General features: G+C 40.5%; 3 protein-coding genes across 11 annotated transcripts in view; 2 read left to right on the top strand and 1 right to left on the bottom strand.

Annotated features, from left to right (window-relative positions):
* Window positions 1-40,306, top strand: part of LOC115221695 (protein cereblon) — a 44,072-nt gene extending 3,766 nt beyond the window's left edge. Inside the window, exons 1-10 of one of the 3 annotated variants that reach the window (XM_036511038.1) lie at window positions 9,937-10,031; window positions 22,384-22,449; window positions 28,671-28,834; window positions 30,498-30,700; window positions 32,114-32,281; window positions 34,819-35,002; window positions 35,438-35,503; window positions 36,992-37,192; window positions 38,654-38,847; window positions 39,839-40,306. In XM_036511038.1, coding sequence (XP_036366931.1) covers window positions 22,398-22,449; window positions 28,671-28,834; window positions 30,498-30,700; window positions 32,114-32,281; window positions 34,819-35,002; window positions 35,438-35,503; window positions 36,992-37,192; window positions 38,654-38,847; window positions 39,839-39,995 — 1,389 coding nt within the window. In that variant the 5' untranslated portion in view covers window positions 9,937-10,031; window positions 22,384-22,397 and the 3' untranslated portion in view covers window positions 39,996-40,306. Of the gene's footprint in view, window positions 1-9,936; window positions 10,032-22,383; window positions 22,450-28,670; window positions 28,835-30,497; window positions 30,701-32,113; window positions 32,282-34,818; window positions 35,003-35,437; window positions 35,504-36,991; window positions 37,193-38,653; window positions 38,848-39,838 lie in introns of those variants that run through there. The other 2 variants (XM_029791901.2, XM_029791900.2) reach the window with 2 other exon arrangements.
* Window positions 40,307-52,535: 12,229 nt separating this feature from the next.
* LOC115221585 lies at window positions 52,536-72,157 on the bottom strand. 3 transcript variants are annotated; one of them, XR_005002951.1, is made up of 9 exons: window positions 72,028-72,157; window positions 66,302-66,433; window positions 64,938-65,142; window positions 63,219-63,408; window positions 60,786-60,834; window positions 58,344-58,376; window positions 54,808-55,010; window positions 52,856-53,286; window positions 52,536-52,554 (listed from the first exon to the last, which is right to left on the bottom strand). XR_005002951.1 is itself a non-coding variant. In XM_036511037.1 (8 exons), the coding sequence occupies exons 1-8, from the start codon at window positions 72,097-72,099 to the stop codon at window positions 52,977-52,979; spliced, it is 1,194 nt and encodes a 397-aa protein (XP_036366930.1). In that variant the 5' UTR covers window positions 72,100-72,157; the 3' UTR covers window positions 52,806-52,976. The 3 variants fall into 3 exon arrangements, 2 of the variants coding, with proteins under 2 accessions (XP_036366930.1, XP_029647648.1); XM_036511037.1 differs by lacking the exon at window positions 52,536-52,554 and having other exon boundaries at window positions 52,806-53,286; XM_029791788.2 differs by lacking the exons at window positions 52,536-52,554; window positions 58,344-58,376 and having other exon boundaries at window positions 52,807-53,286.
* Window positions 72,158-73,289: 1,132 nt separating this feature from the next.
* LOC115221273 (integrator complex subunit 8) lies at window positions 73,290-127,563 on the top strand. 5 transcript variants are annotated; one of them, XR_005002950.1, is made up of 28 exons: window positions 73,290-73,559; window positions 74,404-74,550; window positions 76,308-76,410; window positions 76,934-77,080; window positions 77,494-77,559; window positions 78,114-78,174; window positions 79,174-79,347; window positions 81,331-81,423; window positions 83,099-83,242; window positions 85,773-85,870; window positions 86,938-87,073; window positions 92,620-92,684; window positions 93,288-93,460; window positions 95,350-95,483; window positions 96,765-96,875; window positions 97,262-97,463; window positions 98,299-98,408; window positions 99,865-99,949; window positions 101,231-101,361; window positions 102,990-103,049; window positions 105,389-105,450; window positions 106,935-107,053; window positions 108,784-108,887; window positions 109,074-109,124; window positions 110,660-110,798; window positions 122,640-122,683; window positions 124,880-125,416; window positions 125,465-125,598. XR_005002950.1 is itself a non-coding variant. In XM_036511035.1 (28 exons), the coding sequence occupies exons 1-27, from the start codon at window positions 73,430-73,432 to the stop codon at window positions 124,994-124,996; spliced, it is 3,006 nt and encodes a 1,001-aa protein (XP_036366928.1). In that variant the 5' UTR covers window positions 73,290-73,429; the 3' UTR covers window positions 124,997-125,016; window positions 126,450-127,563. The 5 variants fall into 5 exon arrangements, 4 of the variants coding, with proteins under 4 accessions (XP_036366928.1, XP_036366929.1, XP_036366926.1 ...); XM_036511035.1 differs by lacking the exon at window positions 125,465-125,598 and adding an exon at window positions 126,450-127,563 and having other exon boundaries at window positions 124,880-125,016; XM_036511036.1 differs by having other exon boundaries at window positions 106,938-107,053; window positions 124,880-125,598.
* The last annotated feature ends 16,616 nt before the right edge of the window (window positions 127,564-144,179 follow it).

Below are 144,179 nucleotides of genomic sequence, written 5' to 3'. Positions count from 1 at the left end.
TATCAGCTATGTGGCAGTTGACTTAGAATTCAGTGAGGAATTTGGCATGCAGGTAGGTGTCAATCAGGGTTCAGTTCTTAGGGTATTACTTGGAATATTATAAGTGTTATTTTTCACATAAGCCAGGAACATCCCATTCATACGTCCATTCCTCCATCTCCTCCACCCACTATTCCTGGGAGTGTCATGGAGATAGAGCCCTCAGGCACCTCCTCCATAGGGTCCTCTCAGAAGCAGCTGTCATTACATTTTCTGGATCCCCGAGAATACATTTACTGAGACCATGAGTATTATCCAACCATCTCATTCTTGGCCTACCTCCAGGTCTCCTGCCAGTCATAGGGTCAAGTCCTTAGGCTCCTCCGCCATATGGCTGGATTCCCCAGCATGACCAACTGAGACTATGGATAACAATTCTACTATATGGCTCAGAAACCTGGACGTTATCAAAGAAGCTTGAGAGGCGGTTGGATGGAACCTACACTCGCCTCCTTATGAGAGCTCAAAATCTCTCGTGGAGGTGCCATCCAACCAAAATGCAAATATATGGGAAACTACCAGCTGTGTCATCTCTTGTGAAAGGTAGGAGAGTCCAGTTTGCTGGACATTGTTGTAGAGCTGAAAAAGAAGTAATTTCTACTCTTCTCCTCTGGAAGCCATCTACTCGCAATGCCAGAGGACGCACACTCTCCTACCCTGATGTAATCTCCAGGGATACAGGCATCCAGCAACAGGACCTCCGTAATGCCATGATGGACCGTGAAGTCTGGCATAGCATGGTAAATTCCATTGTCTCGACCACGGTCAAACAATGATGATGATGATGATGGATAACATCCAACGTGTCTGCCCATGTCTGTTATTGTTGACATTTGTGATTATGCAGAAGCTGCAATGTAGGAATGGTGTTACTGTTGGCACTTCTGTTATTTGCTCTTCAAAGCTGTGTGGTGTTAGTGATCCCTTACTTAAAAAACCGCTGAAGGTAGGTTAACGACAAGAAGAGTGGAGGCACATGGCCTAGTGGTTAGAGCAGCGGACTCGCGGTCGAGGGATCGCGGGTTCGAATCTCAGACCGGGTGATGTGTGAGTTTACGAGCGAAACACCTAGGCTCCACGCGGCTCCGGCAGAAGGTAAAGGCGAACTTCTGCTGACTCTTTCGCCACAACTTTCTCTTATTCTTTCCTCCTGCATCTTGCAGCTCATCTGTGACGGACTGGCGTCCCGTCCAGGTGGGGAACCTATACGCCAAGGAAACTGGGAAACTGGCCCTTATAAGCCAGGCATGGCTTGAGAAGGAAAAACAACAACTTTATATATCCTCCTTTTCTGCATGACAAGCAAAGCTATTTCCCTGAAGATAACCAGAATGCCGTCTTCTTTCCTGCTTAATATAACCTTAGTCTTTACTAAATTTACCTTGAGACCTCTTGATTCTAAATTAACTGAAATTCCTCTCAAATTCCACTATAGATCCAGCTATAGTTCTGTGAGGTTCAGAGATCGGCCTTCACATTTTCATCCATCTCCCTGGATCTCTGTCTCCCACAAGCTGCATCCACGTTTAGTGACTAGCCAGCATCGCCTTACTGGCACTTGTGCCAGTGGCACATGTAAAAACATTCGAGCGAGGTTGTTGCCAGCACCGCCTGACTGGCCGCCGTGCCGGTGGCACGTAAAAGCACCCACTACATTCTCGGAGTGGTTGGCGTTAGGAAGGGCATCCAGCTGTAGAAACTCTGCCAGATCAGATTGGAGCCTGGTGCAGCCAACTGGTTCGCCAGCCCTCAGTCAAAATCGTCCAACCCATGCTTGCATGCAAAGCGAACATTAAACACTGATGATGATGATGATGATGACTTCTTTATACAGCTGTCCTCATTCATATATGTCACATGTCACTCTGATCTGGCAATGTTTCTACAACTGGATGCCTTTCTTTTACTCTGCATCCAATTCCTCTCATCTCCACTTTTTCTCTATACTTTGTCATTTATGCAACTTAAATTGCACATCCATTGGTGCCGGCGGCACGTAAAAAGCATCAACTGATCATGGCCGTTGCCAGCCTCCCCTGGCACCTGTGCCGGTGGCACGTAAAAAGCACCAACCGATTGTGGTCGTTTCCAGCCCCCCCTGGCACCTGTGCAGGTGGCACATAAAAAGCACCAACCGATTGTGGCCGTTGCCAGCCTCCCTTGTAACCTGTGCCAGTGGTACGTAAAAAGCACCCACTACACTCACTCACAGAGTGGTTGGCATTAGGAAGGGCATCCAGCTGTAGAAACACTGCCAGATCAGACTGGAGCCTGGTGCAGCCGCTGGCTTCCCAGACCCCGGTTGAACCGTCCAACCCATGCTAGCATGGAAAACGGACGTTAAACGATGGTGATGATTGAAGCATGCTAACTGTTTTCTTTCCAGTTTTCTCAAGTCACACATCTTTTATACCATGCAGTTCTAACACATGCATCGTACAATCTGCCCTTCATTCTGAAGGGAAAAAAACGTTTTATTACCATCAGTGGTAGAAACTCCCTGAGGTTTTTCCAACCCATTCTTCCAGTGCAGCCACCTTCCCTGTTAATTAACACCTCTGAGGTAACAAAGATTGACTACCACTAACGAATCATTTGGATATGTTTATATATATATATCATCGTCATCGTTTAGCGTCCGCTTTCCATGCTGGCATGGGTTGGTCGGTGCAACTGGGGTCTGGGAAGCCAGATGGCTGCACCAGGCCCAGTCTGATCTGGCAATGTTTCTACGGCTGGATGCCCTTCCTAACGCCAACCACTCCATGAGTGTAGTGGGTGCTTTTTACATGCCACCGGCACAGGTGCCAGACGAGGCTGGCAAACGGCCACGATTGGATGGTGCTTTTTACGTGCCACCGACATGGAGGCCAGGTGAGGCTGGCAACGGCCACGATCGGATGGTGCTTTTTACATGCCACCAGCACGGAAGCCAGTTGGGGCGGCGCTGGCAACGGCCACGTTCGGATGGTTCTCTTATGTGTACAAATATATATTCTTTTATTCTTTTACTTGTTTCAGTCATTTGACTGTGGCCATGCTGGAGCACTGACTTTAGTTGAATAAATCGACCCCAGGACTTATTCTTTGTAAGCCTAGTACTTATTCTATCAGTCTCTTTTGCTGAACCGCTAAGTTATAGAGATGTAAACACACTAACATTGGTTGTCAAGCGATGGTGGTGGGGACAAACCCACACACACACATACATACATAAATATGTGTGTATATATATATGTAACTGACGGAGTGCCACGATACATATATATATATATATACACACGACCGGCTACTTTCAGTTTCTGTCTACCAAATCCACTCACAAGACTTTGGTTGGCTTGAGGTTATAGTAGATGACACTTGCCCAAGATGCCACGCAGTGGGACTGAGCCCAGAACCATGTGGTTGGGAAGCAAGATTTTTACCACACAGCCACTCCTATATATACATAGGTGACTGTGGCAGGATATCTCCAAATGTTTGAAGGATCCCTAAGTTTCTAGGAAATCTCTTAGACCTTCCAGCTCTAAGTCTCAAATCACTAACTGCCAACCCATGTTGTTAAGTCCATTCTTTATCAGGGAAGAACCGTGCATTCACAAGTATCTGCCTACCCTGTTTTCTAGTGAGAATGTCCCCAGTATAGGCGCAGGAGTGGCTGTGTGGTAAGTAGCTTGCTAACCAACCACATGGTCCCGAGTTCAGTCCCACTGTGTGGCACCTTGGGCAAGTGTCTTCTGCTATAGCCCCGGGCCGACCAATGCCTTGTGAGTGGATTTGGTAGACCGATAGAATAAGTACTGGGCTTACAAAGAATAAGTCCCGGGGTTGATTTGCTCGACTAAAGGCGGTGCTCCAGCATGGCCGCAGTCAAATGACTGAAACAAGTAAAAGAGTAAAGAGAGTATGGCTTGTATGTCACCAGATTCATAGTTGATCAAGTGGCTGGTAGGTTTTCCCGAGTTCTGAAGTGCAGGTTGACAAAAACAGGGTGGGGTTGAGAATAAGAATCTCCTCCAAAATGTTTATTCTCAATTTTATGCAAATAATCTTAATCTGGACATTTGAAAATTTATCTCTGTAAAGTTTAATTTGAAGAAATCATTATTGAGAAACTAAAAAGGAATCAATCCGGTGTGGGGCACTAAACTATACTTATGCCTCATGTTCTTCCTTTGTGATCTGTTTTGTACTTGGGAGTCGTTGTTTATGTAAATATTTGACAACTTTACAATATTGCTGTGTATGAAAGTCTTAACTTTTGTTATTGTATTACATATTCATGAACATCGAAATAAATATCAATGGAAATAGTAGTTGTGATACCTGTGCCAGTGGCACATAAAAAGCACCATCCAAACGTGGCCATTGCCAGCGCCGCCTTGACTGGCTTCTGTGCCTGTGGCACATAAAAAGCACCATCCGAATGTGGCCGATGCCAGTGCCGCCGCGACTGGCTCCAGTGCCGGTGGCACATTAAAAGCACCATCTGAACGTGGCCGATGCCAGCGCCGCCTTGGCTGGCTTCCGTGCCGGTGGCACGTAAAATGCACCATCCGAACGTAGCCGTTGCCAGCGCCGCCTCGACTGGCTCCAGTGCCGGTGGCACATTAAAAGCACCATCCGAACGTGGCCGATGCCAGCGCCGCCTTGGCTGGCTTCCGTGCCGGTGGCACATTAAAAGTACCAACCGATTGTGGTCGATTCCAGACTCCCCTGGCACCTGTGCAGGTGGCACGTAAAAAGCACCCACTACACTCGCGGAGTGGTTGGCGTTAGGAAGGGCATCCAGCTGTAGAAACTCTGCCAGATCAGACTGGAGCCTGGTGCAGTCCCTGGCTTCCCAGACCCCGGTCGAACCGTCCAACCCGTGCTAGCATGGAAAGTGGACGTTAAACAATGACGATGATGATGATGATGATGATGATTTAATGAGTGAAGCATTTAAAATACAATAAACAATAAAAATGATGTAATTACAGGATACGATATTCAGGAAATAATAATGTCTAGGATAGTCAGGAGGAGGAGATTTGGTATAGAGGTCCTTACATCATGGAAAGGAAACTGCATGAGTGGTCAAAAAAAAAAAAGAGTGGGAGGTGAATATTTCAAAAAACAAAAGGAAAAAATCTCAAATTTTTGGAAATATTTTAGTCATAATTTCCATTGGCTGTGTGGTAAGTAGCTTGCTTACCAACCACATGGTTCCGGGTTCAGTCCCACTGTGTGGCACCTTGGGTAAGTGGATTTGGTAGGCAGAAACTGAAAGAAGCCTGTCGTATATATGTATATATATATATATGTATGTATGTATATATGTATGTATGTGTGTCTGTGTTTGTCCCCCCAACATCACTTGACAACTGATGCTGGTGTGCTTATGTCCCCGTAACTTAGCGGTTTGGCAAAAGACACCCATAGAATAAGTACTAGGCTTACAAAGAATAAGTCCTGGGGTCAATTTGCTCGACTAAAGGCGGTGCTGCAGCATGGCCACAGTCAAATGACTGAAACAATTAAATGAATAAAAGAGAGTAAATATAGCAAACAAGAAACATGGATAAGTTAGTGTCTTGTTAAGTTGCTATTAAGAGAAAATGATATACTACAGATATCACATTGATATGGTTGCTCTCCTGTATGAATACGTAGCGAGCCATCCAACCATTTATCTATCACACTAACTCTCTTTTACTTGTTTCAGTCATTTGACTGTGGCCATGCAGCAGCACTGTCTTTAGTCGAGCAAATCAACCTCAAGATTTATTCTTTGTAAGCCTAGTACTTATTCTATCGGTCTCTTTTGCTGAACTGCTAAGTGATGGGGACATAAACACACCAGCATCAGTTGTCAAGCGATGGTGGGGGGGGGGACAAACACAGATACAAACTTATACACACACACACACACACACACACATATATATATATATATATATATATATACATATATACGACGGGCTTCTTTCAGTTTCCGTCTACCAAATCCACTCGCAAGGCTTTGGTCAGCCTGGGGCTATAGTAGAAGACACTTGCCCAAGGAGCCACGCAGTGGGACTGAACCCAGAACCATGAGGCTCGCAAGCAAGCTACTTACCTCACAGCCACTTCTCAACCATTTTTTTCTTTTTTACCTATGGACCCCTTTGATTTCTATTTTACCCTGCTGGGCCTCCACAGCCATTTGATGTATATACTTTTATACTCAAATATCATTAGCAGTTGTATTAAAATTACAAAATCTTATATGGACCCCCAAGAGTCATACCGACCCCAGTTGAGGACCATGTGGTTCGTAAGCAAGCTACTTACCACACAGCCACTCCACATTGTGATAGGCAAATTTACATTGATATTCATCTGGAGATAATGTCTCTTATGGGATGTGCTGTGTTAAAAACAATATATATCAGAAGGAGAGGAAAAATCATTCCAGCAATGGTGACTAAGAATGCTAGATGCATTTCTGTCTTGCTGGGTGTATTCAGTGGTGTGTACTCAAAGCTAGCATGCTTAGATGAAATTTGTTACCATCAATATATAGAAAAAACAAGTGAGTAAACAATTAGGAGCACTCCGTCGGTCATGACGACGAGGGTCTCAGCTGATATGATCAATGGAACAGCCTGCTTGTGAAATTAATGTTCCAAGTGGCTGAGCAATCCACAGACACGCATACCCTTAACGTAGTTCTCAGGGAGATTCAGCGTGATACAAAGTGTGACAAATCCAGCCCTTTGACATGCAGGTACAATTCATTTTTGCCAGCTGAGTGGACAGGAGCAATGTGAAATAAAGTGTCTTGCTCAAGGACACAACGCGTTGCCCGGAATCGAACTCACGACCTTACAATCGTGAGCCGAATGCCCCTAACCACTAAGCCACGCGCCTTCATCAGTAAACAATTACTGAGGTTGGAAATAGCCACCCAGCCAAATAAAATCCTGTTATATGCAACATCATGGGTTTTTAAATCTAATACTTGCTTCTGGACTTGGTTCTTTGGCCACTGAAGATAAAGGTAGACAATTGTTACAGTGATGACAGCAATTAAGTCAGAAACATGTGTCCCCTACTGTCCACTTACATCTAGACAATGAAGCTGTCCTTTTCTCTGAATGGCATGTCAGTTTTGGAGAAGTTTTGTTTCTCGAGATTATCTCCCCTTCCCATGTGGACCTGAGCTTAATTGCTATTTCGTAATTATCACACATCATCTAGAGATGGAGATAATTTTAATAAATCAAGGATTTACATTGTATGGTATTTGATATACTTGTATTTGTCTATGTTGATCGAGTACACATCAGTGTCCACTCTGAACTATTTTCCTTAGCTCCCTTTTTGTTTAAATTGTGTGTGTGTGTGCCTTTTATCAAGGCCATGTTAGGGCACTACTTGGGAGAACCTTAGTCAAGTGAATCGACCCCACCGCTTATTTTTTAAAGCTTGGCACATATTCTATCAGTCGCTTTTGTCGAACTGCTAGGTTATGGGGGATGTAAACACACCAACACAGGTTGTCAAAAAGCGGGGAGAGGGGGCAAGCTCCGACAAGATACCATTCCCGAAGAAAGGCATATGTACAATGGGCTTCTTTCAGTTTCCACTCACAAGGCTTTGGTCGGCCCAAGGCTGTAGTAGAAGACACTTGCTCGAGGTGCCCCGCAGTGGGACTGAAACCGGAACCATCTGATTGGGAAACAAACCTATGTGTGTGTGTGTATGTGTATGTATATACACACTTATTTAATTATATATATTCATAAATATATACATATACATACGTGGATATATATATAAATATATATATATATGTGTGTGTGTGTCTGTGTGTATGTATATAAGCTGTGAGCGTGTGCGCAAATATGTCTTTATAAGGATATTGCGTAGTTTCATTGTTAATTAACCGATCACATTTGCCATTTCCCCCCAATTTTCTCAAAGAAAATTTACCCCATTTATAACTATTAATTAATATTTTTAAATTTCAATATCAACTAATTTATCATAATTAATCATTTGAACACCAAGACTTCCAGAAAAGGATAATTGTTCTCGTTTATTAACTCGGTTGATGGGGAGATTGGTGGTCTTATTACATCTATCACTGTTATTATAATTATTAACGCTAATAATACTAATGATATAATTATAATAATTACTAATTGTTTCTTGACAGATGTTAATCTAGTTTTGATGTGTTTCCCGTTTGTCTTTCTATGTAAATATTTACCTGCTTTTGTCACAGGGATCGTCAATGTTTTGTCAATTAACCACCGCAATATGATGTACCCTTAGCTCTAAAATTAGCAAGACAGTGTGTGTGTGTACAGATTGATATACACACACAGTGACATATATATATATATCTTAATTTATCGACCCCGAAAGGATGATAAATTAAGTACCAGTTAAGCACTGGGGTCGATGTAATCGTCTTAATCCGTTTGTTTGTCCCCTCTATGTTTAGCCCCTTGTGGGTAATAAATAAACATATATATATATATATATATATATATATATATATATATATATATATATATATGTATGTATGTGTGTGTGTGTGTGTGTGTGTTTGTGTGTGTGTGTGTGTGTTGTAGTGAAAGAAAAAAAATATTTATTTAGAGAGATGTGTGTATGTGTACACACATACATACATATGTAAATATAGATAGTTATTTATACACATGATGTATAAAAAATTAGCTATGTGCTTTATATATATATATATATGAAATATAAATTAGAGATAAAACCACTATTAGGCAACTCAAACAATGATAGACATAAACCAAAACATAAATAACAAATAAAATATATTTTTATAAAACATATAACTTATAACTAGATCTCAAAAAGTATAAAAATGAATGATCTATCTATCTATCTATCTATCTATCTATCTATCTATCTATCTATATATATATATATATATATATATATATATATATATATACATATATATACATACATATATATATATATATATATATATACATACATATATATATAATATATATATATATATATATATATATACATATATATATATATCTATATATACACATATATATATAATATATATACATATATATATATATAATATATATACATATATATATATATATATATATATATATACATATATATATATATATATATACATATATATATATATATATATAATATATATATATATATATTATATATATATATATATATATATATATATTAACAGTTCTGACACAGAAGTAACTAGAATCTCTCTATGTGGTCTCTTCACATGCTAGAAATAGCAACCAATCTATATCAAATGAATCTTCACCGTGTCTGAAAAAAACAACGGGATGGTTACGGCTGGAATGTCTTTTGTGTGCAAGTCTGTGTGATGTGACCCGAGGTTAAACAGCAAAGATAACAAACTTATTGGTTTTGAGTTGAAATTCATCATTGTGGAAGTTTTTCTTCTTCTTCCATATCCACCCTACTATGTATATAAAAGTGTGTGGGGAAATTCTGTAGTCCTGTTCCAGCAGGTACCCCTGGATCTGTCTTGCAGGCTCCCCTGGATAAATCCATTCCAGCCGTGAACATTTCGTCTTTTATTCAGAAACAGTGTATCTGTAATAATGTGGACTTCATGAAATTGGTATGAATTGAAACAAGATTCGGCTGCTATTTCTAACAGAATCGTAACGACCCACAAAGAAAGCTCCATGGTGTGCGCGGTGCTAAAATTACAGTTTGAAGATTTCAAATCTTTTCTATTCGAAATTTAAAGCAATAAAGGAAACACAATCAGATAATAAAATTCGTAGAAGAACTTCATTAAACGGAAGCAGTGACGAAATATTGAAAGAATTATGAACGTTGCGAGAGCCATTGTGTCTCTCACGAGTCTCAGACAAAACGCTGAACAAGGGAAGAATTCAGTGTTCGCTATTTGCAGCTCCTTCAAACATCTCAAATGTCACAGCATATAAAATGTAATGTACCTTGAATTGACGACATATTTGCAACCGTATTTCATTTTAATTTTCTTTTTTCCTTTTTTCATTTTCATAGTTTATTCAGAAAAAGAAAGGGGACCAATATCTGTGACCCCCCTTCTCCAGGGTCCCTTGTAACGTGTGGGAGGAAGGGAATCTGTCAGGAATCTGTCATCTTCAGATTGGAAACTACCTACCTACCGAACGAACAAACCAACTTCCATTTATTTCCGTTTACTTGTTTCAGTCATTTTGACTGTGGCCATGCTGGAGCACCACCTTTTAGTCGAAGAAGTCGACCCCCTGAACTTATTCTTTGTAAGCCTGGTACTTATTCTATCGGACCCTTTTGCTACGTTACGGGAGACGTAAACACACCAACATTGGTTGTCAAGCGATAGTGGGGGGACAAACACACACACATACACACGCGCGCGCACACACACACACACACACACATATACACACACGATGCGCCTCTTTTCGTTTCTGTCTACCAAATCCACTCACAGGGCTTTGATCGGCTCAAGGCTATAGTAGAAGACTATTGCCCGGGGTGTCACGCAGTGGGACTGAACCTGGAACCATGTGGTTGGGAAGCAAGCTTCTTTATTTCATTAAATTTGCCACAAGGGCAGCACACAGAGAGAAGCTTGAGGGCTAGACAGAGACATTAATGGGATGAATGATGATGATGATATAAGGATGGGAGAAGACGAAAAGCGCCCTCCGACTTTCGCTTCTAGCCACGCCTGCATTTTTTTTAATGTTTCTAATATTCTCTTCGCTGTGTAGCTAGGATATAGGGACAGAACATGGGGCGATCTTTCGTCTCTAGTAGACCTTTCCGTCGATTTCCGTAAAAAAATATTCTTTTTTACATATGGGCTTGCGGGAACTTTTGAAGTAATATACATACATATACACATACACCGAGTAAAAAATTTCAGTTATCTCTCTCTTTCACACATTACTCTCTCTGTCTCTTCACACACACTAACAGAAGCACTTCACTTACACAACATACTGTCTGTCTCCCACACCCCATCAAACACACACACACACATGTACATCAATGCTTGCCATGCACGGTAATTTCAAAAGAACTTCCCTCGTCATAAAATCGCTTTCTCTTAGTCTCTTTCGCTCTCATTACTTCAAAAGTTCCCGCAAGCCCATATGTAAAAAAAAAAAAAAAATTTACGGAAATCGACGGAAAGGTCTACTAGAGACGAAAGATTGCCGAACATGGTTTACTGTTTACAGATGGGTTCTGCCAGGTTTGTTCTTGTAGCTTGTAGACCAATTAACGATCACACACAAACACAACGTATATATATATCCTCCTCCTCATTATCATCATCATTATTTAACGTCTGTGTTCCATATTGACGGTTTGACAAGCTCTGACAGGTCCAGGGACGGCTTTGTGCTGCAGTATATGCTTTGACACTAGTGCTTTTTTTTATACCAGCAACACTAGTGACACAGCCATGCAGTTTGCATGACTACAAACTCAAGGAGGCAACTTTGTACTAGAAAACGAGGGATAAAAGATGGGTAAAATCCATAATAGTATTTTAAGGGCCTCTGAAAAAATTTTGCTCTAGATGTATGTATTGGTATGTATTGTTTATAATTTTTTTTTGTGTGAAGGCGTTCCTTGAGACATGTAATTTATTTTAAGGGTACTCAAGGGTAAGAAAGTTGAGGAACACTGCTCTATAAGGGTCAGTATGAGGTAGCTGCTCTTTATTTCCTGCGTTCTTCACACTCAGCAGCCTTTCATAACAACACACCTACACCACTTTTTTTGTCTTCGAAATCAGTGGCAAGTAAGCCTTCACCACCCCAAATGCACTTTGCACCAATGACATCTTGATTCTCTCTCACACAATGCCTTGCCATCTTGAGCCCTTCATGCCTCTGACCCTTCATGCCTCTAACCCTCATACCTCTGACCCTTCATGCCTCTGACCCTCATGCCTCTGACCCTTCATGCCTCTGACCCTCATGCCTCTGACCCTCATGCCTCTGACCCTTCATGCCTCTGACCCTCATGCCTCTGACCCTTCATGCCTCTGACCCTTCATGCCTCTGACCCTCATACTGCAGGACATGTGTAAGGCTCTCCCTTTCTTATTTCTTTATTGCCCACAAGGGACTAAACATAGAGGGGACAAACAAGGACAAACAAAGGGATTAAGGCAATTACATCGACCCCAGTGCATAACTGGTACTTAATTTATCGACCATGAAAGGATGAAAAACAAAGTCAACTTCGGCGGAATTTGACTCAGAACGTTAAAGACAGACGAAATATTGCTAAAGCATTTTGCCCGGCGTGCTAACGTTTCTACTAGCTCGCCGCCTTTCTGCCTCACCTTTAACCAAACATACCTGTGTCGTAGCTGCCTTCCTAGCCATTATGTTAAGTTCCCTACTACTACTACTTTCCTTCTAGGTCTTCCATTTCTGTCCTTTTACCACTGTAGGCTCAGTTGTTAGAGCATCAAGCTCACAGTCATGAGGTAAGTGAGCTCGAATCCCGGACCGGGCTGTGTGTTGTGTTCTTGAGCAAGGCACTTTATTTCATGTTGTTCCAGTTCACTCAGCTGTAGAAATGAGTTGCTATGTCACTGGTGCCAAGCTGTATCGGCCTTTGCCTTTCCCTTGGATAACATTGATGGCGTGGAGAGGGGAGGCTGGCATGCATGGGTGACTGCTTGTCTTCCATAAACAGCCTTGCCTGGACTTGTGTCTCGGAGAGGAACTTTCTACATGCAGTTCTATGGTCATTCATGGCCAAAGGGGTCTTTACTTACTTTACCCTCATCATTCCATTGGAACTTTGCTCCAGCCTCATGTTTGATCTGTGACCTTAAGCAGGTTATTTCATGGAAATTCCCAGCCATCTGCGCTAGTGGCTGTGTGGTAAATAGCTTCCTTACCAACAACATGGTTCTGGGTTCAGTCCCACTGCGTGGCACCTTGAGCAAGTGTCTTCTACTATAGCCTCGGGCCAACCAAAGTCTTGTGAGTAGATTTGGTCGACGGAAACTGATAGAAGCCCATAGTATATATGTGTGTGTGTTTGTGTCTGTGTTTGTCCCCCCAACATCGCTTGACAACCGATGCTGGTGTGTTTACATCCCCGTAACTTAGCGGTTCGGCAAAAGTGATCAATAGAATAAGTACTAGGCTTACAAAGAATAAGTCCTGGGGTCGATTTGCTCGACTAAAGGCGGTGCTCCAGCACAGCCACAGTCAAATGACTGAAACAGGTAAAAGGGTAAAAGAGTAAGTCTACCTCTCTACAGTCAGATGCATCAATTAGAATTTCTCTAAATCTATTCCCAATTGCCAGATGTTTTAGTTTCCATATTTTCCTTCTCTAATTCACCTTTCATTTCTGTGTCTGCCTAAGCACCGACTCTGATGTCACTAGACATTAATCTATGATGTTTGGTGCGTTCTTCACCAGGAAAGGTTTTGGTATTTACAACAGAGTTTCCGACTGTTTCCTGGTGAGAATGTAATCTGTCTGACTTGAGTGTTTGCCAGTTCGGTAGATGCTGGGGTCTGGTTGGCTGGCTTCCTAAAGTGCATGTGGCATATGGTTAGCTCAGTTGCATCACAGAACTCCAGGAGCCTCACACCGTCTGCATTCTTTGAACCATAAACACAGCCTCTGCATGTGTCCAAAAGCTGTCCACATGTTGGCCAACGTGTCCATTGAAGTCACCAGCCACAATAATATGGTGACTGTCAGTTGTCGTTGAGGTAGTCTGCCGAAGGGTCTCACTGAAGCTATCCTTCTTCTGGCAGTCTTGCCTGTGGGCATATGCTAGAACAAGTGTTGCTATTGAGTTACTTATCATCAGCCTCAATTATCTATCACTTGATTATCTATCTATCTATCTATTTATATATATATATATATGATGATAATATATGTATGTGTGTATATATATATATATATAAATAAATATGATGATAATACATGTATGTGTGTATATATATATATATATATATATATATTATATATATATATATATATATATATATATGATGATAATGTATGTATGTATATATATATATATATATATATATATATAATATATTGGCCTGCTTGCTTAGCCAGCGGGGTGGCATCATTTGAAGGCTAAAACAATGCGAAGCGCATTGTGACCAGTGATGTGTAGCAACCTCTGATAGTCTGGTCGGTCACGGTGATATATATATAAATATATATATAATGTATGCATCTCTCTGAAACTCCTTTCTAACAATGTTCGCCTTCATATTACAAACATACAAAGAACTTATGCAACTGCTTAGTTGAACTAGTAGATTTCTACTTTGTAACTCTTGAGTTTAAATCCACCACAGGTATTTCATTGTACATTTGGTAGAATATTTTATTCCACATTTTCCTACAAACTGGATTGCTAGTCCCTAGACCAGCACATTTGCCTCTGGAATCTTTTGTTTCTGCATTAAAATGAAATCAATGTTTATCTCTCTAAAATAGCTTATCCCTTTAGCACTTAAACCAGCCATAATCTGGATTAAATACTCTATTTGTTTCATTTTCAAACTAGCCAAATTTGGCATATCACACCTATCCTACAATGTCATTCTACAAATGGACAATCACATCTTTGAAATCTCGAAGCTATGAGATAATGCATGATTAATTCAAAACAAGGCCAGATCCAGCCTCTCACACGTACCCTACAATGTCATTCTACAAATAAACAGTCACATCTTTGAAATCTCGAAGCTATGAGATAATGCATGATTAATTCAAAACAAGGCCAGATCCAGCCTCTCACACCTACCCTACAATGTCATTCTACAAATAAACAATCACATCTTTGAAATCTTGAAGCTATGAGATAATGCATGATTAATTCAAAACAAGGCCAGATCCAGCCTCTCACACGTACCCTACAATGTCATTCAGCAAATAAACAATCACATCTTTGAAATCTCAAGGCTATGAGATAATGCATGATTAATTCAAAACAAGGCCAGATCCAGCCTCTCACACCTACCCTACAATGTCATTCTACAAATAAACAATCACATCTTTGAAATCTTGAAGCTATGAGATAATGCATGATTAATTCAAAACAAGGCCAGATCCAGCCTCTCACACCTAACCTACAATGTCATTCTACAAATAAACAATCACATCTTTGAAATCTCGAAGCTATGAGATAATGCATGATTAATTCAAAACAAGGCCAGATCCAGCCTCTCACACCTACCCTACAATGTCATTCTGCAAATAAACAATCACATCTTTGAAATCTCGAAGCTATGAGATAATGCCTGATTAATTCAAGCCAATGTGAATAAAAAAAGCAAACCTTTAACAAAAGTAATCTGAATGCTGAAAGGTTAATTAGATATTGGTTTCTTTTCTTAGGTATTTGGTGTCAGAATTAGAACAGAGGTGTATATCAATGAAGTGGAATATGATCCGGGATAGTAAACCATGTTCTTGGCTAAACTTGCCAGGAACTTACCTCAGAATCTGGGCATTCATTATTGAAATTGTGAAGAAGTTACAGTTGTATTGTGTTTTGTTCATTTGTTTTTATGTCAGTTTTCCCATGCTAGCATGGGTTAGATGAATATATATTTTATTGAAGCTTTGTTTTATAGGTGGATGCTCTTCCTTTTGTTAACCTTTAGCTATTTTTTAAGTATAACATCTTTTATTCCATGTCTTTGAAATTGCAGAAACTCAGTGCTTGTAACTCAGTCACTTTTCATGTGAAGCATCTATCTCTGTTTCTGTATATGTGTCTGTGTGTCCACACATACACTACAAAAGTTATATCCTGTATGAATACTAACAAGTATTCACATTCATTGAGATTATAAGCTATTGTCCAAACACATCATTACTTTGATCTTTGCTTTCCATCTTAACAAGTCTCAGCACACCCCAGCCAAATAATTTGTTTGCTATTTTCTATATGTAGGAACAGAAGTTCTTGACTTGCTCCAAATGATCAAGGTGGTAACTATCACTGAGAAGGTGAAACAACACTGAAACACCAGTGTCTGGTAGTCTGCTGACATTACTTGATGCTGGGCGTGTTTTTGCACACAAAATCTGTAAGGAGAAATAAATTTTCCAAGAGAAAAATACCATAGCAAATGCCATTCACATTCTAGTGTGCAGGGGCATGTTAAAAATACATATGCACATCATTACTAATGTTTATGCTATATCCTCTCTGGATACTCACAACTATGTTATATCATCTCTAAATGCCAACAACCATGTTATATCCTCTACAAATACAGCTATGTTACATCCTGTATGAATACTAACAGTTATGTTATATCCTCTATGTATACTAGCAGCTACGTATGTTTTATCCTCTACGAATGCAAATAGCTATGCTATATCTTCTATGAGTACTAACAGTTATGTTTTATCCTCTACGAATGCAAATAGCTATGCTATATCTTCTATGAGTACTAACAGTTATGTTATATCTTCTGAATACTGACAGCTATCTTGTATGCTTTATTGATTATGGATTAAGTCGATTATATCGACCCCAGTGCGTAACTGGTACTTAATTTATCGACTCCGAAAGGACGAAAAGCAAAGTCAACCTCGGCAGAATTTGAACTCAGAACGTAACAGCAGACAAAATACCTATTTCTTTACTACCCACAAGGGGCTAAACACAGAGGGGACAAACAAGGACAGACAAACGGATTAAGTCAATTATATCGACTCCAGTGTGTAACTGGTACTTAATTTATCGACCCTGAAAGGATGAAAGGCAAAGTCGACCTCGGAGGAATTTGAACTCAGAACGTAACGGCAGACGAAATACGGCTAAGCATTTCGCCCAGCGTGTTAACGTCTCTGCCAGCTCGCTGCCCTTTCTCTGTGAACACCATTAACTATGTTGTATCTTCTCCGAATACTGATAGCTATGCTATATCCTCTATGAATACTCACTGTTTCGTTTATCTTAAGGAATTTTTACTGCAAGAACTTTAGTAATAGATCTGCTGCATGGTAGTAGAAGTGACTGTCTGAACTGTTATTACTAAAAACGATGTTGATACCCTTTGTGAATCACAACTGATTTGTCTTCTGATCACCAGATCATTCAAAATTGTTTATAATCAATGAAATCTTTATGAAAGATCATCTATTCTTTGATTGAGCAGATCAAAATCAGGACCAAAGGTGGCGAGCTGGCAGAAACGTTAGCATGCCGGGCGAAATACTTAGCGGTATTTCGTCTGCGTTACGTTGTGAGTTCAAATTTCGCCGAGGTCGACTTTACCTTTCATCCTTTCGGGGTCGATAAATTAAGTACCAGTTACGCACTGGGGTCGATGTAATCGACTTAATACCTATGTCTGTCCTTGTTTGTCCCCTCTGTGTTTAGCCCCTTGTGGGTAATAAAGAAATAGGTATGGTGGTAGCCAGGCATGATTGGAAACTAAGGAGTCCATGCTTTGTGTTTGCAATCACGTGATTTCAGGTTCAATCCCACTCTATGAAATCTTAGGTAGGTGTCTTTTACCACAGCCTTGGGTCAACTAAAGCCTTGTGAATGAAATTTAGTTGGTTGGAGATGGAGACTGTGTGAAACCCTGTCTGATTGACTATCTGTTGGTGGGTGGTGGTCTAATCCATTGTCTTGTTTAACTTGACCACCCAGGGTCTTATGAGAAAGTGGTACAGGGAATACATTGTGCCTAGTGCTGGGTCATAGGAGGAAGTACAGAAAAATATTGGACCCAGGTCTGAAAAATTTCCTGGCCAAATTGAAATTTTAATTATGGATTTGAAATTTCAGACTCAAAACAAATATAAAGAATGAAATGTCTGAATTATTGGTGCTATAAGAATTTATAAATTTTGGGTGAATGTGAAATAATTCTTTTTTGGAACAGTGGTCCTCAAAGCAGGTAAACAGTAACGATCCCCTTTGGTCCTGATTTTAAGGGTGTTACAAAAGGCTTGGTTGGAGGCCTAACCTTCGGAGTTCTTTTACAAGGCTTAGAAAAACTGAAGGACCACTGCAATAAGTGTGTAAATCTGAGAGGGGGGAATATGTTGAATAAAATCACAACTGATCCTCCTGTATTTTCTTTTACCCAAAGCCAGGATCTTTTCAACACCCCTCATATCACCCCCCCCTCTCTCTTTTTATATATATCGCAGGAGTGGCTGTGTGGTAAGTAGCTTGTTTACCAACCACATGGTTCCGGGTTCAATCCCACTGTGTGGCACCTTGGCCAAGTGTCTTCTACTATAGCCTCACGCAGACCAAAGCCTTGTGAGTGGATTTGGTAGACGGAAACTGAAAGAAGCCCGTCATATATATGTATATATATATGTGTCTGTGTTTGTGTTTGTCCCCCTAGCATTGCTTGACAACCGATGCTGGTGTGTTTATGTCCCCTTCACTTAGCGGTTCGGCAAAAGGGACCGATAGAATAAGTACTGGGCTTACAAAAGAATAAGTCCCGGGGTCGAGTTGCTCGATTAAAGGCGGTGCTCCAGCATGGCCGCAGTCAAATGACTGAAACAAGTAAAAGAGAAAGAGAAAAGAGGATATAAGTGTATATTAAGTGTATATGTATACATGCAAACACACAATTAGCTCCTTTCATTTCCATCTACCAAATGTACTCACAAGGCTTTGGTTGGCCCAGGGCTATAGCAGAAGACACTTGCCCGAGGTGCTATGCAGTGTGACTGAACTCAGTACCATGTGGTTGGAAAGCAAGCTCCTTACCCAACAGCCACATTCCTTTATTATCAATGTGCCTTTGTGTTTAACGATTTACTGCACGTATTCTCCACAAAACAATCTGTCCCTGTGATTCAGTCAGTTTCAGAGTAGAACAACCAACATTCTTTCAGCGTTTAGGCCAACGTTTGGAACTTAACCAAATACAAATACGAAGACTGCTGATATATTTAAACTTGTGTTTGGAACACAACCAAAGTTTCTTGCATAAATTTCTGGTGGAAGCTTTCAGTTTAGATTCATACTTATCTAAAACAAGATGTCACTGTGGTGAAGGGGGAGGAGGGTTAATTATACAGTTGTAATTGTATAGGAGACAGAATACATTATCTTTTATCTTTTGCTTGTTTCAGTCATTGGACTGTGGCCATGCTGGGGCATCACCTGGGAGGGTTTCAGTTGAATTGGTTGACCCCCCAGTACTTCCTGTTTTTTTAAAGTCTTGTACTTATTGAATCAGTTTTCTTTTTTGCCATACTGCTAAGTTATGGGTACATAAACAAACCAATGCCAGTTGTTAAGAGAAAGGGTTGGAGGACAAACACAAACAAGAACACACACACACACACATGTATATATGCATACAAAAGCACCCACTACACTCTCGGAGTGGTTGGCGTTAGGAAGGGCATCCAGCTGTAGAACCTCTGCCAGATCAGATTGGAGCTTGGTGTAGCCATCTGGTTTGCCATTCCTCGGTCAAATCGTCCAACCCATACTAGCATGGAAAGCAGATGTTAAACGATGATGATGATGATGATACTATGGGGTTCCACACAGTTTCCATCTACCAAATTCACTCACAAAGCATAGGTCAGCTGTCGTTATAGTAGGAGACACTTGCCCAAGGTGCTGTGCAGTGGGACTGAACCTGACTCCGCATGCTTGCAAAGTGAGCTTCTTAACCACACAACTATACCTGCACCTGTACGGTATTTATTCCAGATCTCTGTGCTATGAGTTCAAACCCTTACGAAGTCAATTAGGCCTTTTATCCTTCCAGGATTGTTAAAAAAAGATACCAATCCAGGAATGTGGGTTGGCAGAATTGTACAGCCTCAGACAGAACACCTTATGATACCTGTCCTAATGCTTTGAAGTCTGGTGACAAGTCTGGTGGAATTGAAACCATATTCTTGCAATCATGAGTCCAACACCCTAACCACTAATCTATGCACCTCCACCTTTGGATCTCTTGAGTAATGTCACTCGGTAGGATGCATAGCACAAGTATCAGGAAATCTTTTTTGGTCCAGCTCCTACTTCTCTACATCGAGAGGTCACAGCTCTTCGGGACTATGGACATGGGATTAGAATGTTACAGGAAAAAAAACCCCACAAGACAGATTCCTGAAGCTGAGCCAACAGGCAGGAGACGTAGGGGCAGACTAAGATAATATTCATAGTTCCAGTTGGTCATGCTTGGAAATCTAGCCAGAAAGGATAGTGTTAGCTGCTTCTGGTAGGCTTCTATGCTTGAGGACTGTTCCCTGACGACAATCCCTGAGAGACTGAGCAAACGAGATGGATGGATGAAAATGTTTTAATATTCAGCAGAGAAGAAGTTTGCAAATCCACATGCATGGGCAGTGATTCTCAACTGTTTTAATATCCTGGTCAGATCCAAAACTTGAATTTTTTTAGGGGCCGCTGCACCAAAATAAGTAAAATCTCCAAGTCAATTAAAGAAAAAACAAACTATTTTTTAGAGGGAAGACTTTGATCACTTTGATAACTGCTGGAAAGATGCCCGAGGGCTGCATGTGTCCCTCGGAGCTGTGGTTGAGAACTGCTGTTCTAGGGTCTCACAAAGGAAACAGGGACTGAAGATTGTATGGTAGAACTTGGGTCAAATCTCAGGTGGCTACGAGTGGGAGGGTTCAATTATTTCTGTCTCCTTCCATTAAGAATCAATGTTCATCTCAACCAACCTCCATCTGCAACTATCAGTAGTAGTACCACCCACCCACACTACTACTACTACTACTACTACTACTACTACTACTACTACCACCACCACCACCACCACCACCACCACCACCACAACCACTACTTCTAAGCCAGAAATAGCAGCTAGGTGTCCTTGTCTCCTTCAAATCATAAACTGCTGTCATGAAAAAATGGTAGTGGCATATTGAACGGTGTGGTCCTAGGTACACAAGATACATGAATAAAAAACAGGGTGGGTGGTTATGATTGGAAAGCCTTGATCATAAGTTCGAACTGAGGTTAAGCAACAAGTGTTGCTATTTAGCCCAAAGTCAGCTTTGATTGAGTTGAACTCTTTACTCTTTTACTCTTTTACTTGTTTCAGTCATTTGACTGCGGCCATGCTGGAGCACCGCCTTTAGTCGAGCAAATCGACCCCAGGACTTATTCTTTGTAAGCCTAGTACTTATTCTATCGGTCTCCTTTGCCGAACCGCTAAGTGACGGGGACATAAACACACCAGCATCGGTTGTCAAGCAATGCTAGGGGGACAAACACAGACACACAAACACACACATGCACATACATATATATATATATACATATATACGACGGGCTTCTTTCAGTTTCCGCCTACCAAATCCACTCACAAGGTATTGGTCGGCCCGGGGCTATAGCAGAAGACACTTGCCCAAGATGCCACGCAGTGGGACTGAACCTGGAACCATGTGGTTAGTTAGCAAGCTACTTGTCATGAAAATATTTTTTTCTACTCAGCTATGACCGCCTTGTTATCTTTTCAGGCATTGTATATCTTGGACTACTTTGTTTAATGTGTCCTTCCATTATCTTTTTTAGGGTGTCATTTAAGAAGATATTTGGCTGCTATTTCTAGCAGGTCGCAGGACCACTAGAGCCTCTACAACTATTATTAGATCATAAACCTACCTGCTAGATCACACCCAATCATGTCACCTTCCCATAGTTAAAGCAGCTTTTGTTTCTCTCTTTCTTTCTTAAAGCTACTTATTTCCACAAATCACTACTGCGCACAACAGCTATGCACACACACACACACACACATATATATATATGCATGTACATATATTTTATTTATACATATATATGTGTGTGTGTGCCATATATACATATATGCCATATATACATATATACCATAGAAACATAATATATATATATATATATATATATTATATATATATATATACACATATACCATATATACTTATATATATATACACATACACATATACCATATATACACACATATATATATATATATATATATATATATATATATATACACAAACACACACAACATGCCTAAAAGCCTATATACACTTCTCTATACATGCATACACTATATATATATATATATATATATATATATATATATATATATACATACATATATATGTATATATATATATATATACATACATACATACATATATATATGTATATATATATATATACATATATATATATATATATGTATATATATATATATATACACACACATACATATATACACGTCGTGTTCATTTCGTTCAATCTTACTCTTCAATTCTATGTTTATACCACTTTAGGTTAATGTATTACAATGCAAAAAATTCTTCGGAAGCTCCATCTATCATTGAGATTTCTACATCTTGGTAAGTGATTCTAGTAGTTTTGATGTTTTGTAAATTACACCCTTCATTATTTTTATAGACTGTTACGCGGTATGTCTGTTTATGCACACGCGTGTGTGTACGTTGGTCTGTGTATGTTATGTGTGCGTGCACATACGTGTGTGTGTGTGTGTGTGTATGCATGTGCCTCAGAGAGAGAGAGTTAGAGAATGAGAGAGCGAGGTGGTGAGAAGTCTAGTTTCTGCACTCTGAAAGTTGTTTTTGTTTTGATTTAGAATTTTAGGCCTTTTTTAAAAAAAAAATTTACTTTTACTTCCATGTTTTTTAAGACCATGGTAGAAAAGAGTTGGGACATGTTTTTTTATATATATATATATATATATCATCATCATCATCATCATCATCATTTAACGTCCGCTTTCCATGCTAGCATGGGTTGGACGGTTCAACTGGAGTCTGGGGAGCCCGAAGGCTGCACCAGGCCAGTCAGATCTGGCAGTGTTTCTACAACTGGATGCCCTTCCTAACGCCAACCACTCCGAGAGTGTAGTGGGTGATTTTATGTGCCACCGACACAGGTGCCAGACAAGGCTGGCGAACGGCCACGCTCGGATGGTGTTTTTTATGTGCCACCGACACAGGTGCCAGACGAGGCTGGCGAACGGCCACGCTCGGATGGTGTTTTTTATGTGCCAGACGAGGCTGGCAGACGGCCACGCTCGGATGGTGTTTTTTATGTCCCACCAACACAAGTGCCAGATGAGGCTGGCGAACGGCCACGATCGGATGGTGTTTGTTACGTGCCCACAGCACGGAGGCCAATCGATGCGGTACTGGCTACGGCCACGTTCGGATGGTTTTCTTGTGTGCCACCGGTACTGGTACCACAAAGATACAAATATATATAGATATATATATATACACACATTGATACGTACATGCATATATATATATATATATATATATATATACACACACACATTGATACATACATGCATATATATATACATTGATACATACATACATATATATATATATATATATATATATATAATATATAATATACCCGATGTGTATGTATATATATTGATATATATATATATATTATATATATATACCGATGTGTATGTATATATATTGATATATATATATATATATATATATATATATATAATATATATAATATATATATATAAGCATTTTGATGAAGCTTTCGGACTATCATATTACCTCACACATCAAAAGTATACACACATCTGTTACATTCATCAATATTTAAGTAGATAATTACTTAACATTTTTTGCTTCACAAATCACTAACGAAGTGCTCCATTTAATTATTTATTTATACACTGCTGGCATTCATTCCAACTCAACAATTCTTAGTCTGTGTGTTCATTAACCTTTTAGCATTCAAATTAATCTGTCAAATGTAATGCTTTGAATTAATTAATCATGCCTTGAATTAACCATGTATTGCTCTGTAGCTTTGTGATTGCAATGATGTGATTGTTTATTTTTGTAACGACATTGTAAGGCAGGTGTGAGAGGCTAGATCTGGCTGACTTGAACATAAAACAGGGAGAATACTTGGGCTGGATATGGCTGGCTTTACCATTTAGCATTCTGATTCCTTGGTCAAATATATTGCTTATTTATCCACATTGTTTGAGATTAATCACATGTTTTGTTGTAGCTTCAAGATTTTAATAGTGTAATTGCTTAGTTTTAGAATGACATGGTAGGTTGGTGTGAGAGGCCAGAAAAATGTGTGTTTGTGTATGTGTGTATGTGTGTGTGTGTGTGTGTGAGTGTGTATATTTGTGAGGGTGTGTCGTGATGTTTTTGGTTAGTTTTTCTATGCTTGTTATGGGTTGGTTAGGTCTTCTCCATACAGCATGTCACCACTTATTCCAGTCCCCTATCAGCTCCTCCTTCATCAAGTTTGCCCTCCAAAGATCAGCTTTCTCAGTATTTTTCTTCTGTAAGTTCCATTCACTTGGATTGTTCTTTGACCCCAACTGTCAACCCCTCTGTACCCATCACATGTCCATAGTATTTCCATCACCTTACTTCTATACCAACATTACCCATCCAGTGGAGCTGGCCTGCTTCATCTATTTCCATCCATTGCACTTCATCTGCATTCAGCATCTATGTTTTTTACTTAGTATGTAATATCTCGTGTGTGTGTTTGTGCGTAAATGTATGTGTACACACACACACACACACACACACACACACACAAATATGGTAAGTTTCATTCAGTTTCCATCTACTAAATTCACTCACAAAGTATTGTTCATTTCAAGGCTATAGTAGAAAAAAAAACTTGCTCGAGGTGCCATACAGTGGGACTGAACCCTTATTCATGTCATTGAGAATCAAACTTCTTAACCACACAGCCATCATATGAAAACCAATTATGTGTGTGGGTGTATATACATATACTGTTCTTTTTTGTGTGTATAGTCTTGTGTTCTTTTTCTGGTTGCAGTCAAGGATCTGTGGCCATGCTACAGTACTACAGTCAGTGTTGTAGCAGCCTTCATTCCATATATGGCCAACAGATGAGTTCAAGACAGGTTCAATATAGCTGCTTCCATATTTGTCTGATGTTCTGGTTTAAGGTTCATCTGGGCTCACAGATTGTAGAATGTCTTACCGTTGATTCCGACCTCCTTGTGTCTGTCTTAGAATGCTCTGAAAATACTTTCAGGGCGCTGCCCTTCTTCCTTTCACTAAACCATGTAACAAAATTAATCAATCACAAAAAACCAGTAATTGCTTAATTATTGGTTTCAAATTTTGGCACAAAGCCTGCATTTTCAGGAGAAGGGTAAGTCAATTACATCAACCCCCAGTATTCAACTGGTACTTATTGTATCATCCCTGGAATGGATAAAAGGCAAAGTTGACCTCAGTGGAATTTGAACTCAGAACGTACAGATGGACATAAATGCCACTAGACATTTCACCCAATGTGTTAACGTTTCTTATTTCTTTATTGCCCACAAGGGGCTAAACATAGAGGGGACAAATAAGGACAGGCAAAGAGATTAAGTTGATTACATTAACCCTAGTGCGTAACTGATACTTAATTTATCGACCTGGAAAGGATGAAAGGCAAAGTTGATCTCGGCAGAATTTGAACTCAGAATGTAACGGCAGATGAAATACCGCTAAGCGTTTCGCCCAGCATGCTAACATTTCTTATTTCTTTATTGCCCACAAGCGGCTAAACATAGAGGGGACAAACAAGGACAGACAAAGGGATTAAGTCGATTACATCGCCTCCAGTGCGTAACTGGTACTTAATTTATCGACCCTGAAAGGATGAAAGGCAAAGTCGACCATGGCGGAATTTGAACTCAGAACGTAACGGCAGACGAAATTCGGCTACGCATTTCGCCCAGTGTGCTAACTGTTCTGCCAGCTCGTTGCCTCAATGTGTTAATGATTCTGCCAGCTCACTAATGGGGGCAGAAACTAACTGTTGTAATTCTTGTTGTAAAATTACAAAAGTCATTTGTCTTAATGATGGACTAAATCACCATCATCATCATGTAGTGTCATGTAGCATCTACTTTTCCATGTTTGCATGGGTCAGATGGAATTTGTTGGGTGGAGGGAGATTTTCTACAGCGAGAGACCCTTCCTGTCACCAACCCTCCCCTGTTATTGAGCAAACTAACGTTTTCCCATTGCCAGGCATGTTTTTCACAGACTACTGGAAACTAACAACATCACTTGCGCAGCAGGAATCTTCGTTTACAATTACCATGGGATGCCATATAAGGATTTTCACACACGCACACATGCATGCATGCACGCACACACAAATACATTGATACATACATGTATGCATATACATACACACACACATACAAATATGTATACATACAGACACATACACACAAACACGTACACATACAGACACACGCACACACACACACACACACAGACACACACAGAGGCATGCATGCACACACACACACAGATACATTGATACATACACGTACGCATATACATACACACACACATACAAATACGTACACATAGACACATGCACCCACGCACGTACACATACAGACACGTACACATACATGATGGGCTTCTTCTAGTTTTCTTTTACCAGGTTGTGGAACTTAATCCCAAACTGTGAAATTGGGAAGCACAGCATTAAGATAGACGTCTATGTGTTAGGAATGGCATCCAGACATAGAAACCATGTCCAAGGAGACACTGGGGCATGATGAAGGCCATCAGATCAGCTGGACCTTGTTAAACCATCTGACACATAACGGTCACTCTGTCAGTTACAACAAGACAGGCTTCAATTGATCCAATTGATGGAACAGTCAGTTTGTGAAATTAATATGTGAGTGGCTGAGTACACCGCAGACACGTGTACACTTAATGTAGTTCTCAGGGAGATTCAGTTTGACCCTTTGAATTATAGGTACTACCATAAATCCTTGAGTATAGTCCGCCCATGAGTATAATATGCAGGGGATTTTTAAGGGGCTGTACCTCTGAAAACCCTAAACCTTGTGTATAATATGCACCCACTTCTCTAATTTGAGTCGAGGAGGTCTATATAACGTCCTTGGTTTGTAAAAATGTATATGGTAACATTCTTTATTATTATTGTATATAAACATAATGCAAACCATAAATCCTCGATTATAGTCCGCCCTTGAGTATAATACGCAGAGGATTTTTAAGGGGCTGTACTCTGAAAACCCTAAACCTTGTGTATAAATGCACCCACTTCTCTAATTTGAGTCGAGGAGGTCTATATAACGTCCTTGGTTTGTAAAAATGTATATGGTAACATTCTTTATTATTATTGTATATATAACATAATGCAAACCATAAATCCTCGATTATAGTCCGCCCTTGAGTATAATATGCAGAGGATTTTTAAGGGGCTGTACCTCTGAAAACCCTAAACCTTGTGTATAATATGCACCCACTTCTCTAATTTGAGTCGAGGAGGTCTATATAACGTCCTTGGTTTGTAAAAATGTATATGGTAACATTCTTTATTATTATTGTATATATAACATAATGCAAACCATAAATCCTCGATTATAGTCCGCCCTTGAGTATAATACGCAGAGGATTTTGAAGGGGCTGTACCTCTGAAAAACCTAAACCTTGTGTATAATACGCACCCCTTCTCTAACTTGAGTCAAGGTCTATATAACGTCCTTCGTTTGTAAAATTGTATACAGTAACGTCCTTTATTATTATTGTATATATAACATAATGCAAACGTGTAGCTTTTTTGTGCATTTTGTTTGCAGAAAATAAAGAAATAACAGTAATAACATTTAATAAATGTTGCTTACTGCAAGTTATGGATGATTCTTTTATGACTTCATTGCTTTCAGGCTTAGCTTAAGGTATTTTCGTGCCCGACATCACAAAATGTGTATGAATAAACATTGCCAGACAGCAAAGACTCGGACATTGCTTAGAAAATAATTTTCATTTTTAACCTCGTATATGGTACGCAGTAGGGATTTTGACCTTTAAATTTTGGGGGAAAAAATGCGGATTATACTCGAGGATTTACGGTATTTATTTTTTCCAGCTGAATAGACTGGAGTGACATGAAATAAAGTGTTTTGCTCAAGAACATAATGTACTGCCTGGTTTGGAATTGAAACCATGACCTTATGATCACGAGTGTAACACTCTAACCGCAAGACCACATACCATCATGATGGTTCTAATAACAGAGAGGAGGTGCAATGGCCCAGTGGTTAGGGCAGCGGACTCGCGGTCATAGGATTGCGGTTTCGATTCCCAGACCGGGCGTTGTGAGTGTTTATTGAGCGAAAACACCTAAAAGCTCCACGTGCTCCGGCAGGGGATGGTGGTGATCCCTGCTGTACTCTTTCGCCACAACTTTCTCTCACTCTTACTTCCTGTTTCTCTTGTACCTGTATTTCAAAAGGGCCAGCCTTGTCACGCTGAATATCCCCGAGGACTACGTTAAGGGTGCACGTGTCTGTGGAGTGCTCAGCCACTTACACGTTAATTTCACGAGCAGGCTGTTCCGTTGATTCGGATCAACCGGAACCCTCGTCGTCGTAACCGACGGAGTGCTTCCACTCTAATAACAGAAATGTATTTTTCTCTATTGCTTTGAGTAGTTTTCTTTTTCTTGGTCGCTTGTTTGTAAATACTAGCAATAATTAAGAAAGGACATTTTTTTTTTTTCATTACAGAAGATGAAGACGAAGAGAGCATTGATGTAGATACTGACAATGATGAAGATGAGCAGCAGCAACTACAACAACAACAACAACAAGCAGCGTCCGGCAGGAGTCGACCTTCTGCTCGTCCGTTGTTTAATACAACCTTTGACAAGTCTTTACCCGTTGCACATTCAGTAATTACATTCTTCTTCTCAGTTGTCTTTTTTTTTTGTGTTTCTTGTTGATGCAAAACATTCCTGCCATGACCATTTCATCTTATTTTTAGGCAAAGTGCTACAGCCAAATTCACATTATGCAATATTCCCTTCCCCTTTTGTTTCGAAGATGGTAAGGTTCAGACCATATAGGTCTCAGCCCTAGTAATGTGGCCAAAATAGTCCAGATTTCATTGTCCCATCATCATCAACTTTATGTCTTGTTCTCACCTGTTCTCATTTGCCCCTGGGTTGAATTATTTGATCTTTTGGCTGCTCAACTGATGCACACCCCTTACCTGTAGCACTCTCAGTCAGTTGATGTCAGCTCCTGTTAGGGTCCATACTCCATACCCGTACAATGTCACTGGTTAGAGGCAGATATGGAGGTGGATTTGAGGCAGACTGGTCCTCGTGCCGATGGAATGTAAAAGCACCCACTACATTCTCGGAGTAGTTGGCGTTAGGAAGGGCATCCAGCTGTAGAAACTTTGCCAGATAAGACCGGAGCCTGGTGCAGCCTTCTGGCTTCCCAGATCCCCGGTCGAACCGTCCAACCCATGCTAGCATGGAGAACGGACGTTAAACGATGATGATGATGATGATACATATACACACATATATAATGTTGGTATTGACCAAGTAAAATTCTTACATAATTTTAACAATATTTTATTATGGCAGAATCATTAGAACATTGGGCAAAATGCCTTGCCATACTTGTTCTGGGTCTTTATGTTCTGAGTTCAAATCCCTCTGAGGTCATCCTTTCAGCATTAATAAAATAAAGTACCAGTCATGTACTAGGGTTGACCAGATTACCTTCATAATTGTTGGTCTTGTGCTTAAATTAGAAATTATTTGAAAATTATTTTTTAAAAAATTAATTTTTTGTAAGTATCAACCTTTGGAAAATCTGTTTAATTTTTATTTGTTATATTTTAACCCTTTAGCATTTAAACCAGCCATAACTGGCTGAAACATTTTTTCTGTTTTATGTTCAAAGTGTCCAGACCTGGCCTCTCACACCTATCCTACAATGTCATTCTAAAAATAAACAATCAATCATCAAAATTTTGAACCTACAAGATAATGCATGATTCATTCTCTTTTACTTGTTTCAGTCATTTATTTGACTGTGGCCATGCTGGAGCACCACCTTTAGTCGAGCAAATCGACCCCAGGACTTATTCTTTGTAAGCCTAGTACTTATTCTATCGGTCTCTTTTTCCGAACTGCTAAGTTATGAGGACGTAAACACACCAGCATCGATGTCAAGCGATGTTGGGGGGACAAACACAGACACACAAACACATACATACACATATATATATATATACATATATACGACGGGCTTCTTTCAGTTTCCGTCTACCAAATCCACTCACAAGGCTTTGGTCGGCCCGAGGCTATAGTAGAAGACACTTGCCCAAGGTGCCACACAGTGGGACTGAACCCGGAGCCATGTGGTTCGTAAGCAAGCTACTTACCACAGCCACTCCTACGCCTATTTGTGAAAATTGTCTCTTAATATTGCATGCATTTTATACTTACAACAGTTAAATAAAAAAAAAAAATAATGAAACTGAAATTGAAATATAAAATATTTTCATTGTTTTTTTTATTTTTCCATTGCGTTTAGTATTTAGGTGAAGATCTCGAAGAAGTGCGTGGCCGGACAATTCACGATGATGAAGCTTGTATATCTTTGCCCATCATCACCCTACCCAGTGTCATCCTGGTGCCAGGACAGACGATACCTCTGCATCTATTTCAGTCCCACACAGTTGCCATGATGAAAAATCTTCTGGACAAGGACAAAACCTTTGGAGTTATTACCACAAGGTATCTTACTGCTTCATTATGTGACCCTTGGTCCTTTTTTTTTTTGTTTTTAACCTGTGTACTTTCAGTGAGAAATAGCAGTCAAATCTCCCTTGCATTACACTGATTTTAATTGATTATATTCATCCTCGTAGCTAACGAGCAGGGGTTCTCAAACATGACTATCACTCCTCACCACACACTGCCATCTTTATTTCGCAGCCCTTGTACATTCCATTCAATCCTCAATATTATTACTCCATCTTCTTGTTTGTCCCCCATGAACCTGTTTTCTATCTGTGTAGCCCCCAAGGATGGAAGGAGGGGTACATATAGGTCTCAGCCCCAGTAATGTGGCCAAAATAGTCCAGATCTCATTGTCCCATCATCACCAACTTTATGTCTTGTTCTCACCTGGGTTCTCACCTTGCCCCTGGGTTGAATTATTTGATCTTTTGGCTGCTCAACTGATGCACACCCCTTACCTGTAGCACTCTCAGTCAGTTGATGTCAACTCCTGTTAGGGTCCATACTCCATACCCAAACAATGTCACTGGTCAGACCTAGGTTTTTAGAAGTTTTAACTTAATGTTTTTGCTAAGGGCATCGTAATATCTCCATATTGTATCAACTTTGTTTACCACCCTCCCACGAGTTGATAGAATAAAAGTATCAATGCAATTCACAATCATCATCATCATCATCATCATAGGTGATTATGAAAGGTGCTGAAAAGTTCCTGGCTTTAAGGGTACTTTGAAAAGCCTGGTTGGAAGGGCCCAACCTTCTGAGTTCTTTTACAGGGGTTAGAAGAACTGAAGGACCGCTGCAATAAGTGTGAATCTGAGAGGGGGATATGGTGAATAAAATCATATTTAACTGGTCCTCCTGTATTTTCTTTTACCCAAAACTAGGAACTTTTAAGGGTATTACAAAAGGTCTGGTTGGAGACCCAAACTTCTGAGTTCTTTTACAGGGATTAGAAAAACCGAAGAACTGCTGCAATAAGTGTGTGAATCTGAGAAGGGAATATGTTGAATAAAACCATAATTAACTGATCCTCCTGTAGTTTCTTTTACCCAAAACCAGGAACTTTTCAGCACCCCACTTATATATAAACCCTTATATATATCCTCTCCTACAAATTGTGTAGTCTTGTGCCAATGTTTAGAAATTAATATTGTTTAAATTGCTTTTACTTAGTCCCAAATTCTTTGTGTATACATACACACACATACACACACATACGCAAAAATATACACATATACACACATGCATATAAACAAATACACACTGAAACACATGAACACATACACACATAAAAACACCAACAAGCACAATCGCACACATACACTATGTGAAGAAAGAAATGAGTTTCCATATGTTTGTTTTTTCTCTTTGTTTTCTCATTTTTTTTTTTTTTTTTACCAAAAGTTATTCTCCAGATGATGACTCTTCTTCCATGGCTAGTATTGGCACCACAGCTGAGATTTATTCCATTAAAGATGAAACTGATAATCAATCCGGTATAGCTACTGTCAAAATGAAGGCTCGAGGACGCCAAAGGTTTCGAGTGATCGAATTCCATCGTCAGACACATGGGTAAGTCTCCTCCTCCCAAAGAGTTTTCTACATCTAAATATGGTCTCGAATCATTTGTTCCACAGCACCAGAGAGAGAGATTATCTTGTCTCTGGCAAGGTTAAAGCGACTCCCTTCTTCCCTTTCATCATCATCATCATCATCATCTTCGTTTAGCGTCCGCTTTCCATGCTGGCATGGGTTGGACGGTTCAACTGGGGTCTGGGAAGCCAGAAGGCTGCACCAGGCCCAGTATGATCTGGCAGTGTTTCTACGGCTGGATGCCCTTCCTAACGCCAACCACTCTGTGAGTGTAGTTTGTTTCCTTTTTACGTGCCACCGGCACAGGTGCCAGACGAGGCTGGCAAACGGCCACGATCAGTTGGTGCTTTTTATGTGCCACTGGCACAGGGGCCAGGCGAGGCTGGCAAACGGCCACGATCGGATGGTGCTTTTTACGTGCCACCGGCATGAGGCCAGTCGGGGTGGCGCTGGCAACGACCACGTTCGGATGGTTGTTTGGATGGTTCTCTTAATGTCTATCCCTCATGCTGGCATTGGTTAGACAATAGCTTCAACACCAGAAGCAAGTAGATCTAATAACTGGAGCAGAATAAATTTTAAAATGAATGAGACGGCAAAAAGAGTGCTAGAGATAGCACAGTAAGGCCCGTGTCCTTTTCACTCAGAACGTTTTTGGTTCACCCATGGCTGTGGTAGATGCTATTCATCTAAGGTGTCACTCAGAGCCATCCCAGTGTCACACTGCCATATTTGTTGTACTTTATTGGTTGTTGCACTGGTATTTCATTGGACATTTCTTCTCAGCCACAGACCATGTACCTTATTTATTGCAAAACACCTGTTTCTGTCCCTCTATTTAGATTCTAACCTCTCTCATCATCTGACACAAAGCCACCTCCCCCAATACTACCCCCTACTTATTTGAGGGGGTCTTGTCTTGCACCCTGATCTCTGAGCTACACTGGTGCTGGTGCTACTTGTTTGTTTGTTGAGCGAAGCGGTCTTTGTCCCAGTAGTAGGAAAAGTCCGAAACGTGGTCCTTTGCTATTCGTAAGACCCGCAGAAGAGACAGCAGGTCAACCCCCGACACCGAGAGCATCGACGGATGGATGAATGCGCATCCAGGCTCAGCGGTTGCATAGGAAGTCGGGGGACAAGAAACAGGAAGAAAGAGTGAGAGAAAGTTGGAGCGAAAGAGTACAGCAGGGATCGCCACCACCTCCTGCCGGAGCCTCGTAGAGCTTTAGGTGTTTTCGCTCAATAAACACACACAACACCCAGCCTGGGAATCGAAACTGCGATCCTCCGACCGCGAGTCCGCTGCCCTAACCACTGGACCATTGCACCTCCACTGCTGGTGCCGCTTAAAAAGTACTCAGTACATTCTGTAAAATGGTTGGCATCCAGCCATAGAAACCATTTTGAAGAAGACAGTAGAGCTTTGTGCTGCCCTCTGGGCTTGCAGGCTCCTGTTAAACTGTCCAATCCATGCCAGCATAGAAAAGGGATTTTAAATGAAATGATGATAGTGTGTTGTCTATGAACAAATGTCCTGCTCAGGTTAGATTTGTTCAAACTCACTTCTTTCCAATTACTCGAGAACCACCCTAACACCACCACCACCACCACCATTGTCATCATCACAACTGTCATCATCACTACCACTATCATCATTGCAACTACTATCACCATTGTCATCATTGTCACTCTCACTACCATCACCACACCACCTACAGCCGTCCAAGAATTTGGACCTGGAGATCTCCATTTCCAGCGACTTCGAGGGCCACCTCCCAGTGGTGTTGGGCGTCAACGAAGAGCCCTTGACTACAACAAGACGACCAAAGTTTTTTTTTTCCAAGGTCTGGGGTCTCCTGCCCCTAAGCCCCAGACCAGTGGTTTTCAACCAGGGTTCCACCAGTACAGTCCAGGGGGTTCCGCAAGAAGTTACAAAACTGCTAAAATCGACAGTAATTTTTAATTCTCCTGTGCAGATATGTGTGCATAAGACAATTAAATTATTGCACAGGGGTTCCTCAAGCCAGTGAAATGTTTTCTTGGGGTTCCGCTCCAGCAAAAAAGGTTGAAAAGCACTGCCCTAGACCATCACCTAATCACCCTTACCCGTCTTGTTGCTTAACAACAATAACAACAAAAACACCATCTACAGCCGCTACCACCACCACCACCATCACCACCATCACCACCAACATCACAATCACCACCACCACCACCACCACCACAATCACCACCATCACCACCACCACCTTCACCACCTCCACCACCACCACCATCACCACCACCACCATCACCACCACCACCACCTTCACCACCACCACCATCACCACCACCACCATCACCACCACCACCCCACCATCATATCCTAGCCATTCTCTTTGCCTTTCAGTAAATCATGAGAAACAATTGAAACAGAAATACTTAAAAATTAAATTAATTTTGTGTTCTATTTTTTTCTTTTTTCCCTCCTCTTTATCTCTTCCTGCTCTCCCTCCCTCTTCACCGATTTTTTCCAGAATCTTGATGGCCAAGGTGCATATATTACCTGAGAAGATTCAGTCTGACTATCTAGATGGCGCTCGACCACAGAGCCACTACAAGTTCTGTTGTTGCCCCACACAGCAGGATTTGGTCGTGAAAACAGCAGTCGACAGAAATGGCGAAATCTTGAGAAAAGTCAACATGTTGACCAATAAACAGGTAAGATTCTTTCTCTTTGAGTAGCAACCATCGAGTTTGATTGTGTTTTTGGAGAGGAGAAGAGCTGGGTGCCTTCTTTTAAATTTTTCATGTCCTTTTCGATGACTGGCACCCGTGCCAGTGGAGCGCTAAGAGCACCATCTGAGCATGATCACTGCCAGAGCAGCTGACTGGCTTCCGTGCCGGCGGCACGTAAAAAGCACCATTCAAACGTGATCGTTACTGTGCCAGTGGAGCACTAAGAGCACCTTTTCTTTTCAAGTTTGTTTCTTTTTCTTTTCTTTTTTTTTTAACTTGGTTCAGTCATTGGGCACTGTGCCGCCGCCGCTAGAATTTCATGTTTAAATTTAATAGTTCTAAACATCTATGTCATATTAACCTTATTATTATTATTATTATTATTACTGTTCATCTTTCATTGTATATTTTTTCTAGCTGGACAAATTCACATCCTCCTACTTCACACAATGGCCTCCTTGGGTGTACAAAATGTATGACACGGTAAGTAGTAGTAGTAGTAGTAGTAGTGGCAGTAGAAGAAGAAGAAGCTGTGTATTCACTTGAAGTTGGTTTATCCTTTTATTAAAGTTTGAGAGAGGATAATATCGAAGGAATTGGCCAAAACCTTTTCTTTAAAACAGAGAACATCTGACTGTGTGCATTTGTTTAACCATTTGTTTCTTTGTTCACCATCTTAGTATTCTCGGTAACAATATCTGTCCCCTTTAACTATGTGCATCCTAGTTAACCATCTATCACCTACATGTATTCCTTTAACTGTGCTTATCCTAATTAACTGTGTATAGGGAGAGTTTATGAAAAAAACGAAAGACAAAGACAGGTGGTGTACAAAACGAACAGATGTATTAGTATAATGCTCAGGAATAGAAAAAGTCTTTTATGTTTCGAGCCTACGCTCTTCTACAGAAAGGGACATAGAGAAAACAACGAGAGAAACAAGGAGAGAAAACTGTGTATATCCTGGTATTCTACTTAACCAACGTGTAATCCCTTTAGCTGTGTCTATCCTTGTGAAGTGAATGTATCCTGGTAACTGTATCACAATTAACTGTCTGCATCTCAATAAACTGGATACATCCCAACAAGGTATCCTTCATGAGCAATGCTGACCCTTTCGTCTGTTATTTATCCATCTTCACTATTTACCCTTTTATTCTATTTTATTTTATGGAAATTGTAGTTAAGACACCCGTGCCGGTGACGCGTAAAAAGCACCGTCCGAATGTGGCAGATGCCAGCGACGCCTGATTGGCGTCTGTGTCGGTGACACGTAAAAGCACCAACCGATTGTGACTGTTTGCCAGCCTGCTCTGGCCCCTGTGCTGGTGGCACGTAAAAAAACATCCACTATGCTCATGGGGTGGTTGGTGTTAGGAAGGGCATCTAGCTGTAGAAACACTGCCAAATCAGACTGGAGCCTGGTGCAGCCTCCATGGCTTACCAGACCCCGGTTGAACCGTCCAACCTGTGCTAGCATGGAAAATGGACATTAAACGATGATGATGATGATGATATATATACATCTATTGGCACGTAAAAAGCACCAACCGATCGTGATCATTGCCAGCTTCCTCTGGCCCCTGTGCCAGTGACATGTAAAAAGCATCCACTACTCTCACAGAGTGTTGGGCATTAGGAAGGGCGTCCAGCTGTAGAAATATTGCCAGATTGGATTGGAGCCTGGTTCAGCCTCCTGGTTTCCCCAGACCCCGGTTGAACCGTCCAACCCATGCTAGCATGGAAAACGGACGTTAAATGATGATGATGATGATGATTCCCATGTAAAATATGCACTGAGTAAATAAAATGCAGAAAAGCAACTCTGAATTAACGTCTCCATGTAAAAGTAATTTCTGGGTCTTGGGTCTCCAAAAATAAAACGTTTTTCTTATTTTTTTTTTTTTAATCTCCTGTCAGCAACAAAAGTGTTTAGTTGGTGTTGAAATTGCTATTCATGTGTTTTTGCAGGAGAATCTGATTCAACGTATACGCAAAGAACTGTGTAGCTGGAATGAAAGTCTGAAAACAGAAGTATCTGGAATGGATCCTGTGGATTTCTCTTATTGGGTTCTTCAGAATCTCCCCCTGGACGACAGCCGGCGGATTCATCTACTCAGCATTGATAGTGCTGTTCAGAGATTGCGCTGTGAACTTAGCATCATGCAGAATGTATGTGGGAAAAAAAATACTTCTTGTTTATTTACTTATTTACTCTTTTACTCTTTTACTTGTTTCAGTCATTTGACTGCGGCCATGCTGGAGCACCGCCTTTAGTCGAGCAAATCGACCCCGGGACTTATTCTTTGTAAGCCCAGTACTTATTCTATCGGTCTCTTTTGCTGAACTGCTAAGTGACGGGGGACGTAAACGCACCAGCATCGGTTGTCAGGCAATGCTAGGGGAACAAACACAGACACACAAACACATACACACACATACATATATATACATATATACGACAGGCTTCTTTCAGTTTCCGTCTACCAAATCCACTCACAAGGCATTGGTCGGCCCGAGGCTATAGCAAAAGACACTTGCCCAAGATTCCACGCAGTGGGACTGAACTCGGAACCATGTAGTTGGTAAGCAAGCTACTTACCACACAGCCAATCTCTTGCATTCATTCTCTCCATTACCTCAGGTTCTATCTGCATAGTAAAACAATGGTTTATTGGACTGATTTATAACTATCTTTTGTTTAGAAATATTTCCTAGTTCCTTGTTTAAATCCTTGTGAAGGAGCATAGCTCAGTGGTTAGAGCATCAAGCTCAGAATCACGAGGTAGTGAGTTCAGTTCTTGGATCGGGCTGAGTGTTGTGTTCTTGAGCAAGACACTTTATTTCATGTTGCTCCAGTTCACTCATCTGTAGAAACGAGTTGTGATGTCACTGGTGCCAAGCTGTATTGGCCCCTTTGCCTTTCTAGGTGCAATTTCATGGTCATTCATGACTGAAGGGAGGGAGTCTTCCCCCTTTACCCTTTTAGTTCAAGTTCAGCTGAGGATAATGTACATCTTCAGGAATAAGACAACTGGTGGTGATAATGATTGGTAGTAGAACTGATCAGAACATTATTTACCTACTAGCAGTATCGCCTGGCGTTGTTCAGGTTTGTTTCGACCCTTTAGAATTGGAATTTTTGAAAAGTAAAAATTTTGCATTATGTAGCTTGTTATTCTCTTTAAGTGAACATTTTTCTGGTTGAAATACACCAAAAAATGGTGACACAGCTGTCAAAAAAATCGTAAAAAATAGGGATTTTCATAGAAAAGAAGCACCTTTTTGATGTAAATAATTTTTGGTCTTAACATGGTCCAATTTGGCCTTCTTCTATCATACTCTCAATTTTGGTCAACTTGCACCGCAGGGTCTCTGAGGAGATAGTGTTAGTTGAAGGCTACCAAACCTGCCATACACAGACAACTTCAGCTTTATATAGAGAGAGATTTATACAATAGTATGTTCCTATCTACCTTTTATGTCACTCTAAGGGAGGTAACTCGGAACCGTATGGTTGGGAAGCAAACTTCTTACCACACAATTCACATCTTTTCATATAAAAAAAAATCAAAAACAAAACAATCTCAGTGTCTTTGTTGATGTTTTTCTTGTTGTTGTTGTTTGTTGTAGTGTTCAATCCTTTGTTGCCGCAAGTGTGACTTGGAAGTGGCAAACAAGAGCGACGTATTCAGCATGTCACTGGAAGGGCCGCTGGCAGCGTACGTCAATCCCGGAGGTCACGTGCACGAGACAGTTACTGTACATAAAGCAAAAGGACTTACTCTCATTGGACAACCCTCAACTGAAAACAGCTGGTTCCCTGGGTAATGTATTTAGTTTCTCTTTTTGCCTTTTTTCAAACTAAGAACAGATCAGTGAACAATGCTGTTGGGTACTGCGTAAAAGCATCCAGTACATTCTATAAAGCGGTTGGTGTTGGGAAGGGCATCTAGCCATAAAACACACACACACACATACACACATACACATGCATGTACTTGTTACTGTCTCCCTTGCCTGGCCATTGTGTGCTACTTGTAAATAAATGTTGCCATCATGCAAGCAGCGTCCTTCATTCATCTTCTGTGAAAACATGTCTTGTTGTAGGAAAAGTTCTTAACTTGGAAACAAGGTTGGTGACAGGAAGGGCATCTGACCACAGAAAATTCACCTCAACAAAATTCCTTCCAAGTCATGCAAGCAAATAAAATTGCATGTTAAAATGACAATGGTGGTGGTGATGATTTCATATATAAATATGATGGCCTTCTCTTAGTTTCTTATTTCTATATTGCCCACAAAGGGGCTAAAGATAGAGGAGACAAACAAGGACAGACAAAAGGATTAAGTCGATTACATCGACCCCAGTGCACGACTGGTACTTAATTTATCGACCCTGAAAGGATGAAAGGCAAAGTCGACCCGGGCGGAATTTGAACTCAGAACTCAGTGGCAGACGAGATACTGCTAAGCATTTCGCCTGGCATGCTAACGATTCTGCCTCTCTAAGTTTCTGTTCTGCAAAACCACTCACAAGGCTTTGGTTGTCCCAGGGCTGGTGTAAAAGACATTTATCCAATTCAGTGCCATAATATGGGACTGAACCCCAAACTATAAGGCTGGGAAGCAAACTGCTTAACCATATAGCCATACCTGTGCCTTTGGTGAGAATAAACAGCAACATTGTTAGAGAAGGATTATGAAATCCTTTCTTCAAATTAGGGTCTGTCAAACTCGCAAATAATAAACTAAACGATGTTGTTGGCCTTTTTCTTTTTTACGTTTTTTATATATCTTTGTGTTGTTCTTTTGCAGATATGCTTGGACGATAATCAACTGCAGTCAGTGTGGTTCACACATGGGCTGGCGTTTCACGGCTGCCAAACGCAAACTCTCTCCGCAAAAGTTCTGGGGTCTGTGTCGTGCCTCTCTTATTCCTGGAATAAACGACACCGATGTCTTAGTGTTATGAAAGAACGCTTGTCTTGTGGGGGAAAAAAAAAGTCAAAAAGAAAAAAAACAAAAATTAAAAAACAAAACAAACCAATCCTCACTTTACCCCCTCCCTTCTCCAATAAACAGAAAATAAAAACTATTCCACCCCCTTTTACCAAAAAAAAAAAAGAAAACACAAAAAGAAAAACAAACACTTATTCAGAATGTTGCATTGTCTCTAGGCAAAAGTCTCTTGTCTTTAATGAAACACTGATTCTGTCCCAGTTTTAATGGCCTAACCCTGTATATTTTCCAACTATTAAAGCTAGACTGGCTGCTATAGAAAAATTAGTGTCAGTTTATTATTATTATTATCATAGAAATATTATTATTTCTAAGTCTCTCCAAAGGAGACTACGGCAGCGGTACTGGATATTAATAGTTATCGCCAAGCTAATATGGCAGTCCGGAAATATAGGACGAATGCTGCCGCTGATTAGCTCCAAGAGGCCATCGCCTCTAGGACGAATGCTGCAGTTGATTAGCTCCAAGAGGCCATCGCCTCTGGCTAGCTATGTGACACACGAACCTCCACAGGTTTGTGTGTCACATAGCTAGCTAGAGGCGATGGCTTCTTGGAGCTAATCAACGGCAGCATTCGTCCTATATTTCTGGACTGCCATATTAGCTTAGCGATAATTATTGATATTATTATTATTATTATTATTATTGTTATTATTATTAAGAAGAGCTTGAAGTGATTGTTACAGATTGTTTATTTAACAGTTTGAATGATATTGTGACATCTTGTCTGTCTTTTTCAAGTTCAAAATGTAAAATGAAAGCCACTGCAGAAACACAGAAATTCAAAGACATAAACGAGGAAATCCTGTGTTCCTATTTTTGATAGAATGACATCATCAGTTTTCAATTTTGTAACTGGTAAAAGGGAACTTGACAAAATAATTCTGGAAATTGAGGAAAACAATTTCATAAACATGACTGAATCCAGGATTTTTGTAGTCAGCACAAAGAACACCTGTGTTTTATGGTCTCTCCAAAATGCGCAAAAAGTTTGGAAAATTTCCTCCAATGTGTCCAGTTTGCAACAGATATGATTGTTGTACAGCCAAAATTTCGGAGTGACCAGATGGCTTTCTACTCCCTGTAGCAAAAGGAGTAGAAAGTGATTAACTGGCACTGAAATTTTCTTTGGCATTTCAAAAGTGTTATGTGAAAGTTACCAGCATATTGCAGAAAAATACCCTTGTTTCAAACAAATATTCCCTCAGCCTTTAAACGGAATTGTAGCCTTTAGACGGAATAAAAATATAAGAGAAATATTATTAAACGACTATTTCTGACTCCAAGAAAACTAACATTGGAGTTTCTGAACACTGCACCTTGAAAAACAGCCACAAGTGAGGTAAGCCCTCATCTTGAATCATAACAGAAATGTTAGGATTTATATCGAAGCTGGGGTGTGTACAGATTCCCTTTTGGTGTACACAAAATTTTGTATTTTATGGTCTCTCCAAAATGCACAAAAAGTTTGGAAAATTTCCTCCAATGCACCCAGTTTGCAACAGATATGATTGTTGTACAGCCAAAATTTCTGAGTGACCAGATGGCTTTCTACTCCCTGTAGCAAAAGGAGTAGAAATTTTCTTTGGCATTTCAAAAGTGTTTTGTGAAAGTTACCAGCATATTGCAGAAAGATACCCTTGTTTCAAACAAATATTCCCTCAGCTGACTATTGTAGCCTTTAGACAGAATAAAAATATAAGAGAAATATTATTAAACAACTATATCTGACTCCAAGAAAACTAACATTGGAGTTTCTGAACGGTGTACCTTGAAAAACAGCCGCATGTGAGGTAAGCCCTCATCTTGAATCCTAACAGAAATGTTAGGATTTATATGGAAGGTAGGATGTGTAAAGATTCCTGTTTGGTGTACACAGAAGAATGTACCAGACACAACTTGGTTTACATTGGTTGTATGACAGAACAATTAAACAAAAGATTTGACCTGCACAGGTATGACATCAGTCATATAAGCAGTAGTTCGACAGAACTTATCAAACATTTTACATCAAATGGCTGCAATTTTGAGGAACACCTGTAAGTACACATTCTCGGAAAACATTCTGAATCTACACTTTCAGTTTTCAAAATTCATGAGGACAAATATATTTGTGAATTACTAACATCGTGCCTTGGAGGAATGAATAAAATGACAGGTGAATTTCATCACATTTACACAAAATGGTTTGACTAAATATTTTTCCTTTTCATTTTTCTTTCGCCTTTTACCAGTTACAAAATTGAAAACTGGTGATGTCATTCTATCAAAATGGGAACACAGAATTTCCTCATTTATGTCTTTGAATTTCTGTGTTTCTGCAGTCGTTTTCATTTTACATTTTGAATTTGAAAAAGATAGGTGAGCTGTCAAAATATCATTCAAACCGTTCAATAACCAATCTATTGCAATCACATCATGCTCTTCTTATCTATTTACCTTTGTGAAGAGTTACATCATTCTTTATAAAATGTTATTATTATTATTATTTTATTTGTCTGTCTTCATGTTCTGAGTTCAAATTCTGCTGAGCTCGAGTTTGCCTTTCATCCTTTCAGGGTTGATAAATTAAGTACCAGTTATACACTGGGGTCGATGTAATTGATAAGTTCCCTCCCCTCAAAATTTCAGGCCTTGTGCCTGTAGAAGAAAGGATTATTGTTATTATTTGTTACTGTAGATGCACGCATAGCTGTGTGGTGGAGCAGTTCACCTTGTAACCATGTATTTTTGCATTCAGCCCCGCTGTGTGTGTGTCTTTGTCCCCCACCAACAATTTACAACTTGACAACTGGGGTTGATTTGTTTGACAAAACCAGTGGTTCCCAAAGTGGGCAGTACTGCCCTGCTGGAAGGCATTGAAGAAAACTGGGACAATAAGGGGATTGCCAAAAGAGGGCCGTGGATGTAAACCCCCCCCCCCAAATAATGGATTAAGTTTTATTTATGAAATACAGTTTTGAATTTGCTGCAGAAAGTGATCTATGTTTGTGAGGGTGTGTGCTAGGAATGTAGTCCAGGGGCTAAGGGATTTGCAGCCTGAAAAATTTGGGAATCATTGGACTAAGGCCTTAAAGGTAGTGCTCCAGCATGGTCATTGTCCAATGACTGAAACAAGTAAAAGCAAAAGAGATATGTATGTGTGTGCATATATGTATATGTGTGTGTATGTGTATATATGTATGTGTGTGTATGTGTATATATGTATGTGAATGTTGTGTGTATATATATTGGGTTGTCCGGAAAGTTCATGCCAATTTTTAAAGGAAAGAAAAAGGTCAATAAATATTTGCCTTTACGTTTTTAATCAACCAAATATGAACCATTTTGTTGCACAATGCGTCTCCATCTTTCCTTTAACTTGAAAATACCCTCTTCCCAGAATTGAGGTGGTTTCATGGCAAAGAATTCATCCCTCTTCCCAGAATTGAGGTGGTTTCATGGCAAAGAATTCATCCCTCTTCCCAGAATTGAGGTGGTTTCATGGCAAAGAATTCATCCCTCTTCCCAGAATTGAGGTGGTTTCATGGCAAAGAATTCATCCCTCTTCCCAGAATTGAGGTGGTTTCATGGCAAAGAATTCATCCCTCTTCCCAGAATTGAGGTGGTTTCATGGCAAAGAATTCATCCCTCTTCCCAGAATTGAGGTGGTTTCATGGCAAAGAATTCATCCCTCTTCCCAGAATTGAGGTGGTTTCATGGCAAAGAATTCATCCCTCTTCCCAGAATTGAGGTGGTTTCATGGCAAAGAATTCATCCCTCTTCCCAGAATTGAGGTGGTTTCATGGCAAAGAATTCATCCCTCTTCCCAGAATTGAGGTGGTTCATGGCAAAGAATTCATCCCTCTTCCCAGAATTGAGGTGGTTTCATGGCAAAGAATTCATCCCTCTTCCCAGAATTGAGGTGGTTTCATGGCAAAGAATTCATCCCTCTTCCCAGAATTGAGGTGGTTTCATGGCAAAGAATTCATCCCTCTTCCCAGAATTGAGGTGGTTTCATGGCAAAGAATTCATCCCTCTTCCCAGAATTGAGGTGGTTTCATGGCAAAGAATTCATCCCTCTTCCCAGAATTGAGGTGGTTTCATGGCAAAGAATTCATCCCTCTTCCCAGAATTGAGGTGGTTTCATGGCAAAGAATTCATCCCTCTCTCCCAGAATTGAGGAGGTGGTTCATGGCAAAGAATTCATCCCTCTTCCCAGAATTGAGGTGGTTTCATGGCAAAGAATTCATCCCTCTTCCCAGAATTGAGGTGGTTTCATGGCAAAGAATTCATCCCTCTTCCCAGAATTGAGGTGGTTTCATGGCAAAGAATTCATCCCTCTTCAGAATTGAGGTGGTTTCATGGCAAAGAATTCATCCCTCTTCCCAGAATTGAGGTGGTTTCATGGCAAAGAATTCATCCCTCTTCCCAGAATTGAGGTGGTTTCATGGCAAAGAATTCATCCCTCTTCCCAGAATTGAGGTGGTTTCATGGCAAAGAATTCATCCCTCTTCCCAGAATTGAGGTGGTTTCATGGCAAAGAATTCATCCCTCTTCCCAGAATTGAGGTGGTTTCATGGCAAAGAATTCATCCCTCTCCCAGAATTGAGGTGGTTTCATGGCAAAGAATTCATCCCTCTTCCCAGAATTGAGGTGGTTTCATGGCAAAGAATTCATCCCTCTTCCCAGAATTGAGGTGGTGGTTTCATGGCAAAGAATTCATCCCTTTCCCAGAATTGAGGTGGTTTCATGGCAAAGAATTCATCCCTCTTCCCAGAATTGAGGTGGTTTCATGGCAAAGAATTCATCCCTCTTCCCAGAATTGAGGTGGTTTCATGGCAAAGAATTCATCCCTCTTCCCAGAATTGAGGTGGTTTCATGGCAAAGAATTCATCCCTCTTCCCAGAATTGAGGTGGTTTCATGGCAAAGAATTCATCCCTCTTCCCAGAATTGAGGTGGTTTCATGGCAAAGAATTCATCCCTCTTCCCAGAATTGAGGTGGTTTCATGGCAAAGAATTCATCCCTCTTCCCAGAATTGAGGTGGTTTCATGGCAAAGAATTCATCCCTCTTCCCAGAATTGAGGTGGTTTCATGGCAAAGAATTCATCCCTCTTCCCAGAATTGAGGTGGTTTCATGGCAAAGAATTCACCAAGGTATCTTTTTACATCATCCAAGGAATTGAAATTTTTACCATTAAGACTATTCTGCAGAGACCTGAATAAGTGGAAATCCGAAGGAGCAATATCTAGTGAATATGGCGGGTGGGGTAACACATCCCAGCCGAGCTGCAGCAATTTTTGCCTGGTTCCCAAAGCATCAAGTGCCGAAAACGAACTTTCTTATCTACCCTTATTTTGAGGGGGTGGCACCTATCTGTCCAATGTAAATAATTGTTAGTCAGTTTCATCAGACACTTATGATAATCACAACTATCTGACGACCAGTCATGTGCAACTCTGAGTAACAGTTTGTGAATATCTTTTGGTTTTGGTAAAATAATATTTTGCTATGCCTTTGGAATTTAATTGAGAACTATCGGGGTACACGCCCAGATAATATATCCCCCTGAACTCACACACACACACACAAATATATATTTACACACACACATGCATACATAATACATTCGCATTCAGCATGATTATGGATTCACATACACACATATATAAAGGAGTGGCTGTGTGGTAAGTAGCTTGTTTACCAACCACATGGTTCCGGGTTCAGTCCCACTGCGTGGCACCTTGGGCAAGTGTCTTCTACTATAGACTCGGGCCGACCAAAGACTTGTGAGTGGATTTGGTAGACGGAAACTGAAAAGAAGCCCGTTGTATATATGTATGTATATATGTGTGTGTGCGTGTGTGTTTGTGTGTCTGTGTTTGTCCCCCTAGCATTGCTTGACAGCCGATACTGGTGTGTTTACGTCCCCGTTACTTAGCGGTTCGGCAAAAGAGACCGATAGAATAAGTACTGGGCTTACAAAAGAATAAGTCCCGGGGTCGAGTTGCTCGATTAAAGGCGCTGCTCCAGCATGGCCGCAGTCAAATGACTGAAACAAGTAAAAGAGTAAAAGACATGTATAGACATATTTACAAAGCAAAATGAGTATATATACATAGGCACATACACACGTGTCCAAAACCCTTTGGGTTTTTTTTGGTCTCAAATTGCCTATCAGCTTCTAATGTCAGAATACAACAAACATTTAAGGTTACTATTCACAAAAAAAAGACAAAAAAAACATTACAATTTAATGATGGAAATTTTATTTTACAATTTTTTACATTGTTATTTGCATTAAAAAGAATTTTAAAGAAAAATTAAATTTCTAAATATTTGAGACAAATCATTAATATAAATTATAATTTCGGACTTAATTAACCTTATCTAAAGATGAGATTAATTAATTAATAAAAAAAACAGTAAAATTTTCTTAGGACACAAAATAGAAATAAAAAAAAATTCAGATGATCTTCCTCGTTAAAGATGATCAAAGCTAATTGGTCTCTTCGTATATTAACCGTTAGCACACTGCATTTTCTCTAGAATTGTTTCCCCTACCACTGCTGTTACTACAAGGGAGAAAACTCATATAGTGACGTGATGCACTTACAATGTGCTAAAGGTTTATGAATAAATGGCAGCAGTGGAACAAGCATCGAAATGATTTGGTCTCTTCTGCAGATTATTAAATATACATCATGGAACAGCAGTAGAACTAGCAGAAAAATATTATGTACAATTAGAATTATAAATATATTATCAGGTAATGGGAAAATATATTTACCTGCGACACAGTAAAAAAGATACATCCATTTGTCCATGTTCTGAGAAAGAGCCATTTTATGGAATAAATTATTGTGCCCTTAAGAAAAATCTTGTGTCAACATGGAGTTTTTGTCTTGTGAATTTTAATTCCTTTATTTGGTTGCCAATTTTCCAAAGAAAATCAAAGCGAAAATGCATTTCATATTGGAGAACTCCATGCAAGATTTTTCATGAATGCACACTTCCACAAAACAGGGGATGCCTGTAACAAAAATAATTCTAATTTTGGCACAAAGCCAGCAATTTTTAGGGGAGAGGGGGTAGGGTAGTTGATTACATTATGGCCAGTATATGACTGGTATTTTATTTTATTGACTCAGGAAAGATGAAAGGCAGAGTCAACCTTGGTGGTATCTGAACACAGTATAAATCCTTAAAAATGTTTTAGCCCGAAGGCTCCGGCCATGCTGGGGCACCAAGGGCTTCTTTCAGTTCCTGCCTACCAAATCCACCCACAAAGTTTTGGGTGGACCAAGCCTACTGCAGAAAACTCATACCCAAGGTGTCACACAGTGGGACTGAACCCAAGACCACATGACTGAAAAGCAAGTTTCTTAATCACACAGCCAAAAAGCCAGAAAAAATGCTGCTGAGCAGTTCACCTTCCATGCTGAGGATTCTGTTAGATCACCACCTTAATAAGAATTCTTTTTACTTCAAGCACAAGACCTGAAATTTTGTCAGGGAGGGGTCTAATCAATTACATCAACCCCAGTGCTTTACCAGCACTTCGTTTCATAAACCCCGAGACGATGACAGGTAAAGCAGACCTCAGAACATAAAAAACCCCAGAAGAAATGCTTAGCATTTTGTCCAACGAGCTAATGATTCCCTCAGCTTACCACCTTAATAATAATTCTTTCTATTATGAGCATAAGAGCTGAAATTTGGAAAGGAGGGCTAGCCAATTACAACACCCAAATCCTCAGTGTTCAACTGGCACTATTTTATTGAACCCCCGCCACCAAAGGACAAAATCCACAATTGATCTTGGCAGCATTTGAACTGTGAAGGCAGAAACAAAATACTATTATTTTGTCCAGTGTGTTAACAATGCTGCCAGCTGCCTTGATAGTTTAAATTTCAGCACAGGGCCAGCAAGAGGATAGCTGATTACAGGGATCCTAGTATTTGATTGGCACTATATTTCATTGACCCCTACTAAAAAAATTAAAGGCAAAGTTGACCAAGGCATGACTTGAACCGAGAATGTAAGGCTGGGAGAAATGAGCTAAGCATGTTGTCCGGCACACAAACAATTCTGCCTGCTTGCTGTTTTTTTAATAATAATAATAATAATAATACTTATGGTTTCAAATTTTTGCATAAGGGCAGAAATCCTGGTGCGGGGTGAGGTGGGATCAAAGAGTTGATTATGTCAACCCCAGTATTCCGCTGGTACTTATCTTACCGACCCTGAAATGATGAACGGCAAAGTCGACCTTGGTAGAATTTGAACTCAGTACATGAAGATGGACAAAATACTTATTTCTTTACTACCCACAAGGGGCTAAACACAGAGGGGACAAACAAGGACAGACAAATGGATTAAGTCAATTACATCGACCCCAGTGCGTAACTGGTACTTAATTTATCGACCCCGAAAGGATGAAAGGCAAAGTTGACCTCGGCGGAATTTGAACTCAGAACCGAACGGCAGATGAAATACCGCAAAGCCTTTCACCCAGTGTGCTAACGTTTCTGCCAGATGGACAAAATACTGCTAATTATTTTGCTTGGCATGCTAACGATTCTGCCACTTTACTGCCTTAATAATGATGATAATGAGTTTTAATGTTAGCATAAAACCAGGAACTTTACCAAGGGGGAGAGAGAGTGAGAGAGAACAGTAAAAATATATCAACCTTTAGTGCTTCACTGGCACTTTATTTATTAAATGCCCCCGGCCCAGAAAGGACAAAGTTTTTCATGGTAAGATTTGAACTCAGGATATAAAGGGAAAGAACTGAATATTGCAAGGGGCTTCAGACCAATGGCCTACCATTTTCATCTGTCCACAGCCCCAAAATAACTGCTTCTAATATGGATTTTTAAGGGGTTAGTTGATTATATTAACCCTTGTATTTGATTGGTACCTATTTTAGCGAACCCCTCCCCATCCCAAAGGGATTAAAAGTAAAGTTAACCTTGGCTGGGTTTAAGCTCAGAATATAAAAAAAAAAAACAGGAAGAAAAGCCGCATGTTATTTCGTCAGACCCTCAAACAATTCTGCCAGTCCACCATACTGAAGGGGATGATGATGATGATTAAAATAATAATAATAATAATAATAATCCTTTTACTATAGGCATAAGGCCTGAAATTTTGATGTAGGGGTCCAGTTGATTACTAGACTGCACCAGGCTCCAGTCTGATCTGGCAGTGTTTCTACAGCTGGATGCCCTTCCTAACGCCAACCACTCCAAGAGTGTAGTGGGTGGTTTTTACATGCCACCGGCACAGGGGCCAGAGGAGGCTGGCATCGGCCACGTTCGGATGGTGCTTTTTACATGCCACCGGCACAGGGGCCAGAGGAGGCTGGCATTGGCCACGTTGGATGGTGCTTTTTACATGCCACCGGCACAGGGGCCAGAGGAGGCTGGCATTGGCCACGTTTGGATGGTGCTTTTTACATGCCACCGGCACAGGGGCCAGAGGAGGCTGGCATCGGCCACGTTCGGATGGTGCTTTTTACATGCCACCGGCACAGGGGCCAGAGGAGGCTGGCATCGGCCACGTTCGGATGGTGCTTTTTACATGCCACCGGCACAGGGGCCAGAGGAGGCTGGCATTGGCCACGTTTGGATGGTGCTTTTTACATGCCACCGGCACAGGGGCCAGAGGAGGCTGGCATCGGCCACGTTTGGATGGTGCTTTTTACATGCCACCGGCACAGGGGCCAGAGGAGGCTGGCATTGGCCACGTTTGGATGGTGCTTTTTACATGCCACCGCACAGGGGCCAGAGGAGGCTGGCATCGGCCACGTTTGATGGTGCTTTTTACATGCCACGGCACAGGGGCCAGAGGAGGCTGGCATTGGCCACGTTTGGATGGTGCTTTTTACATGCCACTGGCACAGGGGCCAGAGGAGGCTGGCATCGGCCACGTTTGGATGGTGCTTTTTACGTGCCACCGGCACGAGTATCACAACAACAATTTCTATTTGATTTTTATTTTGATGTTGATGTACTTGATTCAATAGGTCTCCTCAAGCGCAGCAGGTCACCCGACGATCCAAGGTAAATAATATCCTATAATAGTAATAATAGTCTCAAATTTTGGCACGGGGCCAGCAGTTTTTGAGGAGAGAGAGAAGTTGATTATGTCGAACCCAGTACACCACTGGTACTTAGAAATGGATGAAAGGTAAAGTTGATCTCGGCAGAGTTTGAACTTAGATCATTGAGTCAGACAAAAATGCTTAGCAGCATTTCATCCACATACTCTCTCTTTTACTTGTTTCAATCATTTGACTGCAGCCATGCTGGAGCACCGCCTTTAATCGAGCAACTCGACCCCGGGACTTATTCTTTTGTAAGCCCAGTACTTATTCTATCGGTCTCTTTTGCCGAACCGCTAAGTAACAGGGGACATAAATACACCAGCATTGGTTGTCAAGTGATGTTGGGGGGACAAACACAGACACACAAATGCATATATATATATATATATATATATATATATATATATATATACATATATACGACGGGCTTCTTTTCAGTTTCCGTCTACCAAATCCACTCACAAGGCTTTGGTCGGCCCGAGGCTATAGTAGAAGACACTTGCCCAAGGTGTGGTTGGTAAGCAAGCTACTTACCACACAGCCACTCCTGCGCCTCATGCTAATGATTCTACCAGCTCCCCATCTTCAAATTGCTAATTACTTCAAGTTAGGGACCAAGCTAACCATCTAGAAGTGTGGGGTGTTGCTCAGTTACACTGGTCCCAGTACATGACTGGTACTATATTTTGTGAGCTTCAGACAGATGAAAAGTAAAGTTTACCTAGGCATGAATGTAATGAACCGGAACCAATACCACAAGGTATTCTGCTCAATGCTTTAACGACTCTGCCAATCTAACCATCCTCAATGCTCTCTTTACTCTTTTACTTGTTTCAGTCATTTGACTGTGGCCATGCTGGAGCACCACCTTTTAGTCGAGCAAATGCGCTGATAATGATAATGAAAATAAATAATTCTTTCTACAAAAGGCAAAAGGCCCTAAAATATTTTGAGTGGGGAGGGTTAGTTGATCACATCAACGTCAGAGTTCAGCTGGTACTTATTCTAATGACCCCCGAAAGGATGTAAAACAAAATCAACCTTGGTGGAATTTGAACTTTGAGCTGAAGAAATGCCATGAAGCATTTTCTCTGGCACAGTAAGAATTCTGTCAGTTCACTGCCTTAACCCTTTAGTATTTAAACCGGCCATATCCGGCCAAGATATTTAATCTGTTTTATGTTCAAACTGACCAGATCCAGGCTCTCACACCTACCCTACAATGTTATTCTACATGAAGTAATTACACCATCAAGATCTTGAAGATATGAGATAATGCATGATTAATTCAAATCAATGGGAATCAACAAGCATTATGTTTGGTAGAATAATCTGAACACTAAAGGGTTCCTTAAATCCTTAAAAATGTTTTAGCCCGAAGGCCGCGGCCATGCTGGGGCACCAAATTATTAAAAAAAATTTTGTCACTTGGGCAAACAATTTTTGAGGGGAGGGGCAAATCAATTATGTTGACCCCAGTACTTCATTGGTAGTTATTTTACTGACCCTGAATGAATGAAAGGCAAAGTTGAACTTGGTGGAATTTGAACTTAGAATGCTGAGCTGAAAGGAAATTCTGCCAAGCATTTTGCCAGGCACAGTAATAATTCTGTTAGTTCACTGCCCCTTAATAAATAAAAAAAAAAAAAAAAAAAAAAAGGGACACAGGGACAAGTTTTGAGAGGAGAGAAAACCAATTATTGCATCAACCCTAATACTTCACTGGTATTTATTTTACTGACCCTAAAAAAAATGAAAGGGCAAAGTCAACCTTGATGGGACTTGAACTCAGAACGCTAAGCCGGACAAAATGTTGCTGAGCATTTAGTCCGACGTGCTAAGAACTCTGCCAGCTCACCGCCTCGGTCACGCTGATAATAATAATAATAAAAATAAATAATACTCAGAGAAAATTCATTGAAATATAAATTACGCAGAGGAGGGCTTTAAATAAATCACGTCTCTCTGCCCGAGGTACATGTATTGGACGTACAAACAAGAACAAAAATGTACTCAATACATGCTAACACAGTTTATTCGTTTGTACAAAAACTGAGGCTTCCTTTTTTTCTCCTGCTTATGTGAATTTCTTCGGCAATGTTCCACAAAGATGGCCAGAGTAATAATAATAATAATAATAATAATAATAATATAATAATAATAATAATAATAATAATAATACATGTGCAAAACTCTGAGTAGAGACAGAGTGGAGCCTCAACTTTAATAAATGGATAGATTTATATATATATATATATATATATATATAGATTTATATATATATATATCTATAGATTTATATATCTATCTATAGATTTATATATATATCTATCTATCTATAGATTTATATATTATATATATATATATCTATAGATTTATATATATATATATATATATATCTATAGATTTATATATCTATCTATCTATCTATAGATTATATATATATCTATCTATCTATAGATTTATATATATATATATATATATATATAGATTTATATATATATGTATAGATTTATATATATATAATATATATATATGTATAGATTTATATATATATGTATGTATATATCTATAGATTTATATATATATATATATATATTATATATATATATATCTATAGATTTATATATATATATGTATATATCTATAGATTTATATATATATATATAGATATATATACACACACACACACACACACATTTATATTTACATACACTCACACACACACAAACATTCATATACATACAATACACACACACACACACACATATTAGTCTATTAGTAATCGGCCTTGTTCAACCGAGGCAAGCAGGCAAGTAGACAGCAACTGAAAATTTTCACAATCCGTTCATATTTATGTCAGTTGGCATGAGATAGTCGTGCATGGCATACTTCCAGGTCCACAGCCGGGCAATCCGCTCAAACTCCTGTCGGCCGCTCACGTAAAGTCGACCGATCGTTGGCTCCATACACACGTGGCAGTAAGGATCGGTCAACAGGGACTGGATGCTAATGAGAACTTTGGAAATAGTCAATGCCAGACTCCAGTTGTGGTGAATAGAATCAAGACCGATGTCTCCGTGGCGGCTGATGTTGGGATGGAATATTTTCGTGATAAAACGCACTTTTGGGGGTTTCATGGGGTAACTGGAAAAAAAAAACAGATGGAGAAACACTGTAAGATATAATGACAATAGAAAGAGACACATACACATACACACACATGCGTTCATTTGCTTTATGTTCATTTTGCTATGTCAGCATGGGTTAGATGAATACTTAATAGTATGGCTGCGTGGTCGAGAAGTTTGCTTCCCAACCATGTGGTCTTCGATTCAGTTCCACCATGTGGCATCTTGAGCAAGTGTATATCCACAGGCTGACCAAAGCCTTGTAGATGGAAACTGGAAGAAACCTAGCACACACACACAGAGGCACAGGAGTGGCTGTGTGGTAAGTAGCTTGCTAACCAACCACATGGTTCCGGGTTCAGTCACACTGCGTGGCATCTTGGGCAAGTGTCTTCTGCTATAGCCCCGGGCCGACCAATGCCTTGCGAGTGGATTTGGTAGACGGAAACTGAAAGAAGCCTGTCGTATATATATGTATATATATATATTATATATATATATATATATATATATAATATATATATATATATATATTGTCTGGCACCTGTGTCGGTGGCACATAAAAACACCATCCGAGCGTGGCCGTTCGCCAGCCTCGTCTGGCACCTGTGTCGGTGGCACATAAAATCACCCACTACACTCTCGGAGTGGTTGGCGTTAGGAAGGGCATCCAGCTGTAGAAACACTGCCAGATCTGACTGGCCTGGTGCAGCCTTCGGGCTCCCCAGACCCCAGTTGAACCGTCCAACCCATGCTAGCATGGAAAGCGGACGTTAGATGATGATGATATATGTATGTGTGTGTATGTGTTTGTGTGTCTGCGTTTGTTCCCCTAGCATTGCTTGACAACCGATGCTGGTGTGTTTATGTCCCCGTCACTTAGCGGTTCGGCAAAAGAGACCGATAGAATAAGTACTGGGCTTACAAAGAATAAGTCCCGGGGTCGATTTGCTCGACTAGAGGCGGTGCTCCAGCATGGCCGCAGTCAAATGACTGAAACAAGTAAAAGTAAAGAGTATATTGTGTGTGAAATGTGAAATGGGGCAATGTGAAATGAAGTGTCTTGCTCAAGAACACAACACACCACCAGGAATCGAATTTATGATTGCGAACTGAATACCCTAACCACTAAGCCACGTGCCTTCACAATATGTCTTATATATAATAACCATCTATACAAAAGTGATGGTCATGGTAGGAATACAGAGCTTAGATCTACATGATCAGAATTGACTTGGGGGCTAAACAACTGCACTGTGTTCACAGTTGGAACACCTTTGAATAGAGGTTCACATGACCAGGATTGACCCAGGGCTAAACAACAACAAAAAAAAAACAATTATAGCCACTCATTTTAATTACTATACTGTACATTAGATAGTGTGCTCCCAGATATGCTATGCCCGAATTAAAGACGGGATAGTCACAGTTGGAATGTCTTTGGTCATAGATCCACATGGTCAGGACTAAACAACAGCATTCATTATAAATCTGATATTATGATATAAAAGAATGTCCTAGAAATGTTTCAACTCACCTGTCTGGAATCTGTAGGTACAATAAGAACTGACCGCCTTCATATGGACTTCCCTGGGGTCCAGTGATTGAAGCCTGCCAATGGCAGCAGTTTTGGTCTAATGGTGTTGCTTGAATACCTTCAGGTGGGTCTGTCTTTAAGGTCTTCAATTCACTTCGTAATCTTCTGTGACGCCAGGAATTCTCTTTGATAGGAGGTGTGCTCTGCAGATAAAAAAGAAAAATTATATATATATATATAAATATATATATATATATATATATATACAACGCTCAGAGTGAAAGGTAGATTGTACGGCGCATGTCTGCGAACTGCCATGCTTCACGGTAGTGAAACATGGGCTGTGACTGCGGAGGACATGCGTAGGCTTGAAAGAAATGAAGCTAGCATGATCCACTGGATGTGTAATGTCAGTGTGCACACACGACAGAGTGTAAGCGCCCTGAGAGAAATGCTGGACATAAGAAGCATCGGATGTGGCGTGCAAGAGAGACGTCTGCGCTGGTATGGTCATGTACTACGGATGGATGAGGAGAGATGTGTGAAGAAGTGCCACTCCCAGGCAGTTGAAGGAATCCAGGGTAGAGGTAGACCCAGGAAGACATGGGATGAGGTGGTCAAGCACGACCTTCGAACGTTGGGCCTCACAGCATGACCTTCGAACGTTGGGCCTCACAGAGGCAATGACGAAAGGCCGAGACCTCTGGAGATATGCTGTGACTGCAAAAACCCGACAAATAACGGTCGATAAATTAAGTACCAGTTACAGAGTGTAAGCGCCCTGAGAGAAATGCTGGACATAAGAAGCATCGGATGTGGCGTGCAAGAGAGACGTCTGCGCTGGTAAGGTCATGTACTATGGATGGATGAGGAGAGATGTGTGAAGAAGTGCCACTCCCAGGCAGTTGAAGGAATCCAGGGTAGAGGTAGACCCAGGAAGACATGGGATGAGGTGGTCAAGCATGACCTTCGAACGTTGGGCCTCACAGAGGCAATGACGAAAGACCGAGACCTCTGGAGATATGCTGTGACTGCGAAGACCCGACAAATAACGGTCGATAAATTAAGTACCAGTTACGCACAGGGGTCGATATAATCGACTTAATCCGTTTGTCTGCCCTTGTTTGTCCTCTCTGTGTAGGTAGTACCCTTGTGGGTAGTAATGAAATAAGTATCTACAACATTGTTTCATTCCAATTGTCTTGAAGCTTTTCTTACCCTTTGCCAGTTTGAACAAATACACAACTACCTGTTTTTATATATAATACATACAAAGACGGGGAATTAGACACCAATTACAGAAGATGAACACAGCTAAGATGCTAATGACAAAAATGAGGAACAAGCAGTAAGTGATTACTAAAAAGAATTAGTGACAAAAAGAGTAGGGCACAGGTTCCCAAAAAGGGTTCCTAGTAGTCTGATTTAGCCCTTTAGTGTTTAACCCTTTAGTATTTAAACCGGCCATATCTGGCCAAAAAATTTAATCTGTTTTTGTTCAAACTGACCAGATCCAGGCCCTCACACCTACCCTACAATGTTATTCTACATGAAGTAATTACACCATCAAGATCTTGAAGATATGAGATAATGCATGATTAATTCAAATCAATGTGAATCAATAGGCATTATGTTTGAAAGAATAATCTGAACACTAAAGGGTTAAACCAGCCATATCTGGCCCAGATATTCTACATGTTTTATATTCAAACTGGTGATATCTAGCCTCTCACACCTAGCTTACATTGACATTCTAAAAATAAGCAATCACATCATTGAAACCGCAAAGCTCTGAGATAATGCATGATTAATTCAAAACAATTTGAATGAAAAACATATTACAATTAACAGAGTAATCTGAACACTAAAGGGTTAAGGACAAGACCTTTAAAGTTGTACATAAGCAGCTAGGTACTGAAGACTATGAAAATGTCTTTAATGGTTTGTTGCAAATGGTATATAATTGAGCATTTAGATAAAGATTAATGCTGGGAGGTGGAGTAAGTGATGGCTTAGTGGTTAGGACTTGATGTGAGTAAAGGAGTTAAGGGAACTGATACTCTTGGAGGTAATAAAGAATCCTTCTTCCTCTTTATATGAAAAGACTGTGCTTGTGTGTATGTGTGTGTATATACAAATATCGAGTGAGGTCGTCGCCAGTGCCGCTGGACTGGCTCCTCTGCAGGTGGCACGTAAAAAGCACCATTTGGGCGTGGCCGTTGCCAGTACCACCAAACTGGCCCTCGTGCCGGTGGCACGTAAAAGCACCCACTACACTCTCGGAGTGGTTGGTGTTAGGAAGGGCATCCAGCTGTAGAAACTCTGCCAGATCAGATTGGATTCTGGTTCGCCAGACCTCAGTCAAATCGTCCAACCCATGCTAGCATGGAAAGCGGACGTTAAATGATGATGATGATGATGATATATCATCATCCTCATTTAACGTCTGTCCATCCATCTGACGGACGGATAGACGTATGTATAAAGCTTCTGGCTGTTGCCCTATTGGATTACTCAGAAACAGTCGAAGAAGCTCAAATCCACACCCAGACCCACACACATAAATACACTTTTCATATAGAGGAAGAAGAGTGTCTTCTGGTAAATGGGAAGTAAATAAAATGATGGTGAAGTGTATGCAGGTTGAAACCCTGAGTTCAAATCCCAACAAAGTCAAATTTACATTTCATGCTGTCAAGGGTCACCACTAGAGCAGAGTGGCTGGTACTGGAGGCAGAGGGGACAGCATTAGAGACAGAGTGGGAGTGGAATCAGATTTGGTTTAGACCAGTTCCACTCCTGCCGTCAGATGTTAAAACGCTGAAGAAAATAATGAGTTTACTCATTTTACTTGTTTCAGTCATTTGACTGCGGCCATGCTGGAGCACCGCCTCTAATCGAGCAACTCGACCCCGGGACTTATTCTTTTTGTAAGCCCAGAACTTATTCTATCGGTCTCTAGGTGCAGGAGTGGCTGTGTGGTAAGTAGCTTGTTTACCAACCACATGGTTCCGGGTTCAGTCCCACTGCGTGGCACCTTAGGCAAGTGTCTTCTACTATGGCCTCGGGCCGACCAAAACCTTGTGTGTGGATTTGATAGACGGAAACTGAAAAGAAGCCCGTCGTATATATGTGTATATATATATATATATATATATATATTATATATATATATATATATATATATATATATGCGTGTGTGTGTTTGTCCCCCTAGCATTGCTTGACAACTGATGCTGGTGTGTTTATGTCCCCGTTACTTAGCGGTTCGGCAAAAGAGACCGATAGAATAAGTACTGGGCTTACAAAAAGAATAAGTCCCGGGGTCGAGTTGCTCGATTAAAGGTGGTGCTCCAGCATGGCCGCAGTCAAATGACTGGAACAAAATTAGCGAATCATTAATTAGCAAAGACAAAAAAAGAAAACCCCAAAGTCAATAATAGCAATTTGAAAACTGAGCAGTTTAGAAACACATGTCAGGTAACTGGTTAGCATGTGTTATGTAAGAAAGCATGGAAGCTAACAGAGGTACTTACTGTGTTACATATGGACCATGCTGGTTTAGAAACCTGCCAGGTACAAACAAAAACTAAACGTTATAATGTCTTATAGACACAAGCATGGCAGGCTGGCTGGTTAAGAAGTTTGCAACAATATAGTAGCAGGTTCCATCCCACTGTGCAGTACTTTGTATGTGTGTTTTTTACTATTGCCTTGGGTCTACTAATGGCTCATAAATGAAATTCAATAAACTGTATTGAAGCCTGTTGTGTATGTGTGTATATATATATTTATATATTACATTATATAATTATATAATGTAATATTTTGAATTTGCCTTAAATAGGTCCTTTTACATACTGAACACTTGGTGAAATTGATTAATTAATTAATTTTACCCTCAATTGTTGATATATATATATATATATATATATATATATATATATATGTAGGTCCCGGGTTGAGTCGGGTTAACCACAGTAAATAAGGTACTCAATACATAGCAGAGTAAAGTAATTTATTTTATAGAAGGAGCTTCTACAGGACTAGAACTGTTTCATTCAGATGAAATCTTCAGGAAGCCCTGAAGCTTCCTGAAGATTTCATCTGAATGAAACAGTTCTAGTCCTGTAGAAGCTCCTTCTATAAAAATATATATATATATATATATATATATATATAGTGGAGGTGTAATGGCCCAGTGGTTAGGGCAGCAGACTCATGGTCGTAGGATCGTGGTTTTGATTCCCAGACCGGGCGTTGCGAGTGTTTATTGAGCGAAAACACCTAAAGCTCCACAAGGCTCCGGCAGGGGCTCGTGGCGATCCCTGCTGTACTCCTTCGCCACAACTTTCTCTCACTCTTTCTTCTGTTGGCCTGCTCGCTTAGCCAGTGGGGTGGCATCATTTGAAAGCTAAAACAATGCGAAGCGCATTGTGACCAGCGATGTGTAGCAACATCTGATAGTCTGGTTGGTCATTGGTCATGGTGATATATATATATATAGTAGAAATAAGGACCTAATTCCTTCAAAGGGATGTTAAACGCTAGAGTTGCTGAAGTATGGAACAAACTGCCGGCATCAGTTGTTAGTTGTCGGAGCACTGCATCCTTCAAAACTTCCATGCTTTCTGAGATTCACCAACACTAAACCTGATTTTCTCCCCTCCATACACACGCAAGCCATGTATCTGACTCATACACTGTTCACTTCCCAGACATTTGTACATTACTGCATATGCTTTATACGCACTTTCTGACAAGTTGTGGTGCACCTGAGCACTGTATACAATAATTTCATTATTATTATATATTTCTTTACTACCCACAAGGGGTTAAACATAGAGGGGACAAACAAGGACAAAGGGATTAAGTCGATTACATCGACCCCGAGGGGATGAAAGGCAAAGTCGACCTCGGCGGAATTTGAACTCAGAACGTAAAACATCCAATACTACACTCTCGGAGTGGTTGTTGTTAGGAAGGGCATCCATCTGTAGAAACTCTGTCAGATCAAGACTGGAGCCTGATGCAGCCATCTGGTTCGCCAGTCCTCAGTCAAACCGTCCAACCCATGCTAGCATGGAAAGCTCCTCTTCGTTAATTATCTAAATGCTCTTCAAACACTCAGGCTTTGTCTTTCCCATCTTGTTCCCTATGTTGAGTCTTATTTCTCAGGGTAAAGGGTAAAAACCCCCTTTGGTTATAAATGACCATAGGATTTCACCTAGAAAGTTCCTCTCTGAAGTACAAGTCCAAGCAAGTTTGTTTATGGAAGACCAGCAACTGTCTATACATACCAGCCTCCCCTCTGCACACCACCGATGTTATCCAAGGGAAAGGCAAAGGCTGATATACAGCTTGGCACCAGTGATGTCACAACTCATTTCTACAGATGAGTGAACTGGAGCAGTGTGAAATAAAGTGTCTTGCTCAAGAACAAAACACAAAGCCCGGTCCAGGAATCGAACTCACTACCTCATGATTGTGAGCCTGATACTCTAACCACTGAGCCATGAGCCTTCATACTCAGCAGTATGCTCAAGTATGTCATTGCTAAACTCTAACCTTAACCCTTCCTCACCCATATCCAAACTGAAGATCAAGCACATTATCTCACAAGTGTGGGGTGTGAGTGGGGGAGACAACTTTAACCCTTTCGTTACTGTATTTATTTTGAGATGCTCTGTGTTTCTTTCAATTACTTTAAATATAACAAAGAATTTAGTAAAATAACTTAGTTATCATTCAGCTAGTGTTAGGAACATAAATTGTGACTAAGGTTTGGTGGAAGATTTTAATTCAAAACTTATGAAAACAAGACATTTGTACTACAGAGCCAGAGCTGGTTTCAGCTGGGTTGGTAACGAAAGGGTTAAACATCATTAGGGAACTGTGCCAAATTTCTTGGCAACGTAACAGAAAAATGAAATAAAAAATAAAATAAATAAATATATAAAACAAGGAGTTTCGGTTACCTGAAGCATCATACTTTCCAAACAATAACGGCATGGTGAACTCTCTAGTCTGCAAAGGAGAAAAATGATAAACCAAGATGACTAAGCTAAACGAAAATACATTCTGGTACATATTTATCCAATGACACACAGACACATACCAAAGAACCACAGCCATCATTCACAAGCATGTCTGACTTTGTGGTTTGTGATTTGTGGTTTGTGCTGGTGGCATGTAAAAAGCACCATCCGTTCGTGGCCGTTGCCAGCCTCGCCTGGCCCCTGTGCCGGTGGCACGTAAAAAGCACCATCCGTCCGTGGCCGTCTGCCAGCTCTGTCTGGCACCTGTGCCGGTGGCACGTAAAAAGCACCCACTACACTCATGGAGTGGTTGGCGTTAGGAAAGGCATCCAGCCGTAGAAACATTGCCAGATCAGACTGGGCCTGATGCAGCCTTCTGGCTTCCCAGACCCCAGTTGAACCGTCCAACCCATGCTAGCATGGAAAGCGGACGTTAAACGATGATGATGATGCTTTTCTTAATTGTTTTAGGTACCTAGAGTGGCTAACCGGCTTCCGTGCCAGTGGCACATGAAAGGCACCATTGAGTGTGTTCATTACCAGCATCGCCTTACTGGCACCTGTGTCGGTGGCATGTGTAAAAGATTCGAGCCAGGTTGTTGCCAGTACCGCCTGACTGGCCCCGTGCCGGTGGCATGTAAAAAGCACCCACTACACTCTCAGAGAAGGTTGGTGTTTGGAAGGGCATCCAGCTGTAGAAACTCTGCCAGATCAAGATTGAAGCCTGATGCAGCCATCTGGTTGCCAGCCTTCAGTCAAATCGTCCAACCCATGCTAGCATGGAAAGCGGTCGTTAAACGATGATGATGATGATGATGATGTAGATGTGAGAAGACACAGACTGTCCCTTGGTCCTCCCATCCCTTGATGTATGTTTCAGTGGAACACCAAGCATGTTGGAGGGAAAGAGAGGGCTACACCAACACAGGCTGGTATTAAGTTTCAAAGGCGGCGAGCTAGCAGAATCGTAGCAGAATCGTTTGCATGCCGGGCGAAACGCTTAGCCATATTTCGTCTGCCGTTACGTTCTGAGTTCAAATTCCGTCGAGTTCGACTTTGCCGTCCATCTTTTCAGGGTCGATAAATTAAGTACCAGATACGCACTGGTGTCGATGTAATTGACTTAATAACTTTGTCTGTCCTTGTTTGTCCTCTCTGTGTTTAGCCCCTTGTGGGCAGTAAAGAAATAGAAATAAATATTAATTTTCAGCTGACCAGGCAAAGTTGAAATGAAGCGCCTTCTTTTAAGGACATAATATGCTACCTGATCCAGGAATCAAACTCAAGACCATATGGTCGTGGGCCCAACACTATATCATGCGTGGCGATTTGCTGTGCTTGAGAAGATTCATTAAGCCAAGTGAGATCGTAGTTGTGGATGGTGCCAGTGACATAAAGGCACCAGAGCTGGTGACACATAAAAGCACCTGTGTCGGTGACACATAAAAGGCACCCACTACACTCTTGGAGTGGTTGGTGTTAGGAAGGGCATCCAGCTGTAGAAACCAAACCAAAACCAGACTGGAACCTGGTCCAGCTCTCCAGCTTACCAGTTGTAGACAAACTGTCCAACCCATGCCAGCATGGAAAGCAGAAACTAAATGAAGATGATCTGCTTGGCTGTGTGGCAAGATTACTTCTCAACCACATAGTTCCAGCATGGTACTTTAGAAAATTGTTTTCTACTATAGCCCTGGGCCTACCAAAACCATGTGAGTCAGTCTAGAAGATAGAAACAGAAAGTGTGCGTCTGTCTGTCTACATATCTATCTTAATACATATATATATATATATATATATATATATATACATACATACATATTTACAAAGTCAGAAAACAGCACAGCTCCCATGACTTTAGGAAACATTTTTTCATGCTGAGAGTTGCTGAAGCATGGAACAAACTGCCGGCATCAGTTGTTAGTTGTCGGAGCACTGCATCCTTCAAAACTTCCATGCTTCCTGAGATTCGCCTGATTTTCTCCCCTCCATACACACACAAGCATGTATCTGACTCATACATTGTTCGCTTTCCAGACATTTGTACATTACTGCAAATGCTTTATACGCACTTTCTGACAAATTGTGGTGCACATGAGCACTGTATACAATAATTTTATTATATATATTATATATACACACAGAAGATATGAGGAGTTGCCAGCTCGCTGCTTCTTATCACAACATACCACTGTGTGCTGTATGGTAAGAACATATGATCACTGGAACAACAGACCTTGAAGTCACATCTAGTCACTGAAACCAACTCCCCTGTGTATAACATATCTTCAGGCATCAGGTTCCACAACAGAGAGGTTTTGGTAAAACATTAAATAAAATGACAAGATTTGTATTGATTTCAAGAATACTCACAGTTTTGAATATATCGTTTTCCAACACTTCACTTTGTAATACGGTCGGAAAAGAGGCCAACGGAGGCTGATGAAATGTTTCCACTGGGTTTGTGTAGTTTCGGCATCGAGGATCTGCCACCATCTCGAACATACATTGCCGGCCATCCATCGTGAGATATCGTCAAGGTGACGGAAAACTACCAGTAATACTGTGTAAAGAGGAATAGATAAATAAATGAGAGACGGGGGAAGCTACCGGTAATAGTAGGTAAATAGAAACGATATAGAAGAAACTACTAATAATGGTGAGTAGAGATGAGAGAGATGAAACTTAGTAGTAATAGTGATGTATTTATATCTAGTGCAAACGATTCTCCTTTATGGCAGCGAGTCATGGCCGATGAGGGTGGAAGATATTAAGCGACTAGAATCCTTCGATCACCTCTGTCTACGCTGCATCCTTTGTGTCCGATGGCATCACTTTGTCACCCATGCTAGCATGGAGAACGGACGTTAAACGATGATGATGATGATGAATTCGGTGCGACACCAGTGCAGAATCACCTCCCTCCGACAAGTCATCCTAATGAGACGTCTGCGTTGGCTGGGTCATGCCCTCCATCATCAGCCAAGAGAATTCATCTACGAAGCAGTTGCCCCGTTGGCAAAAGCAATGTGGTGGACAATGAAAAACCTGACTGATGACAGTCAAGGCTGATCTGGAACCCAATCTAGGCCCCATATCTATGGCGTTCGCCGCTGGAATAAGGAGTGGTTGGAGATCATGTGGTCATTAGCCTCAAATCGCCAGGCCTGGTTGGCGTTTGTAAGAGATGCAGCATTGAGGGTGAATGAAGCCAGCTCAACCTACCCCAGGTGAATGCTGTCTCAAGAAGAGAGATTTACATCTATTTGTCTATCATCATTATCATCATCATTGTCGTTTAACGTCTGCTTTCCATGCTGGCATGGGTTGGCAAGCTTGAAGGCTGTACCAGGCTCCAATCTGATCTGGCAAAGTTTCTACAGCTGGATGTCCTTCCTAACGCCAACCACTCCGTGAGTGTAGTGGGTGCCACCAGCATGAGGGCCACTGATATTATCTGAGGGAAAGGCAAAGGCTGATGCAGCTCGACACCAGTGACATCACAACTCATTTTTACAGCTGAGTGAACTGGAGCAATGTGAAATAAAGTGTCTGGCTCAAGAACACAGCATGCAGCTTGGTCTGGGAATCGAACTCACAGCCTCACGATTGTAAGCTTCACATTTTGCCAATAAACACATGCACTAATTTATTTGATTCTCTTTTCTCTTTCTCTTTTACTTGTTTCAGTCATTTGACTGCGGCCATGCTGGAGCACCGCCTTTAGTCGAGCAACTCAACCCTGGGACTTATTCTTTGTAAGCCCAGTACTTATTCTATCAGTCTCTTTTGCCGAACCGCTAAGTGACGGGGACGTCAACACACCAGCATCGGTTGTCATGCAATGCTAGGGGGATAGAATTATTATTACTTCTTGTTTACTTGTCAGTAAAAATTCTTTTCTCATTATAAAGCTGGAGTTTGGAAGATGACCTAACATTAAATTTTGATGGGAGGTTTTAATTTAGATAATTTTAAAACATGAATTTTGTAACATGAAACTAAGAGTAGTTCAGGGCATGTTGGTATCAAAAGGGTTAAGAGAGATGATGGAGAAATCACTGAATGGTAAAGGGTTAAGAATTTTGGTACCTTCGGGTGGCAGAGAGTCTACAAGACCTTCAGGAATAGATTCTTTGTCAGTGTCCCGAGCAATAGTTAGAGAAGTAATCCTTTCGGTTAGTTTGTCCATTTTGTGAGAATGGGATTTCACTACGTGAGTTCTTTTATCTTTCTGAGTGTAGAAATCAGCTGCGGCATCTGGTTCCTCATTGCCAGAATCATCTGAATCGGCTTTCTGGAAGTGGAGAAAAAACGGAAAAAAAAAAAAAATCACTGAAAAAATTTATAAAAGAATTATTGTTAAAGGTTCAGTCTCATCACATGCACCTGGGATGAATGCCTTCTACTACAACCCAGGGCCAACCAAAGCCTTGTGAGTGGATTTGGTAGACAAAAACTGAAAAGAAGCCTACCATATATATCATCATCATCATCCTTTAACGTCTGCTTTCCATGCTAGCATGGATTGGATGATTTGACTGAGGACTGGCAAACAAGATGGCTGCACCAGGCTCCAATCTGATCTGGCAGAGTTTCTACAGCTGGATGCCCTTCCTAACGCCAACCACTCCGAGAGTGTAGTGGGTGCTTTTTCGTACCGCCTGCACGAGGGCCAGCCTGGTGGTACTGGCAACGGCCACGCTCAAATGATGTTTTTTACGTGCCACTTGCACAGGAGCCAGTCCAGCGGCACTGGCAATGACCTCGTTCAAATGATTTTTCACGTGCCACCGGCACAAGTGCCATTAAGGCAACGTTGGTAACGATCACACTCGAATGGTGCTTTTTACATGCCACCGGCACGGAAGCCAGTTAGCTGCTCTGGCAATAATCACGCTCGGATGGTGCTCATATATATATAATGTGTATGTGTGTGTGTGTGTATGTTTGTGTACCTTGTCTTGACATCACATGACAGTTGTAAATGATTGTCTGTCATTAAAGCCACATTAATTTCCAATATTCTGCACAAACATGGGGAAATATTCTCTTGCTTGGAAAGAGATGAGGGTCAACAGCAAGAAGGAGATCCAGTCATTTCTTATACTTCAATGAAACTCTGTCCGACCTAAGCAAGTACAGAAAAGAGATGATGATGATGGAAGGATGTCGGTTGGGTGGTTTTGACCATGTCCATTCTTGCAAGAATTCAGGCCAGATGTCTGACCTGAAAGTATCTCAGCAGTTTTTCTTTGATAAGCTGCTTCACCCCCAACACCTGTATCAGAGGTCATGTAAAGGTTCAGAATCTTTCTTTCCACCTCTCGCACAGCCATAAAAAACCCCTACCAAAAACAGGGGTTGAAATAACGTTTTGGACTTGATTTCTTGAGGACTCCGCCCCCTTCCTCTACAGTGGCCCCCTCCAAGAAATAGAGAGAATTTCTACTTACTTCTGTGTAGACTTGTTGTTCGTCCTCATCTTTGTTGATGTCATAAGAGAACAAGAATAAATGGCATGTTCCACATATAGGCTGTCCAAAGTTATTGCTATAGAACCCACTGCACATGGAACAGGTGGGGTACTGAAAGGAAGACAAGGAGAAAAAGAAGAAATAAAAAGAGAAACATTTTGTGTCAAGTTCATCAATCATCATGATTATTATAATTAAATAGTAACAGAAACTTCCCCTTCTCCCCCACCATATATACAGTCTTTATTTGTGGATCAATAATACTACCAACAGTTTCATTTGGAAAAATCTCCACAATTTTCAAGTGAGTCACTTGAAACCATTGGTAGCCTTATTAATAAGGCGGCGAGCTGGGTGAAACGTTGGCACACCGGGCGAAATGCTTAGCGGTATTTCGTCTGTCATTATGTTCCGAGTTCAAATTCTGCTGAGGTCGACTTTGCCGTTCATCCTTTCGGGGTTGATAAATAAAGTACCAGTTTCGCACTGGGGGCGATGTAATCGACTTAATCCCTTTGTCTGTCCTTGTTTGTCCCCTCTATGTTTAGCCCCTTGTGGGCAATAAAGAAATATATAATTAAATAGTAACAGAAACTTCCCCTTCTCCCCCCTCCTGTATATACAGTCTTTATTCGTGGATGACTAATACTACCAACAGTTTCATTTGGAAAAAATCTCCACAATTTTCAAGTGAGTCACTTGAAACCATTGGTAGCATTATAAATCCATAAAAAATATTTATCCACCAAATGCAGTGTTGAGCACACACATACACATATATACACATAAAGCAAAGCAAATGCAAATAGCAAAAGCCCAAGAGGTGATCACAATAAATATTATTAGTTTGAATCAAGGCAACGAACTGGCAGAAGCGTTTGCCTGCCGGGCGAAATACTTAGCAGCATTTTCGTCTGCCACTACGTTCTGAGTTCAAATTCCGCCAAGGTCGACTTTGCCTTTCATCCTTTCGGGGTCGATTAAATAAGTACCAGTTACGCACTGGGGTCGATGTAATCGACTTAATCCCTTTGTCTGTCCTCTCTGTGTTTAGCCCCTTGTGGGTAGTAAAGAAATAGGTATTTCGTCTGCTGCTATGTCCTGAGTTCAAATTCCGCCAAGGTCGACTTTGCCTTTCATCCTTTCGGGGTCGATTAAATAAGTACCAGTTACGCACTGGGGTCGATGTAATCGACTTACTCCCTTTGTCTGTTCTTGTTTGTCCTCTCTGTGTTTAGCCCCTTGTGGGTAGTAAAGAAATAGGTATTTCGTCTGCCGCTACGTTCTGAGTTCAAATTCCGCCGAGGTTGACTTTGCTTTTCATCCTTTCGGGGTCGATTAAATAAGTACAAGTTACGCACTGGGGTCAATGTAATTGACTTAATCCCTTTGTCTGTCCTTGTTTGTCCCCTCTATGTTTAGCCCCTTGTGGGCAATAAAGAAATAAATATTATTAGTTTGATGTTCGGAGAAGGAAAAAAAAGTTAAAGAGTAAAGGCATAGCATTTCGGACACAGTCTTTCATTGAAAACTTATAGAAGTGCAACATCCTAATTTTCACAAGCTTCATGCTACTGAAAAAGAGTTTAATCATTGAAAGGGATCACAAATGACCCTTGTTATTTCTAGTATTAACCCTTTCCTTACTGTATTTATTTTGAGATGCTCTGTGTTTCTTTCAGTTACTTTAAATATAATAAAGAATTTAGTAAAATAACTTGGTTATCATTAAGCTAGTGTTAGGAATATAAATTGTGACTTAGGTTTGGTGGAAGATTTTAATTAAAAACTTATGAAAACAAGACATTTGTACTACAGAGCCAGAAGTGGTTTCAGCTGGGTTGGTATTAAAAGGGTTAAGAATTGTTTCTCTATTATATATTTTAACCCTTTCATTACTGTATTTCTGTTGAGATGCTCTGTGTTTCTTTCAATTACTTTAAATATAACAAGGAATTTAGTAAAATAACTTAGTTATCATTCAGCTAGTGTTAGGAACATAAATTGTGACTAAGGTTTGGTGGAAGATTTTAATTCAAAACTTATGAAAACAAGACATTTTACCACAGAGCCAGAGCCGGTTTTGGCCGGGTTAGTAACAAAAGGGTTAAAATAGTAAGTAGGGTGAAATTTGAAGGTGATTTGGCTGCTATTTCTGCAGGCTGACCAACCACACAGAGGTTTCATAATAATAACACCATTTAACAGATAGTCACCCCAATTACCAACCTGGCTTCTGTCTGCCGAATACAAATACCAAACATTGCTTGCATTCTTCTTTAAAGACAGCATTTAGTAAGGATTTTTGTCCTTTATCTTTTACTCGTTTCAGTTATTATACTGTGGCCATGCTGGAGCACCGCCCTGAAGAATTTCTAGTCAAATGAATTGACCCCCCAGGACTTATTTCTTTAAGCCTGGCACTTATTCTAGCAGACCATTTTGCTGAACTGCTAAGTCATGAGGATGTAAACAAACCAGCACCAGTTGTCAAGTGGTGGTGGGAGACAGACAGACAGACATACACACATACGATGGGCTTCTTTCAGTTTCCACCTACCAAATCCACTCAAACATTTGGTCAACCCAAGTCTATAGTAGAAGACACTTGCCCAAGGTGCCAAACAGTGGAACTGAACCGGGAACTATGTGGCTGGGAGGCAAAGTTCTTGCCATACAGCTAAACATTGGGTGTTTAGCCCCAGGTCAGCTCTGATCCAACAGACTTATAATGAAAGGTATTCCAGCTATGACCATCCAATCTTCTTCTTCAGTAAGTAATATATTAGGACAATACATTCCAAATGTGACCTCCACTAACACCTTTTTTTTACCCCTGAAGACAGAAAAGTATGGATAGATGTCTGCTTCCCTTTTGAAGATGAGTAGTGTGTGATTTTGAGGGAGATTTGGCTACTATTTCTAGGTGCCCCTACCCACTACTTTTGACTCATTTTTCACATCACAAATATTGCATGCAACCAGGTACAAGGTGAATGCACTTGTACCAGTACCTTAATAAAACACACCCAATATTCTCTGTAAAGTGGTTGTTGAACAAAAGGAGAAAATGTAGAGTTTGAGATGACCTTTCAATTTTGTTGAGGACATGTTTAGGTGCAGGTGTAGTTGTGTGGTTAAGAAAGTTTGCTCCCCAACCACAGAGGTTCAGGTTCAGTCCCAGTGTGGCACCTTGGGCAAGTTTCTTCTACCACAGCCCAGTTCACCAAAGCTTTTGAGTGAATTGGCAGGTGGAAATTAAAAGAAACCTGTTATATATATATACATACACCTACATGTACACACACGTGTGTGTGTGTACATGTGTCTACTCGTCCTGGAATCGTGTAAATGAATGACACAGCTTGTAAGCTTGTATGACGGTGACAATCGGATTACAACTCTTACATGTCAAGACAAAGAGAAACAAACACACACACACACCAATACATATATACATACATATATACACGCATATAACTATAAGAATTCTAATAGTCTATGGAAACATGTCTGGCCATAGGGTTTGCTCGAAAACAGGTAAGGGTTGGCAACAGGAAGGGCATCAGACCACAGAAAAATTTGCCTCAGAAATCTCTGACCCATACAAGCATGCAAAAGTGGACACTAAAACAATGATGGTGGCATAGTCTCCAGTAGTGGCCATGATAAACTGTATTCAGAAAACTCTATAAAGATGCTGGTATTAAGAAGAGTGTCCAGTAGCAGAAATCATGCCACAGGGAATAATATGAGAGAGGCTATAAAGCCGTGCGTCAGAACTGTCTCGGAATGTGAAGATACGTCGACTTATGGATAGGAGCACGGAAAACGAATGTGTGAGAAGTAATTATATTCGTTGTATGTTCCCACTTAGAAACATACAAGAACTGCAATTTAAGGTGAAGTACTCAATACATAACGTAGAGTGAATATATTCTTATAAAAAAAAATGACTCTTCACTTGACAAACACAAGTCTTGTAAAAGATTTTGGGTGATCTCTATATGTGTACACACACTATATATATATATATATATATATACTAAGCAATAAGGGTTTAGCAACGAGTTGCCTTACCACATACCGAATTTAGAAATAGCAGTCAAAGGGTTATAGCTAAATAGCTATAACCCTTTGACTGCTATTTCTAAATTCGGTATGTGGTAAGGCAACTCGTTGCTAAACCCTTATTGCTTAGTATTACTTAAATTTTCCTCGAATGAGGCTTTTACATGCCGAAGACTACTTGGTGTAATTGATAATTTTTCCAAATTAATTAATTTCACCCTTCATTATTACGGATATATATATATATATATATATAATTTAATAAATAAAATATATGCATACATACATATATGTACGTACCTACATCTACATGTGTATATACATGCATATAAATATATATGAGTACAGGACACCACAATTAGACGTAGAACTCGACGAGAAACGAAAACATAAAAACAAACATGGAAACGAACTTTTTTTAACAACGAAAAAACAGAGTACAAGACAAACAATACAAGGAATACATATATATATATATATATATATATATATAGGGGATTCTTTACACGAAATCAAGGAAACGTTACGGAAAAATACAGCACTACATGCATAATAATACACGCAAACATGGACATGTTTTTTACTGTCTAGAAAGATGTTCGTATCTCGAGTGATGGTTTTGATAAACAAACAATATATTTAGACATAATTTACGACTATTAAAAACTATGTAAACGAATAACACACACACGTGTGTGTGTGTGTGTGTTGTTTAACCCCAAGTCAACCGTGTCGAGTATCGTCAAATGCATGACAGTCCATGTTTTTAATTGTATCTAAGGAATGTTACTTTACAATGGGTCTTTCTCAGATTAGGACGATGGGGGTATGTGGAATAAAGAAATTTGGCTGCTATTATCTGTCGGACTAGCAACCACTTGGTAGAAGCTCATCCGCGTATGCGTGTGTGTATGTATATATATATATTCTCTCCTTGTTTTTTCTGTGTCCCTTTCCGAAGAAGAGCGTAGGCTCGAAACGTAAAAAGCTCTATTCCTGAGCTTTATACTAATACATCTGTTTGTTTTGTACACCACCTTGTCTTCGTCTTTCGTTTTTTTCGTAAACTCTCCCTATATATATATATATATATATATATATATATATATGTGCATATATATATATATATATGTGCATATATATATATATAAATATATATATGCACACACACATATACATACATATATACTCGCTATGTTGTCCTCTATAATACTAGATTACAGTGAAAAACTACAAAAACGGAGGTTAATAGATTAAGTGGGGTTTTACTATAAACTTAAAACGTAGAAAGCATCTTTCATAAGTATGTTTATATATATATATATATATATATATATAGAGGCGATCTGGAGAAAGATCGCCAATACGTATATACGCATAAATGTATTTGGTGTATGTGTGTGTAAAGTAGCATTAATTGTGCATCAGGAAATTATTCAATTAACGAGAAAACATCAATTCTTAAACACAAATCGACAAAAACAAAAATAACAATTAAAGAATTTTGAAAACCTCCCCTAATGAAGCAAGCATTTTAGATGAAATAGCAAAAAGCCCGGCCACAAATCTCTACGAGGCTTGACAGAGCGTATAACGTAGCATGGATAAATGTATAATGTGGCTAGAGACATTACCTCGGGTTCTAGAAATTCCCAAACATCGACATGGAACTTTAAACTCATTTTACAAAACCCGACGGCCGTCATGTCGAGTCGTCACCACGAGACTTGTTCGAAAATAAAGATGCAAACTCTTAATCTGTCATTCGTACTTTTTTGATCCCAAAACAAGAATACAAAAATTGTTTTAAAAATTAATTACGTATTTAAAAGGAGTATATTTTGACAAATAAAGGAATTTTTATTTTTCTTGTAAAATAACTACATTTTTTTAATAGTTATATTTTTATTTCTGATTATATATTTTGATATTCAAACATTTTAAATTTCGATATATAATAATATAATAATAATAATAATAATATTAGGGAGCATATCCAAACTTACAGGGAAAAATTAGATTTAGGATTAAATCAAATTTCACAGTATAAATATAAATTAAATCACTGTTTGAGTTCCCTAATAGTGGTTTTATCTAATTTAATTTATATATATATATATATGTTACCCAAAGAAATTCTAACTGTCTGTTTTTATGTTTTATTTATATTCTTTATAGTTTTAATGTAGAATATAGAATATATAGTATAAATAATATATATAGTAAAATGAAATGAAGTATAGATTGTCTTATTAAATAGATGAAATATTGAATATAAAATATTAATATGTCATACATCTAATTTTTTTGGAGTGGGTAGTAGAAATTTTAATTATTCTTTAATTTTCTTTCTTTGCCCTGTCTCTCTCTTTTTTTTTGTCCTTATCAAAAGTTATTTTCACTTTGATAAAAAATATTCTTACCAAAATACCATTTAAGTTAAAAAAAAGTTCCCATTGCTATGGGAGGTAACTCTTACTTTTTCTTTCCTCCCAAACAACTTCTGCTCTTAAAAAATCATCAAAGTTTATTTTAATTTTTAGTTATTTTTCGAGAACATATCACATTGGAGACAATATAAGATCTTGTTACTCTTACATTTTTAAAAACGTTTCTTTATTGACACTGAACGAATTATGTAAAACAATGCCGTTACCGAACAAGCCGGTTGTTCCGCCACCCGGTTTCGATTCCCGGTTACAGCCATTTCAATTTATTTGGTTTTAATTTGATCTTTAGTTTTTAATGCCGCTTGTAAAAGTTGTTCACAGTATAGTGGTTCAATTTCTTTCCCAAAAATATTCTAAGCTTCATATTTGAGACAGAAAATAGAATAAAGCACTTTAAAAACCACAACATACGAATTTACTAAGTATGTGAACCATGTGAATAGTTATCTGACTTTGTATGCAAGTGTGTTTTTGAGACGAAGGAACCGGGTGGTAATTCTTTGCAAACCCATAAAAGCCAGGAATATATCAATTAATGGCATAATTAACTCTTAATTAGCTGTTATTTCACAACATTCCTTCGACAATGAGTGAATGTGTGATGTCTTCGTCAGGCCGACCTGGCATGGGGCCCATAACCCTGCCTGCGGTCGCCTGGTTTGAATTCCTCTTAGACGAATCTTTACTCGAAAAACATTTGAATGAACTCAACCCAGGTACGTTGGTCACCTTACACAATACCGCACAGTTTCTTTGCCATCACATCACTGACAACCATTGTCATAATAACATCCAATATCTTTGTTTAATATTACCCAGTGTTACTATTATAATATTACGTAGCTTATTGCTATGATATCCATATGATATCCAATATTATTGTCTGTTATAATAATATCATAATAATGATAATAATGAAATTATTGTATACAGTGCTCAGGTGCACCACAACTTATATTACTCAATATCGTTGTTATGAGATCACCAAATATTGTTTTAATATCACACTATATTATTGTCTAATATCACTCAGTTTCAGAGGTACTATACTCAATATCAATGTTGTGATATCGCTCAGATCATCTCTGAGCAGGTGTACAAATTCTAGTATAGTAGAATGTGAAAGATGAAATCGCTATATATATATTGGACCATTAACTTAATGAATGAGTTAATGATATTATTATTATATGGATATTATTGCTTCAATATAGTAATATTTCTAAAATACGTTGACGTGACTCCCATAATATGTTGGCATTATTAGCATGTTATAAGGCGGCGAGCTGGCAGAAACGTTAGCACGCCGGGCGAAATGCTTAGCGGTACTTCGTCCGTCTCTATGTTCTGAGTTCAAATCCCGCCGAGGTCGACTTAGCCTTTCATCCTTTCAGGATCGATGAAGTAAGTATCAGTTGAGCACTGGAATCGATGTAATTGACTTAGTCCCTCCCCACAAATTTCACGCCTTCTATAAGAAGAAAGAATTATTACCATGTTGACATTGTTCAGTTCTTCACTTCTCCCAGTCTCTTCAACCATTTCCATTTTCTTTTAAAGATCCAACCCCAGGACAAATGATAGTCCTTTTCATGCAACAGGCTGAAACTCACAGCAATGCTGCTCTCCCTACTCACAATAAAACCAATTCGGAATTGAGTAACAACCATACAGGATCTGCTGACATCAAATCAGAAGATATTCCAGGTAAGTCATCAAACACAAATTTTCTTTTTCTGTGTTTAATCTTAAAATCACAAAATCTTTACCAACACTAGAAATATCATCATCATCATTTTAATGTCCATTTCCCATAGTTGTTTGTTCCTTCTCGAGCCATGCCTTGCTCATAAAGGCTGGTTTCCTGGCGTATAGGTTCCCCACCTGGACGAGACGCTGGTCCGTCGCAGGTGAGCTGCAAAATGCAGGAGGAAAGAGTGAGAGAAAGTTGTGGCGAAAGAGTCAGCAGAAGTTCACCATTACCTTCTGCCGGAGCTGCGTGGAGCTTAGGTGTTTTCGCTCATAAACACACACATCACCCAGACTGAGATTCGAACCTGCGATCCCTTGACCGCGAGTTCACTGCTCTAACCACTAGGCCATGTGCGTCCACATTTCCTGTAGTTACATGGGTTGGATGCAATTTATCAATGTGGATTTTCTCCAGCCAGATCTCCTTCCTGTTTCCAAGTAAGGTAATGTTCCCAAATACCAGACATATTTCCACAGAAGATTGGAAACGAAACATACTGACTGCATAGCGGTTACGTTTGTTTACTATTATCACATGAAGTTGAAGCAAGGAGACAGTAATACACATTTACATACACACACATATATACGATGGGCTCCTTTCAATATCTCTCTACCAAATTCACTCATAAGGTTTTGGTTGTCCATAGAAATGAAAGATCTTGCTTGTATGACATTGACACTCATTTACAAGTGCGATGCCAAAACAAGGACTCACAGACACATAATCATTATTATCAGTGTTTAACGTCCGCTTTCCATGCTAGCATGGGTTGAACAGTTCGACTGGACTCTGGTGATCCAGATGGCTGCACCAGGCTCCAGTCTGATCTGGCAGCGTTTCTACAGCTGGATGCCCTTCCTAATGCCAACCACTCCATGAACGTAGTGGGTGCCAGAGGGGGCTGGCAACAGCCATGATCAGTTGGTGCTTTTTATGTTCCACTAGCACGGGAGCCAGTCAAGATGGCACTGGCATAGCCCACATTCGGATGGTGCTTTTTATGTGCCCCTGGCACGAGTATCACAACTACAATTTCCATAAATATACATGCATACAATTGTCTTTCGTTTAAGTTTCTGTCTTCTAAATACACCAGGGCTATAGTAGAAGACACTTGCACAAGGTTGCATGCAGGAGGACTGAACCTGAGACCTTATGGTTGGGAAGTAAACTTTTTACCACAAAGCCATGCCTTAATCCTTTAGCATTTAAACCGGCCATATGAGGCCCAAATATTCCCCTTGTTTTATATTCAAACTGGCCAGATCTAGCCTCTTATATCTACCCGACAATGTCATTCTAAAAATAATCATCATCATCGTTAATGTCCACTTTCCATGCTGGCATGGGTTGGACGGTTTGACTGAGTTCTGGCAAGCCAGTGGGTTGCACCGGGCTCCAATCTGATCTGGCAATGTTTCTACGGCTGGATGCCCTTCCTGACGCCAACCACTCCAAGAGTTTAGTGGGTGCTTTTTACATGCTATGGGAGCCAATCAGGGGGCACTGGCATCAACCACTGAAATCTCACAGCTGTAAGACAATACACGATTAATTCAAAACAATGTGAATATATAAGCTTTGCATTTGGTGGATTAATCTGAACGTTAACGGATATTAAGAGAGTCAGTCATATAGTATTGAATGTAGAAATATAAATTGTCAAATGCTTTCTGATATGGTCTTCTGTTTTATTTTCTGCTACCAGAAATAAAGATGCCAGGGTTTAACAAAAAGGTCAAAGCCTTGAAGATTCTTGCTCTGAAAGTTGCTGCATTTCTTAAGTGGGATTTGGAAGTTTTAAGTAAAAGGTCTGTATCAAAACTGTGTTTCTTTTGTAGCTTCTTCTGTCTTTATTACAGGCCCCTAATCACTCTTTCCAAAATGCTATTATAGTATGACTTAGCTGCTATTTCTAGAAGCTTTAGTGAGAACATAAGGCTTTCATTGTTCTATGAAAACCATCTTCAATAATAATACATACATAAGAGAACAAGGTGTACGTTACACCGCAATAATATATGTATAAAAATTATATATAAAAAACCCCCAAAAAAACCAAAATGGGACAACAACGCAAAACACACAAAGAGACGACACAAAAAACGGACGGGTCATTCGAAGCCTCTAATCTAGGATGATCCGGTTCCTGACTGAAGATTAGAGGCTTCGAATGACCCGTCCGTTTTTTGTGTCGTCTTTTTGTGTGTTTTGCGTTCTTGTCCCATTTTGTTATTTTGTTTTTTTATATATAATTTCAATAATAATATATGTTTCACTGGTGGTTTCTATAATGTCTGTCTGTTTGTCTTTTTTGTTCCTTTTTCTTTACAGCCTTCCATTAACCATGACCCAGACCTTGCTGCTTGAACTGGTGAGGACCTGTGTGGGGAGTGGAAGCATCGAGAAAGTTAATACAGTTCAGGATTACGACAATTTGAGTGACGAGGCTGCGTTTTCCATGCAGCTGTTTCACAGATGGTAAATACTTATTCATACGTTTTTGGAACACAAATCCTTTTTACCCCTTGTCTATAATATTCCACAAAGAATTATATTTTTATTATTCTTTATTTTATTCTTTTACTTGTTTCAGTCATTTGACTGCGGCCATGCTGGAGCACCGCCTTTAATTGAGCAACTCGATCCCGGGACTTATTCTTTGTAAGCCCAGTACTTATTCTATCGGTCTCTTTTGCCGAACCGCTAAGTGACAGGGACGTAAACACACCAGCATCGGTTGTCAAGCAATGCTAGCATGGCCACAGTCAAATGACTGAAACAAGTAAAAGTAAAGTAAGTAAAGTAAGTATACATACACACACACACGTGTTTGAGTGTGTATATATATATAAATGCATATGTTTATCTAATTATTACTCTTTTTTTTTCAGGAGTATCGAAACAGTTGTTATGGATACTTTTCCCAACCGTCCACAAAAGACAAGTTTTGTATCTGTGTAAGTGTTTCTTTTCTAAATAGTCTCAAACTGATTTCAGGAAAGACTAACAGCAATCACATATATTTTACATTATTACTATTCACTATTACATTTGCGGCACCTGCCAGAGGGAGTGTTTGTCCAGGATAGGACTACACAGCCACAGCAGGAAATGTATTAGGACATGAAGTGTAAAAGCTGGACTAGACTATTTTATGCGCAACTCCATTGTCTCCTGAGACAAAAAAGATGCCAACCAACCAACTATTCACCCTTTTAATGTGGAGAAGCCATGTATCTCCTCTATTGCATAACACCTCTTCTGGCCCTTCTATCATATTTTAGTCTCTCAGCACCTGACCCCTTTCTAATAGCACCCTCCCCACTTAGTCATGGGGTCTTTTCTCTTTCCTGTTTTTTTTTTCTTGTCTTGCAACTTGGTGACCTCACTTGTTTCAGTGGCATGAAATTAAAAAGCACCCTGTATGCACTGTATGACCTGTTTTAATATGAACAAGTAAATGGCTGCTGACGTGGGTTTTAACTTTGTTTTTCTTTTTTCATTTCTGCAGACCTGGAGTACAAGAAACTATGTTTACCTTGGCAGGTATCAATGAATCTCTAATTCGACTTGTAAGTCAGGCATTCCTCTATTCCATGATCACCATCTCCGTTACTTTTTGAAATATTGATGCTGTATTGATTGTGTGTGTGTGTGTGTCTTTTATATATTACTTGTTTCAGTCATTAGACTGTGGCCATGCTGGGGCACCACCTTGATGGAATTTTAGTCAACCGAATCAACCCCAGAACTTATTTTCTAAAGCTTCCTACTTAGCCTATTGCCAAACCACTATGTCACGGGATATAAACACACCAACACCAGTTGTCAAGCGATGGGGGGGTACACAGACACAAAGACACACGCACACAATGGGCTTCTTTCAGTTTCTGTCTATCAAACCTATTTACAAGGCATTGGTCATCCTGAGGCTATAGCAGAAGACACTCGCCCAAGGTGCCACACTGTAGGACTGAACCCAGAACCATGTTGTTGATTCTTACCATACAACCTTGCCTGATATGTATGTATGTAAATATGTGTGTATATTTGTATGTATATCCATGTGTGTGCATATATATGTGTAGATGTAAATATTAAATCTGTCATCATCATCATCATCGTTTAACATCCGCTTTCCATGCTAGCATGGGTTGGACGATTTTGACTGAGGGCTGGCGAACCAGATGGCTGCACCAGGCTCCAATCTTGATCTGGCAGAGTTTCTACTGCTGGATGCCCTTCGTAATGCCAACCACTCCGAGAGTGTAGTGGATGCTTTTTACATGCCACCGGCATAGGCACCTGTCATGTGGTACTGGCAACGACCTCGCTCGAATCTTTTTATACATGCCACCGGCACAGGTGATAAAGTTAATTAGCTCTAAAATCTGGAGTCTCATAAACAATGACAAATGTACACATTTAATTAATATCACTTTCTCTTTTTAATTACTTTTTGTTACATTTCCCAATTACATGTTAACTATATTTTTAAATTACCTTTATTACATTTTCTTATGTTGTTCTTTATTTTGAGTTATGTTTATTTTCGCCTCTTTTTTTTCCAGTTGAAAGATCAAATAAAAAGTTCTGTTGAAAATCTGCAGACATTTCTTCAGTGTTGTCGGAATATTAAAGTTCCAACATTATCGTATTTTTCAATTCCCACTGAAAATACTGATCCATTGGAGAATGTTTCCGATCACTGTGTCAATGTTTCGGTGAATGAATTTAAAACTCAGGTAATTAGTTTAGTTGATGAATTTCTCTTCAAATTGCTACAGTAATTGACACAGCACAGATATCCAGTTAAGATGATATTTTGTAGTAGAAAATGGAATATTCCACTTAAGTGTTGTCTCCTTTATATTATACTTCAGTGTTGAATTTTATGTTATTGAAGCCACCTTTATTCAACTCCTGTTTTCTAACTGAGTACCCTAATATTTAGTCACAGTCATGCCAGGGTGATAACCTAACTGGTATCCTAGTGGTTAGTTTGTTGGACTCATGATTGTAAGATTGTGGTGTCGATCCTTGGACCGGATGATACTCTCTTTTCTCTTTTTTACTCTTTTACTTGTTTCAGTCATTTGACTGCGGCCATGCTGGAGCACCGCCTTTAATCGAGCAACTTGACCCCGGGACTTATTCTTTTGTAAGCGCAGTACTTATTCTATCGGTCTCTTTTGCCGAACCGCTAAGTGATGGGGACATAAACACACCAGCATCGGTTGTCAAGCAATGCTAGAGGGACAAACACAGACACACAAACATACACACATATATATATATATATATATATATATATATATACATATATACGACAGGCTTCTTTCAGTTTCCGTCTACCAAATCCACTCACAAGGCATTGGTTGGCCCGGGGCTATAGCAGAAGACACTTGCTCAAGATGCCACGCAGTGGGACTGAACCTGGAACCATGTGGTTGGTTAGCAAGCTACTTACCACACAGCCACTCCTGCGCCTATGTTGTGTTCTTGAACAAAACTCTTCGTTTTATGTTGCTCCAGTCCACTCAGCTGGCAAAAATGAATAATCTTGCAACAGACTGTTCAGGTGGGGAGCACATATGCCATGGAAACCAGAAAACCAGCCCTTATGAGTCTGTATGACTTGAGAAGGGTGGGCGGCATTCTAGTCACAGCCATGCCAGGGTGATAACGTAACTGGTACCCTAATATAACCCCTAGTAGTTAGTGTGTTGGACTCATGATTGTATGATTGTGGTTTCGATTCCTGGACCGGGCGATGCGTTGTATTCTTGAACAAAACACTTCGTTTTACGTTGCCCCAGTCCACTCAGCTGGCAAAAATGAATAACCCTGCAATGGACTGGTGTCCTGTTCAGGTGGGGAGTACATATGCCATGGAAACCAGAAAACCAGCCCTTATGAGTCTGTACCGACATTTTGGTCTTTGGGTTTTACATCATCAGGCGTTTGGTCTTCAGTACTCAAAATGCTCAGCATCTTGGAGAGGATCTGACAGAGTATCTTTCCAAGATTCTAAGAAAGTCTTTGCAGGTTCTTCCACTTTTGTTCTTACCTGAACTAAACTGGGATCGTTCTCCTTCCAGTCATTATCCGCTTCCAGAGCTGAATATTCTAAGTTGTAATCTGATGGTTCAATTCTGACAGATGTCACATCATCACCAACACTCACTTGGACAATATTCTCAGAAGTAGATATACATTCCAATTTCTAGTCACAGCCATGCCAGGGTGATAATCTAACTGGGTACTCTCTTTTACTTGTTTCAGTCATTTGACTGCGACCATGCTGGAGCACTGCCTTTAGTCGAGCAAATCGACCCCAGGACTTATTCTTTGTAAGCCTAGTACTTATTCTATCAGTCTCATTTGCCGAACCGCTAAGTTACGGGGACGTAAACACACCAGCATCGGTTGTCAAGCGATGTTGGGGGGACAAACACAGATGCACAAACACACACACACACATATATATACGACAGGCTTCTTTCAGTTTCCGTCTACCAAATCCACTCACAAGGCTTTGGTCGGCCCAAGGCTATAGCAGAAAACACTTGCCCAAGGTGCCACGCAGTGGAACTGAACCCAGAGCGATGTGGTTGGTAAGCAAGCTACTTACCACACAGCCACTCCTACGCCTAATATCTTGTCACAACTCTGTCAAAGTAATGTAGAAAACATGTTTTTTAAATGGTTTATGCAATGTTTTTCAGGTGTCCTATTCTTTGGGGATGTACTTTTTCCAGTTAGAAGAATATTCTGAAGCATATGAAATGTTCAAGATCACAGAAGAATCTTTTGTACCAGTGAGTATGTCCTTTAATTCTTTTACTTGTTTCAATCATTGGACTGTGGCCATGCTGGGGCACTGCCACAAAAGATTTCAACCAATTCTATCACCCTGCAATTCTTTGGCATGCATTCTGTTCCATGATGCCATGTAAAAGCACCTGTGTGGTGCCACATAAAAGCACCTAGCACACTCTGTAAAGTGGTTGGCATGTTAGGAAGGACATCAAGCAGTAGAAACCATGCCAAATCAGAATGGAGTCTGGTGCAGCTCCTCAGGCCGTCCAACCCATGCCAGCATGGACAATAGTTGCTAGACAATGATGATGATGATTATGTCTGATTTATTATCAATATGTATATTTATTTATGTATATATATATGTTGTGTTATCAATATGTATGTATATCTATTGTACTTTCTGTGTGTGTGTGTGGAGGCGCATGGCTTAGTGGTTATGGTGTTGGACTCGTGACTGTAAGATTGCGGTTTCAATTCCTGGGATGGGTGATGTATTGTGTTCTTGAGTAAAACATTTCATTCCATGTTGCTCCAGTTCATTCAGCTGGCAAAAATGATATTTCTGCAACAGACTGGCATCTCACCCAAAGAGAAACAGGAGACCATCTGTATGAGTCTATATGACTTGGGAAGGACTTTTACCCTTTTATATATGTGTGTGTGTGTATATATATATATATATATCATCATCATCATAATCATCATTTAATGGCTGCTTTCCATGCTGGCATGGGTTGGATGGTTTGACAGGAGCTGGCTAGGAAGAAGGCTGCACCATGCTTTGCTGTCTGTTTTCGTATGGTGTTTACAGTTGGATGCTCTTCCTAACACCAACCACCCAGCAGGGTGGACAGAGTAATTTTGTGTGGCACCAGCACAGGTGAGGTCAGTTTTGGCATGGTTTTTTTTACAGCTGAATGCTCTTCCAAATGCCAACCACTTTACAGTGTGGGCTGGATGCATTTTATGTGGCACCAGCACTAGCAGGGTCACCAATTAACTTGCAAGACAATGACCCTTTGAGAGGGTATGTGACGTTGGAGGTGATCTTGTGTCAGCTGATGAAAGATTAAGTGTGATAGAGAAGGAGTGCACAATATATATATATATACATATATATATATATATATATATATATATATATATATATATATATATGGTAAGATAGGGGTTATGGGTGTAACCCACTATGAGATAGCATTTATCCAATATACTGTTGGTAAAGTACCCAGATTCTTAATACATAAATGTTTTTAATTGCAATGCAATTAATTCATTTATTGTATTAAACGGGTGAAGGTAAAGAAATATTTTACCGTAAATTTATAATACAAATAAGAAAATGGAGAAACAAATTCATCTCGTTCATCAACTTTTGGATATTATAATGTTGGATTATTTATTCATTTAACAATAATCCAACATTATAATATCTGAAAGTTGATGAAGAAACTAAATATGTTTCTCCATTTTCTTATTTGTATATATATATAACTGAGAATGTCTGTCTATGTGTCTGTATGTGTGTATCACTAAAACTCGAGAACTACCCAACTGAATTCATTCAAACTTTACACTAGAGTGCTGTAGTAATATACGAGTATGTCATAACGTGTATCTGTTGGTTCATATTTGTAATTCCATCTGTGGATGTCCAATTGTCTGTTGCAGCGAGGTTACTACTGCCGAGTGAACGATGAACATCTGAGAGGCTATCTGGTCGCCTGCCGCAATATGTTGTCCGTCTCGTTGCCTTCTTCATACACCCTGTCTCATTTTGAAAGAGCAGAAGAATCAAAAACCAAAAACTATGAGGTAAGAAACATGCACACACACACACACTCTTATATATATTTGTTGAATGATACAAGTATCAATTTCCAATGATATTGAGGTCTACCTCTTTTGTTGTCATATGTAATTTGTCTCTGTATATATGTGTGGTGTGTGTGTATAATTTATATATATGTGTGTGTATATATATATATATATACATACACACGCATGCATCTGAGGAGAATGGTAATATGTAATTAAATTAATTTAATTGTAATTAATTTAATCTCTTCCATGTTTTCTTACATGTAGGTGTTACCATTTGAAACGATCGTATGCATGGATAAAAATTTTTAAAAACTTTTAACACCTTCTCTTCTCCATCTTTAATTGTTTGTTGAGTTTATATAGGACTGAGTTCTATAAATGCTCATAATACACCTTATATATATATATATATATATATATATATATATATTGGTAAAAACGGTAAGATAACAAAAAAAAGAAAGAGACCTCAATATTATGTAAATAGAGGAAATTTATCACCTCGGCATCTGAAACTCAGAGTTTTATCTTGGCTATTGAATAATTGTCACATATTATTTTACAGATATATATATATACACACACACACATATATATACATATATATATATGTTTATGATCCTCATTCTTTTCTGTAGAAGATCTTAGGCTCGAAACATCAAAGAAATTTCTATTTTTCCTGAGTGTCAAACTGTTGTTTCCTCACCTATGCCTGTCTTTGTTTTTCGTACAATATTGAACCTTATACACACACACACATATTTGTTGAATGATACAAGTATCAATTTCCAATGATACTGAGGTCTACCTCTTTTGTTGTCATACGTAATTTGTCTCTGTATATATGTGTGTGTGTAAGACCCGGCAAGACTAGTGAGGCCATAACCCTTGGCCTCTACCTGGTATATAGCCAGTCGACTTATACATACCTTTCCTTCTTGGGACACAAAACTCCACTTGTGAAGACCTGTTGAGGCAAGTGAAAATCAAAAAATCAAAATCAGATATCAGAAAGCAGAACCAAAATCGAAGTCGATCAACATCAATGGAAATTGCGGCTGTGATACCAGTGCCGGTGACAAGTAAGCGAACCATCCGATTGTGGCCGTTGCCAGCGCCGCCCCGACTGGCCTCCGTGCCGGTGGCACGTAAAAGCACCATCCGTTCGTGTCCGTTGCCAGCCTCGCCTGGCCCCCGTGCCGGTGGCACATAAAAGCACCATCCGTTCGTGGCCGTTGCCAGCCTCACCTGGCCCCCGTGCCGATGGCACGTAAAAAGCACCATCCGTTCGTGGCCGTTGCCAGCGCCGCCCCGACTGGCCTCCGTGCCGGTGGCACGTAAAAGCACCATCCATTCGTGTCCGTTGCCAGCCTCGCCTGGCCCCCGTGCCGGTGGCACATAAAAGCACCATCCGTTCATGGCCGTTGCCAGCCTCGCCTGGCCCCCGTGCCGGTGGCACATAAAAGCACCATCCGTTCGTGGCCGTTGCCAGCCTCACCTGGCCCCCGTGCCGATGGCACGTAAAAAGCACCATCCGTTCGTGGCCGTTGCCAGCGCCGCCCCGACTGGCCTCCGTGCCGGTGGCACGTAAAAGCACCATCCGTTCGTGTCCGTTGCCAGCCTCGCCTGGCCCCCGTGCCGGTGGCACATAAAAGCACCATCCGTTCATGGCCGTTGCCAGCCTCACCTGGCCCCCGTGCCGATGGCACGTAAAAAGCACCATCCGTTCGTGGCCGTTGCCAGCGCCGCCCCGACTGGCCTCCGTGCCGGTGGCACGTAAAAGCACCATCCGTTCGTGGCCGTTGCCAACCTTGCCTGGCCCCCGTGCCGGTGGCACGTAAAAAGCACCATCCGTTTGTGGCCGTTTGCCAGCACCGTCTGGCACCTGTGCGGGTGGCACGTAAAAAGCACCCACTACACTCGCGGAGTGATTGGCGTTAGGAAGGGCATCCAGCTGTAGAAACACTGCCAGATCAGACTGCAGCCTGGAGCAGCCCCTGGCTTCCCAGACCCCGGTCGAACCGTCCAACCCGTGCTAGCGCGGAAAACAGACGTTAAACGATGATGATGATATATATATATATATATGTTAATGCTCCTCATTCCTTTCCGTAGAAGAGCTTAGGCTCGAAACATCAAAGACACTTCCATTTTTCCTGAGCATCAAACTAATACATGTTGTCTGTTGTTCCCTCACCTTTCCCTGAGGTGGAGAGCTGGCAGAAACATTAGCACGCCAGGCGAAATGCTTAGCGGGTATTTCATCTATCTCTACGTTCTGAGTTCAAATTCCACCAAGATCGACTTTGCTTTTCATCCTTTCGGAGTCAATAAATTAAGTACCAGTTACGCACTGGGTTTGATGTAATCAACTTAATCCGTTTCTCTGTCCTTGTTTTCCCCCTCTGTGTGTAGCCCCTCGTGGGCAGTATCCCTGTTTTTGTATTTTGTACAATATCAAACCTTATACACACACACACACACACACACACATGTATATAATATTTCTCTTATTTAACAGGGTTTAATTGATATTCTCATGGAGGACAATATTAAAAAAGAACTTTCTAAAGAATACCGTCACCAATTATTTGAAGAAATCAGTCGGAAACCAGTGAGGTATGTTCTCATATATAAAGAATGTCTTTTGTCATATATAATGCTTATGTCTTTTATTGTTTGGCAAAATTGGTAGACCTTTGAACAAAATACCTTGTGGTATTATGTCGTTTTATGTTCTGAATTTGATTCCTACCAAGGTCAGCTTCACCTATTTCCTTTCCAGGGTCAACAGAATAAATACCAGGCTATGGGTTTCGGGTCAATGCAATCATATAATCAATTATACCTTTGACTGTACTGCTCCAGAATGACCCAAACCTGGAAAAGAATATTCTCATTTATTCTTAGTCTTTAGTCTATCTCATATTCAAATGAATATGGTACTTAAGTCAGATGCCCCAGAATTTTGTATGGTATTTATCCATATAAATCCATGGGGTGGAAGATATTCTTGTTGCTTACTTTGATTATATGCCTGTAACATTGTGTCAGAGGTCATGGATGGAAAGGTGGTGATATCAGCATATTTGGATGAGATGTGAAGTGAAGGACAGAAAGTCCGAAGTCTGGACGCCATGATAGAGCGTTAGCTCCTACACGCATTTTTTTTCTCTCCTTGTTTCTTTTCTGTGTATCCTTCTGTCGAAGAGCGTAGGCTCGAAACGTAAAAGACTTTTTCTATTTCTATTCCTGAGCGCCATACTAATACATTTGTTTGTTTGTACTCCACCTGCCTTCGTCTTTTATCTATTTTCGTAAACCTTCCCGTTATATATATATATATATATATATATATATATATATACAAGTAAGGGTATATGGGTTAGAGGTTAGGGTGTTGCACTTATGGTCACGAGATCATGGTTTCAATTCCCATACCAAGTGTTGCTCTGTGATCACTTTTGCCATCAGACGTGTCATACTGTACATCTGTATGGGCAATGCCATTTTGTCCAGCACAAGCATTTGATCACTATAAACAAATCATCTTTGTGAGTCGCTCAGCAAGAAGTCTGCCGAACCCTCACCTGTAATCTCCAAGGGGCAGTCCACAATTTATTTATATGTATTTATACATCTGTTTATCTACTTATTATTATTATTTATCTATCTGTCTATGTCAGTGATATCAGCATGCTGAGTTTCCAAGTGAATGCCTGTAACATCGTGTCAGAGGTCATGGATGGAAAGGTGGTGATATCAGCATTTATGGATGAGATGCGAAGTGAAGGACAGAAAGGGGCGGAGTTCCTTCTATCTGTAAGTTTACGAGCATTAATTTGCTTATCTTCTGCTTCAATTATTATTATTATTATTATTGTTGTTGTTGTTCTTAATGTTATTGTAATGGTAGCAAGCTGGTTGAATTATTAGCATGCTGAGCAAAATACTCTAGTGGCATTTTTTTCTAGCTTTTCATTTTGAGTTCAAATTCTGCCAAGGTTGACTTTGCTTTTGGGGTCAATAAAATATGTACCAGTCAAGCATTGGGGTCGACTTCCCCCCAAAATTTCACTCCTTGTGCTATATTTAGAAACAAATTCCGCTGCGGTCGACTTTGCTTTTCATCCTGTTGGGGTCAATAAAATATGTACCAGTCAAGCATTGGGGTCGACTTTCCCCCAAAATTTCACTCCTTGTGCTATATTTAGAAACAAATTCCGCTGCGGTCGACTTTGCTTTTCATCCTGTTGGGGTCAATAAAATATGTACCAGTCAAGCATTGGGGTCGACTTTCCCCCAAATTTCACTCCTTGTGCTATATTTAGAAACAAATTCCGCTGCGGTTGACTTTGCTTTTCATCCTTTTGGGGTCAATAAAATATGTACCAGTCAAGCATTGGGGTCGACTTTCCCCCAAATTTCACTCCTTGTGCTATATTTAGAAACAAATTCCGCTGCGGTTGACTTTGCTTTTCATCCTTTTGGGGTCAATAAAATATGTACCAGTCAAGCATTGGGGTCGACTTTCCCCCAAATTTCACTCCTTGTGCTATATTTAGAAACAAATTCCGCTGCGGTTGACTTTGCTTTTCATCCTTTTGGGGTCAATAAAATATGTACCAGTCAAGCATTGGGGTCGACTTTCCCCCAAATTTCACTCCTTGTGCTATATTTAGAAACAAATTCCGCTGCGGTTGACTTTGCTTTTCATCCTTTTGGGGTCAATAAAATATGTACCAGTCAAGCATTGGGGTCGACTTTCCCCCAAATTTCACTCCTTGTGCTATATTTAGAAACAAATCCGCTGCGGTTGACTTTGCTTTTCATCCTTTTGGGGTCAATAAAATATGTACCAGTCAAGCATTGGGGTCGACTTTCCCCCAAAATTTCACTCCTTGTGCTATATTTAGAAACAAATTCCGCTGCGGTTGACTTTGCTTTTCATCCTTTTGGGGTCAATAAAATATGTACCAGTCAAGCATTGGGGTCGACTTTCCCCCAAATTTCACTCCTTGTGCTATATTTAGAAACAAATTCCGCTGCGGTCGACTTCGCTTTTCATCCTTTTGGGGTCAATAAAATATGTACCAGTCAAGCATTGGGGTCGACTTTCCCCCAAAATTTCACTCCTTGTGCTATATTTAGAAACAAATTCCGCTGCGGTCGACTTCGCTTTTCATCCTTTTGGGGTCAATAAAATATGTACCAGTCAAGCATTGGGGTCGACTTTCCCCCAAATTTCACTCCTTGTGCTATATTTAGAAACAAATTCCGCTGCGGTCGACTTCGCTTTTCATCCTTTTAGGGTTGATGAAATAAGTACCAGTTGCATACTGGGGTTGATGTAATCGACTATCCCCTTCCCCACAAATTTCAGGTCTTTTGCCTATAGTAGAAAGAATTATTATTATTATTAAGGTGAAGGCTGTGAGCTGGCAGAATCATTAGCATGTTGGACAAAATGCTTGGCGGCATTTCATCCATCTTTATATTCTGAGTTCAAACTCTGCTGAGGTCAGCTTGTAATGTTGTAATGTCTCCAACAATTCGGTGCAACACCAGTGCAGAATCATCTCCCTTCGACAAGTCATCCTAACGAGACGTCTGCGTTGGCTGGGTCATGTCCTCAGTCATCAGCCAGGAGAATTCATCTACGAAGCAATTGCCGCAGCTCCCCTCCAAGGTTGGCGAAAGCGATGTGGTGGACAACGGATGACTGTCAAGGCTGATCTGGAACCCAATCTAGGCCCCCATATCTACGGCGTTCGCCGCTGGTATAAGGAGTGGTTGGAGATCACGTGGTCGTTAGCCTCAAATTGCCAGGTCTGGTCGGCGTTTGTGAGAGATGCAGCATTGAGGATAAATGAAGCCAGCTCAACCCACCCCGGTGAATGCTGTCAAGTCAGGTCAGCTTGGCCTTTCATCCTTCAGGGTCAATAAAATAAGTACCACTTGAGCACTGGGGTCAATGTAATCAACTAATCCCCTCTCCCAAAATTGCTGGCATTGTGTCAAAATTCGAAGTCACTATTATTATTAAGGTGGCAAGCTAGCAGAATCATTGTCCATCAGACAAAATGCTTAGCACTATTTATGTGTGTGTGTGTGTCTATAGATTTTTATTTTTGTGTGTAAGTGTGGATATTTATATAAAATATGTTTGTTTATTTCAGGTGTTATCGCATGCTATCAAAGCCTCAAATGATACCCAAAGAGAATACCTGAAAGGGTTTACAGGGTGAGTTGTACTATTAATTCCTTCTAATGTTACCTGTCCAACATGTAACAGCACATTACATATGTCTTTGATGTCATCATCATCTAGGCGCAGGAGTGGCTGTGTGGTAAGTAGCTTGCTTACCAACCACATGGTTCTGGGTTCAGTCCCACTGCGTGGCATCTTGGGCAAGTGTCTTCTGCTATAGCCCCGAGCCGACCAATGCCTTGTGAGTGGATTTGGTAGACGGAAACTGAAAGAAGCCTGTCGTATATATGTATATATATATATATATATATATACAAGTAAGGGTATATGGGTTAGAGGTTAGGGTGTTGCACTTATGGTCACGAGATCATGGTTTCAATTCCCATACCAAGTGTTGCTCTGTGATCACTTTTGCCATCAGACGTGTCATACTGTACATCTGTATGGGCAATGCCAATTTGATGGTGGGCATGAGCTAATGTCCAACACAAGCATTTGATCACTATAAACAAATCATCTTAGTGAGTTGCTCAGCAAGAAGTCTGCCGAACCCTCACCTGTTATCTCCAAGGGGTAGTCCACAATTTATTTATATGTATTTATACATCTGTATTTATACATCCTACTTATTATTATTATTTATCTCTCTGTCTCTGTCAGTGATATCAGCATGCTGAGTTTCCAAGTGAATGCCTGTAACATCGTGTCAGAGGTCATGGATGGAAAGGTGGTGATATCAGCATTTATGGATGAGATGCGAAGTGAAGGACAGAAAGGGGCAGAGTTCCTTCTATCTGTAAGTTTACGAGCATTAATTTGCTTATCTTCTGCTTCAATTATTATTATTATTATTATTGTTGTTGTTGTTCTTAATGTTATTGTTATGGTAGCAAGCTGGTTGAATTATTAGCATGCTGAGCAAAATGCTCAAGTGGCATTTTTTTCTAGCTTTTCATTTTGAGTTCAAATTCCGCTGCGGTTGACTTTGCTTTTCATCCTGTTGGGGTCAATAAAATATGTACCAGTCAAGCATTGGGGTCGACTTTCCCCCAATTTCACTCCTTGTGCTATATTTAGAAACAAATTCCGCTGCGGTTGACTTTGCTTTTCATCCTTTTGGGGTCAATAAAATATGTACCAGTCAAGCATTGGGGTCGACTTTCCCCCAAATTTCACTCCTTGTGCTATATTTAGAAACAAATTCCGCTGCGGTTGACTTTGCTTTTCATCCTTTTGGGGTCAATAAAATATGTACCAGTCAAGCATTGGGGTCGACTTTCCCCCAAATTTCACTCCTTGTGCTATATTTAGAAAAAATTCCGCTGCGGTTGACTTTGCTTTTCATCCTTTTGGGGTCAATAAAATATGTACCAGTCAAGCATTGGGGTCGACTTTCCCCCAAATTTCACTCTTGTGCTATATTAGAAACAAATTCCGCTGCGGTTGACTTTGCTTTTCATCTTTTGGGGTCAATAAAATATGTACCAGTCAAGCATTGGGGTCGACTTTCCCCCAAATTTCACTCCTTGTGCTATATTTAGAAACAAATTCCGCTGCGGTTGACTTTGCTTTTCATCCTTTTGGGGTCAATAAAATATGTACCAGTCAAGCATTGGGGTCGACTTTCCCCCAAATTTCACTCCTTGTGCTATATTTAGAAACAAATTCCGCTGCGGTTGACTTTGCTTTTCATCCTTTTGGGGTCAATAAAATATGTACCAGTCAAGCATTGGGGTCGACTTTCCCCCAAATTTCACTCCTTGTGCTATATTTAGAAACAATTCCGCTGCGGTTGACTTTGCTTTTCATCCTTTTGGGGTCAATAAAATATGTACCAGTCAAGCATTGGGGTCGACTTTCCCCCAAATTTCACTCCTTGTGCTATATTAGAAACAAATTCCGCTGCGGTTGACTTTGCTTTTCATCCTTTTGGGGTCAATAAAATATGTACCAGTCAAGCATTGGGGTCGACTTTCCCCCAAATTTCACTCCTTGTGCTATATTTAGAAACAAATTCCGCTGCGGTTGACTTTGCTTTTCATCCTTTTGGGGTCAATAAAATATGTACCAGTCAAGCATTGGGGTCGACTTTCCCCCAAATTTCACTCCTTGTGCTATATTTAGAAACAAATTCCGCTGCGGTTGACTTTGCTTTTCATCCTTTTGGGGTCAATAAAATATGTACCAGTCAAGCATTGGGGTCGACTTTCCCCCAAAATTTCACTCCTTGTGCTATATTTAGAAACAAATTCCGCTGCGGTCGACTTCGCTTTTCATCCTTTTAGGGTTGACGAAATAAAGTACCAGTTGCATACTGGGGTTGATGTAATCGACTATCCCCTTCCCCACAAATTTCAGGTCTTTTGCCTATAGTAGAAAGAATTATTATTATTATTAAGGTGAAGGCTGTGAGCTGGCAGAATCATTAGCATGTTGGACAAAATGCTTGGCGGCATTTCATCCATCTTTATATTCTGAGTTCAAACTCTGCTGAGGTCAGCTTGTAATGTTGTAATGTCTCCAACAATTCGGTGCAACACCAGTGCAGAATCATCTCCCTCCGACAAGTCATCCTAACGAGACGTCTGCGTTGGCTGGGTCATGTCCTCAGTCATCAGCCAGGAGAATTCATCTACGAAGCAATTGCCGCAGCTCCCCTCCAAGGTTGGCGAAAGTGATGTGGTGGACAACGGATGACTGTCAAGGCTGATCTGGAACCCAACCTAGGCCCCCATATCTACTGCGTTCGCCGCTGGAATAAGGAGTGGTTGGAGATCACGCGGTCGTTAGCCTCAAATCGCCAGGCCTGGTCGGCGTTTGTGAGAGATGCAGCATTGAGGATAAATGAAGCCAGCTCAACCCACCCCGGGTGAATGCTGTCAAGTCAGGTCAGCTTGGCCTTTCATCCTTTCAGGGTCAATAAAATAAGTACCACTTGAGCACTGGGGTCAATGTAATCAACTAATCCCCTCTCCCAAAATTGCTGGCATTGTGTCAAAATTCGAAGTCACTATTATTATTAAGGTGGCAAGCTAGCAGAATCATTTGTCCATCAGACAAAATGCTTAGCACTATTTATGTGTGTGTGTGTGTCTATAGATTTTTATTTTTGTGTGTAAGTGTGGATATTTATATAAAATATGTTTGTTTATTTCAGGTGTTATCGCATGCTATCAAAGCCTCAAATGATACCCAAAGAGAATACCTGAAAGGGTTTACAGGGTGAGTTGTACCATTAATTCCTTCTAATGTTACCTGTCCAACATGTAACAGCACATTACATATGTCTTTGATGTCATCATCATCTAGGCGCAGGAGTGGCTGTGTGGTAAGTAGCTTGCTTACCAACCACATGGTTCTGGGTTCAGTCCCACTGCGTGGCATCTTGGGCAAGTGTCTTCTGCTATAGCCCCGAGCCGACCAATGCCTTGTGAGTGGATTTGGTAGACGGAAACTGAAAGAAGCCTGTCGTATATATGTATATATATATATATATACATGTATGTGTGTGTGTGTTTGTGTTTGGCCCCCCACCATTGCTTGACAACCGATGGTGGTGTGTTTACGTCCCCGTGACTTAGCGGTTCAGCAAAAGAGACCGATAGAATAAGTACTGGGCTTACAAAGAATAAGTCCTGGGGTCGACTTACTCGACTAAAAAGGCGGTGCTCCAGCATGGCTGCAGTCAAATGACTGAAACAAGTAAAAGAGTAATCTCTCTTTCCTGTACACTGCATTCACTACTCCACATACCTCCATCCTCTGTTGTTGTCTTCTGTTCCTCATTTCTCACTTACACCTCTTTCTTCTCTCTCTCTTCCCCAGGTACCTTGCTCAGCTCTTGCCACGAGAAACGAAGTTTGTCGCTCTGCTCACAAAAAGTGATGTTTATTCCTACCTGACCGAAAATGAACGTGTTGAAATGTTAAACTTTGAAGACAGGGAAGATGTCTTCTGCGAGGAAATCTCCTGTGATTATGGCACGATGTCTTACCCAGGTATGTTTTCTGCTGAAAACTCTCACAGCAGAATAGCTGCCAGTCATTTACCATTTAATATTAGTGATATTAAAAGCGGTAAGCTAGCAGAATCGTTAGCATGCTGGGCAAAATACTTAGCAGTATTTCGTCTGCCGCTACGTTCTGAGTTCAAATTCTGCCGAGGTCGACTTTGCCTTTCATCCTTTTAGCGGTCGATTAAATTAGTACCAGTTACGCACTGGGGTCTATATAATCGACTTAATCCGTTTGTCTGTCCTTGTTTGTCCTCTCTGTGTTTAGCCCCTTGTGGGTAGTAAAGAAATAGATATTTTGTCCTTCTTTAGGTTCTGAGTTCAAATGCCTCTCAAATCAACTTTACTTTCCATCCTTTCAGTACCAGTTGAGCACTGGGAGTGGAGTGAGTGTCAATCTAATCAACTTACCTTCTCCTCCTCCAAAATTGCTGGCCTTGTGCCAAAATCCAAAACCAAAATTATTGATATTAGGAATCAGTGATATCACCTTGTTAGTTTGGTTCTAGCAGTTTGTACTGTTAGCTTGACTTCAAACATTATCATGTTGTGGCTTGCCTTTGGGATTATCTACTTAAAAATCAACATTATAGGCATAGGAGTGGCTGTGTGGTAAGTAGCTTGTTCGTGCCGGTGGCACATAAAAAGCACCATCCGTTCGTGGCCGTTTGCCAGCTCTGTCTGGCACCTGTGTGGGTGGCACGTAAAAAGCACCCACTACACTCACGGAGTGGTTGGCGTTAGGAAGGCATCCAGCCGTAGAAACACTGCCAGATTTGACTGGGCCTGATGAAGCCTTCTGGCTTCACAGACCCCAGTTGAACCGTCCAACCCATGCTAGCATGGAAAACGGACGCTAAACGATGATGATGATGATGATGATGATGGTTCTGGGTTCAGTCCCACTGTGTGGCACCTAGGGCAAGCATCTTCTACTATAGCCTCAGGCTGTCCAAAGCCTTGTGAGTGGATTTGGTAGACGGAAACTGAAAGAAGCCTGTCATATGTATGTATATATATGTGTTGTAGCCATAAATCATACCACCACTCTACTCATCACACTGATCACAGAGCCTCAATGTGGTTATTCAGTTTGCTGGAAATAGCAGCCAAATCCTTTTCAATTCATAACCAAAGAGGATGGGCATGTTAGACAGTGTAGTCCTGGGTTGACTAAAAGCTAGGATGTTCATGGCTGGAAAGCCTTTGATCATAAGTCTGTTTAATCAAAGGTAACATGAAACAACATAATTCACATACCTTCTCTGGGTTGTGTTAATCTTTATATATAAAAGTGAAGTTGTGTGAGTGTCTGTCCCCTTCGATTTAGATTCCTAACTACTCCGACATTTTGCGGTGCAGTTTAACCAAATTCGGGTATCTTATAGTCGTGATTCATATCGAGCCCGTCTGGGTATTAGCGCGCGTCTACGATGAGTCTACGATTTTAAAAATTAATTTAACATCATTTTTTATTCCATTTTAATGCATATTTTTTCGTGTGTCGATGGCGGCGGAGTTGGCGTCCATGGTCACACCTGCACCTGTTTGCTTCTCCCCCTTCTTCCCTCCCTCGTGAAGCTGTGGGGAAGGGAGTGTAAGGAAATCAACGTCGTAAAGCGTTGTCAAGGAGACCAGCGTTCTTTTAGAACAACGACTTCATGGCTTGAAGACACCAAAACAGAAATGGCTAAGAAAGTTCGAATTGGCATCTATAAGGGAAGTAACTCTCTAAAAATGCTTATATAGTTATTTCCCTTACAAACCCGAGCAACGCCGGGTGATACTGCTAGTTTCTTATAAAATCTCTTTCTATGTATCTTTCCTTTCTTCAATCTTTTTTCTTTGTTTTTTTTTTTTAATACTCTATCTTAGATTCTGTGTCTGCGGTCAGTGAAGCGGAACGACAAATCTTGTATGAGTGCAATCCACAGAAGGTCGAAGATTTGATCATTAAGCTGACGCAGAAGTGGGGTCGACATCCGAACCAAATAATGGCCCTCACTGATGTAAGTAATTCTTCCCAACTCTTTGTTGTTGTTGGCAACAGTTACTAGGAAGTCATTGTTATGTAGTTACCTGAGCCTACTGTACAGCCTGTATATCAACCAAATCTTATACGGCCTTCATATCTGCCAAATCTTATACAGTCTCTCGTCATCATCATCATCTAATGGCAGTTTTCCATGCTGGCATGGATTGGGCGGTTTGACAAGGAACTGACAAACTGAAGGGCTGCGTCAGGCTCCAATATCATCATTGACATGGTTTTTATGACTGGAGCATGATCATTGCCAGAGCAGCCAACTAGCCTCCGTGCCAGTGGCACGTAAAAGGCACCATTCAAATGTGATCGTTACCAGCATCGCCTTACTGGCATCTGTGCCAGTGGCATGTGTAGAAAGATTCGGGCGAAGTAATTGCCAGTACTGCCTGACTGGCATGTAAAAGCACCCACTACACTCTCTAGGAAGGGCATCCAGCTGTAGAAACTCTGCCAGATCAAGATTGAAGCCTGGTGCAGCCATCTGGTTCGCCAGCCCTCAGTCGAAATCGTCCAACCCTTGCTAGCATGGAAAGCGGACGTTAAACGATGATGATGATGATGATGCCCTTCCTAAAACTAACCACTTTACAAAATGTACTGGGTGCTTTTTACATGTTACTGACGCTAGTGAGGCTGGCATAAAAACACAGAGGAAATCTTATCCATGTTCCATATCATCAATCGAATCTTATACAGTGCACATCAACCAAATTCCATTTAGTTGAATCATCATCATCATCATCATCATCATCCTTTAATGTCCGCTTTCCATGCTAGCATGGGTTGGACGATTTGACTGAGATCTGGCAAACCAGATTCCAATCTGATCTGGCAGAGTTTCTACAGCTGGATGCCCTTCCTAACGCCAACCACCCCATGAGTGTAGTGGGGGCTTTTTACATGCTACCAGCACGAGGGCCAGTTGGGTGGTACTGGCAATGGCCACGCTCAAATGCTGCTTTTTATGTGCCACCTACACAGGAGCCAGTCCAGCGGCACTGGCAACGACCTCGCTCGAATGTTTTTTTTTTTTCACGTGCCGCCAGCACAAGTGCTAGTAAGGCGACGCAGGTAACGATCACGCTCGAATGGTGTGTTTAACGTGCCATCGGTACGAAGGCCAGCTTGTTGCTCTGGCAACGATCTCACTCGTATGGTACTCTTAGCGCTCCACTAGCAACGGATGCCGAATGTTAAATTTGTTTTTTCTTTTCTTATGTATTTGTTTTCTTTGTTTCAACAGTGGCAGGTCCCTAAACCACTGCGCCAAATGCTGGAGAGTATGCCATCTAGTATGCAGCAAACGTACGCTTATATATTGGTGGGCAAGTCACGCCATTGCCTAAAGCTGAAGGTAGGTCACATAGAATTTTAACGCTCATCATCATCATCATCATCATCATCATCACTGTTTCCTTACTGTTTCCTCTTTCATTCATCTTGCTGCTCACAGTCACGAAGAAGTAATTAAAAGAAAAGAGTCTGCTTTGTTTTTGTTTTTGTTTTCCTTTTCCATCTTTGTCCCAGATAATCTTAATCTGCTTAAAAGACTTGATGGTCATGGTTGAAATGTCTTAACAAACATTATTGTGCTATTTTCTTCTTCAAACTGCTATAGCAGAAGCCACTTGCCCAAGGTGTAAATTTATAGACTCTTTCAACCCATTTCCATTTTTTTAATGTTTGTTTCTAATTTTTTTTCTTCTGTGATTACCCATTTGTATTTTCTCTCTCTCTCAGGCCTACAACATGGCACGGGACCTGTTAACATCTGCCATGATGGCAATAAAGGACTACAACTTTGCCCTCACCAAGCACCATCAGTACCAGATGCTGCTGGTTGACCTGTATCAGGCCGACAGCAGCGTATGCAGCAATGACAAACTGCATGAATTGGCCAACAAGGCCAAGTCTTGTTTGAACACTGTCAGATCTGGACAAGGTTTGTAACTAATGTTCTTCTCTTGTTGCTGTTGTTGATATTATTATTATTATTATTACTATTATTATTATTTTTATTATCATTATTATTATCATCATCATTGGGTTCAGTCCCTGTGCCGGTGGCACGTAAAAAGCACCCATTACACTTACAGAGTGGGTGGTGTTAGGAAGGGCATCCAGCCGTAGAAACATTGCCAGATCAGACTGGGCCTGGTCCAGCCTCCATGGCTTACCAGACCCCAGTTGAACCGTCCAACCCATGCTAGCATGGAAAGCGGATGCTAAACGATGATGATGATGATCATTATTGTTGTTGTCATCGCTGTCGCTGCCAGGTCACAGCTGGTTGTTTCCTTAGATAACAAGGAACTTTTGAACAATCCTTGTTCTTAATAGAACAGATTTCTTTATAAATACCATTCTCATAGTGACTCTAACCTCATTAACCCTTTAGTGTTCAGATTACTCTATTACATGTAATACTTTTTTCACTCAAATCGTTTTGAATTAATCATGCATTATCTTATAGCTTTGAGGTTTCAATGATGTGATTGTTTATTTTTAGAATGTCAATGTAGGTTAGGTGTGAGAAGTTAGATATGGCTAATTCAAATATAAAACAAGTAGACTATCTGGACCAGATGTGGCCAGTTTAAACACTAAAGTGTTAAGTCTGATGGGAACAGTGCACATAATAATAAATCCTTTCTACTAAAGGAACGAAGCCTGAAGTTTGGCAGGAGGTATGTCAAATTAGGGCTGAGCTGATTATAGAGGTGTGTTGAGCTAGGGGTTTAACAACAACCAACTCCAGTTCCATATTTTCTTTTTAGACACCCCTCCGACACCGGAAGTTGTGGAACAAGCTGCTGTGTTCTTGCTGAATGTCAAAGACTGGGAATATCTCAGTAATATGGAAGGTTCCAGTAATGGTTTTATTGAGGTAAGAAGGAACACAAACTATTTTTTCCACATTATATCACATATTGGTCAGGGTGTATGTATGTGTGAGTGTGTATACATATACCATTTGTTGCTTGACTTTATTTTTAACTGTGTATGTGTGTAGTTTTTTCAAAATTACATCCTGTTTCTGAGTGTATGTGTGAGTATTTTGTCATTGCTGTCATCATTTTACTTCCCACTTTTTCATGCTTGCCTGGATCAAACAGAATTTTTTGACTCAGATTTTCGAAGCTGGATGCCCTTCCCGTTGCCAACCTTCACCTGTTTCCGAGTAAAGGAATATTTCCTCATGGTCAGACATGTTTTTGTGGAAGATTGGATATGAGCAACACTGCTTGCATGACGGAGATGCTCTTTTACAAGTATTGAGCAATGTCAAGACAAGGAGACAAACAGACAAACACACATGCACTCAATGGGCTTCTTTCAGTTTCCATCTACCAAATATACTCACAAGCCATAGAAAAAGCTTGCTCAAGATGGCATGCCATAGGATTGAACTTGAAGCCATGTGGTTCAGAAACAAACTCCTTAACTGCATGACCACATCCACACACACACACACACGTACGCACCTGTGTTTTACTATATAATGGTCACCAATTGCCTACCCTGAGTAATTGCTGACGGCACATGCCAGGTTTATTGTAGCACAAATTTACTTTTTAGCTTTTGAGATACCATGTGTAGCATTGAAAATTTTTTATCAGTAGCATCTCTTAAAGTTCTCGTATTTCGGTAATTACAACCAATCAATGATGTGTATTCAGCTGAATAAAATTACTGCCGTTGTTTGTCAGCAAGAATTTCTGGCGGTGTATATTTCATTTGTTACTGTTATTTATGACAACCCTAACCCTAAAACCATAATCCTAACACCCTAACCCTAACACTCTAACCCTTAAACCCTAACCCTAAAACCCTAACCCTAAAACCTTAACCCTAACCCTAAAACCCTAAAACCCTAACACTCTAACCCTTAAACCCTAACCCTAAAACCCTAACCCTAAAACCCTAACCCTAAAACCTTAACCCTAACCCTAAAACCCTAACCCTAACACTCTAACCCTAACACTCTAACCCTAACACTCTAACCCTAACACTCTAACCCTAACACTTTAACCCTAACACTCTAACCCTTAAACCCTAACCCCCTAATCCTAACACCCTAACCATAACACTCTAACCCTTAAACCCTAACCTTAAAACCAGTACAAATGCATGAATGATGTCATAAATAACAGTGACAAATGAAAAATACACCGCCGATAGTTGTTGTTGACAAACAACGGCAGTAATTTTTATTCAGCTGAATACATGTCATTGATTGGTTGAAATTACCGAAATACGAGAACTTTAAGGTAAATAAAGTTGAAACATGCTCTGGTCTTCACATTTTTTATATATGTATTATTTCAAACATATCTCTGTAGGTCAGTCTTCTTTTGGCAAGGGCTTGTAAAGAAATCAATGGAACCAAGACTGCTCGTAAACCAGCTCGGGATTTCTGGGAAGCAGGTTTGTTGCTTTGACTTCAGTTATTTTGTCTTTTGATGCCATATATTATTTCTAGCATAATGTGATTTCAGCATAAATTCCATGAATTATGTTTTTAGCTCTCCTTCATATCTTTTTATCATTATCATTATTATTATTATTATGGAAATTGTAGCTGAGATACCAGTGCCGGTGGCACGTAAGAGAACCATCCGAACGTGGCCATTGCCAGCCCCGCCCTGACTGGCCTCCATGCCGGTGGCACGTAAAAAGTACCATCCGATTGTGGCCATTGCCAGCCTCGTCTGGCACCTGTGCAGGTGGCATGTAAAAAGTACCCACTACACTCATGGAGTGGTTGGCGTTAGGAAGGGCATCCAGCTGTAGAAACATTGCCAGATCAGACTGGGCCTGGTGCAGCCTTCTGGCTTCCCAGACCCCTGTTGAACCGTCCAACCCATGCTAGCATGGAAAACGGACGTTAAACGATGATGATGATTATTATTATTATTATTATTATTATTATTATTATTATTATTAAGGCAGCGAGCTGGCAGAATTGTTAGTACACTAGGCAAAATGCTTAGCAACATTCCGTTTGTCTATATGTTCTGAGTTCAAATTCCACCAAGGTTGACTTTGCCTTTCATCTTTTCAGAGTTGATAAAATAAGTACCAGTTGAATACTGGGGTCGATGTAATCGACTCATCCCCTCCCCCAAAATTGCTGCCCTTGTGGCAAAATCTGAAACCACCACCATCACCATCATCATCATCATCATCATCATTATTATTATTAAGGTGGCAAGCTAGTGGAACCGTTAGTATACCGGAAAAAATGCCTAATGACATTTCTTCTGTCTTTACTTTCTGAGTACAAATCATCTTCTTCTTCTGCCAAGGTCAACTTTACCTTTTGTCCTTTTGGGGTCAGTGAGCTGGCGGAATCGTTAGCGCACCGGACAAAATGCTTTGCAGTATTTCGCCTGTCGCTACATTCTGAGTTCGAATTCCGCTGAAGTCGACTTTACCTTTCATCCTCTTGGGGTCAAGAAAATAAGTACCAGTTGTGCACTGAGGTTGACGTAATCGATGAGACCCCTCCCCTCCCCCAAAATTTCAGGCCTTGTGCCTTTAGAAGAAAGGATTATTATTATTATTGTCTCCATTGAAAGTGTTTTATTGTTGGCCTAGTGTGATTTGTCTTCCATGTTATGTCTGATACCATAACCAAGAGTTTTTTTTATTCATTTATTTATTGACTTTTGTTTTTTTGTTTTTTTTCTTCATAATGGTCTCCAGTGGGGAATATCTTTTCTGACAATCTTTCTCAGAAAAGGTCGATTACAGGTCGTGAAACAATGATACATCGGAACAATTCTTTGGCAGTGATGTCAAAAGAAAGTTTCTGTCAGTTTATCAAGAAAATCAAGGTAGGTACAATCTGTTGAGCACTTTTTCTTTCTTCTGTCCTTTTCTTTTTGTTTCCTTGTTCATTATCATCATCTTCATCCTCCTCATCATCATCTTCATCACCATCATCATCCTCATCATCATCATATTAATTTTCCTTTGTGGTAGCACACCTGTTTCTGTCTTCATTCTTGATCTCTCATTCTTATCTTCATTCGTGATCTCATTCTTCATTCTGTCTTCATTCTTGATCTCCTTTCTTTCTTCATTCTTGATCTCTTTCTCTCTCTCTCTCTCTCTCTTCGGGTATCCTTGTACTTCTTCTACAGCAAGACACCTGTTTCTGTCTCTCTGTCTCACTATAACCTTTCATCATCCAACACAAGATCACCTCCTTCAGTGCCCCCCTCCACTCTTGAAAGATTTTTTTTATTTGTCTTGCAAGTACTTGGTGACCCTGTTAGTGCAGATGCAACACTGTCATGTAGTTGGTGTTCAGAAGGACATCCAGCTGTAAAAACCTTACCAAAACTGACCTCGCCTGTGCTTGCGCCATGTAAAAAGTCCACTCTGCTGGGTGGTTGGTGTGAGGAAGGGCATCCAGTTTTAAAAATCCTGCCAAAACAGTCACAGAAGTCTGGTGCAGGCTTCTGTCTGGCCTGCTCTTGTAAAACTGTCCCACCCATACTAGCATGGAAGGCAGATGTTAAACGATGATGATGAGGATGATGTTGAATAGGTCTTCCTTACTACACCTTATTGTTTTAAGTTTGTGCTCTATCTTTGTGAAAATTGATATTCATTACACCCTGTCTTAGTTTTTGTAGAAACACCCTTTGTTGATGGTGATGTAACGTGGAACCAACAACAGGGAATCTCCTATGTAGCCATTTAGCCTGCTAGAAACTGCAGCCAAATCTCATTTAAATCACAATACGTTATGTAATCCTCAACGCAATTATGTCTCTGCCAAAGACTGGGATGTCTTTGATCATTATATCAGCTTGATCAGAGCTGATCAGGGACTAAATAACTGCTATATTTATTTCTACTACAGTTCAACTCCACACCAAGTATTAAATACAGAATTAATCGGCGATCTTACGGTACAAGTACCATAAATGCCACGTGTGTTTGTTTACATTTGAAGAAGATGATCGTCACTCTCCGTAAAGTTTTTTTTTATATATGTGGGGTTAGGGTTAGGGGTCGGAGAAAAGGGTGTCCTTTTTCTTCAGAAATGTAAACAAACCCACGTGGGTTTATAATTGGCAGTTATGGTACTTGTACCGTAAGATTGCCAATTCATCATCACTATCATCATCATCATCATCATCATCATCATCATCATAATTTTGTCTACCTGTCATGGTTGTATGGCACTGAACATGTCCCATGGTGTTTCACCACTCGTCATATCCATTTGTCATCTCGTACACAGAGCAATGCAGAAAATTTGCCATCTTTGTTGTTTGCGTGATGTTAGATAGTAAAGTTAGATAGCACTCTACCATTTTAATGCATGAACAGGATGTCTGTCTGTTAGTTCTATGTATTATTTATTATTTTACAAAATTTCCCTTAAATTCATTAAAAGATGATCTCTAAAAGCTAAACCTAATGTTCATCAACTAATTTTCTTTTGCAGGAACCAACCATACTTAGTTTCTTAATTTCTTGTTTGACCAAACTGTACAATATTTTGAAGGTTAGTAATCAAATTTTCTCAGGCTTTTTTAGTTCAATAAGTCTTCTTGTAAATCGCTTCTCTCCATAAAATTGTATAAATAGAAAAAGAAAACAAAATCAAAAAAACAAACTAAAACTAAGCAATTAGAGTAGCATCACTCCTATAATAAATGCCGGTGTGTATTTATTTAGGCTGTGTCTTGCAAAGGGAAGTAACTACAGTCTTATTACATTATCTCTTGTGGTTGCTATAAAAAAAAAATAATTGTCCTTTTCTAAATCTCAACTTTTTTATCAGTTTTAATATATTCAAATAAGATAAACTTATTTGCCGTCATTATTGATGTTACAAATACATTAGTCATTAAATAAATAACGATACTCCAGGAACTGGCCCTATATGTACACTAGTCACCTGCCTGTGAATTTGCACTAATTGCTGGCTGTATACAATGGTTATATACACCAACTGTGTATACTAGTTATTTGTCTGTAAGTTTATGCTAGCCACTGGCTATATACACTGGTTATATACTCTAGCTATATACTCTGGTTATATGCATTACTCATGTGTCTGGTTTTATGCCAACCACTGACTATATATACCAGTCACATGTCTGTGGATTTATGCTAGCCACTTACGGTATACACTGGCTACCCATGTCATCTGCCTGGGTTTATGCTTTATATACTGGTTATATATATATATATATATATATATATATATATGTATATAATAATAATATTAGGGAGTATAACTCCAAACTTACAGGGAAAAATTCAATTTAGTATTAAATCAAATTTCACAGTATAAATATATAAAACATGAATTAGAGATAAAACCGCTATTATGCAACTCAAACAATGATAGACATAAACCAATACATAAATAACAAATGATATATATTTTTATAAAACAAATAACTAGATCTCAAAAAGTATAAAAATGCTTAATCAATATATAATACTTTTTGTGATCTAGTTATATGTTTTATAAAAATATATTTTATTTGTTATTTATGTATTGGTTTATGTCTATCATTGTTTGAATTGCATAATAGTGGTTTTATCTCTAATTTATATTTTATATATTTATATATTGCCGGTGGCACGTAAAAAGTGTCATCCGATCGTGGTCGTTTGCCAGCCTCATCTGGCACCTGTGCCGGTGGCACGTAAAAAGCACCCACTACACTCATGGAGTGGTTGGCGTTAGGAAGGGCATCCAGCCGTAGAAACACTGCCAGATCAGACTGGAGCCTGGTGCAGCCTTCTGGCTTCCCAGACCCCAGTTGAACCGTCCAACCCATGCTAGCATGGAAAACGGACGTTAAACGATGATGATGATATATACTGGTCATCTGCCTGTGGTTTTACTGTCACCATTGTCTATATAAACTGAGTGTATAGTGTGTTTGAAAAATTAAAGGTCCAGTGATGATGACCACTTTGATTATAAGTTTACCAAATCAGAGCTGATCTTCGGTTATAGAACAATATTACAATATATGAAAAAAAAAACCAAACTATTGTCAAGGGACACTACTCTGAGATATTTCATGTAAATTTATTACCCTCTCCTACCATTGATTCACTTCAACAGAATGTGTGTGTGTGTATCACACAATCACAACTACAGTTTCCATTTGAGTTTTATTTTGATGTTGATGTACTTGACTCAATAGGTCTCCTCAAACACAGCAGGTCGCCTTACCTTGGATCGTAGGACGACCTGCTGTGCTTTTGCATTTTATGCAAGAAGTCTCATTTCATGTAGCTACAAATGAAGATGAAGCCAGTTCTAATAACAGTGTGTTTTACCATGTACAGTGTATCAAGTATTTTTGGTGTAATCAATTTACATAAGAAATCATCATTTTAAAGAGTGGCTGTGTGGTAAGTAGCTTGCTAACCAACCACATGGTTCCGGGTTCAGTCCCACTGCGTGGCATCTTGGGCAAGTGTCTTCTGCTATAGCCCCGGGCCGACCAATGCCTTGTGAGTGGATTTGGTAGACGGAAACTGAAAGAAGCCTGTCGTATATATGTATATATATGTATATATGTGTATGTTTGTCCCCCTAGCATTGCTTGACAACTGATGCTGGTGTGTTTACGTCCCCGTCACTTAGCAGTTCGGCAAAAGAGACCAATAGAATAAGTACTGGGCTTACAAAGAATAAGTCCCGGGGTCGAATTGCTCGACTAAAGGCGGTGCTCCAGCATGGCCGCAGTCAAATGACTGAAACAAGTAAAAGAGTAAAAGAGAATATATGTATGTATACACTACACACACACACACACACGTTTCAACAGATTATACATCTTTGATGCAAATAGTTTTGTTTGTGTGTTGCAGGATAACATCAGTAGTGAAATCTTCAGCAATTACATCACCATTTGGCCAACCAATATAAACAAGTAAGACTGGTTTCATATATTTTAACATCAAATATTTGGACACAAAGAAACAAATCATGTTGCTGATGTGATGTTTGTAGATATTAAAGTGTGTGATATTGAGCATTGACATCTTTACAAGATATATTTCAATTCAATTTTTTTTGGCTCAAAAAGCAAAAGCAAGGCCATGTAGGGGGACAGGGAGTTATGTACTGGGAGGGTGGTCATACAAAGAGTTCAGGCCATTTCTGGTCAAGAGAGACTTTGAACCGAGCAGTCGTCGGCAGCTTATTCCACGGATCTGCAACCTGGACGGAGAAAGCCCCTCTCCTTCGATTGAAATGAAATCGTCGAAGATAGAGCTTTTCGGAGTGGCCCTGCAGCCCACTTCGTATATGTATGGAGGCAGCTGTGACGGTGCCACGTAAAAACACCGTGTAAAAGTCCCTGTGCAGTGCCATACAAAAGTGCCTGTGTGGGGCTATGTAAAAGCACCCAACACAATCTTGTAAAGTGGTTGGTGTTAGGGAGGGCATCCAAGCATAGAAACCATGCCAAATGAGACTGGAGTCTGGTGCAGACCCCTCCCTCCCCCAGCTTGCCAGCTCTGGTCAACCTGTCCATCCCATGCCAACATGGACACTGGGCGTTAACTGATGATGATGTTTGTATGCACATATGTCATTTAATATACACAAGATTTAAATGTGAGCTACTATAAGTTTCATGTCTCTGGTAATATAATTGTCGGACAAGCTTGTATAGCTTTATGTACACTGCCTGACAATCATTCAGGTTTCTGAATGATTATCAGCATACCATACAAGCTTGTTTGGCTATTATATTATCAGAGGTATGAAACTTATAGTAGCTCACATTGAAATCCTCTCTATATTAAATGATATTTATCTGTCCTTAGTTGGAGTCCTTTTTTGTTGATTCCACTAATAATGGAGCAGTACGTTTTATATATGTGGAGGCACATGGCCTAGTGGTTAGAGCAGCGGACTCACGGTCGAGGGATTGCAGGTTCGAATCTCAGACTGGGCAATGTGTGTGCTTATGAGCGAAACACCTAAGCTCCACGCAACTCCAGCAGAAGGTAATGACGAACTTCTGCTGACTCTTTCGCCACAACTTTCTCTCACTCTTTCCTCCTGCATCTTGCAGCTCACCTGCGACGGACCAGTGTTCCATCCAGGTGTAACTTAGCGGTTTGGCAAAAGACCAATAGAATAAGTCCTAGGCTTACAAAGAATAAGTCCTGGGGTTGATTTGCTTGACTGAAGGCGGTGCTCCAGCATGGCTCCAGTCAAATGACTGAAACAAGTAAAAGAATAAAAGAATCAAAATGTTTGTTTTTTATGTTATGCTTTTGTTGAGTACAAATTTATTATTGTTAAGCAAGAATATTGTTGACAGTGACTTTGAAGTATCAGCATCATATTGTGTAGTGCAAATCTCTCCAATACATATACATATGTGGTTATATTGTTTTACAGTAGCAGTGCCATGGATACAGCTGCCTTAGCCGAATGCGTGTCCCTTCTGATGCACCATGCTTTATCTCAGGATCCCTTAAACCCGTCATGGTTGAGAACAGAAGCAGACATTCAGTTTGGTAAGATTGAATTCCTTGTTCTTTGTTTCTCATATTGTCTTGTGATTTGGTGTTTTGTGAGTGGACAGGGGTCACAGGCTTGGTTGGTTGGATGGATGGTCAAGAGATTTGCTTTTTCATTGATGAAATCTTGGATTCAGTCTCACAGTGTGGGCACTTCTACTTTAGGTTCTTTCTTCCACTTATGGTAAAATATGAAGTATCCCTTTTAACATAGCTCTAGGTTACCGAAAGTGGAGGCACGTGGCTTAGTGGTTAGGGTGTCAGCACCATGATCGTAAGATTGTGGTTTCGATTCCTGGACCGGGCGATATAAAAGATCAAGATTCAAGTGAATCAGGTCCTTAAATAGTGAAGTGCCAAGGTTGTACTACAGACCGGTTTCAGCCGAGTTGGTTATGAAAGGGTTAAAGGAGTTACATGGCTACCTCAGTAGGGGAGAGGAGGGAGAAGATGGGGAAAATGTGACAGTGAGGATTGTAGACTCAAGTTATAGGGAGAGGTATATAAATGAGGCGTAACCAAGGATTGGGTGGTGGGAGGGGTGGGGTAAGATCTCAAGAATATGAAAGGAGAGTGGGAAAGTGGAGGGGGAGGATGCAGTGAGTGAACACAAATAAAAGGAGGAAGTAATAGGTTTGGAGGAGGTGTTGTGGGGAAGAGATTTGACAGGGGCACATTGTGTGCAGGTAGGTTTGTGAGGTTGCAAAGGGAGAGTGAGAGATAGAGGTGAGGTGAAATACAGCGAGTTGTGAAGATGGGATGGGGAAATGTCTTAGAAAGAGGAGTTGTGGAGTAGAGGTTTGTCAGGGACAGACTATGTGCAAGGGCAGGGACGTAAATGATATGCCTTTATGGCCTTGATTTTATTTGGCTAGAAAGTATGTATGTGTGTGTGTATATATATATATATATATATATATATGAGACGCCATGATAGATCGTTAGCTACTACACACATTTTTTTTCTCTCCTTGTTTTTTTCTGTGTCCCTTTCTGTAGAAGAGTGTAGGCTCGAAATGTAAAAGACTTTTTCTATTCCTGAGCGTTATACTAATACATCTGTTTGTTTTGTACACCACCTGTCTTCGTCTTTTGTTTATTTTTGTAAACTTTCACTTTATATATATATATATATATATATATATATATATATATATATAATATATATATATATATATATATACACACACACACACACATGACCAAGTTAAAAAATCTGCTGAATCTCACTGATAAGGGAATCCTACATTGCTTATAAACTCTATATTTGGAAGGACTCATATTAAACTCTGTTGGAGTTTTGGACTTTACTCATAGGATATTGGAATATTGCATTTATACCATTATGCCTAAAAAATGGATTTACAACTTCAGTACTCATACATATCTTGCATCTATTTTCTTTCCTCCACCTCACTCTCTATTTTGTATCACATCTAGACTAACTATGACTTAACCATCCTCTCACACAGTTTCCGATGAAGGGATATAATTAATAAATATCCTAGAAACAGCTGTAAGACCTTTTATCTATAAATGCTCTAATATCTACACAGCCTTGGTTTTTCATCTTATTATGCAAAAAATTCTTATATGTGTGTGTGTGTGTGTTTGTATGCATGTATGTGTGCGTACACACACACACACACACACACTTACATACATACATATATATATATATATATATATATATATATATATATATATATTTTGAATCTTTTCCGCAGCTCACAATCAATATAGCTGTGCAATGAAGTATTACCTGGAAGCTGGTCTTGCGGCATCTAACTACTTTTCCATTCCAGTACCTCACCCTATATACGATGAACAGGTGAGTTAATTAGTTTCTCTTCTGTCGTGATGAATGATCTGTTGAAACAACCAAGTGTCTGTGTGTGTGTGTGTGTGTGTAAAATTTCTGTAACATTTGTTTCTTTCTTCAGTTCCTCATAATCACTAAAGAGAATATTTTGAAATCTTCAGTCCATCTTTTTTTATTTCTCATTTTCCCAAACAGGTCTACAGAAAGATGATCAAATGTTGTTCCTATCTCCAGTGTCACACACAGGTATGGCATTATATTACTCTCACATTCGTTAGCTGCCTGTCTGTCATAGTCTAATTGTTTTGCAGTCATACTTACATTGTCAGCTGGTCACACGATGTCCTTTGGTCACATGATGCCCTTTGGTCACACGCTGTCTTTTGGTCACACGATGTCCTTTGGTCACACGATGTCCTTTGGTCACACGATGTCCTTTGGTCACACGATATCCTTTGGTCATATGATGTCCTTTGGTCACACGCTGTCTTTTGGTCACATGATGACCTTTGGTCACACGATGACCTTTGGTCACACGATGTCCTTTGGTCACACGATGTCCTTTGGTCACACGATGTCCTTTGGTCACACGCTGTCCTTTGGTCACATGATGTCCTTTGGTCACACGCTGTCTTTTGGTCACACGCTGTCCTTTGGTCACACGATTACCTTTGGTCACACGATGTCCTTTGGTCACACGATGTCCTTTGGTCACACAATGTCCTTTGGTCACACTTTATGTATCTGCCACACTTATATTGTCTGTTAGGGACACTGACATGGTGTACCCATGACATTCACAGTGTCTGTGCGTCACATTCACCTTCAGTTGATGGTACCTTCAGTACCCTCTGTAAATCGATTGGTATTGGGAAGGGCATCATCCAGCTGTAGAAACCAAATCAAAGCAGACTATGGAATAGGGGTTCCCAACCCTTTTATTTAAATGAGTTTTCCCATGGACCCCTTTTAATATGCTTATCCTTATGTATATATATATATATATATATATATATATATATAATCACCGTGACCAACCAGGCTATCTGATGTTGCTACACATCGCTGGTCACAATGCACTTCGCATGGTTTCAGCCTTCAAATGACGTCACCCCACTGGCTAAGCAAGCAGGCCAACAGAAGAAAGATTGAGAGAAAGTTGTGGTGAAAGAGTACAGCAGGGATTGCCACCACCCCCTGCCGGAGCCTCGTGGAGCTTTAGGTGTTTTCGCTCAATAAACACTCACAGCACCTGGTCTGGGAATCGAGACTGCGATCCTACGACTGTGAGTCTGCTGCCCTAACCACCGGGCCATTGCGCCTCCACACACACACACACACACACACACACACACACACACACACACACACACACATGTATGTATGTGAAATTTTGAATTTAGTTCATGGACCCCATGTTGGGAACCTGGCGTGGGCCCTGGCCTTGCTAGAATGGAAAACATACATTAAATGATGATGATTGTGTGTCTGTTATTTGTTGTCTTTGTTGGCCAAACTTATTATCTGTGATTTACATATTGTGTGATGGCCACACTTGGAAGTGTGTATCTGTCACACATCATCAAATGACTGGATGATGGTGATGATATTTGCAATGATACTGATGAAGACATTTGTACATTACTGCATATACTTTATACGCACTTTTTGACAAGTTGTGGTGCACCTGAGCACTGTATACAATAATTTCATCATTATTATTATTATTATTATTATTTTATGATGCTATCCATAATGTCATGCTTCTTTCAATTGAACAGGTTGCCATCCTTTGTCAGTTTCTTGAAAACATTGACTACACGACGGCGTTCAAAGCCCTTCAAGAGACGACCATCTATGATGCCCAAGACATCTACTACTACTTCATCTGGGACCTCAGCATACTGGAATTCCTCTCACGTATCCTTTATTCATTTATTTTGTTTTTTTTTTCTTTTGGTCACAAACCACCTGAAATGCTCCATCTTCAGACAGCATTTTTAATTACCGTAAATCCTCGAGTATAATCCACATTTTTTTCCCAAAATTTAAAGGTCAAAATCCCTAGTACATACTATATATGAGGTTAAAAATGAAAATTATTTTCTAAGCAATGTCCGAGTCTCTATTTGCTGTCCAGCAATGTTTATTCAGACGCATTTTGTGATGTCGTGCGTGAAAACACCTTAAGCTAAGCCTGAAAGCAACGAAGTCTTAAAAGAATCATCCATAACTTGCAGTAAGCAACATTTATTAAAATAAAAGTATTAAGAACACAGAATAACATGTAACAAAAACAATTTGCAAAAAACATTTACATTCCCATATAACAGTTAAGAACATCACCATTAAGCGCCAAGGCGGATGAGATTCAGGGATATGCAGACAAACACGACACCAAGAAATTCTACGAGGCGCTGAAAGCTGTCTATGGACCGCAGTACTCCTTTGGATCAACCCCCCTGCTCAGCTCAGATGGAACCTCACTCCTGACTAACAAGAGGCTGATCCTGGAGAGATGGGCGGAGCACTTCAACATCGTGCTCAACCGACCAGCCCAGATCAACGAGGAAGCCATCGCACGACTCCCCCAGGTGCCGACAAACCACGAGTTGGCTGTTCCCCTGCAGTCGGGGAAGTGAGCAGAGCCATCAAAAAATGTCCACCGGCAAAGCTCCAGGCTCTGACGCCATCCCTGCAGAGGTGTTCAAGTCGGGAGGCCCCACCATGATCAGTCAGCTCACCACCTGTTCCAGTCGATGTGGGACAGGGAACAACTCCCTCAAGATTTCCGGGATGCAACAATCGTCCACATTTATAAGCGGAAAGGAGATCGGCAGTCCTGCGACAACCACCGAGGTATTTCCCTCTTGTCCATAGCAGGCAAGATCCTGGCCCGGGTCTGCTTGACCGCCTTCTGGAACACTTGGAGCAAGGCCTTCTCCCTGAGAGCCAGTGTGGCTTCCGTGCGGGTCGAGGGACCACTGACATGATATTCGCCGCCCGCCTGCTCCAGGAGAAATGCATGGAGCAGCACCTTGACCTCTGCATGACCTTTGTTGACCTCACCAAGGCCTTTGATACAGTCAGTCGGGAGGGACTATGGAAGGTCATGGGAAAATTTGGTTGCCCCAGCAAATTTATTGCAATTGTCCGCCAGTTCCACGACGGAATGACAGCCAGAATCCTTGAGGACGGCGACTCATCTGAAGCCTTCCAGGTGACCAACGGAGTCAGGCAGGGCTGTGTCCTGGCCCCAACACTGTTCAGCATCATGTTCTCGGCAATGATGTCCGACGCCTTTAGGGACTGCAAGTCCGGTATCAACATCAAGTACAGGACAGACGGGAAACTTTTCAACTCCAGGAGATTGCAGGCTGTCACAAAGGTGAGGGAGACAGTCGTCAGAGACTTTCTCTTTGCTGACGACTGCGCCCTTAATGCAATCGATGAGCAGGAGATGCAGCTCGAGATGGACAGGTTCTCATCAGCCTGTGACAACTTCGGTCTCACCATCAGTGCAAAGAAAACCGAAGTGATGTTTCAGCCAGCCCCCGGCAAACAATACCATGAGCCTCAGATAAGGGTGAACGGACGGATCTTACGAGTGGTGGAAAACTTCACCTACCTGGGCAGCACTCTCTCCTGCAATGCCAACATAGATGCTGAAACCATCAACAGAATCTCCAAGGCAAGCAGCGCATTTGGGAGACTGCGAAAGAAAGTCTGGGAGCGGAGAGGAATCAGCCTCAACACCAAGCTGAAAGTCTACCGGGCAGTCGTGCTTACCACTCTACTATACGGCTGCGAGACGTGGACTGCTTACCGAAGGCACGAGCGCCAGATAAACCACTTCCATCTCAGGTGTCTTCGGAATCTCAGACACGGAAGTTCTGAAGCAGGCAGATCTCCCTAGCACCATCACAATCATGCGCAAGGCCCAGCTGAGATGGGCGGGCCACGTCTCCCGCATGTCCGACACTCGCATCCCAAAACAGCTCTTCTACGGTGAACTCGGCCAGGGCAGGCGCAAAGTCGGAGGGCAGAAAAAGCGCTACAAGGATAGTCTCAAGGTCTCTCTCAAAGACTTCTCCATCGGAACAGAGACCTGGGAGACACTTGCTGCCAACCGCTCATCCTGGCGCAGCGCAATCACCGTGGGAGCAGGGACAGCCGAGGAGGGACGGATTCGGTCAGCGGAGCAGAACGTCAGATGCGTAAAGTCAGAGCCGCCTGCACCAGTAGCACTGCCCCTACCCACTTCTGCCCCACCTGTGGGAGGGGCTTCCTTGCCCGGATTGGCCTCACCAGCCACCTCCGTTCTCATGGCGGCAGTTCCATCAGATGATGTCAGTTGGTCATCTTCGAACCGAAGGACGAACATTATTATTAATTGTATTACGCATGTGCGGAAGTGTTTGTTCGACTAGGTGCTGCTGGCTTAATTACGCACAACTCAAGTTAGAGAAGGGGTGCGTATTATACACATGGTTTAGGTTTTTCAGAGGTACAGCCCCCCTAAAAATCCCCTGTGTATTATACTCGAGGATTTATGGTAAATGTCGTTGTTGCTGTTTTTAGCCCTAGGTCGACCCTCATTCTGTAGACCTGTAACCAGAAATTTCCTGGCCATGAACAAAGTGTCTTCTTTTCATATAGTATATCTAATACTACATTATCTAATGTACAATTTTCTTTGTAAGTCAGTGTGTGAAATGAAGATTTAACTGCTTTTTCTAGTTCCTGTGTTGGCTCTTCTACCATTGCTGTTCACTCCAAGTCAGCTTTGAACCTGCAGAACTGTGATCGAAGGTGTTCCAGTCATGACTATGCTGTCTCTTTTTATTCATACATAATCTATATAAATCCACCCTCTTATCATACCTAGAAACCTTCCTGAGGTGCACCTAGATTTACCTTTAACTGACCCCATTTGACTGTGGCTATGCTGGAGCACCACCTGAAGGGGTTTTAGTCAAAGAAAACAACCCCAGGACTTATTATTTGTAAGCCTAGTACTTATTCTATTGGCCTCTTTTGCCGAACTACTAAGTTACAGGGACGTAAACACACCAACATCGGTTGTCAAATGATGGTTGGGGATCAAACACAGACACAAACACACAAATATATGCATGCATATATATATATATATATATATATTTATTATATAGAAGGAGCTTCTACAGGACTAGAACTGTTTCATTCAAGAGAAATCTTCAGGAAGCTTCCTGAAGATTTCTCTTGAATGAAACAGTTCTAGTCCTGTAGAAGCTCCTTCTATATAATAAATTAATTTTACTCTGCTATGTATTGAGTACCTTATTTACTGTGGTTAACCCCGAATCAACCCGGGACCTACATATATATATATATATATATATATATATATACACACACATACATATATATATATATATATATATATATATATACACACACATACATATATATATATATATATATATATATATATATAATATATATATATATATGATGGGCTTCTTTCAGTTTGCTTACCAAATCCACTCACAAAGGTTTGGTTGGCCCAAGGTTGTAGTAGTAAGCACTTGCCCAAAGTGCCACACAGTGGGACTGAACCCTGAACCATGTGGTTGGGAAGCAAGTTTATTACCACACAGTCACACCTGGGTCTCTCTCTTTCTCTATGCCAGCGCCACCTGACTGGCATCCGTGTCGGTGACATGCAAAAGCACCAACCGATCGTTGCCGTTTGCCAGCCTGCTCTGGCCCTTGTGCCAGAGGCACGTAAAAAGCACCCACTACACTCACGGAGTGGTTGACGTTAGGAAGGGCATCCAGCTGTAGAAACACTGCCAAATCAGACCAGAGCCTGGTGCAGCCTCCATGGCTTACCAGACCCCGGTCGAACCATCCAACCCATGCTAGCATGGAAAACGGACGTTAAATGATGATGATGATGATGATATATATATATATATATATATATATATACACACACACACATAAAATATTCCCTTCTCAGCTGAAGGGGTTTTGTTTTGTAAATTACTCAGTGACCCTGTCAGTGCTGGTGTCACATAAAGAGCACTAGTGATGGATGGTACCACGTAAAAAGCACCCAATGTACTCTGTAAAGTGGTTGTCATTAGGAAGGGCGTCCAGCTGCAGAAATCAAGCCAAAACTGACTACGGTCCCTGGCCTAGCCAGCTCCTTATTTCTTTATTGCCCACAAGGGGCTAAACATAGAAGGGACAAACAAGGACAGACAAACGGATTAAGTTGGTTACATTGACCCCAGTGCTTAACTGGTACTTAATTTATCGATCCCGAAAGGATGAATGGTAAAGTCAACCTCGGCGGAATTTGAACTCGGAACACAGCGGCGGACGAAAATACCACAAAGCATTTCGCCCAGCATGCTAACGTTTCTGCTAACTCGCCGCCTTTAGCGTAGCCAGTTTCTGCCAAACTGTCCAACCTATGACAGCATGGTAAACGGACATATGATGATGATGCTGATGATGGTGATGGGTTTCTTTCAGTTTCCGTCTATCAAATCCACTCTCAGCTTTGGTCAGCTTAGGGGGCTATAGTGTGAGACACGTGCCCAAGGTGCCACTGAGCGGGACTGAACTCGAAACCACATGGCTGTTGGGAAGCAAACTTCTTTAAGCACATAACCAACACACACTTACACACACGCACATACGCACACACACACACAACTGAGCCCACTTACTGATATGCACATGTACACACTTAACACAGATGTGCACCCGCCTCCCCCTCCACCCCTGCACTTCAACCAGATGTACATAATAACTGAATCATCATCCAACTGTTGTTGTTGTTGTTGTTGTTGTTGTTGTTAAGCCAGCACAGAAATACCAGATAAGTCATTGACTCACAAATGACAAACACACACACACACACACACACACACACACACATGCCAGTGTGGTTGTTATGGCGATTACGACAACAGCTGCTGTGACATTACCTTTATAAGGATTAAGGCAGAGGTGGTGTTACCAGCAGCAGCAGCAGCAGCAGCAGCAGCAGTGATCGTTGTTGTTGTTGTTGTTGTTGTTCAGCTTGGACGCAAATAGAATCTGACTATTAGCTATGCTTGTCCGAAGCGTTGGTCTTTTGACCTGTTTCTTTAGAAATTTCAAGTGTTTGAATCTAAATTTGGAGAAATACGGAAAAAAAAAACTGAGACTCTCTACAATTCTATATTATCATATTTATGTTGTTGTTGTTGTTGTTGTTGTTGTATAAAAGATGTTTGTCCAACTGTTTTCTTGAAGTAAACAGGAAGTGTTAATTCCCGTTTCCTTTGATCTCCACACCTTAGGTAATGCTCGCAGGCTACCATTTCCTTCTGACCAATAATCGGTTGATTACCATGTAAAAGAAAAAAACCACTTGGCACCAGAAACTAAATGACTTCATCTGCCTTATTATTATTATTATCATTATTATCATTATTATTATTATTATCATTATTATTATTATTATTATTATTATTATTATTATGAAGTCATCCTTCCGGGGGTCGATAAAATAAAGTATCAGTCAAGTACTGGGTTTGATGTAATTTGATGACCCCCCTCCTCCCATCCTCCCTCCCCCTGCTGCTCCCACTCCCAATCTTAGACCTTGTGTGTATGTTGGAAGCAATTATTATTCGAACTGGCAGAATCGTTAGCACGCCAGGTACAAATGCTTAGCAGCATTTTGTCCGTCTTTATGTTCTGGGTTCAAATTCTGCCGAGGTCGTCTTCACCTTTCATCCTTTTTAGGGGGTCGATGAAATAAGCGTCAGTTGACCCCTGGGGTGGAGGGAATCAACTTACCCCCCTCCTCAAAATTGCTAGTCTTGTGTCAAAAATTGTAATTATTATTTTTATTATTATGAAGTGCTCCCTTCTGGGAGTCAATAAAATAAAGTGCCAAGGTTGATGTAACTCGACCCCTTCCAATTTTAGGCTTTTCTCTGGATTTTAGAAAGGATTATTATTCAAGCTGACAGACTCGTTAGAGCATCCGACAAAAGGCCTTGCAGGGTTTCTTCTGACTCTTTGAATTTCAAGTTCAAATCTCACTGAAGTCAGCTTTGCCTTTTGTCCCTTTTGCTTTGATGAAATAAGACACCAGTCAAATAATTAGGTTGATTTAATTGATTAACCCCCTCTCCCTTTCCTCAAAGTTACTGACCTTGTGCCTAAATTAAAAAGAATTATTATCAGGTATGTTGAACCAGAGGTGGTGGTCTCGGGTAGATTGGTACCATGGAACCAACCAGAGGTGGCTATCACAGGTAGATTGATATCGTCAGACCAACGAAAGCAGGTGGTTTCAGGTGAATTGGTACCATAGAACCAACCAGCGGTGGCTATCACAGGTATATTGATATCATCAGACCAACCAAAGGTGATGGTCTCAACTGAATATCTAGCCCCCCACCCCTGTTGTATTTATTTAATTTCTTGTTGTGTTCGTGGCATAGTAATGGGTAGTAAAGTTGGTAGAATGTTGGATGAAATAGTTTGTGGTGTTTGGTGACAATGCTGACAGACTGAGATCAAATCCTAACCAGGCCGACTTCGTATTTCATCTTCAAGGGTGATGAAATCTGTGAGGGTGTGCTGAAAAGTTCCTGGCTTTAAAGGTATCTTGAAAGACCTGTTTGGAGGCCCAACTTTCCAAGTTCTTTTACAAGGCTCACAAAAACTGAAGGATTGCTGCAATAAGTGTGTGAATCTGAGAGGAGAATCATCATCATCATTGTTTAATATCTGCTTTCTATGCTAGCATGGGTTGGACGATTTGACTGAGGACTGGCGAACCGGACTCTAATCTGATCTGGCAATGTTTCTACAGCTGGATGCCCTTCCTAACATCAATCACTCCAAGAGTGTAGTGGGTGCTTTTACGTGCCACCGGCATGAGGGCCAGTCAGGCAGTACTGGCAATGGCCAGGCTCAAATGGTGCTTTTTATGTGCCACCTGCACAGGAGCCAGTCCAGCGGCACTGGCAACGACCTCGCTCGAGTGGAATAAAATCATAATTAACTGATCCTCCTGTATTTTCTTTTACCCAAACCCAGGAACTTTTCAGCTCTCCCTTGTAAGTACTTTTCACCAAAATAAGATCTAACATAACTGCCACCATTTGCAGCATCACTGCCTTTCCTTCCATGACCACTGCTTGCGACTACAACTTTCAGCAAATCTGATGATGCTACCGTTTTCACCATCACCAACATCACACCGTCGTCACTATCAATAACGACAGTACAAAACACTGCCTCTAATTCCATATTCCTTGCCCCCTACCCTTCCACCCTTCCACCCATGACCATTGCTATCATCATTCCCATCAACGCTGACTACTATCACTACCACCACTACCATCATCACCATAGCAGAGGATCTTCTTTCAACCCCCTCCCCACCTCTCTCTCTCTCACTCTTTCCTCTTCCACTTTTGCAATTCAGAAGACATCCTTATTCTGTTCTCGTTATTGTTGTTGTTATTGTTGCTGTGGTTGTTGATGCTGATGTTGTTGTTATTGTGTTATTGATGCTGATGTTGATGTTCCTTGCCTTTCTTCTTAATTACTTCGTTAACCACTGACTCTCACGTTACCTGGGAGGAGTTTCCTTTTGATAACCTTTTGTCATCTTCTTCTGCCATTGTTGTTGTTATTGTTGTTGTTATTGTTGTTGTTATTTTGCCCCCTTAGCATAGTCACGTGTTCTCCCCAATTACTGTAAAGGTTGACTATTGTATTTCATTGACCCCAGCTGACAGTTTGATAGAAATGGTACACTGCCACACTAAATGCCTTGTGGTCTTTTAGTTTGCGGTCATCTGTATTTTGAATTTTACCATAAATAAACTAGGGTAGTAGGCGTAGGAGTGGCTGGGTGGTAAGTAGCTCGCTTACGAACCACATGGTTCTGGATTCAGTTCCACTGCGTGGCACCTTGGACAAGTGTCTTCTACTATAGCCTCGGGCCGACCAAAGCCTTGTGAGTGGATTTGGTAGATGGAAACTGAAAGAAGCCTGTCATATATATATATATATTTCTTTACTACCCACAAGGGGCTAAACATAGAGGGGACAAACAAGGACAGACAAAGGGATTAAGTCGATTACATCGACCCCAGTGCGTAACTGGTACTTAATTTATCGACCCCGAAAGGATGAAAGGCAAAGTCGACCTCGGCGGAATTTGAACTCACCCAGAACACTTAACGGCAGACGAAATACGGCTACACATTTCGCCCGACGTGCTAACGTTTCTGCCAGCTCGCCTTATATATATATATATGTGTGTGTCTGTTTGTCCCCCCAACATCGTTTGACAACCGATGCTGGTGCGTTTACGTCCCCGTAACTTAGTAGTTTGGCAAAAGAAACCAAAAGAATAAGTCCTGGGGTCGATTTGCTCGACTAAAGGCGGTGCTCCAGCATGGCCGCAATCAAACGACTGGAACAACCATAATATAAAAGATACCCTCTTACTATGCTAGGCTTATCAATAACACTGCAGGGGTATCTTTATGGGCTCAAAACTTCTGTTCAACCTTTGCTCCAGACACATACAAATCAGAATTTTGTTTTCAAAGTTGATCTAGGCCAGGGCTGGCCAACCTGAGGCCTTCAGGCTGCAGGTAGCCCGCTTGATACTTTCTTGAAGTATTGTGTTTAAATTTCAAAATAAAATTGTTTGCGTAAATCATTTGATTCGAAATAAATTAAAAATTTATCAGTGGCAATAAAGCGATAGGCTACAATTTTATAATTTTAAACAAATGAAAAGTATGAAACATTCGCGTGGCTGTGTGGTAAGTAGCTTGCTAACCAGCCACATGGTTCCGGGTTCAGTCCCACTGCATGGCATCTTGGGCAAGTGTCTTCTGCTATAGCCCCGGGCCGACCAATGCCATGTGAGTGGATTTGGTAGACGGAAACTGGAAGAAGCCTGTCGTATATATGTATATATATATATATGTATATGTGTGTGTGTGTGTTTGTGTGTCTGTGTTTGTCCCCCTAGCATTGCTTGACAACCGATGCTGGTGTGTTTACGTCCCCGTCACTTAGCGGTTCGGCAAAAGAGACTGATAGAATAAGTACTGGGCTTACAAAGAATAAGTCCCGGGGTCAATTTGCTCGACTAAAGGTGGTGCTCCAGCATGGCCGCAGTCAAATGACTGAAACATGTAAAAGAGAGAGGAGTGGTTGGCGTTAGGAAGGGCATCCAGCCATAGAAACACTGCCAGATCAGACTGGGCCTGATGTAGCCTTCTAGCTTCACAGACCCCAGTTGAACCGTCCAACTCGTGCTAGCATGGAAAATGGACGCTAAATGATGATGATGATGATGATTCTTGATTCTGTAATTTGATTATTTAATTATTAAGTGGAGCGCTAAGATCACCATCCGAGTGTGATTGTTGCCAGAGCAGCTGACTGCCTTATGTGGGATTGAACACGGAACCATGTGATATGGAAGCAAACTTCTTAACACACGTCCACCCCCAAGTAATTGACACCACAGCCGACAGCCGACCTTTCTTTTCTTTAATTCTCTATAAACAGTTCCAGTCAATGGCTGCGCCCACCCTGTTATCCTGTTATAGCACCCAAGCCACCCACTAGACAGACACTCAGGATGTAGCAATCTAGATATAGCTGCTACCCATCCAACCAGCCACCCCTGGCTGCAGCACCTATCCACCTGCTAGACAGCCACTTTGTTTATAGCCTGTTCCCCCACCCCGTCCACTCTAAATATAGCCCCACACCCCACCCACCGCTTATCCAGTCTGGATGTAGCCTCCATCCACCTGGCTATCTACCATTCCACCCTGGAAATAGTGCCCCCCCCAACATCTATCCTTCCACCCTGGATGTCGCCTCCATCCACCTGGCTATCTACCATTCCACCCTGGATATTGTGCACCCCACCCACCCAACATCTATCCTTCCACCCTGGATGTAGCCTCCATCCACCTGGCTATCTACCATTCCACCCTGGATATAGTGCACCCCACCCAACATCTATCCTTCCACCTGGCTATCTACCATTCCACCCTGGATATTGTGCACCCCACCCAACATCTATCCTTCCACCTGGCTATCTACCATTCCACCCTGGATATAGTACCACCCCCCCGCTTCCCAACATCTATCCTTCCACCCAGGGTGTAGCCACCCTTAACCACCCCCAGTCGCTCTCACTCCAGCTGCAGAACAAACGAATTTATCTGAAAAAAACAAATCGGTGAAGAGAATATTGTTTTTCCTTCATTTATAAATCTTGTTTTATATATTTATACACCCATATAAATATATATACACCCATAGTTTATGCATACATACATACACGCACACACGCACAGATATGTCTATCCCCACGCACTCTCACTGCCTCCACATCCACCCCCACCCCACCAATCAGGTTTTCACCATGGGAGTGGCTGTTACTGCTTTGAGGATATTTTAGTCGTGCAATCAGGAAATAGTTAGCAGAATTAACTTGGCTAATTTATCAACGGCATCAAGTGCTTCCTCACCACGACCACCACCACTGCTGCTGCTATCATCACTACCACTACCACCACCACCACCACTGCTGCTATGTCTGTGGCTTTCACAGCTTCTCTTTTGAACTTACCATCATCACCACCACTATCACCGTTATCATCATCGTTAACACAACCATCGCTATAATTATCATTCTTCGTTATCATAATGTCCGTTTTTTTTATATGATGCTAATGGAACCGATTTGCTGCAGAATATATTTCCACATCTCTTCTTCCTCCTCTTCCTCTTCTCTCCTCCTCTTCCTCTTCTCTCCTTCTCCACCTCTTCTTACTCTTCCTTGTGACATCCTGCTTATTGTGTCTCTCACGTATTCTGACCCCCCACCTCCCACCCAGCATTTCGTTTCTCTGTCTTCAAGCATTGCATTAGGTCCACCCCACCCCAAAAAAAAATTTGTAAAACAAAGCTGTGCAGATGGAAACTGTGTGGAAGCCCGATGGTTGGGCTTTAGTTGACCCATAAATCACATGGCCATCTGTGTCACTCACACGCACACACGTGCACACTCACACACATGCACATTCACACACACACACACACATGCACATTAACACACATGCACACTCACACACATGCACACTCACACACATGCACATTCACACACACACACATGCACATTCACACACATGCACACTCACACACATGCACATTCACACACACTCACACACATGCACATTCACCACACATGCACACTCACACACATGCACATTCACACACACACATGCACATTCACACACACACACTCACACACATGCACATTCACACACACACATGCACACTCACACACACACACACACATGCACACACATGCCTATAATAGAAAGGATTATTAAGTTGGTTATTCTGCTGAGGTCGTCTTTGCCTTTCATCCTTTCAGTGTTGGTAAATTAAGTACCAGTTGCATACTGAGGTTGATCTAAGTGACTCCCCCGCCCCCGCCCAAATTTCAGGTTGTTAAATGGCAATGATAATGATAATTTGCTTTCTGTTAGAAACCCTTAATTCTGAACTATCTATAAAATTGAGTCCCTTGTTTATGGTCAAAATTTAAGCTCAATCCTCATACAGTTGTTTACATCTTTGAATTCTCAAATATTTTGTTTCTGAAATTGCTTAATGTGGAAGATTATATTCTTTAACGAACAGATTTACATGCTAAACGAGGAGAACAGGTTAAGAAACAACAAGTCGTAAGTATTATACTTTCCTCAGTTTCATTCTTTTACACAACTGTCAGAGCACGAAGGGCTCCTCACTGATGCAGGTTTGTGAGATGGTGACTGTAAACAGTTTTGGGTAGGGACTGGAAAGAGAAGAATAAAATGCAATGCACATGTCAAAATAAAACGAAGGAGAAAAATAAGATATTACCGTAAATCCTAGAGTATAATCCGCATTTTTTCCCCAAAATTTAAAGGTCAAAATCCCTAGTGCGTACTATATATGAGGTTAAAAATGAAAAATATTTTCTAAGCAATGTCCGAGTCCCTATTTGCTGTCTGGCTATGTTTATTCAGATGCATTTTGTGATGTCGGGTGTGAAAATATCTTAAGCTAAGCCCAAAAGCAATGAAATCATAAAAGAATCATCCATAACTTGCAGTAAGCAACATTAAAAGTATTAAGAACACAGAATAATATATGAGAAAAACAATTTGCAAATATATTTACATTCCCATATAACAGTTAAGAACATCACCATTATTGTACTACGCATACATGACACCCTCTTGTCCCAGGGCAGCACTACTTCCTCCAGGCACTTAATGTAGGTCTCCGTTTTGAGTCTGAGGCTGTGTGGGAAGATGAATGGATGCATAAACATTGCCATTAATAGTGATTAGTCCAAACACCATGATGTTGACCGGATGTTTGATTTTTTTCACTCTTGGTAAATGTCCTCAGATTAACACTCAAACATTCTGAAATATTCATATTGGAGCTTCCGGCATGAATGCCAAGCAGTACAGCATGTCGTTTTAAAATTTCTGGCAGACTGAATTGCGTCATGGTGCTGTTTTTCTCACAGACTGTGCCCAACCGACCCTACTATACTGTGTAGTCGACAAAATCAAAAGCAAACAATATGCATACACGAAATTAAAATATAAAATGGCGACAATTTACCCATCGCATCCTTTATGTGCACACATATATGTATGTATGTATGTGTGTGTGTGTGTGTATCTACACACAATATACACACACTAGAAAAGCAGACCGCAAACTGCGACAAATAATAAAACAGAAATAGAGTTTAAAAAATTCACTCTTTCTGTGCGGCCCCGTGATTAAGTTCTAAGGGTTATATCGATTGTGGAGTCATTAGTCGAAACCCTTGCAACAACTATTTTTGCTTAGTCATCAACAAGGGACATAACTCTCCTGAACGACTCCAATCTCCAGTGTCTTATTTGTCCAAATATTCGATCGACTTACGTTATTAAAGTTATCTCCCTTCCTTGATTTAGATTCCAAATATCTTATCTCCCCGAGGGAGATTTTTTTTTTTCTTTGCCATTATTTGCTCGGCTAATTGAAAAATTTCAACTCACAAACTGGTTTTTGTTCCATGTTTCACAGTTGGGAGGTTAGCGATAGCATTACGCACACACACACACACACTGCTGTTGACCTAAATGGTATATATATATATGTTGAACAGTGAAATTTTTACAAGATATTACGATGGTGCCACTTAAAAGCACCCGTGCAGTGCCATGTGGAAGTTCCCATGCTGTGCCACGTAAAAGCACCCAACACACTCTGTAAAATGGTTGGCGTTAGAAAGGGCATCCAGCCGTAGAAACCACAACTGGAGTCTGGTGCAGCTCCCCAGCCTGCCAGCTCTGCTCAAACCGTCCAACCCATGCCAGCATGGACAACGGACATTAAATGATGATATGGAGTGGTTGGCGTTAGGAAGGGCATCCAGCCGTAGAAACATTGCCAGATTAGACTGGGCCTGGTGCAGCCTTCTGGCTTCCCAAACCCCAGTTGAACCGTCCAACCCATGCTAGCATGGAAAGCGGACGCTAAACGATGATGATGATGATATTTAGCTAATTTACCAACTGCTCCTTATTATGTTGGTGTTTGAAGTTTTAATTGAAAGGCAAATTCTTTAAAGCTGTCAGTCTCAATGTTATTAATATTATTCTTTATTTTTTTCTGCCAAAGGTTGTGGCCAAGCTGTAGCATTGTCATTATTTCTTTTGAAAAATGTCCGTTTCTAATTTTTTTCCATTGAATTCCTTTTTTTTTTATTCTTGTTTTTAACGAAACGTTTAATTTTAATTTATTTCCTTTGATTTCCTTTTTTTTTTGTCTTGGTTTTAGTGAAATGTTTTATTTTAATTTCTTTTTCTTTATCGTTGTTGTTTCAGATGAAAGCTCTGGGCCAGATGGATTTGAATGTCTGCAACCCTGAAGACATTCTGCAAGAAGCAACTCAGCATCGCAAGAACAACTTCCTTCGTTCACTGGCCAAATTGTACTTATGATGACGATGACGACGACGACGACGACAACGGTGATACACAAGTAGCAAGAGAGAAAGAAAGAGAGAGAGAGAGAGGAAGATGGTGGTGGAAGTGCTTGAGAAAAAGGCACGAAAGAGCAGAAGTGGACAGCAAGAGAAAGTGGAGACAGCAGTGGGGGTGGGGGGTGGGATGGACATAAAGAGGAGGAGAAGGAGTGGGGGGGAAGAGGATGAGAGCGATGTGGTGTGTGTGTGTGAGTGGAGGGGATGAGGGTGGGATCATCTTGTTGGTCCCAAATTGATGATACTTGAGAAAAAAGTTTGAAGTCTTCTCTGTGACACTAAGTTTTGTTGAAACACATTACCAACTTCCTGCCAATGATTGATACACTAGTAGTAGCAGCAGCAATACTACTACTACTACTACTTCTTTTTCTTCTTCGTCCTCCTTCTCTTCTTCTTCTTCTTCTCCTTGTAGTAGTAGTAGTAGTAGTCTTACTATCTCTGCTTGAAGTTCTCTTCATGGCACAAATCTTAACAATATTTTTTTTGTTCTTGTCTTTCATTATTTCCAGACAAAAGAAGTTTTCGTTGTTTCAAAACATTAAAAAAACAACAACAGCAGAAAACTTCCAACTCCCCCTCCCCCCACTCTCGCCAACATCTTTCCCTTTCGTTATTGTCTTTGTTTATTTAGGGTTTTATGTTTGCATAAGCCGTTCTACTATAGGTCAAGGCCTGAAATTTGGGGGACCAGACTGGTTCATTACATCACCCTCAGTGTCTCAGTGGCACTTAATTTATTGACCCTGAAAGGATGAAAGGCTAATCCATCCTTGCCAGAATTTGAACTCAGACCATAGCTGCGGATGAAGTAGCGCTAAGGATTTTGGCTGGCATACTAAAGATTCTGCCAGCACACCGCCTTAGCATGCATAATAATGATAATAATAATAGCTACAGCAAATATTCTGCTGAGTACCACAGATTTGCTTGTCAGTTGTTTGACCATAACCAGTTGAGCATGTCCCTTAGTGGCTGACGATATGTGCATTTCTGATCACAAGCAGAAGTAGTGGGGGAGCATCCTAGCCATGTGTTGAGAGAGAATCTTTGGGGTTTGAATAATTCACCTCTGGAAACATGGGTGGTTCGTCTGGCCATATCCGGCCCAAATATGCTACCTGTTTTATGTTCATACTGGCTACCACTGGCCTCTCACACCTACCCTACAATGTCATTCCCAAAACATTATCGTATCATTGAAATCTTGAAGCTACAAGTTGATGCAGGATTAATTTAAAATGATGTGAATAAGCAAAAAGCATCTACTACACTCTCGGAGTGGTTGGCATTAGGAAGGCATCCAGTTGTAGAAACCTTGCCAAATCAGATTGGAGCCTGGTGCAGCCTCCCGGCTTGCCAGTTCTCAGTCAAACTGTCCAACCTATGCCAACATGGAAAGCGGACGTTAAACGATGATGATGATGATGGTGATATACTTGTAAAAGTAGTCTGAATGCTAATGGGTTAATAATAATGAAAGAATAATAATTAATAATGATAATAATAGTTGTTTGTTTCATAATAATAACAAAGACACATGGTCACATAGTTTTGGTGAGTTGGTGGGTAAGGGATATAATTGCCTATATTGGCTGCCCCCAGTGTAAGACTAGTACTGGGTTTATTGAGCATCAGCAGGATTAAAGTAGAAGTCGGCATGGACAGGAATAGAACTCAGTATGTTAATGGTAGTGACTGAATACCACTCATCATTTTATTTGGTGCTCTACCGATTAAGCCAGCAATAACATTTATAATATTAATGTAGATTCTGAAATAATTTTGTTTTTTGTCAATGGCACAGTTAAAAGAAGAAGAAGAAGAAGAAGGAGGGAGGTGTTGGTGATTCTCATCCACTGGCATGCTGCCACATCCCTCATTACTGCATCACTCCCCCCCCATCTCAGTTGTGGTGGTCTTTTCTTGCAAGTTACTTGGTGACCTCAGCCAGTGTTACATAAAAAAGCACGCAGTACTCACTGCGAAGTAGTCAGTGTTGGGAAGGTTACCCAGCCATACGAATCATACCAAAGCAGATATTTGGAGCTTGGCGCAGCCCTCTGGCTCGTCAGCTTCCGCTTAAACCAGCCGACCCGTTTCATCATGGGAAACAGATGTTAAACAGGGATGATGATAAGAGACTCTATGACCGAGATGGGTGGGAGCCCTTACCCCTAGTTTAGTATAATAGGGTGCAGCACGGGTTAGTTATCCTTAGATCAGAGAGATGTGGATGCAATACATCTGACAGTGGATGCCGCCACTAAAACTAATCAAGGACCCTGGGGGGTATTAGGAGTGTTAAACCAGATAAAGGATTCAGCAACGCATCTGAAGACAATAGCTTTTCTCTCTCTGTCTCTCTGCCTGTCTCTCTCTCTCTCCCTTGTTCTTTCCACCTGCTTGAATTTTTAATCCACTTTTGTAATTTTATAATCATTGTAACAAACAAGTATCACAATTCCATGATTATTTCTCATTAATCCATCAACTCATTAAAGAATTATTCACACTAACTCATTAGGGAGTATTTCAATGTCTTGTTTTCTCTTCTAAAGTAATAATAATAATAATAATAATAATAATTCTTTCAGTTGAAAGCACAAGGATTGAAGTTTTGAGGGGAGGGGCTAATTTATTACATCAACCCCAGTCCTTAATTGGTACTTGTTTTATTGACCCTGAAAAGATGAAAGACAAAGTCGACCTCAGCAGTATTTGATCTCAGAATGGAAAAACCAGAAGAAATGCTAATAATAATAATAATAATAATAATCCTTTCTACCGGAGGCACAAGGCCTCATATTTGTGGGGAGGGGTACGAGTCGATTTCATCGACCCCAGTGTTTCGCTAGTACTTAATTTATTGGTCCTGAAAGGATGAAAGGCAAAGTCAACCACAGCAGAATTTGAACTCGGAAAGTAACAATAGACAAGGGGCTAGTCGATTACATCAACCCCAGTGTGTAACTGGTACTTAATTTATTGACCCTGAAAGAATGAAAGGCAAAGTCGACCTCAGCAGAATTTGAACTCAGAACGTAGTGACAGGTAAAATACTGCTAAGCATTTGTCCAGCGTGCTAACGATTCTTGTTTCTTTATTGCCCACAAGGGGCTAAACATAGAGGGGACAAACAAGGACAGACAAAGGGATTAAGTCGATTATATCGACCCCAGTGTGTAACTGGTACTTATTTAATCGACCCCGAAAGGATGAAAGGCAAAGTCGGCCTCGGTGGAATTTGAACTCAGAACGTAACGGCAGATGAAATACCGCAAAGTATTTCGCCTGGCGTGCTAACAATTCTGCCAGCTCACCACCTTAATAATAATAATAATAACAACAAGAGCACTGAGAGCGCAAACCTCTGCCAAGGCAACACCAACGTCTTCTCAGCGATTAGACAGAGATGATTTTTGAAATGAGAATATCTGAAATAAACTCGACTGCTCTCACAAACGAAAATATTAAAAATGAACCTGACCACTCTCAAATGGAAAAATAATCCAATTATGTATATATTTGGCACAGGAGTGGCTGTGTGGTAAGTAGCTTGTTTACCAACCACATGGTTCTGGGTTCAGTCCCACTGTGTGACACCTTGGGCAAGTGTCTTCTACTATAGCCTTGGGCCGACCAAAGCCTTGTGAGTGGATTTGGTAGACGGAAACTGAAAGAAGCCCGTCGTATATATATATATATTTCTTTATTGCCCACAAGGGGCTAAACATAGAGGGGACAAACAATGACAGACAAAGGGATTAAGTCGATTACATCGACCCCAGTGCGAAACTGGCACTTTATTTATCGACCCTGAAAGGATGAAAGGCAAAGTCGACCTCAACAGAATTTGAACTCAGAACGTAGTGGCAGACAAAATACCGTTAAGCATTACGATCGGCGCGCTAACGTGTCTGCCAGCTCGCCACCCTATGTATATGTTTGTGTGTCTGTGTTTGTCCCCCTAGCATTGCTTGACAACCGATGCTGGTGTGTTTATGTCCCCGTCACTTAGCGGTTCGACAAAAGAGACCGATAGAATAAGTACTGGGCTTACAAAGAATAAGTCCTGGGGTCGAGTTGCTCGATTAAAGGCGGTGCCCCAGCATGGCCGCAGTCAAAATGACTGAACAAGTAAAAAGAGTAAAGAGTATATATATATATTGAGTGAGACGTGAAGGGAGAGGAGATGAAATACTAATACAGTGAAGGAGAAGTAGTGAGAGTAACAGCCATGACTGAGAGGGAGTTTGAAAGTAATGACAATAAAAAAGATGAAACGGAGTGGCAAAGAGAGCATCGTATGAATGAGAAAGGAAGAGAGATTGTGGAACATTAGGGTATAATATATTCCTTTGGTAATTGGTGATTTTGGCACAACAACTAAACTGTTACCAAGGAGACTGAAAGATAATGGAATTGTGGTTTGTGTTGTGTAAGAGTTTTGGCAATGCTTATTTGGTGCCGCTGATTCAAAGCTTTCTTATTTGCTGTCAGATATTTTAATGTTTCTCATGTTTGCTCCCCACCCTCTCTCTGTTCATGTGTGTGAGAGAATATTTTTCTGTGTGTATGAGAAGAGGGCAAAGTGGTTTTCGTCAATTGTGTTCAATTAATAAATCGTATAATAAATTGTAAATAGGTGCAGGAGTGGCTGTGGGGTAAGTAGCTTGCTTACCAGCCACATGGTTCCGGGTTCAGTCCCACTGCGTGGCACCTTGGGCAAGTGTCTTCTAGTATTGCCTCGGACCAACCAAAGCCTTGTGAGTGGATTTGGTAGACGGAAACAGAAAGAAGCCCGTCGTATATATGTATATGTATATATATATATGTGTGTGTGTCTGTGTTTGTCCCTCCAACATCACTTGACAACTGATGCTGGTGTGTTTACGTCCCCATAACTTAGTGGTTTGGAAAAAGAGACCAATAGAAAAGTACTAGGCTTACAAAGAATAATTCCTGGGGTTGATCTGATCAACTAATGGCAGTGCTCCAGCATGGCCGCAGTCTAATGACTGAAACAAGTAAAAGAATAAAAAGAAAGAATCTCGCTCTCCGTATGTGTATATTTGTGTGTGTGTGTGTGTGTGTGTGCCTCCAGCATGAAGTAGCCCTACTCTCAAAAGAGGTTACATGTCCAGACATCAGGCAGGAAGCCTAAGAAAGATTCTAGAGATCTGAAGAGACTTCTCACCAAAAAAAAAGCTTGGGATAACATCTCTACCAATTAAATTAGGGTGCAGATATCACTGAGTGGTGAAAAGTTTACTTCCAAACCACATGGTTCTGGGTTCAATCCCATTGCATGGCACCTTGGTTGAGTATCTTTCACATTTGTCTTAGGGCAGCCAGAGTCTTCTGAGTGAATTTGGAAGATGGAAACTGAAAGAAACCTGTTTTATATATATATAAAATACAAAATGGGACAAGAATGCAAAATATCCGGACAACTAGGTGATACAAAAAGGGGACAACAAAACATCCAGATAGACGATACAAAGAAAAAAATGATGGGTCATTCGAAGTTTCCTATCTTCAGTCAAGAACCAGATTATCCTCGCAATTTCGGCTGATTATTCTTGAGATTGCTCCAATCTGGCCAGCCCCAAGGAAAAAACTAAGCTAAGAGCATTATATATATATATATATACACATATATATACATATGTGTGTGTATGTATATGCTTGTGTGTGTTATGGTCTCCTTGCCTTGACATTACATGACAGCTGTAAACAAGTATCACCATCATGCAAGCAGTGTTGTTTGTTTTCAATCCTCAATGAAAACATATCTGGACAAGGTGAAATATTACTTTCTTTGGAAACAGGTGAGGGCTGGCAACAGGAAGGCTATCTGGCCATAGAAAATCTGCCTCGACAAATTCTGTCCAGCCTATGTAAGCATGGAAAAGTGGACATTAAAATGATGATGATGATCATCACTTCCTCCAGTACCCCCTCCTCTCTCAAAGGAGCTTTGTCTTACGAGTTGCTTGGTGACCCGGCCAGTGCTGATGCCACATAAAAAGCATCCAGTCCACACTGTAAAGTGGTTGGAAGGGCATCCAGCTGTAAAAAACCATGCCAAAACTGACCTTATGTGTGCTTGTATCATGCAAAAAGAATTCAGTTCACCCTGTTGGGTGGTTGGTGTTAGGAAGGGCATCCAGCCATAAGGTCTCTCCCAGAACACACGCAAAAGTCTGGTGCAGGTTCCTCCCTAGTTGGTTCCTGTCAAACTGTCCAACCCATGCCAGCAGGGAAGGGGGACATTAAATGATGATGATGAGAGCAACATTTAGAAAGATACCAAAATAGAAATGTCCTTGTCTTGGACGGTGTCCAGTTTGTGACTTAAAATTATCACATGAGGAACACTCACACTTGACAAGACATCTTACTCAAGACCTGAGGAACACTCGTTCATACATGAGACACCTTACTCAGTGCATGAGTAACATTCATTCATACTTGACATCTTACTCACCCCATGAAGAGCACCGACACTTGACAAGACGTCTTACTCAGCAATTAATCTTGTGTTAACGTATTCAACACACAGACAGACAGTGAAGTCAGGTGACACGATATTTAAGACAGAAGACAACATTAACAATCTAACTGAAAATATACTCGCAATCACACACTCATACATATATCTACACACACAAACACACACACACACACACACACACATCAAGAGGAGGCTGAGCCCATAAAGTCCAGGAAAGAAAACACCAAGTATTTCTTATCAGAAACTAGCAGTATCGCCCGGCGTTGCTCGGGTTTGTAAGGGAAATAACTATATAAGTATTTTTAGAGATGTAAAGTATAATAGCCATCTCAATATGGCTAGCCACAAAGGGGGTGGGGTGTTACTGTAGTTTCTGAGATTTAATAATACATTTTAGAGAGTTACTTCCCTTATATATGCCAAAAATGCATTAAAAATGGGAAAAATTGATGGTAAATTTTTTTAAAATCGTAGACTCATCGTAGACACGTGCTAATACCCAGAAGGGCTCGATATGAATCACGACTATAAGATACCCGGTTTTGGTTAAACTGCACCGCAAAATGTGGGAGTAGTTAGGAATCTAAATCGTAGGAGACAGACAGCACACAACCTCACTTTTATATATAAAGATATTAGGGAAATATTGATGGCAGCCAAAATTCATTCTAAGAGATCTTAGTTGGAGCTATCCTGAAAGTGCTGTTGAACTAAGTGGCACACCTTGGTACCAATATAACATAGAGGAAGGTAGCAAGCTGGCAGACAAACGGATTAAGTTGATTATATCGACCCCAGTGCGTAACTGGTACTTATTTAATCGACCTCGAATGGATGAAAGGCAAAGCTGACCTCGGCGGAATTTGAACTCAGAACGTAGCAGCAGACGAAATACCACTAAGCATTTTGCATGCTAATGATTCTGCTAATAATAATCTTTTCTGCTCTAGGTACAAGGCCCAAAAGTTTTGGGGAGGTGGTGTTGGTGGGGGCAGTCGATTAGATCAACCCCAGTACACAACTGGTACTTAATTTATCGACCTTGAAAGGATGAAAGGCAAAGTGAACCTCAGTGGAATTTGAACTCAGAATGTAAAATCTGACAAAATACAGCTAAGTGTTTTGCCCAGCATGCTAATGCTTCTGCCAGCTCACCACCTTAATAATAATAATAATAATAATAATAATAATAATAATAATAATAATAATTTCGTTCAATGTGTTAAACAACCCTTATTCAGGGACCTTTTGAGCGGGATGGGTTACTCGATCTGAAGAAAATTCTAACTGGGCTCCACCTGCAAGGTCATGTGCTGTTTATCTTGATATGAGATCACCATGTCGCGCACATATGGTTGTGATGCATGTGCCTGGTGTACCCTTATCAGACGGGTAGTCATGATGGGTATACTGGGCTTCGTATATTTTACCCCAGTGTCACTTTGATGGCATGCTCTGCTCGCTCACTCAATAATAATAATAATAATAACGTGCCGGTGGCACATAAAAAGCACCATCCGAACGTGGCTGATGCCAGCGCCGCCTTGGCTGGCTTCTGTGCTGGTGGCACGTTAAAAGCACCAACCAATTGTGGCCGATGCCAGATTCCCCTGGCACCTGTGCAGGTGGCACGTAAAAAGCACCCACTACACTCGCGGAGTGGTTGGCGTTAGGAAGTGCATCCAGCTGTAGAAACACTGCCAGATCAGACCGGAGCCTGGTGCAGCCCCTGGCTTCCCAGACCCCGGTCGAACCGTTCAACCCGTGCTAGCACGAAAAACAGACGTTAAACGATGAATAATAATAATAATAATAATAATAATTCTCTCTAACTTTTGGCACAAGGCCAACAATTTTGGTGGGAGGAAGTTGATTACATCAACCCTATTGCCCAGTGATCAACTGGTACTTATTTTATCGACCCCAAAAGTACAAAAGGCAAAGCTGACCTTGGTGGAATTTGACCTCAGAGCATAAAGCCAGAACAAATGGTGCTAAGTATTTCCACTGAGTGCTAACGATTCTGCCAGCTCATCGCCTTAACGAAAGGAATCCTGACAGCAATAATTATTCTTCAATTTGACATGATGCCATAAATTTAGTGGTGGTGGTCATGGTGGCGGCGGTGGTGGTGGTGGTGGTGGTGGTGGTGGTGGTGATGGGGGTGGGGAGCAGTTGATTAAATTGACTGCACTGCTTGGCTGCAGGTTTATTTTAGAGCGACCTCCCAAAAATGGGAGGCAAAAAGGTCCCCTTGGTGGGATTCAGAGTTTGAACACAAAAGGGATGTTGATGAATACCAGAAGGTTTCTGCTACCCCAGGGAAAGAAGTAAGAGAAGGAGAGAGAGAGAGAGAGAGAAGAGAGGAGAGAGAGAGCGAGAGAGAGAGAGAGAGAGAGAGAGAGAGAGAGCAAATGTGAGGGAGCGGAGTTGGTGGTTCGGTGGGGCTGGGGGGTGGGGAATAGGGAGAATGACACCGGAAAATTCTGATGCCAATTTAAGTTAAACTTTAGGTATGTGTATGCACAAAGATGCTTGCATACATATATACATACACAATAATATACATACTTACATACACACACACACACACATATTTATATATATATATATATACATACAGTTTATACATACATGTGTGTGTTCTTTTGCTTCATCATTGCATTGCCACTTTGGTTTTTCTAACCCTTTTATTCATCATTATTGTTGTTGTTGTTGTTGTTGTTGTTATTATTATTATTATTATTATCATTATTATCATTATTATTATTATTATTTGTTGTTGTTGTTGTTTTCTTCTTCTTCTTCTTCGTCATCGTTTTCTTCTTCTTCGTTTTCTTCTTCTTTTTCTTCGCCTTCTTCTTCTTCTTCTCTTCTCTTCTTCTTCTTTTTTTCTTCTTCTACTTCATCTTCTTCTTTTTCTTCTTCTTCATCGTTTTCTTCTTCTTTTCTTCGCCTTCTTCTTCTTCTTCTTCTTCTTCTTCTTTTTCTTCTTTTTTTCTTCTTCTACTTCATCTTCTTCTTTTTCTTCCTCTTCTTTTTCTTCTTCTTCGTCGTTTTCTTCTTCTTCTTCTTTCTTCTTCTTCTTCCTCTTCTTCTTCTTTTTCTTCTTTTTTTCTTCTTTTTCTTCTTCTACTTCATCTTCTTTTTCTTCCTCTTCTTTTTCTTCTTCTTCGTCGTTTTCTTCTTCTTTTTCTTCTTCTTCTTCTTCTCCTCCTCCTCCTTCTTACCTTCATCAACAACAAAGAGGAATTAAACTGGAACATATGGCAATACTTCAGCCAGAACTCATCTCTATCTTGGAACAACAACAACAACAACAACAACAGTCTTTTAGGTTACTTAAATGGAACAGTCAGGGATTTGAAGTGAGAAAATCAGTTAAATGATAAAGAAACAGAAATAAAAGTGAGGAAGCACAATTTTGATGGTGGTGGGCATGAAAAAGACTTGGATAAAAACTCAATAAAAAAATGTATGAAACATGGTGCAGAGTTGTTGTTGTTGTTGGTGGGGGTGGGGGGTGACGGTGGTGGTGGTGGTGGTGGTGGTGGTGGTGGTGATGGTGGTGTGGTGGTGATGGTAGTGGTGGTGGTGGTAGTGGTGATGGTGGTGGTGATGGTGATGGTAATGTTGTAAGTGGTGGTCATGGTGGTAGTGACAGTGGTGGTTGTTGTGGTGATGATGGTGAGACTGTTGGGGAGGGTGTTGGTGGTAGTGGTGGTGGTAGTGGTTGAAGTGTTGGTAGTGTTAGAGGTGGTTTTGATGTTGTTACTGGTGGTGTTGGTGGATATGTTGCTGGTAATGTTGTTAGTGGTGATGGTGGTAGTGGTAGTGGTGGTGGTGGTGGTGGTGGTGGTGGTGATGCTACCATTCTGGTACCAATATAAACCCCAGACATTCTGTGCGAGATTTAATGGATTTCAATGGAGACAGATTCTGGAATCATTATTAGAGGGATTCCTGGCAGAATATATTTCACAGCCACCACTACCACCACCACCACCACTAACAACATCAGAACCACCTCTAACACTACCAACACTTCAACCACTACCACCACCACCACTACTACCACCAGCACCCTCCCTAACAGCATCACCATCATCACCAACGCCACTACCACCACGGCCACCTATCACCAATACCACAAGCACTACTACTATCATCAACACCACCAACACCATCACCACTACCACCACCATCACCAGCACCACCTCAGTTACCACCAGCACCAGCACCACCTCAGCTACCACCACCACAGCTACCATCACCAACACCACAACCACCACCAAAACCATCACCACTACCACTACCTCCACAATCACAGTTACCATCACCAGCACCCCCACCACTTTCACTATCATCAACACCATCACCATTACAATCACCACCACTATCATAAGCACCATACCATCATCATCAACACTATCACAACCATTAACACCCTAACGTAATCACCATCACCACCCACACACACATACACACCTCCAGCACACCCCACACCACCACCACTACCTAAAACACTGTAAGAACTGTAATTGACTGTCAGTGCCAAAATAAGTTTACCAAACTTTGATAAAGGTTTCCAGGTTTTCTGTATTTATGACAAAAAGAAAAAAAAGAAAAAGAAAAGAATAAGTACAAAAAATTTAAAAACGAGAAAAAAACCCGGTTTTCTGCCTTTCTTATTTGCCACAAGAGCAAGAAGTGAGAAAAGATTAAGAAAATGGGTTGTGGATGAGGAGGAGAAGGTTTTTATAGCTGGGTAAGGGGGAGAGAAATAACAAAGAAAAATATAGATGAAATGAAAAATATATAAAAATATTAAAAAATATAATAATATGTAATGTACACACACACACACACACACACACACACACGTTCGTGCATGCATACACAAATATGTAGTCGTCATATGTCATTCTATAACGGCTACCTCTGAGGAGCACAAGGTTACACAATCGGATGGTTACCTAACAATCCGTTGAACCTCTAGTGCGAAACCAATTTGTAAGATCAGCCGTAATGGATATATAACATTGTACACTTCGATTTATATATATATATATATATATATATATTATATGACTCTGGTCCATCCGCGCCATCTTTCTATATGGGTCTTCCTAGCCATAGAAGTAATTGTGGGTGGTCTACCTCTTAAACATCTACTGGGGCAGAAACTACTATGATTATGTTTATCTAGGTATTCATTTTTACATGTCAGTCTAAGTAGGAGGCCCAGTTCCTCTGTGTTGACATTACGGAACTCCACCTGGCTCTCGTTGATCATCTCCACGCACTTCTCCACTGCAATATCTACGTCGATCGATGGGTACAGGGATACCACATCCATGCTACCCACCATACATCCTGTCAGGTCACAAGTATTGTTACAGTCATTGATCCTGCTGAGGAGATCTTCTGTGCTGTCACAAACACCAGGTGACATTCTATGTTTATGTATATATATATCTGCATGTCTTTGTGTCTGTGTTGTGTCTGCGTTTGTCTCCCACCACCCCTTGGCAACTGGTGTTGATGTGTTTATTTCCCTGTAAACTTAGCGCTTCGGCAAAAGATATCGATAGAATAAGTACCAGGGGTTGATTTTTTGGAAAAAAAACCCTTGAAGGCAATACCCCAGCATGGTTGCAGTCAAATGACTGTAACATGTAAAAGATAATATTGGAAGTCACTTGACCCTGTTATCTCCCCTACTGTTCCTCTAGCGTCTGACCTCTGACCTCTGCCCGAAGTCGCCCGAAGTCAGAACGCCATGTTAGATCGTTAGCTCCTACACGCATTTTTTTCTCTCCTTGTTTTTTTTCTGTGTATCTTTCTGCCGAAGAGCGTAGGCTCGAAACGTAAAAGACTTATTGTATTTTATTTCTATTCCTGAGCGCCATACTAATACATTTGTTTGTTTGACTCCACCTGCCTTCGTCTTTAATTTATTTTCGTAAACCTCCCGTTATATATATATATATATATATATATATATATCTTTTATTGTTCAAATTTACAGAAAGCAAAAGACGCAGACAGGTGAAGGAACAACAAGCAGGTGTGTTTGTTTGACACTCAGGAAGAATGGAAAAGACACTGTGCTCATTGACAGAAATGGATGAGAGGAAAAAATGGAGAGACAATGGGGGAAAGTCGATTACATCGATTCCAGTGCACATCTGGTACTAATTTTATCGACCGCAAAAGGAAGAAAGGCAAAGTGATGAACTTTGAACGCAGAATGTAAAAAGAAACTGGAAGAAATGCTGCTAACCATTTTATCGGACGCGTTAACGATTCTGCCAGCTTGATGCCTTGGCTTTAAATTTTGGTACAAGACTAGCAATTTTAGGAGAAGTGGAATAGGCGATTTCATCGATCTCAATGCTCAGATGGAATTGATTTTAACGAAACTGAGAGGATGATAGGCAAAGTTGACCTCGATAGAAACTGAACTCAGAACGCAAAGAGCCGGATGAAATATCGCTTAGTCAGATTTTGCTAGATCGCCGTCTTAATGAAAATGGTTTCAAATTTTGGCACAAGAGCAGCAGTCTTGGAGAAGTGGTTAAGTCGATTACGTCAACTCCAGTGTTTCACTGATACTCATTTTATCGATTCCAGCAGGATGAAAGACTAAGTCGACCTCGGCAGAATTTGAACTCAGAACGTAAAGACGGACGAAATGCCGGTAAGAATTTTGGCTGATGCCCTATCCTAATAGGAATAACCTCCAGATGTTCCGTAAACCAATATGTCCGGGATTACATGTACGTCATAGATGAGAAAATTTCCTTTAAAAAAATTAGAAGGTTAGTCAAATATGGTGCTCAACATAAAACTGTTGCAAGCATTCTCTGCCAGATTGGTGATGTTGGTACCTGGCCGAAATATCTGTCTACAAGAGGTTAATGTCTGCCAAGAATATATAGATATATATATATATTATATATATATATATATATATATATATATATATATAATGTATGTGTGTGTGTGTATATATAATGTGGTGTGTGTGTATATATATATATATATGTGTATATATATGTATATATATATATATATATATGTATATTATATATGTATATATATATAGGTATATATATATATATATTATATATATAGATATATATATATATATATATATATAAAATTTGGTAAAAGGGGAGAAAAAAGACAAGAAAAAAACATAACAAAACGTGAGGATATATATAATATAGAGAGAGAGGGGGGGAGAGAGGAGTTGGAGAAAGAGTGAAGGAGAGCTAGTATGTAGATAGATATGCATTTACGCGTATATACATATATGTGTGCGTGCGTGTATGTATGTATATGTATACACACACACGTATGTATGTAGGGAAAGAAGCCAAGGTGCGAAGTGTGGTTCGAGTGTACTGAGAACTGAGCGATGACTTCATAAATGAATCGTATGAAAAGAGTTGTGTGTGTATGTGCGTGTGTGTGTGTGTGTGTGTGTGTGTGTGTGTGTCCGTGTCCCACTCGTCTTTGTATATGAGTGTGTGCTTATGTACGTTTGTATGTGTGTCTGTATGTACGTCTGTATGTATGTATGTATGTATGTATGTATGTATGTATGTATGTATGTATGTATGTATGGTATGTATGTATTTATGTATGTATGTATGTATGTATGTATGTATGTATGTATGTATGTATGTGTGTGTGTATGTATGTATGTATATGTGTATGTATGTGTGTATTTATGTACGTTTGTATGTATGTATGTATGTATGTATGTATGTATGTATGTATGTATGTATTTATGTATGTGTGTGTGTATGTGTGTGTGTGTGTACGTAACCAGGAAGATCAAGAACGAATAGAGTGAAATACAGAAATAGATTAATAAGAAATACGAAGAAAAAAAAACTTTTAAACGAAGTATTACAGCTTTGGAAAACTGGAACGAAAAGAAAATGTTACAAGAGTAGAGATTGTTAGATAAGATGAGGTTAAACCCAGAGGAGAGAGGAAGTTCACTGAAGGAAGATGGATAGCAAAACCTTGACAATTGGCTTCCTTAGAAGAAGGGATTAGGACAGTGGTTTCCAACCGGGGTCCATGCAAGATTCTGATGTTAAAACTTGTGTGCAATAAATCGATAATACTCTCTTTTTACTCTCTTTTAATTGTTTCAGTCATTTGACTGCAGCCATGCTGGAGCACCGCCTTTAGTCGAGCAAATCGACCCCGGGACTTTATTCTTTGTAAGCCCAGTACTTAGTTTATCGGTCTATTTTGCCGAACCGCTAAGTGACGGAGACATAAACTACACCAGCATTGGTTGTCAAGCAATACTAGGGGGACAAACACACTCACACAAACATATACATACACACTTATATATATATACATATATACGACAGGCTTCTTTCAGTTTCCGTCTACCAAATCCACTCACAAGGCATTGGTCGGCCCGGGGCTATAGCAGAAGACACTTGCCCAAGATGCCACGCAGTGGGACTGAACCCGGAACTATGTGGTTGGTAAGCAAGCTACTTACTACACAGCCACTCCTGCGCCTACATATACTTCTATAATATACAAAATATTTTGATTTTTTTAAATACAGTTCCTAATCTCTCTCTATATAAAGCTGAAGTTGTCTGTGTATGGCAGGTTTGGTAGCCATTAACTAATACTATCTCCTCCGAGACCCTGCGGCATAAGTTGACCAAAATTGAGAGTATGATAGAAGAAGGTTTGCTCTTCCTTCCGTAGAAGAAAAATTCAAATCAGACCATGTTAGCACCAAAAATTATTTACATCAAAAATGTGCTTTTTTTTCTATGAAAATCTCTATTTCTTACGATTTTTTTGACAGCTGTGTCGCCATTTTTCGGTGTATTTCAACCAGAAAAAATGTTCACTTAAGAGAATAACAAGCTACATAATGCAAAATTTTTACTTTTCAAAAATTCCAATTGTAAAGGGTCGAAACAAACCCGAGCAACGCCGGGCGATACAGCTAGTAATATTTAATTATAAGACTATAATGGGATTGCTTTTTTAACATGGGATTCCAGTAGAATAAAAGAGGAATCAAGGAAGTTCATAGACAGAAAATGGTTGAGAATCACTGGATTAGAACATAGAATTAGTGATACAAAGATAGCTCGCTTTCTGAAAGTTTCCCGATTCATCGTCATCAAAGTCCGAAAGGGACTGGAAGTTTCTGATGAGGCTCTAACATCAACAGCTAAACACAAAACACACGCAGAGAGTTCTAATACCATCAGAACAAATATCTTTGTACAAACGTTCTAGAAAAAATGGAGAAAAACTGTGGAAAGTCAATCACGGCCATTGCAAAGGACCTCAATGTTTCAAATGCTTTATGAAACAGAGGATGTCTGGTATAAGTCATATGTGATGCAGAGGGGTCGGTAGTTTATGTCGGATGTAATGAGAGAAAATCGTTTGATTTATGCAAAGCGCTCGCTAAACAAGCGATGAGAAACTGAACGAACGACAGATGGTTATGTAGAAACCCGAATGAGGTTCCATCGGCCAATCAAACTAAGTTCCGAGCAACCGTGATAGTTTGGGGAGACGTCAGCAACGAAGGACATGTCATGCCTCCTCACTTTTTTTTCACAGAGATTAAGTGTCAATGCCGCTGTCTACAGAGAAGTGTCGGAGAAAGCTGTGAGGCTTTGAATAGACAGGGTAGGCAACGGTAAACCGTGCATCTCCCAACGAGACTGTACTGTCTCATAAAGCTAGAACAACCCAAGCGTGGATGCATGCCAATGTCCATGATCATGTTCTCCTAGATACATGACTTCCTAGCTCACCCAGGCCTCAATCCACTCGGCTATTATGTATAAGGCATGGTCGAGAGAAAGAGAACGATCAAAAGCCCCACATCGTTTGCCAGCCGCCTCTGGCCCCTGTGCCGGTGGCACATAAAAAGCACCCACTACACTCACGAATTGGTTGGCGTTAGGAAGGGCATCCAGCTGTAGAAACACTGCCAGATCAGACTGGAGCCTATTGCAGCCTCCTGGCTTCCCAGACCCCGGTCGAACCGTCTAACCCATGCTAGCATGGAAAACGGACGTTAAACGATGATGATGATGACATATGTATGTATGTATGTATGTATGTATGTATGTATGTATGTATGTATGTATGTATGTATACAACTTTCACACAGTTTCTGTCTACCAAATTCACTCACAAGGCATTGGTCGCCCGGGGCTATAGTTTGGAGACACTCACTTAAACTGAACCTGAAACCACCTGGTTATAAAGCGAGCTTCTTAGCCACACAACCATACCTGCGCCTGATAAATATTTAAAAAAACAACAACTACAACAACAAATAAATAAACAAACAAATGCTAGGGAAATAACTTAAAAATTTAAATTGATAAAAAATTCAAAATGATGAACAATGTAGAGCGGAGTGGGTTTGGTCGTCAATATATATAAGTACAACTGGCGATATATCTTGGCTTTATCAGACATCTTCACAGACTTGATCTTCAGGCGACTGAGCACACACACACACACACACACACACCACACACACACACACACACAACACACACACACACACTCACTCACTCACACACGCCTGTACTTACATCAGAAATAAGATCGTAGCCGAATTTTCAAGTTTAAATAACTGTGATTAACAATTTACCCAACCATGACATTCGCCTAGAAATTTAAGAAACCCTTTTCCTATGCCCGCCACCATCACGATCACGACCACCTCTACCACCACTGCCACCACGACCACCACCACGATCACCATGACCACGACCACCACCACTGATACGCCTCCATCCCCCCACAACCATCAACCTCACCTCCATTAATATAAAGTGTGGCTCTCGTTACATCGTAAATAATTTCATGAACGATCCTCTCCAATGTCTCTAATTATACTCACTATATTTATAAATTATTCATGTGAATATATAATATATATATACATGTGTATGTATATATGTATACGTGACTTTGTGTGTGTATGTGTTTGTATGTATACATATATATATATATATATGTGTGTGTGTGTGTGTGTGTGTGTGTGTGTGTGTGTGTGTGTGTGTGTGTGTGTGTGTGTGTGTGTGTGTGTGTATGTATGTATATATATAGCATATAGTATATAAAGTATATAGGACGTAAATTTCGATGAGAATGTATCAAAATGTTTTTAAGACGCAATCAATTAACATAGCTCACATCGTTTCCATATTCTATTTCGAAGTTGCGCTAATTATATATAAATTACGCGCACACACACACACACACATACATATGTGTGCAAGTATACACACACACACACACATACACACATACACACATACACACATACATATGTGTGCAAGTATATATATATATATATATATATTATATATATATATATACCCACACATACATTTACATATATATATGCATATATATATATGTAAATAAATAAACACACACACATACATACATACATGCGTGCATACATACATACATACATACATACATACATACATGCGTGCATACATACATACATGCATACATACATACATACAACATACATACATACATACATACATACATACATACATACATACACACATACATACATATAAAATAAATGCGGTTGTATGTGGTTATGTATGTGTGTTTAACCCCGATAGGCTCCGAAACAGTGCGCCCTCGAGAAAAATGCATTTGATTATCAAAATCTGCGTTCCAAAGAGAACGTTGTCCGTAAATAATAAAAGGAATTTAATTTGCTACAAGAAATAACTCACCTTTTATATCAACAACTTTCCTATTCCCCATCTGTCACCAACAATCTATCTATCCCTCTATATATTTACTACACTCTTTCACGCTCTCTCTGTAGATGTATTAACTCACGCATTATTTTCAATTTGTTTAAAACCTCATCTTCTAATGTTTGCTTTCATTTTATGACAGCTATTACATAAAATCCTATTTTCTTATAGGGTAAAAATGATCAAACTTTAAACCTCTGTGATATTTTTCTCAAATTTTTCTTTCTGGAAAAAGTGAATCGCAAACAAGGATTCAACGTGAAAAAGTACACCAATATACCAAACTTGAAAATTTTCACTAATTTTAAAAATTTCAAAATATATGACAGTGACAGAAAATATCTCTATTTGTCTATGTCTTTCATTTTCTTTTGGTAAACTTTCTCAAGCACCATAAAATTATATTGCTTATGCTGAGTGTTTGTGTGTTACTCAGATTAAGAAACGAGAAAGGTACCAGGTAGTTGTGGGATATACTTGAAGCAACTTCCTTAAATCACACATCTTTTCTTCTGAAAATTATTTTGAAATTATAAGCAGAAACAAATTGCAAATTCGGACTGACTGTATTTTAAAAATATTAAAACAATTTCGAAAAAAGGGCAAAATTTCAAGATTTATGGGTGAGGGTGTAGAGTTAATGAAAAAAAAATTTAATTCCCCATTGTGTTTAAATTACGTTTCATTTTCTGTTTAAAAAAAGAAGTGGGGATTATAATGGTGAACGCCGATTTCCAAATTTTTTTAAATGTTCAAATCTTCCATCGTTTCAAAGTGCGTAGTGCAAAAAA

Source organism: Octopus sinensis, linkage group LG18, assembly GCF_006345805.1.
Source record: "Octopus sinensis linkage group LG18, ASM634580v1, whole genome shotgun sequence".
NCBI lineage: Eukaryota > Metazoa > Mollusca > Cephalopoda > Octopoda > Octopodidae > Octopus > Octopus sinensis.
Note: the sequence above shows the minus strand (reverse complement) of the source record. Positions and strands in the feature narration are given on the sequence as shown.

Coding starts and splice junctions, on each gene's coding strand:
- LOC115221273 (XM_036511035.1), top strand. CDS start 73,430: ATGAGTGAATGTGTGATGTCTTCGTCAGGCCGACCTGGCATGGGGCCC. Junction 87,074..92,619: donor GGGCGGAGTTCCTTCTATCT/GTAAGTTTACGA, acceptor TGTTTATTTCAG/GTGTTATCGCATGCTATCAA. Junction 105,451..106,934: donor TGGCCAACCAATATAAACAA/GTAAGACTGGTT, acceptor ATTGTTTTACAG/TAGCAGTGCCATGGATACAG.
- LOC115221585 (XM_036511037.1), bottom strand. CDS start 72,099: ATGACGGCCGTCGGGTTTTGTAAAATGAGTTTAAAGTTCCATGTCGAT. Junction 65,143..66,301: donor AACAACAAGTCTACACAGAA/GTAAGTAGAAAT, acceptor CTCCACTTCCAG/AAAGCCGATTCAGATGATTC. Junction 58,377..60,785: donor TGGAAAGTATGATGCTTCAG/GTAACCGAAACT, acceptor TGTACCTGGCAG/GTTTCTAAACCAGCATGGTC.